The sequence below is a fragment of the Fundulus heteroclitus genome, unplaced genomic scaffold, assembly GCF_011125445.2.
Source record: "Fundulus heteroclitus isolate FHET01 unplaced genomic scaffold, MU-UCD_Fhet_4.1 scaffold_213, whole genome shotgun sequence".
Taxonomy (NCBI): Eukaryota; Metazoa; Chordata; class Actinopteri; order Cyprinodontiformes; family Fundulidae; genus Fundulus; species Fundulus heteroclitus.
The window spans coordinates 116,600-259,974 of NW_023396625.1; the positions used below are offsets into that span (position 1 = coordinate 116,600).

Below are 143,375 nucleotides of genomic sequence, written 5' to 3' on the forward strand. Positions count from 1 at the left end.
CCACTAAACATTAGACATCTGAGGGATGTGCAGATCATGCCTATATTGGGTCAGTCTGTCGAGGGTTAATTATGGACGTCTAGACAATAGACAATACACGATATTGAACAATATTTGAACGTCAGACTTGCCATTTTCTGGAGGTCATAATACAGGTGCAGACTATTTGTTTTATTTTCTTAAAATGAATGAAAATATATATAATTCAAATTTAAACTAAATGGATTGAGTTTGTTATTTTTTAAATTACACTTTAAGTAATTAACTTTTTTTTTCCAAATTTCAATTCAAACAATGTAAACAGCCAATACTAGTAAACATAATCATAATAAAAAATATTTCTATCATTACAATTTACTGAATAAAACAGAAAATAGCAAAAGTATTAAAAAAAAACAAGCAACTAGCATCTTTGAAGCTATAGTGAATGTAAACAAAATACTGATTTAATTGGCTTTGTGGGAAATGTACTAATACAAATAAAACATTTTATTAAATATACATTTTTGCTTGCTCTTTTTATATTTGTGTTGAGTAAAGATAGCCTTTAACTTCCTTTTTCATGTTTATGTTTGTGCCAAAAAAAAAAAAAATGTAACAGCATATATCAATTATACTCACTGTTTTTACTTGATTCGTTTAAATGCTTAACAATTAACATGCTATGTAATTACTATGATCACAAATTATGACATTAGGCTATAGACAATGCAGACGACTCTTTCAGGAGTGAATGCTGCTTGTTGAGACTCGATGCAATCTGCCGGGTTTCCTTAGATAGGAAACTCTACCAGTCTATAATTTGATTTTGTAAATTGCCTTGAGAGGATTTGTTTTAAATTGGTGCTACATAAATAAAACTGAATTGAATTATCATTCTGACTAATGGTAACCAAGTGGATGACGCACAATAAAGTGGATTTTAGCAAGTGCTTAAGGGGTTAGCAGCCTAGTTAAGCATTTTTATTATCAACACTGTATTTTAGACTTTTCAAAGGAAAACTAAAAACATCTAGTCCTCAGCCTTTAATTAACAGCATGATTAAAGAAAACAGCTAAAAAAAAAAAAAAAAAAAAAAAAAAAAAAAAACAGAACTAGGTTGAGGGCTTCATATATTGGCTATGTGCCAGAAACTGGACAATTTGAGAGCAAAGATGGCAGGCGTTGTTCTTTGAATAGAAATAAGTTATTTAAATGGTCAGTGACTTCCACTGTTAATGGACATTAGACTAAATACTTTTTTCCTTGTATTTTGTACCCATTTCTTCCTTTAGCAATTATGCGCAAAAGTTTGCATGTTTTCCCCCCCTCAGTTGTCGGTTTGCAGGCAGGGACTCAACCACATACCCGAAGAAAAGCTTGAGAATTGGTTCTGCTAGTAAAAGCAAAACAAGAGAGCAACAATTTTGCACATTACTGGTAATGAAATCCAAGTCTAAAGTTTCTGAAACGTTTATACAAAAAGGATATCAGGCTATATCAAAGTTTATCTAACTATATAAAAGTACCACACTGAACTCATCTTTTGTACATAAACACATTTTTATTCAGCCTGATAGAGGTTACACATGGAAAAACTGTTTTTTTTCTGAGAGAACTACTTCCCTTTGTGAAGCTAATGATATGATCGCTTTAATCAGCTTCAGATCCCCATTTGACAGCTTTCAACATTAGCTGCCGTAGGCTGCGAGGAAAAAAAGCATAATCACATGCTACAACCGACCTGAGGCGTGTTTTTAAACCTTTCTTCAGGAAAAAAATAAAATAAAAAATACAAAACATGTCCCCCTCATCAGTTATGTTTAAACACTCAATGATAAGGAATGTTACTTTAGAAATGCAGATATAAAGAAAACTGTTCTGCAACGGCAGAAAACAATATAATGGAATAAAAAAAAAGAAGGAAACCGATCCCTTGAACTCTGTTCCCAGGTTGCTACCGTGTATGAGGAAATAACAAAAACACCTTCTCAGTCTAAAGTGGCTTTAACACCCAGAAGAACTCAAAACTCTCTGCAGTGATTCAGTCTCCAAACCCACAGACAAAAAGTACAAACAGAAACTACAACCGTGATAATCAAGATTACAGAAGGTACGTTAAGATTTACAGTGCCTGCAGATCAGCTTTGGAGCCTAAGATATTAGGACTGAGTCATAGACACAAAGCAAAGACTTGAGGAAAAACAAGGGGAGGATCTTAACATTTAACTAGTGTTAGTCCTGTTTTAACTTGCAAATTTCACAAAGTGCAAATTCTTATGTTATGACCAATTTTAAAAATCGTTCATTTTCTATCATAATATAACAATGAAAAAAAGTTTAATTCCACAAATTACCAACAGACCAGTAACCAACCACCCTTCCCCACTCACTCACCCGTTATCCAAAGTGAAAATACAAAAAAACTAAAAAAAAAAAAAAAAAGAAACACTAAATACATGCTGTAATGACACCCATCAATATGTCTGAAACTTGATCAAAGCATCCATTTCGGCTCTTTGAATCTCTTACAGTAAACCGTTACTGTCAGCGTGCGTTTATAGTTAAAATATATATTAATCTATCATTAAATAGTACGCCTCTTGCACAGTCTTGCATGCACTGAATAGCATTTGGGGCAAGCTGTACAAGAGGGGAAGGCGTGTGGACGGACGTGCTCAGGCTGTAGGCTCCGGGCCGGGTCCGGGATCTTTCTCCGCCGTTTTGTTACCGACATTCCTTACAGCCCAATCAGTCCGAAAGATGATTCTCCAGTGTGTGTTTTTTTTTTTTTTTTTAATTTTCCATAATTATTATTGTTTCGTCGATTGAGCTTCTGTTTGCGTTAATGGATGAGAATGTCTGTCTGTCTGTGTGTGTGTTCTAAGCGTGGGCCTAAACTCTCTGCAGATCACTGAAGTTTTGTTCCAAGCTTTCGTTGTCTGTTCCTGGAAGGACAAAAACGAATCAAGTCTGAAACGGGTCGACGTTGGAAATGTGTTGTAGCAATACTCCACGCTGAAGAATGCCTACCTGGCCTCTGATCTGGTCACTGTATACTCAAACCATAAGATGTTGGGAATCAAGCTTGTGTCTCGCACCAGGAAGTACTCTGATACTGGCCTGTTGAATGTTACAAAGTTAAAAAGGACATTAATGGACACTTAAACATTTAGAGTTGATTAGTTATCAAAACGCTATGACATGAGTTATTTACTTACCACGCTGCTATTTTGGGGAATAGAGGTGTTAGCACCTCTTGAGTGAAAAAGAACCAGATAACGGCCATCGCACTGCCAGCCACTGCCCCACAGAAAACCTGACTCCAGGTGTGATACAACAGGTAGACCCTGAAATGCACAAACAAAGGTGAACTACATTTTTTCACTTGTTCTTTTTCTTTGGCTGCACATTACTCCTTCAATTATTCAATTATTAACTGATATGGATAACGTCTTTCTAATCCTAACTTTTGTCTGCCAACAGTTTTAATAAATAAGCTCCGCACCGTATTGAAAACTGGATAATTTTAGTATTTTACTGAAGATCCCCCCCCCCCCCATCAGAGTGCTACATATCTGTCTTGTTTTAATACAGGGTTCCTACAGCATAAGGCAAGTTAAATTCAAGACTTTAAGACTTTTTAATGCCACTTGAAATAAAAAGTTAAGACCAACTTCACGATAAACAAGATAAACCTGGTTGCGACAACTTCACCCAAATGTTTATTTTCACATAAACCATTACATTCTGGCACAGTAGACATGTTTACAATTTTGAAATACTGAACTGAACTCACAAACTTTGTTTTGTTCCCTACTAAAATAAACTATAAAATCAGTTTTAAAAACCACAACATAACCAGTGCCAACTCTTTTTCGCAGCTATGGTCCGGCCGCAACAGTTTTTATTGGTTCCGCTATCGGGACGGAACCAATAATGGTTACATTGGGCAGTTTGGTAAATTAAAAAAAATATTGTGTCAATTATTTTACTGTTTGGTAAGGATTACAAAAATAAAATCCTATTTATGACCTGGTAACAATTTTTAAGACCTAAGAAAGACTGATTTAAGACATTTTAATGCCAATTAAGGCCTTAGTTTTATTTTATATTACAGAATTCAATGCCTTTTAAGACTTTTTAAGGATCCGCAGGAACCCTGTATTAAAATGCATAATATTGCTCAAGCTTTCTCTTTGTAAGCAACTGACGCTGTAGCATATGTAATTTGATTTCCAGTTAAGCCAGATTGCCAGTAAGACATGCTAAAAATGTCTTGAGGTTTGTCAAACTGTCACACTCACCACTGCTGTGACATTTACAAACATGCTATGCAAATACTGCTGCCATGACCCGATAATACAATCACTTAATCTGCAGCTATGCTGTGCAGACACGCTGTATGCAGTTAGGATTCACTCAACTCGGCATGTTGAGCACCTAAAGTTGCCCAAAAGGAGGGCAATGCAACCTATTTTGTAATTCATTCAGATACGGATTATCTGACAACTTGAGGTTACTAAAAAGGTCAGGTTGTCAGGAGGCCATTCAGAGACCCTGTTGTCAACAACTGAAGTTTGTTCTTAAACAATAGTGCACGATAAATTTTACCCCAAGGTTCCAACACATCCTACACTTTTAGTTCTTAGGGCCAAGTCCTTTTCAGCTCATTTTATAATGCAAAACGCTCAAGCCTGATATGCATTCATGCCAGATTTTGTACAGTTGACAGGCTTTTAACGTGAGAAAACAAAGGAGGAAGAAAAAAAAACAAGAGACAAAAGAAAGGAAGTGTGGTAGGAAGGGCATAAATAATGGGAGAAGCTCTGAGGAACATCTAAACAGAAGAGGAAATACAAATAGTTTTGACACCCTTATTTTCCTGTTCTATCCAGACCTGGAATATACTGAAATTATTTTCCATACAACACAATAACCTTTATCCAGCATACAGTAAACGGGCAAAACACCAAACAAGAGTGCACCATTAGCAACAAACGTACTACATAGACATAATGGCCCTTTATGTTTCAAAAACTGTGCTCCATTTCTACACAAAGCATGTTTTTATAGATGCAGAAAGATGTGGCAAGATAAGGGGCCGTGTGAAAGCAGCTTTAGCATCTTAAAAGGCCACACATGTACAAAAACACTGGGAATGATAAAAAAATAAAATTACTATAAGGAACAGTTTGAAGAATAGAAAAATATATTTGGAATAAATAACCGTATGACAAAAAAAGGATAATACTTTTCTCCAATTTGAACCATTCCTCAATTCAAAGCTGAATAAAGTGTAAATTGAGTATTTTCAAAAATGAGTTTTTAAATAGTCAAAGTATACAAAAAAAAAAATGTCTGCAGTGAACAACACATATGATGCATTAAAGTGACCACATCTAGATTTCTAGCATATAATTACTGTGCAGGCCACATGGTCGCTAGATCTGAGCTGCACATGAGCATCTGCCAAGCCGGTCCATGGGGAAATGATGAAATCTATGTCACACTGACCCATGAAGGCCTCTGCAGATGGGAGAGCCAAATAAATTTGTATCTTGACTCCCATTTTACCACCATCAGATGGTCTGCTCTTAACAACTGATCACCCCCAACAACGCCTTGCGCTTTTTTTTTTTTTTTACATTAAACTTACATTTTATGACGGCTTAGAGATTTTAGAAGGCAATATGGTGGGACGCTTACCTGCTGTATGAGACGGACGAGGCCATGCCCAGGAGCATGACGGACAGGACGTGCCTCCACAGCAGGTCCACACATCGAGCATTGTTTGTCTGATGCATCCTGAAAGCGATCAGCAGAGTTCACACTGCAACATCCTTCCTCATCCAAAATAAATCATTACAAGACCTTCCTCTGCCTCATAATGACACATGCCCTCTAAAATAAACTAACTAGACACACCGATAAATAAATAAAAAAACATTAAACAAAAAAAAGCTCGCCATGATGAGGATTTGCATGTTATACAAAGCATGTAAAACAAGATTTCAACTTTAACTGTGTGGACAATTGACTTCAGCAGGTTATTCTGCTCCGATGTTTCAAAGAATAAATAAATAAAAGTCAGCCAATCGACCTTTGAACCCACCCAAAAATGCTGGGGCACACAAACTCACCTTAAATAAAGAAAAAGAAAGAAGTAAACAACGAAGAACCAGATAAGCTGGGAATGATTGGAGGGCATGCCGTACTCGGCATACACGGTTGTGTGGATTCCTATAAAGAGAACAAGAGCAATAATGTCACATTTTACGCTTGGACAACCACTGAGGTCCTTAAACATACAGTGACACTAAAATTTATTTTGTATTTTTAGGATGTTATCATGAACTAGGCAGCACGATCCTTGAGCTAAATAGCAGGGTTAGAAGTTTGGACGTCTTTGTAGTCAGGAGCCGAAATCACATTTGTAACATGCAAATAGTGAACAGAGTAGCAGATCCCAGGATAAAGAGCTCATGGGATTTTATGTTCACAGACGGACCGTTTTTAAGTCCATTCAGCCCCTCACAAAAATGCATATCAGTGTCAATCTGACACCTAAATTGTTTCGAAGCAGGAACGTCCTTCGAGGCACGGAGGAAGAGCTACTAAACTGAGACATTGGTGAACCAGAGACTGATTTTGGAGACAGCTTGTGGGAACAGCCGTGTTTTTTCAGTTTTCACTGGCAAAACTTGAAAAGGTGACCGTCTGGTTGGGGGATCAAGTGTAAAAGGAGGACGCCACGCAGGTTTGGATGGGATTCTTTGACCCAGAACTTCTGACTAGGGCACCATTAATGAGAAACCGTCTCAAGATTAGAGGTCAAAGCCTCATATGGCAGAGCTAAACGGCAAACAGTTGTGTTGCATCCCGTTAAGAGTTTTTCAAATTATATTTTTAAGCCGCTTAGCAAAAAAGCATCATCATGCTAGGATCTTTCCTGTTTTGCTGCACCCCAACCATCATCTATAAGGTTGGTGCACAACAGACATACAGGACAATTCTGCATGTTTTTTTTTTCCAAATCAGCTTTAAACAACAAACTGTGACAGCCAGTCAACCTCTTTTACTTTGATACCCCCAAACAAAAAGGCAACCAGTTAACTTCAGAACTAAATTAGTAAATAGAGTCCACACGTGTGGGATTTCATCTCAGTATAAATGCTGTACATGCTTCTGTAAGTTACTGAACACCAACCAACAGCAGCGTGGTGGCAACATCATGCTGATCTGCGTGGATGGGAAGACGGATGAAGCTGCATACAGGGCAGGTCAGAGACCGGGCTTCAACTTTGCAGAAGGACGATGACCGCAAACACACGTCTAAGAATATCCCAGTCAAAGTCCAGATCTAAACCCAAATTTTGACTGCGAGCTATTTTGCATAGATTGTTTTCTAAATGCGCAAAGCTGGCAGAGAAGCGCCCCAAAACGTTTTGCAGCTGTAATATTAGCCGAAGACGATTCAACAACGTATTGATTGAATACAAACTCACTTTGCCACACTTATCAGATATCTTCTGTCATGTTACTTCCGTTTGAGGTATACACTGTTTTGAGTATGTCGTAGGGCTGAGTGATTTTGGAAAATAATCTAATTGCGATTTTTTATCTTATTATTGCGATTTAATGCGATTTTTTTTCCCCCAGTTTAATTTATCATGTCTTTTTAAACATATACGAACAACAAATCAATTTGTTTCCTCGCCCTGTGGATTAGTTGCTAATAGACTCACAGCATCTAAACTCGGAGCACAAACGATTGCGTTCTGCCTACGATATATTTCAACCAAAATTGCAATTTTGACTTTTCTCTGCATTAATCAAAAGCAACAAAAATGGCCTCTAAATAAAGATGTTTGTAAACAAGGACTATTTAAAACAAGAACTTTTAATGTTTCCATTAATCAGAATATTATGCAAGAGAACAGCTTTTAATTGATTTGGGCATCAATCCTTGTTGAACATAAAGTGCAACCAACAAGCACGTCTACGTATTAAACTGATTGACCACTACTTAATGCTATGTGTGATTATATAAACTCTAAAACAAGTAATAACATTTGATTATCTCACTCCTAAAGGACGCGTCTGATTCACTAATTGTCTGCGATTTGGAAATTTGCGATTTGGAAATTTAATCGCGATAATATTGAAAATGCGATTATTTGTGCAGCCCTAGTATGTAGGTAACTATAGTTTGTGATTGTGTTGTAACAACAAAACAAAACAAAACTCAAGAAGGATGTTAAGATTCATGGTTATCAGGACAAACTCATCGTGTCTGACTCGTATGTCTAACATGATGTTTTTCCAGATCTGGAAAAAAAAAACAAAAAAAAAAAAAACTTGTTCCCTCACTAACCTGCACAAGGGCGCGGCTCTCTGAGAATGTGCTTGAGAACCCAGTTCACGCCTTCATTTAGGAGGACTCCTGCGAAGAAGGAAATCTAGAAAAAAGGGAGGCAGAGGGTCAGGGAAGGGGCAGACATATGATGAGGGTTCACACACACACACACACACACACACACACACACACACACGTTTCAGGCTTGCTGCTTTACACGGTCTGTGCAGGCACCTGAGAGACGCATCAACACCACTCACCGTGTGCAGTTCCCGTTTAAACACTATGAGAGTGACAAAACCCACAAGAATAGCTACGGGTAGGAGACTGATGTAGGCCAGCAGTTTTCCCGTGAGATCCCCTGAAAAAAGAAGAAGGAGGAATGAAAAAGAACTGATGTTCAGGACAAAAAGAAACACTTGTGAGCTCCATCAGCACTACCTAAAACCGGATGGTCAACAATGAGACCAGACAGGAAGCTGCTAGAAAAGCTAAGTTTTCATCAAATCAGCACAGGGAAATATTAGATGTCGACAATTCAGGTGAAATGTGGCTGTTTGGATCTTTTAACACAAGGCCATGGAGCTTTAAACGTTAGCACTGGTACTGGTAATAATGCTATATACGTGAAAGGGGCTAAAAGCTCGCAGAACAGCCCTAAATTACACGGTGAAGTTAAGCATGCTGCAGTGCTATCACGTGTTTATTACAGGGCACTGCTAACACGTCTTAATTTACAAAGGGGACAGCAAAGCCCATGTTCAGACAGCTAGCAAGCTAGCCGTCATTGTGAACGCTGCTACAAACTGCGCATGCGGAGCCGTCTCACGATTTCGCAGCCGCCGGCGAGCCGGGTGTCGAACACGGGCTCACAATTTGGCAAGCCACTGACGGCTGTGTCCATTCAGTGGCTAACAACCCCGCTCGGGCTGCTCGGGCATTTTGAAAGGCGACGGGCGGCTGACAGCATCACAGTCGGTACACAAACACTCTGAGTCTTACGTACCCTCGGGAAACTCTACGTGTGTCACTGATATGGCCTGCCATCGAGGTGGTGCCGAGCACTGCTCTTCCAACGCCATCTTACCCGGACACAACCGGGGCAGTTTGGTGCCACGCCCCAAGAACGAATCCAGCCAATCAGCGACCGACTTATATGTTCAAACGGACCCCGGCAGCAGAGGAGCTGTCCATAGAGGAGAATTACTGAATGAAAAAAACTGTAAAGAATAGGGAAAAAATAATCCACGTATCACTTTAAAGCAACTAGGTACCCTCATTCAAAAAAAATTACATAATGATAAATGTTGCGTTGTACGTAATATAATTAATGCAAGTTATTCTGCAAAATAGCTCCTGATGCAAATAAGAACAGCACAACATTTTCCTCCATAACCTCGACCCTAAAATCTCCTAAAAAAAGGAACAACTATTCAAAGACAGGAAAACATAGGTGTACATTAACCTGAAGGCGAGCATACATCCCCTGGAAGGCAAATGACACTTGCGCTCCAGTGCCTTTTTATGCAGTGAAAATATCCACTGTGTTTCCAGTATTATGCTGTGCTGCGTGATGCCGTTTATTTGTTTCATTTTAAAGGCTACAGCATCGCAACACAAATGGGCGGCTGGATACAAATAGAAATAAGAAACAGAAAGAGATAAGAAAGTTGGACACAAGCAGAGAACATGAAGTTCTCATACGCAGAGAGAAAGAGCGAAACAACACACTAAAGAAGACCACACCACCGCAAAAGCCTCATCCTTTATCAAGCAAACTTTGTACTCTTAATATCGGACCATAAGGACACACTCAAAATGTAAACCGATTGTAGTTTTTCAAGGCATCAGGTCAAACAAAGATGAAATAAGATAAGCTAATGCAACAGAGAAAATTCTAAAACATTGTGATACAAATTGAGATATATCTGTTCCAGCGTCTTACTGTCTCCATTCTATTCATTCGTATCAAAATATATTAAAAAAAAAAATATATATATATATATATAAATGACTTACTTTTCAAGGATTCAGTCAAAAAACTAACGTTTTAGCTGACCAAAAATTTTTTTGTTTGTTTTCTTTCATTTTTATTATTGGTAAAATTCCAGTTTAGTTCAGTTTAAATTGTTATTTTTGATGATCTAGATAAAGAAAAGTGCAATAAAAAATGCATGACACCTAATATGTATTCCTTTGTTTAAATTGCCTCAAAGTCAAGCTCCACAAAGCAGTCGACTCTAATTTCAAGCCTGTTGTGATTAGATGTCAAATTCCAAATATTTATGTTTTCGTTGCATTTGGTGTCAAAAATGCTTGTTGTAAAAGCCCGTGGCGGCAGTTTCTCAACACTGACATTTAATAGGGGTATTACAAAAGCAAACCATTCATGCAGTATGCAGAAAGACATTCACTGCAAGCTATTTCAACTTGCATCTGTGGACAGAGCAATGAAATGAAGCTAATAGTTGGTTGTAAAAGACTTCCTTAGGCTATTCAGTTTCTCACAAAATAATATTGACTAATTAAAATTCTTCCCACATAGCTTAAAAATCTCTAAGAATTGCACTTAGCCTTGCTCATGGCAAAAATAACGTTTACCCCTAGTTTTTAAATTAGATTTACATACTGTAAATATTAAAAAATATTGAAAAAAAAAAAAACATTTGGTAAAGAATGCAATCTTAAAAGCAGATTCTACATGTTTATCAAAACCTCACAGGAAGCCAGTAAACTGATGGGGCCGTTTAACTGTGTATATTTACTTTTAAGAGGTCTTTAACAAACAACACACTTGATATTTTAGAGCTAGGATCTACTTTTAGAGGTTGAAATTAATAAGAAAATCTATCTAAATATTATAAATCAGAAATAGGCAAGTTTGGCTATTGAATCAAAGCTGCTCTATAATAACAGGCTTTAGGATTTGATCGTAAAAGCTGATTTTAAAATGGCCAACAGTGTGGAAATACAATGGCTTTAAACCCGCAAATAAATAAATAATAAATAAAGATCATTCACTACATTTTGCTTCCAAGTGGAACCTGAAATACAAGTCATCGTCTAATGGACAAAACCCAAAGAACACTGATTTAATAACAAAAAATAAGATTTAATAAGGAGAATGTAAATCATTTACAGTGAAGTACAACAATAGAAATAACAAAAGGCATGGAGTAGGACACTTGTACAGCAGTAGGCGGGAAAATAATCAACATTGTTGGCCTTCTGGAATCTTCTTTAAAGTCTAAAATCATTTAAAAAGAATTACACCAAGCTAAATCCATGCTTAAATTGCAATAATCCATAATTTTTTTTTAGATTATATCTAATTATCATTTTCAAAATGTCCCATAAAAATCAGGTTGACCTTGGGTCTACATGTCCAATGCATATAATGTTAACATGCAAAGGCTGTTCATTTATCCGGTAAATGGAAGAAGAAAAAAAATCTTCACAATGCATACAGCACAAAAAAAAAACATAAGATTGAGTCATCTCATCACAGAACAGATCACACACAATAAAAGTAAAGCAGACAATTTAAAGATGGGCACTTCATTAACACGATGTGATTGCACAAACTATTTTTCATAATATAGTTTCTCTTTAAGATAATTTTCTTAGACTGTACAGCTGTTCTGCGCTCCGTCTTTCTTACATACAACAATCATGTGCAGCAATAAATAATCTGACGATTTGTACATGTGAACTCTCACGCCGATTACAAAAAAAGAGAAACACTTTCTACATCAGCTTCCTGCCAATGTGCAAATCAGGCCAAAACACAAAGCGGCAAACCAAATCATGTACAGTAGAAATGGCCCGTCCAGTCACAGCTTTGGCTCGAGTTGGACTGCTATCCAATAAATCCAACAATACTGACTGTAGGCGCAGTCAGAGCAACTCAGAGGGATCAACAGCTATACATTTAGGAAGTGTATTAGAACTAGAGGGTTTGGATAATCATTGCCACAAAGCACACGAGTTAATGTCAAAGAGCCGTCGCTCTGTACGATAAATTACAATTAAAACGTGATGCAATGGAAACTTAACTGCTGTGCTTCCAGCGATACAAATATAGATATTTGATAATAAAGCCAAACTATTATCTGAACTACAATATGCCTCCATCTTTACAGCCGTAGTGCTTTCTAAAGCATTACACAAGAAAGTTCAGTTTAGTTTGGCGTGTTGGGTTTCTGTGACCTAACAAAAAAAATCTAACAGACACAACTTGAGGGTTTCCATCAGTGCACCCGGGTTGGTTAGAGCGCCGTCCTTCCCGACAAGCCTTTGTGACACCAGTATCCTTCATAAAACTATAAATTGGCACCGTTTGGGTTGTAATTTGTGCATTGCAGTGATCTCAAAGTGTGTTTTGCTAGTTTCCGTTCCCATAGGGTTCGTAAGAGAAGATGTACTTGATGAAACGAGTTACTAGAGGTACCATGTGATTGTATCATTCCAAAAAATAAAAAAATAAAATAAAATGAAGAAGAAAAAAATGGAAAAAAAGGAACCGTCTTATGCAATACCCGGGCATCCAAACTGAATGTGTGAAGCTATTCCACAAACAATGCATGTGGACTTGTGTATATTAGTTTTGTTGACCCTTTACTTGAATAGCAGTGACGTTCTTTGTCCATACTGTCGCCGAATAATGTCGCTTACAAGGAGAAGAACACGGATCTGCAGTTATCCGATTTAGGATTGCGAAAGCATGCTTGGCAATACGGAGCGCTATTGTTCATCGTTTTAACACTTAAAACTTCATGTCTTCACGTGTGCTTGCACTTAAGTCATAATACTTGCTTACATGTAGTAAAATTAAAGATAACTCTCAAAAGGTGTATTTGTCTCATAAGCACGGAGTTTCACTGCAGGATTTCCCAAAAAGCAAAGCTGTTTGTTTTTAAGAACACGAAAGAAAAGAGGGCGAACTCGGCTATGCGTTTATGTTGGGCGATGACATGACAAGAGGCACAATAACTCAGCGAATCAGCAAGCAGAAGTAAACATAAGGGAGGACGAGCAACTTCTGACAGATTTCTTTAGGATCCTGAAGGATTCCAAGTTGCATTTCGGTTGCAAAGGGGGTTTAACCTGCCGTGTTTGGGTCAAATTCTGGTTAACACTGCCATGGATGGAGAGGCTGAAGTGGATAGCGACGACAATGCTGATCAGCTGGAACAAGTCTGTCTATATTCTAGCTTGAAATTTCTTTTGTTTCCTCGTTTGTTTACCAAGTATGAAGCTGAACAGGGACGTGATTTGCCAGTACAGTGGATCTGCATGCAGCCTTAACTCAAACTACCGTAGCTTACTTCAACTTGGCTCATTACAAGTCTGTCTGCCTAGGGATCATTTTTCAGCGAAAGCGATGCTGCAGCTCTGCAGGAAACGTTGAGACGCGAATATAATCTTAACGGAAAGCGTAGAGCAACACGGTTGGTTGTTAGAGCAACTTGGCTCCACGTTATCCCTGCAGATCTTTGACAGTGAATTCCTGCCATTCTAGTCTTCACTGGTCCTCTTTACAAAGCACTTCTGTGTGCTTTGTCGTTACCAATTCTTTCCCCTGAAATCTCACAAACGTCTCAAATTCTTTTTTTTTTTTTTTAGGGAAAACACAGAATTAAAAAAGGGAAAAATATAGACAAATGCATAAAAAGATCTAGAATCTGGCACCTAGTTCGATTTCACTAAAGTGTGGTACCTCGTTTTTGGGAGGGTAGATTTTATCTTGATTAAATAAAAATTAAATTACACAAGTGAACTAGAAAAACTGACCTTGACACGTCATAGAGGTGACAAACTATATCTAAAGTTAGTCTTATTAATTTAACAGAGAAGACTGGCTAGCAGCTTAAAAGCTCACCAGATTTTACAAATCAGGGAGTAATTCAAACTGATAATAGATTTACAGTCATAATTCAGTCATAATCATTAATGTTTAGTATGCCACTTTGTTTTCCACTGATTTGGACCATACTTGTATTCATTTTGTCATTTTCCGACAACCAGCTGAGGGAATAATTGCAATCTAAACAAAGTAAAAGCAGAATCTGATCCAGAAAATATTCTACTCCGTAAACCAGTTTTACAAGGTCTCAGTCGTCATTTAAACCAAGTCTCAGTGTTATTCAGCCTGATGGAACGCATGTGTAAACTTGCAAACGAGGAGCATTTAGGGACATTTGTGGTGACCGCCACGGTGCCTCGCTCATTTCAAGAACTGCAACGATGCCGTTTCAAATCCACAGGCGATGAAGACAGTCCTCAGAAGAAACTCTGCTCGACTGAGCCACTAGAAGGCAAAGTCCTGTTGAGTTGGAAGCTGGTCGTCAGCTGTGTTTTTACCAAGTATCTAAAATCACCCCAGGCAGAGGCACAGGCAGAAACAAGTCCCCACACGTCTGATAATTTGATTACAGTCGTCATTCTGGATACGCAACAAAGCAGCAACACAGGGGACAAGTGGAATCCGGGATCCGAGCACTCCGCCTCAGTAGCAGGAAAACGGAGACCTGGAGAAATAAATCCCGTGGCTTGTAGTTCTGTTTTAAGAGCACAGATGGAGAAAAGGATGAACACATAACTGAATAATGCTGGTTCTCAGTGTATCACAGAGGAAGGGTTCGGTGCAGAGATCAAGTGTGGAGTTCAGAGTCCTTGATGAGGCCCTTCACGACCCTTTAGTGGTCCCGTAGGAGCTCTCAGTGTCTCTGAGCATGGTACCGTTGAGCTCCAACAGACTGTTGATTCCCAGATATCCCAGGAGGATCTCACTTCTGCGGTGGGAAAGTTTCAGGATGTCCTCAGCCAAGCACTGATCGGAGGTGAAGCGGACTTTATCGTGGTCGAACATGTCCTTAAGGTACTGCACTATTTGTTGCTGCAGGTGAAAGGAGAGGAAAGGTCATGCAGGTTGTACAACAATGAAATAAGTACACACAGTATTTCTATTGCTTTAGACGAGATGCAAGGAGAACTTTTAAAGGATCAAGCAGCTCATTAATGTTAAAAAGTTGCAAAATTTGTTTAATTCCTCTTTTTTTCATGTCACTTCACTGAAATCAAAGGACACTTTTGTGAAGCAGTTCCTTCAAACATCCAGTTTCAAGGATTTCACGACATCTAGTTGTAGAGTGGCAAACTGCACTCTACCACGAGGTATGAATAACCTCAGGATCAGCCTCCACTGCTAAAACGGATTTTTTATTATTATTATCCTCTTACCTGAAGCAGATAACACTCCTGGCATCTACATTTAGAATAAATCCAGAGCCATCTAAACTGGAATTATGCTTAATGAAGCTAGCCAGAAACTACCATACTTATAAGGAGGGCAAAAGGCAAGATTTTATGTGTAATGGTTTACCGTAGTATGAGCATTTAAAATTAGGCCCGTCAGTGTTAAGGAGGAAATCCACCGGACATGTATGCACTGGAAGCAGCGTATGCATGTCCTACACTTAGCTTTTCATTTTAATCAGTCAATAAATGCGCACTAGAAGCGCACTACGCGCATATTTACGCCACGCTTTTAGAAACTTGCCCTTAAGCCGCGCCTCTTACGTTACGTGCCCGGTGTATTTCCTCCTTTAGTGCCTAGGAGCCTTTGAGCTTCGGTGTCCAGGATGTTATTCTTGCTCTGAAATGAAGACACCAGGAAAGAAACGACGAGCCTAACGACTCTCCTTTGTTGGGGCGACCAGTTCCAGGTGTATTTGCATGTGGATCTAAGCTCCAATGAGGCCTGCAGGTCTATACAGCTTGGAACTCCACTCTACGCCAGACATTTTGAATTGAGAAAGCTTCCCGGGTGGGAAACGAAAAGTCTTCAACTTCAGAATAGAAGTCCGCTTGTTTTATTTTTTTTTATCTTTTATGGAGAGACACCAGCAAACCCATCTGCCACCGGTTAGATATTAATGTATCAAAACCTTTCAATAGAACAACAATCCTGAACTATCTCTGTAAGTATGAATGAGTGGCTTTGGAGAGCAGGAGTCATCCTCGATGCTTTAAAACGAAGGTGAGTTTACCTCTGATCTTCAGTTCCACCTCACACATCAAACATTTCAAAGAAAAAAAAAAACGTCTTTGTTTCAAGAGCCTAATAGAAGTTTCAAAGAAAAATCCCCCATTTTTTTATTCAGAAAAGTTCTCTTGCTAATTGTGACAAGTATCACAGCTTCTTGTTTGTGTATGCTCTGCTCTCACCTTGAAAATTGTGCAAACCTCACTCAGGTGCTGCCTTGGTCCCAAAAACCCAAACGCTAAAACCGGGCTTACGTGTTCTGATATGGCATAAAAGTGGGCGATGAAGCCATCAGGAACCTACGAAGAGCAGATGGGACAAATATCCAGACCCAATAACTGACATCTACAGCCGAAAGAGAGCAGCAAGAAGCTTTGGGTTAGCCGGACTGGCTGAGGCTCACCATAAGAAGACGCCTTTTAGCTTTCAACACCGACCAGCAAGCGGTCGCCAGAGCCTGCCAGGAAAAGAAAAAAAAAAAAATGACACGTTCTTTAAGAGAAATGTTCAGAAAATCCACACCGATGGTGATTTTGCTTGTGGACGCCTGTGTGGAAATTAACCGTCTCTTTAAAGCTGTCAGACAGCCAGCGGTTCCTCAGGACGGCTAGCACGGAGGAGGGTGGGCTCTCCAGGTCCTCGAACGCATCCATCAGGATGAAGTCCAAAACGATGTCAAAAAAGTTCATGCACACCACCTGCAGCGAACCCAGAAGCCCAAAATGTAACATTTCCATCAAACACTAACTTAACAACTGAACCTCTGCAGCAGGACAGGTTTAAATTACAGGAGCACTCACCCCCCGACCCTCCAGCTCCATTTTTGTAATGGGCCACGTTTCCTCTCTCTGGGTGTAAAGAAGCATGTCTTCATAGCTTTCCAGAAAGGCTTTGGGACTCTGAGTCACATTGAAAAAGGAAGAACAATTTTAGCTCTATTCAAACTGAGGCAAAACAGCTGCATTTATCCAAACTGGGATTCATTTAACCACATATACCTTGTTGGCCTTAACCATTAGCCCAGTAACCATCTGTTTCCCTGTCTCCATAAAGAATGTGCGGTGAGTTTCATCTAACAACAAGACCTGAAAAACATAAAACAGTTAGTTATTAATTCACACTGAAAAGGTCTGATATTTATCAATTAAAATATAGTGTTTACAGCAACAATACTTGTTCCTAGAAGGGCTTTTGGAGCTTCACTTATTGCCTCACCGAAATATTTACTCTTTCAACTTCTCAATCTTTTGTCGTGCTGCAACCATAAACCTCTAGATCGTCTAGTTGTATTTTAAGAAATGGTGTAAAAAAAAAGTGGTAGGTGGAAGTAAAATGCAGTATCAATTCCGTTTTTTTATTTTTATTTTTACACAAATTAGTATCTGAAAAGCTAGGGCGTCTGCGCTTTTGCATCCAGCAACCCTGCGTCGATACTCGGTAAAAACAAACCTTTGCTGCACTTACAGCTGCAAGTCGTTCAGGTTACTTATGCGCCAGCTTTGCACACGCAGAGACTGAAATGTATCTCCGTTCGTCTTTGTTAAATAGATTATGTTCAGTCAGACTGGATAGGCAGTGTGTGCGAAGAGTAACCGTGTCACATACTCTCTGGACTTTAATTGGGCCTTTCTAACACAGAAATGCTTTGATCTAAACCCTTTTCAATTGTAGCTCTGCGTGTATGTTTAGCATCATTGTCTGGCTGGAAGGTGAACCTTTGACCGTGTCTCTGGGCTATTCCAGCCTCCAATAAATTTTCTTCAGGACTGACCTGTATTGATCTCTAGCAATATTCCCATCCGCTCTAATCGGTCTGTGCTGATCCCTACAACTTGACGCTTTTGTCCTGGTGGCTTTAGTCAGGATTGGGGCTCAAGGACAGAAACCTGAGGAGGCCCTGTCAGCAGGTGCAAAGACAGCGCTTGCAGAGAGGCAGAATGGTATAAGTAAGTCGTGCGAGCGGAAACAGACCTGGAACGCTTGTCTCACACAGTGAAGCTTAGCGAGGAAATCCTGGTCGCTGTAGCATTCAAGTAATTCAGTCCTGGTAATAAAGAGAGAGGAAGCCTCATTACTTAGTATTAAACATTTGAAGGACAACAAATTCTTTTTGTTTTCTTCATTAAAACACATGACGGCAGTGGTATGGTGACAAAAACTACAGAGTTTAAATGTGAAATATCCACACGTTCGGCTTTGGTGACCTGCTAACTTGTGTTGGAAGTTTTGGAGCTCGTTAGTTGGTGAGACTGCAGTTTCTTCATAGTTTATCGCAGTTACACATTCCCAGAGCTTGTTGGTGCGAAAACGTATGTGATTTGTTACAAAAACGAGACCAAGAGAAGCCAAAAAACTAAAAAAAAAAAGAAAAAAAGAAAAAAAGAAAAAAAAGAATAGTCTTCTGGTTACCTTAAGGTCCTGTATCTCACTCTGCCTTCTTGCACCAGAGACAAGGCTTCTTGGTACAGAGCTGCTGGCTTCATTGGGTGGTAGATATCCTCTAGAGTCATGTTTTCAAACAGCTACACAGAAAGACACGCGTGTACACAATTTACACACGGGCATATCTTGGCATGTCACAGGGGTTACACAACAAAACACGCAGAAAAAGTTGTAGTAATAACATTTTTTGCCAATTCCATTTTTAATTGCATGAAATCGGCAGGTGCGACTGTAATTTTGCCTTTCAGACGCTTAGGGTCACACATGCCGACACCGATAAGACGACTTTTACTTGTGGAGGAGAGGAGCTCACCTCTGCAGCCGAGAAAAAGGAGTCGTCAGACGAAACTGTAATCGCATCCTCATCCTGCAGCTGCTGGAAGCTCTCTACGTGAGGCAAGATAAGAGTCCCTTCACTCTCTGAAGAAAGACAAGGAAAACACAAACTATATGGCAAACGGAGAACTAAACTACAGTTAAGCTTGCAGATCCTAAACTGATTCTCACCAAAGTCTGCAAGCACACTGTCTGGTGGGATGCTGCTGCCAAAATCCTCCTGTAGGTGGTACGCCCTGTGCAACAGTGTCTCTAACTTCTCAGCAAACACTTTATTACGGCCTTCGTTCTAGAAGCAAAAAGAAAATTGCATTATAATTCAATACCATTTTTTAATAATCCCATGCAATAAATTGCTTGAGGTCTTGAGTGCAGTTTTAGATCCCCAGCCTTCTACACTAAATCCTGCAGCACTAAATGAAGCAAGGAAAAACATAAACGATCCACAAATATGACCAATTTAAAAAAAAAAAAAAAAAAGGGTGCACGAGCGCTTTAACTATGGTTTAGTAACGGTGCTGCTTACCGTAAGAAAGTCTCTACATGCTGCCCCCTGCACAGCAAGGCTGTTGCTGCTGGAGGCCGAGTCGCCGTGGTGGCGAATGTTTAGGGCTTGCTCCCATTTTCGTAGCGCTTCATCAAACAGCTCCATCCCTAGCAAGCGAGAGGCAAAGAGGTTTAGGTTTTACAGTAAAGCATGTTTGGACTTTATTATCCAATCAAATGCGAGCTGGTTCCAGTGCTGAAGCTGGCTGTGAACTATCTAACGCCGCTGCTTAACCACGTGAGCATTAGCTTATGTCCCTGTGTCTACACGGCAACTCTCAAAAGCATTGTTGCTCAAATCAATATCGACATATCGTCGGCAAATTATATAAACCGCGCAGAATCTCTGAAACGTGAAATGCACGTGACCAGCATTTAAACTTTGAATGACCGGCAGCGAGCTAAAGAGGAAATCGCCGTCACGTCACGCTAAACAAGATGCATGTTGGAGCATGTTAGAATAGCGGAAACTAACTGTTCCAGTGATCTATGAATTACGAAAGATTAGGCGATAATCAAAAGCTTTTGGAGCATGGAGCTAAAAGAGTCACGCACACACGATTCCTCAACAATGATACTCGAAACGTTAACACCGGGCTGTGTGAATGGGTTCCTGTGATCGGCTCAGACAAGCACGATATCTGATCGGCTGCAGATCATTCCCTGTTGAAAAAGATATGTTTGTAAATCACGATAAGTTTGTGAGTGCATCCGAAATACATTTCTGAATCTTGTTCTGTGCATTTCTGAATCATGGGTGAATTTGTGCATTTTGTGTGCATATAGGAGTCCTGTGTGGATTTAAGAATCACGTGTGTATATACAGATCCTGAGCGTGCACATGTGAATTTAGTGTGCGCATTTATCTTTACTGAGACTCTTTTAGCTCAATAGTGGAGATTTGCTTCAGATTTTTTTTTAAATGCCTGAATCATTTCCGGTGATTCCTGTGGTGACTTGTTGGGTTTTGCCTTTCATTTGCATGTCGGCAGAATAAAACGTCTTCCCTGTCATCTGCTTCGTCTTTTTATATTTCATTTGGTCAGGTTTGACTTCTGCCGGGTGTTTTTCCTGCAAGTGTCCTGAATTTTTTTTTTTTTCCAAACACTTTTATCCAGTATCTGACAGTAAAGACCTTTTGCTATGTCCTCGCAGGAACCACATGATTCTGTTACATGAAACATGTCTGCAATTTTTGTTTAATCATAACACAGAATACGCAAAGTTCTGTAGATGATCGATTTGCAGGGAATAGAGTTTCTTTACACAAATTTTAGCATTTATCTTTTCATGCCTAGAAACTCACGGCGTCGTACCGCCAGTCTAGTTCATACACAACTTTTTAAATCTGGATGTTTGACAAATGTTTACAATGACATTTTTCCAATTTGACTTCTATCCTTTTGTCTGTCTTCACTCAAAATGCAAAACTAACTTTGAAAGATTTCAACACGGAACATCTCGCCTCCAGCTCATGAAGATCGCTTCGCTCTGCTCAGACGAAACAATGCGTGGTGGCCAGATAGCACCGCTTTTGTCTGTGCCGGAGTCCGCCCACCTTCAGCACCGAACGTAAAAATCGTGAATAGAAACGTCCGCGCGATATCGACTCTTTAAGCTCCCGCAGAATGAAAGGAAGGGGTTCATTACACGTCTCCCTGGGTGTCTGATTCTGTCACCGACGACTCGCACGGAGAACGACTACATCTCTCCGAGGCACTGAGGCACTGAGTCAGCAGCTCGTGTGAAAAATGTTCAACAGACTTGAGACTTTGGCATCAGGTTAGGACTCACCAGTGAGCTCTAAGGTGCCTTATAAAACAAAAAAAAACGTATTTTATTGAGTCAACCAGAGCCGTAAGATATTCCTTGGAGGAATTGGACGATTCCAAAAATAATCCTGAGATTATTTTGTTTCTAGATTATGATAAAAAAAAAACTTGGGGGGGGGATTTGAAAACAACAGGGAACTGTTATTGGAATATTATGCTAAAGTCACTATGGCCTCATGCCACTCGGACATGTGAGCACTGGAGATACGGGAGCCGCTGCTCCACAGTACCTACTGATTGCCAAGGCCAAACGCTTGCGTTGTACTGTGCCGATAATGAATGTCGGGGATATGACTGTCTCTGTTTTGTCTCATGCCAAGGCCACTGTCGGGTATTAGGGGAGAGGAGAGACAGAGACAGGGCTGGCGGCCGGCCCGAGGGATGCGATTACTTTCCATCTATGTGATCTCTGCTCCGTTTCTCAATGACAGTGCTGCAACTTCATCACTCCGCCATTTCCTCATTCAATAACTCTAGGAAGTCGGTTATTGTTTAGAATTCCTACAACAGGAACTGCTTTGCCTTTTGAGCAGAGATAGAGATTCAATGTCCTTGAACAACACGGGTTCAAGTAAATTTTTTTTTCACATTGTGAAAACGCACCCATTAAATACAGGTTCTCTGCATTAGCATCCTCCACTGCTCCCGATTCTTCCACCACAGGCGCTGCCTCCCAGGGGGTGGGGGGATTGGCAGACTGATTAGGAGAGTTGGGGACTCTTGTCTGTGCCAGAACAAACCACACAGAGATAGAAACATAAAACACGCAGGTAAATAGTAGGGGTGGGGGGGGGGGGGACATGCAAACGATGGTAAAAACCATGAGGTACGAAACTAACAGATGCCAAGCTGTGTGAGGAACTTGAGTGTTTACTGGGAGCCAAGGAGGAGATTCCACTCATCGTGTCATTGCTCCGAGAGCTGGGGCTCATCACCTGGCGGCTAGTAATCGGACCTGTCACAAAGACGATGTAAAAAAAAAAAATGCTGAAGGACCCTTTCAACAAAAAACTTCCACTATTGAGTGTGTTTTCATCTTATTTTTTTTTTACTTTGCAATGCAAACCTCTCTTTAAAGATGAAGGTCTTCCCGTCTTCAGCAGAGCATCGGGGATTCCTACTGTCTTCTGGCCTTCCTGCGTTTGGGCTGCCTGTTTCCTTTTTCTGCCTCTTCTTTTTAGCTGGTGAGCGGTCAGAGCCAGAGCTACGCTTCCGAGTGCCGTCGCAAACAGCACCTTCTTCAGGCTCGGGGAGAGCCTTAGCTGGGAAAATATGGACTGAGAGGAAGGAAGGGCAATTAGAAACAGAAAAACAAAAAAAAACAAAAGAAAAATCAAGAACTTCATGACTTTACAACAACAGATGTTAATTGGTTTTATTTGAACTTTATGCCATCGATTTAGCAAAACAAAAAAGTGATTTAAGAATAACAGGAAAACCATACATGCCTTCTAAAGTTAGAAATAAATGTTAGAGATCCTCTAATCAGAGGTTTCTTAGAGGACAGTAGCATACTGAAACCCAAGGAAACACGGCAGACGGGCCAAGGATAAAGGTTTGTGAAGTTTAAAGCAAGGTCAGGTTATAAAACAATATCTGAAACTTTGAACGTCTCACAATTCCCCTGTTCGATTATCTGGAAATGGAACGAGGACGGCACCTGTGCAGCCCATAAACCTGGCCAACATAGAAGAGTGGCCAGCATAGAGATGTTATTGAAAGACAGCTATTAAGACTCCTGTATTCATCCGGGAGGCATAGTCACTTAGTGATGCATACCAAGTACTTAGTCTATTTTCTATAGTTGGATATGGAGTAGAAATGTTATGGCTGCTGCTCAACTGGTTGGATGGTGTGTTCAACCCGTGCACACGTGTGGCACTTGAGTGATGACGAGAGCACAAAAAAATTCTAGAAGCATGTCCACGTAAGGGCAGAATATATTAAATATCACAACGGGCTGCAAAACGTGACAAAATTCCAGGTGGTTGGAGAACTATTTTGAGTAAGTGTAAGCAAATAAAAAAAATAATAATAAAAAAAAAGGGTATTACCTGTCCAAATGTGGAGTAGAGAAAGACGGGTATCTCTGCTACAGTCATGGCCAAAGCCTGGGCAATAGACATCCTGCCTGGTTGTTTCAGTGACATTTCAAAGAGTTCCTCACATCCACCTAAAATACAATTTCCTTTTTGCTCTCAGACCGGCCAACACTCAGCTCACTGACGAATTTCCTGCTGTCATCCACCACGGGACCTGTACTCCACAGCAGACACTACAAGACATGAGATACAAGTATGGATAATTAAATAACATAGTAGTAGTAATAATAATAATAAAAACAACATAAACCCTAACCGGCATTGACCTATGCCAACCAACTTAACCTAAAAGGAAGTGCTTAAACTTGTTGTTGGTCTGACATTCGTAAAAGCAAAGAAGCCATCTTGATTTGCTATTGAATGTAACAGTCTTCCATCCATCCATCCATCCATCCATCCATCACGCTTGTCCCTTGTGGGGCCGCGAGGGGTGCTGGTGCCTATCACCAACCATCTTCCATGTCAGAGTAAATTGGGCGGTTAGTTCATTAACGATCCTGTCATTATGGGATGCCCAGGTCAAGGACTCAAGAGCTGACATCCTGAATCTTTTCCCTCCTGAATCAAATGACAGGCTCGTTCCCAGGGCCTTTGCAGAGCTGCACGGCTGGCTGATGAGGGAATTCATCCATTCGATTCAGGTATGTTGGAGAAGGGATGCATCTAGCGTAGTAGGTCTTTGGCACAGCTGCTGATATTGGTCAAGATGGCACAGGCACGTGGAAACAAACTGGTTCTTGTTTGGCCGAGGAGGACCACTTAAAGCCATGGCTATTATTCTGAGCGATGTTCTAGCTAGGAGATTCAGATTAGGAAGAGGAGTGAGGAACACTTGTACCGATCCTACTGTCATTGCAGCATTCATTGAGTATATTTCAATCGCGTGATTTCCCTGCAGGTCCGAGGTCTCCTCCTGGTGACGCGAGCCGCAGCTTTTAACCCAACAGCGAAACGTGCAGGTAAATCCCACATCTGACACAGTGCAAGCTGGGCTTCTACTCGATTCGGGAAAAAGGGTCGGAAATCGACGCTGGACATTTCGCACAGAATCATTTCTTCGTGAAACAGAGAGTAAAGAATAAGGTTTGGGCTCGACACGTACGTTTAAAGCCATGGTGAAACCGGCTTTCAGCTGTCCAGCATGCTAACGCTAGCTAGCTCGTTTAGCCGGCCTCGGCCATCGATCAGTTCCTATCAGAGCATCAGCGGGCGTGTCGGTCCGCGGAGCTCTGAACTGACGCCTCTCCGGCTTCACAAGCAGCAGGTGAAGCACAGCAGCACCGACCAACAACTAATAACATAATCCCCTCCCCGACTCCAACATACCATGAGCATCCAAGACGTCAGAGAAGGGCATCCCCTGTAACCGTCGGTGAGAGCAGCGCGCAGGTTTTACTTTAGGGCGGGACTTTGGAACATTGACAGCCTCCTCAGCCAATTGGAAGAGGATGTCTGTGGACCCTGCTTTTCTGAACCAATAGTATAAAGGGAGAGAAGGACACAGATCCAATCAACTTGGAGGTTTTAGAAAATTGTTGTCAAATTGTCTTCCTCGCAAGTTTTTTTTTTTTTTTTTTTTTAAATCTTATTTCATGATCTCATTAATGACAACACAATTTTTCACAGTTATTTATAAATATAATTACATGCGCATATGTTGTGCTATATGTATCAAGTCAAAATTCATGCAACATATAAGTCCGTAAAAATGACAATACTAATGACCAGCTGCTATGGTTAAGGAGGTACGGCCGAAACATCAGCAATAAGAGTATAGTTTTTGTTGGCAATAACCAACAAGACATGAGATACACTACAAGACATGAGATACAAGTACGGATAATTAAATAACATAGTAGTAGTAATACTACTACCATTTATTTTAAATGGTTATTGCCATTTAAAATAAATGACTACTCACCAATTTCCGTTTCTTAGCACAAATATGATAGTTAAGAACGCATACATATATACATATATATATGGTTAAGAAAGTACGGCCGAAACATCAGCAAGGTATTTGCTTCCGGTTTTGCCATTAATTTTTCAGAATAAAATCACACCAGCTTTCCCCCCAAAAAAGAAAGAAAAAACATATCCATCATTGCTGTGGGGATTTTTGAGCATTTACGGAAGCCTAAAAAGACAATAAATCTTTCCTTAAATATTACTATGAATTTTTTAGCAGAAGTGCGTATAATTCAAGAATTGATTTGATATTTTTATTATGAAAATAAAATCCGGGCAGGTTGCTCTTCAATCGAAAGGTTTTTGCCCTTAGTGTGGGCGGATCTTTAACGGGCAAAAAAAAGTTGCGTTACAACTCAAGTAGGCAAAATAGTGGGCATGCAAATACACCGAGAAAAGAATAATGAATCTGTTCTTTGCCGCAAGATAACAGCACCAACGGAGGAGGATCCCGTATTTCATCAACACGGGCTAAACTTTTTTTGTTATAAAACGCCTAATCGATATATTTCGAAGACGTATTTATCACTTCTTCTTTGAAGTTATCCCAAATGAGAACCCTCTGTTATTGCGACATGTGTACAGATGGATGTAGGACTGGGGGAGCGGCTTTCAGACATACGCTGCTGTTTTTCGATGTTTCACCGAAGCAGATGTTGTCCCGGTGGCTCTGCTTGCTCAGCCTGAGCCTTTTGTTCCTCTTCTGGTTAGGACTCTTCGTCACACGCGGTCCTTTACCCGCTACAAAAGGCTCAAGCCTCTGGGGCTACAGGAGGATTAGCCCGGACCGGACAGGTCAGGTGAGGGAGCTGAGGATCCAGGACACCAAGGCTCACATAAAACGTTTTTGTGATTTGCAGCGTCCCTCAAAACCAATCTGACAACTTTAAACTCATGCTGTAGGCTAAATAATCCACATTTCCTTCACTTTTCATGTCTGCTGCTGAAATAAGTGCGAAACAATATGTCTTGATGTTGTGTAGTAAGTTAATATACTTTTATTTAATTGAAGGCTACAGTCAGCCACTCTTAAAAGTTAGGACTACTTTAAACAAAAAATTACTTTATGTAATGCTGCAAGTAGGCAATTTTAAACAGTGTAAAAAAAAAAAAAAAACATAGTCCTCTCCGCGCCTTCAGCTCATGTACGAGTATTAACCCAATTTAGGTTATGGAAAGCTTGAGAACAGTAGCTGTGTGCAGTTGAGATATTTTCCAGAAATCAAAGTAAATAACATTTATTCACATTGATGCTATACTTATTAGAAGAAATTTAAACAGGCGGTTCAAATAGATAAAATAAAACAATATTTTAGCTGTTGATGCTCTTTAGTTATGCTCTAAAACAGGGTCAAAAGTCAAGTCCACTGTTATTTTGTAGGTGGAAGGCTGGAAAATTCTTGAAGTATGGCTTTTGAACATTACAGGCTTTCTCCGGCATGATGCAAAAGATAATTGATTCAACTTCCTTCAAATTCAGTAGTTTACATACATATATATTATTGACTTTCTGTTTTCCATGAGTTAAAATGCGATGTGATGTTGTAGCCTGACCAAAGAAGTGCACTGAGACGATAAGCAAGCACAGACATACCCCCTGCCCCCAAAAGTGGTTGCTGAGTCATAATATGAGTTAAAGACAAAAGAACATTTAAGACAGAAAGATTATGATTAAATGAGTCGCAGTTGCATTAGATCAATGCTAGATTTGATTTACTCATTCTGGCTGAGACATAACACATCTTTAAGCCTAATCTGTTTTGTCCTTGCAGTTTCTGGAAACTCACTGTAACCACTGTGCCTTGGTCTCCAGCTCCGGTCAGATGCTTGGTGCCGGCACGGGAGATGAAATCGACCAAACAGAATGCGTGATCCGTATGAACAACGCCCCCACCAGAGGTTTCGAGGAGGACGTCGGGAGCCGCACCGACGTCCGGGTCGTGTCTCACACCTCTGTTCCCCTGCTGGTTAAAAACGAGCGGTATTATTTCAAACAATCTGCAAACACGACGTACGTGATTTGGGGCCCCGAGAAGAATATGAAGCAAGACGGAAAAGGAGTTACTTTCAATGCGCTCCTGAAGCTGGCCACCAAGTATCTGAAAGCAAACATTTATATGGTGACCCGAGACAAGATTCAGTACTGTGACAACGTGTTTCAGAATGAAACAGGACTAAACAGGTATGGTTTGGGTGTAGTAGTGTCTCAGCTCAGTAAGCAACAACTTTAATTGTGCTAAAACTTGTGCAATAAAAGAGCTAAACATTGCAAATAACACATTATATTTACCACAGTTGCCAGTCAACTGTTTCTCTCTTGTAAAACGTAAACGAACAAAACTTAATTTTTTTTAGTAGTGTGGAGATTCTATAGATAAAGTTAATAATGAAACAAAAAAAGCACTAGACGTTATGCTGCCTAATTTACTTATTTATAATTACTTGAAAATTTCCAAATTATTTCCTAAATAGTGCAGTCAAAAAACTACAGTTTATGTTCCCAGTTTAGTCCCAGCATGAAACTGTTTTATCTTGAGGAGATTAGTAAACTGGAACCTATTTTATAATGATTAAACTATGAAAAATCAAGATTTTTATTTTAAGTACTATACCTCTGTGATATTTGTATTTCGGACCCCTGAACAGTTCTTTTTTTTCAACTATAATTTTTTTCAAACTCCAGTGTTTGTACGACTGAACAATCCCTGTCAACAAAAAGCTGCAGTTGCTAACATTTTTGCCAACAATGTATTGACTGATTTATTTTCATCAAAAGAAGAACATGTAGTGCCCCATCAGAAGCAAAATCTGCCTTTTTTTAATGTGTGCTATGATCTCTTTGGTGCAGGATTTCCATCTAAAGAGATCCAATTACTGAATAATGTTTTTGTCCATGTAATTACAAATTCTTCTCTTGAAGAAATTTTGCTACAGGTGAGGCTTGAACTCACAACCTCGGCATGACTCCACAGGTTACTGTCTTATAAGTACCGCGCGCTGACCGATTGCGCCACTGGAGCCTGCCAGGCTTGTTTATGATATCTGCATACGTGACGTGACCTACCATATCCCACTGTCCAGGTCAGGTTATCAAGGCTTTGAGACCCAACTAAATCTATTACAGATGTAGCCAGGCCAGAAGGCAAAGCCTCTCTATTATGACCTCACACGCAAGCTCCTACTGGCTTCCTCAATCCCCTTCTTCTTGGAAGAGCATACCAGTCAATGTGTTTTCCTGTATTTAGATCTTTGAATAACTCTTGGTCTGACCATGTTGGTCAGAACAATTTGTTATTGGAGACTTTACCAGGGGTCAAATCTTCAGAAAACCTATTGTTCCTAGAATTGTAGGGATGTCCAATTACCCAGGACTAGCTCAAATTAGGGCTGTTTTTATGGCTTGAGAAGAAGCCAGCTGGGATTTCAGACACGTGATCTGAATGTCTCCCAGAGAGAGACTGCAAGGCAGACCCAAAACTAGATCTTCTGACCCAGGGTTTCTTTTGGATTCCCCATAATGAGAGGGATTTCTGAGTTTCCCTCCATGACTGGTTACTCCCTCCACCTCATCTTGACTAGACACAAGACACTGGTTGGATGGATAATGAGAGTGATCTTTTGCACTTCATTCTGAAGTCTAGAACTATTCTTTTTTTCAAACTCCAGTGTTTGTACGAGTGAACAATCCCGGTCAACAAAAAGCTGCGGCTGCATCTGCCTTTTTTGAATACATGCTATGATCTCCTTGGTGCAAGATTTCCAGCTAAAGAAATCCAATTACTGAATAATGTTTCTGTCCATGTAATTACTAATTCTTCTCTTGTATTAAAGAAATTTTGCTCGAGGTGAGGCTTGAACTCACAGCCTCGGCATGACTCCACAGGTTACTGTCTTATAAGTACCGTGCGCTGACCGATTGCGCCACTGGAGCCTGCAAGCCATGTTTATGATATCTGCATACGTGACGCAACCTACCATATCCCACTGTCCAGGTCAGGTTATCAAGGCTTTGAGGCCCAACTCAATCTATTACAGATGTAGCCAGGCCAGAAGGCAAAGCCTCTCTATTATGACCTCACACGCAAGCTCCTACTGGCTTCCTCAACCCTCTTCCTCTTGGAAAAGCATACCAGTCAATGTGTTTTCCTGTATTTAGATCTTTGAATAACTCTTGGTCTGACCATGTTAGTCAGATCAGTTTGTTATTGGAGACTTTACCAGGGGTCAAATCTTCAGAAAACCTATTGTTCCTAGAATTGTAGGGATGTCCTATTACCCAGGATTAGCACAAATTAGGGCTGTTTTTATTGGTTGAGAAGAAGCCAGCTGGGATTTCAGACACGTGATCTGAATGCCTCCCAGAGAGAGACTGCAAGGCAGACCCAAAACTAGATCTTCTGACCCAGGGTTTCTTTTGGATTCCCCATAATGAGAGGGATTTCTGAGTTTCCCTCCATGACTGGTTACTCCCTCCACCTCATCTTGACTAGACACAAGACACTGGTTGGATGGATAATGAGAGTGATCTTTTGCACTTCATTCTGAAGTCTAGAACTATTCTGTTTTTCAAACTCCAGTGTTTGTACGACTGAACAATCCCTGTCAACAAAAAGCTGCAGTTGCTAATATTTTAGCCAACAACGTATTTACTGATTTATTTTCATCAAAAGAAGAACATGTAGTGCCCCATGAGAAGCAAAATCTGCCTTTTTTAATGTGTGCTATGATCTCCTTGGTGCAAGATTTCCAGCTAAAGAGATCCAATTACTGAACAATATACAGGGTTCAGTATAATTCTTCTCTTGTTTTAAAGAAATATTGCTCCAGGTGAGGCTTGAACTCACAACCTCGGCATAACTCCACAGGTTACTGTCTTATAAGTACCACGCGCTGACCAATTGCGCCACTGGAGCCTGCCAGGCTTGTTTATGATATCTGCATACGTGACGTGACTTACCACATCCCACTGTCCAGGTCAGGTTATCAAGGCTTTGAGACCCAACTAAATCTATTACAGGCCAGAAGGCAAAGCCTCTCTATTATGACCTCACACGCAAGCTCCTACTGGCTTCCTCAATCCCCTTCCTCTTGACAAGACATTGTAGTAAATTTTGCATGATATCTGCTTACATGACGTGACCTACCATTTTCCCCTACAAGCTTCATCAATCTTCCTACTCTTGACAGGGCATAGCAATAAATGTGGTTTTCGTTCATTGACATTTATAAATAACTCTTGTTGGGACAAATTCTGGGATACACATTGGAAATAGGAAACTTTATCAGGGCTCCATTATTGCGCCATCACAAGCGAAATCTCCCTTTTTTTAATATATGCTATGAATTAGGTGGTGCAAGATTTCCAGCTAAAGAAATCTAATTCTAGGAAACTTTTTAGGAGATTGTGCCACCGAAGCCTGTAAGCCTGAGGTGCTTTGCCGCATGTCGTCCTCCCTCTCTCAAACCCCATTTCCTTTCATCCTGCTTTAAGAAAAATTATCCACTCTAAAATCCCACAAAAAGAATATGTCTTAAAAAAACATCAAGGACTACAAGTGTAGTATTGATAGGAAATTCCATGAAAATCGTCGGGTTACGTAACGTAATCCCTGGTTCTTTGATAACAGAGTGAGATGTTTCACTATGGGAATCGCCTTGGCGTGACCAACTACGGAAGCTCCAATGACATCACGTCTGTCTGTGACAGACAGGTTGAGCCGTGACCGTGGCTCCACCCACCAACTATATCACGGCCAACCTACCCGCCTCAACTCATTCTAGGCAGGTTTCTTTCCGTGACCATGCAATAAGGGACGTGTTGGTGAAACACCTCATTCTGTTATCAAAGAACCAGGGACTACGTTAAGTAACCTGACGTTCTTTTTCTAACTTCGCTCGGTGTTTCACTATGGGAGATATGGCCCACTCCCGGATTGCATGCTGACCCCGAAGCCAAACATGATAGGAATCACATTCCAGGCCTCAGGTGGACTCTGACGTCCCTACTCTGAGCACTGTGTGTGCTAGCGATGGCTGGGCCACATCCAGCCTGTAAAACCTTACAAACGTGTGCGGTGTAGCCCAACTGGCCGCAGCACAGATGTCCTGAACTGACACACCACGGAACAAAGCCCAAGAGGTGGCCATGCTCCTGGTAGAATGGGCCCTCACTCCTTTAGGTGGCTCTGATCCTGCGCATCTATATGCCAGAGATATAGCATCCACAATCCAGTGTGCTAACCTTTGGCGGGAAACAGGTTTGCCCTTATGAGCGGTAGCCCAGGACACAAACAGATGGTCAGCTCTTCTAAAACAGGCTGTCCTGTCCACATAAGCTCTTAAAGCTCTCACTGGACATAAGCAATGAAGCTTCTGCTCTTCTGCTGAAGAGAATGGGGGTGGATGGAATGGCAGCAGTTCCACCAGCAAACACCTGTATGACGATTCCAACACCTTTGGCACAAATGCAGGGTTGGGACTCAAGCACACCTTAGAGAGCCCGGGTGCCCACTGTAAACAGGCCGGACTGACTAAAAGTGCATGCAACTCACTCACCCTCTTAGCCGTGGCCAACGCTAAGAGCAGAGCAGTTTTCAATGAAAGGAACTTTAAGCCAACACCCTCCAAAGGTTCAAAGGGATGATGACAAAGGGCACCCAGCACAAGAGTGAGATCCCATAATGGCACCAAAGGCTTAGAAACTGGCAACTTACGTCGTGCCCCTCTCATGAAACGACACACTAAGGGGTGCTGCCCCACAGGTTTATTACCAAACCCCACGTGACAAGCAGAAATTGCAGCTAAATAAACCTTAGTTGTTGAAAAAGCCTTACCCTTTTCCAACAAGCTCTGCAGAAAGCAGAGCACATCCACCACTGAACACTGAAAAGGAATGGCCTGTTTTTTCTCACACCATTCCTCAAAAACCCGCCATTTACTACTGTAAAGAGAGCGAGTAGAAGAAGCCCTAGCATTCTGTATGGTGTCGATGACCTCCGGGGGGAGGCCTGTTGTATTTAAATTCCACCTTTCATGGGCCAAGCCCAGAGAGTTAGGTGATCTGGATGTGGATGATAAATCTCCCCTCGCGCCTCAGACAGCAGGTCCCTACGAATGGGGAGGGGCCATGGTTCGGCTGACAGAACTTGGATTATCTCTGCCACCCAGGGCTTCGATGGCCACCATGGGGCCACCAGAATCAAAGACAGGCCCTGTTCCCTCACTCTGACTAGAGTTGAGGATATCAGGCTGAGAGGAGGGAAAGCATAAAGCAACACGTCTGGCCATGGGTGATCCAGCGCGTCCATGCCCAGTGGAGCGTCTGGGTCTGACAGGGAGAAAAACAGCGGGCAATGACCGTTTTCCCACGAGGCGAAGAGATCTACGGCAGCCCGTCCGTATCTCTGCCAGATCTGCTCCACCACTTGAGGATGCAGCTTCCATTCTCCATACAGAGGGTTCCCTCTGGATAAAAGATTGGCCCCTCTGTTCAAAATCCCCGGTACGTGCGTCGCACGGACCGACAGAACTCTGGTGCTGCTCCACATAATTATGTCCCTGACCAGTCTGTGTAACTGCAGGGACCTGGTCCCGCCCTGACGGTTGATATAAGCCACCACAGTGGAATTGTCGGTCTTTACCAAGACATGGCGACCCATCACATAGGGCATGAAATGTTTCAACGCGAGGAACACTGCGTGCAGTTCCAGCATGTTGATGTGAAGCCGTGCCATTTTTTGCGACCATACGCCATTCACCGTTCGGCCCATCATAGTTGCACCCCAACCGGTCATGGACGCATCGGTTGTCATGGTAACCCTGGACGCTACCGTCCCCAGCGGCACGCCCGATGCGAGAGCCGCCGGGTTTCTCCACGGCTGAAGAGCTGCCACACACGCCTGTGTTACTTTCACCCTGAGGCACAGATGACGGCGGGGACAGAGTCGCAGAGACGCGACCCACCGTTGAAAGTCCCTCATCATCAGAAGCCCCAGATGGACAACCGAAATCACGGACGCCATAAGACCGAGGAGCCGCAGGCACAGTCTGAACGAAACAACGTTTCCCAACAGAAAACGCGTCATGCACTGAGTGAATGACAGGATCCTCCCCTCTGATGGTGTGACACGATAAGAGAGGGAGTTTATTCTGAGACCCAAATATTCCGTGCATTGCACGGGAATCAGGCGGCTTTTCACTCGGTTTATTCTGAACCCGAGGTTGATGAGGTGGTTCATCACCACCCGAGAGTCACTCACTGCCTGCTCGCTTGATCGAGAGCAAATGAGATAATCGTCTATGTACGAAAATATTCTGATCCTGCGCGTCCTCAGCGGGGACAGCGCTGCCTCCACACACTTGCTGAACACCCTCGGGGCTAATGACAGCCCGCACGGGATGGTTTCAAACTCGAAGGCTGTGCCTTGATAAGCAAACCTGAGAAACTTTCGGTGTGGGGGGTAAATGGAAATGTGAAAATATGCGTCCGCCAGGTCGATGGTTACAAACCAATCCTCTGGACGGATGGAGCGGCACAGTGCTTTGTGCGTTAGCATCCTGAATGTATACCTGCGTAAATGTCTGTTTAACACACGCAGGTCCAGTATGGGGCGTAGTGATACGCCGTCTTTCTTTGGAATGAGAAAATAGCGCGAGTAGAAGCCCTGACGAACCTCCTCGTCCGGTACTAATCTTATCGCTTTTTTGTCTAACAGGGAGGCGATTTCGTCCTTCAGGACGTGAGCCAAATCCCCGGTGGCAACCGAAGAGAGCACTCCGTTGAACCTCGGAGGTCTCACGGCAAACTGTAGTCTGTACCCCTTGGAAATTGTATTCAAAACCCATGGAGAGACTGCGCATGCGCGCCACTGATCTGCCCGAGCAGAGAGAGGGACGGCGTTGCTGCTGAGTGACGTAATCCCCTCTGCACTGCTGAGCTCGGCTCTCTTGTGAAGAGCGCAAGCTCCCTCTGCAGGGCGCAGAGGAGAGTGGCAGAGAGTTATTTGAAATGTTCTCTTTTTTTGTGGGGGGGCTTTCTGCCCTCGGCGACATGCCTGGCTGCAGAAAAACTTTGTTTATTTTCTCTGATTCCCCCGGAACAAAACATCGTGCAACGGGGCACAGCTGAGTGCTTGGTGACACTGATAAAACGCTGTGGAATGTTTTATGACACTGCTGAAGTGCTTGGTGACACTGTGTCATCTGCCCCAAAATGTCTTCTCCCTGAACATGAGAAGGAGAACTTAACATGACTCCTGGTGAACTGGGAACTACAGGAGCATCTGAACCCTGGGCAGCACCTGGAAACCTTCTCTTCAGAGGGGAGGTTGTCAACAGAGGGGTTAGGTGGCCCGCTTCTTCTTGCTGTCCCCGGGGTGGGATGGACGATTTTTTGCAGCAGCCGCTGCAAAAGAGTGCTTCCCCCATGGTCTTGGGTTCTCCAATTTGCTCTGCTGGGCAGGTTGTGTAGAAGGTCTCCTTGAAGTCCTGGCTACACTTTGCCGCCCTCTCACTGCAGCAGCAGCAACAAAACCAGGTCTGGGGCCCTGTGGGGGAGTTTGGCTGGGCTTGCGAGGCAAACAAAAGTTAAAAGCCTCTCCCTCCTGTTTTCTGAGGGTACTTGTCTCCCTCATTTTCTCCAAGGAGGGGCCAAATAGACCTTTTGTAGGGTCATAAGTTGCGTCCATGATCTCAGCCTTCTGGGAATCACTCAGGCCTGATAGGTTTAACCATAGGCCTCTTTCCCCTGAGACAGCCAGACCCATGACACGGCCGCAACCTTGGACTGCACCTCTAGAGGAGCGTAAAATGAGATCGTTCACAACACAAATCTCATCCCACAGACTGGGGTTAGGTGTCCCAGAGTCCAGTTGATGCCCCATCTCCTCCAGGATTTCGCCTTGGTATGCAGACAGCAGTGTAACCGCGTTAAGCGAGCAAACTGACTGACCAGCATACCTATACATCCTCTGGTAAATGGAAGCAGTGAGGCGATCCATTTTACCTGGGAGCGAGATGTTAGAAGATGCTGAAACCGATCTGCGATTAGGGTGGAGGTGGTAAGCCACTGAAGGCTCCACTGCTGGGGGTTCGGCCAGCCCCAGTTCACCCATACCCTGTATCTCCAGCTTAGAGAAGCCCTTGGTGGGAAGCTTGCTCTTAAATGGGCTGGACCAGAAATTGCTCATTTCTCTGATGCAAGCAGGAACGGCTGGTAAAAGCTGCTTTGCTGATGGTACAGCAGGTGGAAGCCTTTTACCGTCATACAGGTCCCGTTCTGCTCCTCCTGCATCCTGAGCTGCCGGCCAGGGGATGTTCAGCTTTAAAGCCGCCCGCCTGCACACATCGTACAGGTCACTGTCCCCCGGGGAGGTGACTTCTGCCCCGCTCGGTGGCCTGGAGTGTTGACCCGGGAAGGTCGAGTCATCCTCCTCCTCCTCCATGTCCTCTCGTTTCGTCGAGTTTCCCGCTGTCCGTGAGGCCCTCAAACAGGGGAGGCATGGACGGGTACTCCTCCTCCATCATGTCCGCCCAGCTTTTAGAAGCTCGCGGCTGATGGTTTTCACCCACTGCCGCAACGGCTGAAGGTGAGGAGAGGCACGGGTCCTGGCTGTTAGCGACAGCCACCCTCAGCCGTCTCTCCAGGATTTTTTCCGACATTGACGCGCAGTGCTGGCACCCCTGAGGGTCGGCCAGCGATGCCTGAGCGTGTTTAGCGCCCATGCATGCTATGCACATCGGATGAGGGTCCCGCCCCGAGATAGATGCCCCGCATGACGCTGGGCATGGGCGGGATACAACCTCTTTAACTGTCGGTTTAGAACCTTTGGCAGGGGTAGGAGCCGCAGCCATGACAATATTCAAACACGGAGCTCGTTGTTACACGTTAGCTCTAAATGATATTACGTCCGTTCGCCACAACACGTTAACCGGACTCTTATGCTAGCGATACACCGCTAGCTAAAAAGCCAAGCCCACCTTTACGTGATAACTCGGTCGACACAAACTCTATCTATTCTGTTAATTAAAACAGAGTAGACACCGGAACAGTTCGCCTTTACGCGGTCACAGCTCCAAACGTTTGTGTTTTTGAAAATGCTTCTTTCGAAGCGCTTACCCAGCACGGCACAGGTCAGTCCTGGTCCTGCGTTCAGCGACGTTTTCCTTTACGGAACGCCTTAGAACTGTTAAACAGGTCCAAGCTAGCCTGAGCGCGCTGAGGGAGCTTTGCTGTAGTCTTCACACGAGAAGAAAGCCAGAATGAGTTGAGGCGGGTAGGTTGGCCGTGATATAGTTGGTGGGTGGAGCCACGGTCACGGCTCAACCTGTCTGTCACAGACAGACGTGATATCATTGGAGCTTCCGTAGTTGGTCACACCAAGGCGATTCCCATAGTGAAACACCGAGCGAAGTTAGAAAAAGAACTAAGTTTTCTAATATTAAACATTTTTGTGTAAAAGGGAAATTCATGATAAACCCTCAAGCATGTTCCTGTTCACCTATTCAAATAATGTATAAACTAATTTATTGTAACTGGTGGCTTTCTAAGGGGGTTGTTAAATTATGCATCTATCAGAATTAATTTTTATGTTTCTTTTCCTTAGGATGAAAACGGGTGCCTTTCTCAGCACTGGATTTTTCAGTATGATCCTCGCTATGGACATGTGTGACAGCATCAGTGTTTATGGAATGATTGATGATAACTACTGCAAGTGAGTTTATGATGTACAACAAAGCTCCATCATTTCAAGTGTAGCTCCCTCCAAAAAATGGTTTCCCTCTGTTAATGATTTGTAAAAAAAAAAAAAAAAAAAAGTTTTAAAAAATGTTTTTGTTATATGGAGACTAAGGTTTAATCACCTATTATTGGGTTACTTCTCATTTTAGCCCTGTACGGGGGCACTCATGTCATATTGCATATACTAAAATTCCCTTCTGAGCAATGGGAACCCACATCAAAAAGGTGTTTCATTTTCAGTTCTCTCTGTTTTCTAAGTAAACATGCTTGACAACATCACCGCCATATACTGTATAGTAATGTTTTACACCTAAGACAGTAAAAACATAGAAAATATAACAGAGTGAAAATTAAACACAATTTAAAGTATTGAAATGCATTTTCAGGTTTTATAATTTTCTGCCAAAATACAGTTAAAATATGCTATTTACAGTCATTTAAAATAGGAAACTAAAATTATTCTAATCTTTACTTGAGGTGTACTTGTAATAAGTTTGACTATGACTATACTTAAATATCTTTAAATTGACTAGAGTTGCATTATTCCCTAAGACATCAAAATAAATATATAAATAATATGCTTTTCTTTTACCCCTTTTGTTCTTGGCATGGTGAAAATAAAATCTAAAATATATATTGGGTTGTCAGACTGCACATTCCAGTGGTTGTGGTTAAGGAAAAGCATTTGTGTTTTATATTTTTGCCCATTACTGTATTAATAGCAAGACCAAAATGATGTTTTGGAGCAATTCAAACTAAGAAATGACGAAATTGTATTCAACCTTGGTGAACCTCTTCAAAACTGTACTTCAGAGATTTTTTCAGCTCTTTCACTAGTCTCCTCACGAATCATAGCGAAAAGTTAAACCTGTCCTCATCTAGCCTTGATTGTGTCTGTTACAGTTGTTTTGAACCATTTAACTATGCTCTGTCCATGAACACCTTCATCGGTAGAAAACTAGATGTTTTCTTGTTGCCATTTCCTGATATGTAAAGATCAACACACAAATGACCTTTTCTAGTTTGAAGAGTGAATAGGGAAAAAAATAGGCTTTTCTGTTGTTTCACCCCAGAAAAACCCAATCTTATTAATTACTCATGACAATCTCTTAACCATTCTGATCAAGGATGTTAAAAATTCTGTAGCTGCATTTATTTTACTGGAGCTATTAGGGTTTTTCCACGGAATATGTTAAAAAATAAAAACAATTATTTCCCTAACTTTCTTTCTATTGAATAAATGTGCTCAAATTTGAGGTTGGACTTGTACTTTTTTCAATTTTAAATGAGGTTACTACTGTAAACCCTGTCCTAATTCTTGTGCTTTTTGCATCCTGACAGCCGAGCACATCACAGAGTAGTTCCTTACCATTACTACGAGCAGAAGAAGATCAGTGAATGCAAGATGTACACGTTCCACCAGAACAAAAAGTTCGCAGGACACCGCTACATCACTGAGAAGGCTATCTATGCCAAATGGGCAACACGCCACAAGATACAGTTTAAACATCCTGCATGGAGGCTCTGAGGAATGGCATCTTATATACTAAATATCCTGTCAACAGGTGATGGTGTTACAAAAGCAGGTGGAAGTTACTGTACTCAAGCTTTATGTTCTTGTTTCAACCAAACAGTTTTTACTTTTTATTATTTTTATGTGATGAAGGGCATTTAACTGGCAGCGTTCAGTGTCTGTCATTGATTATTTAGATTGTGTTTACCCATATTTAAATGGATTCCAGTAAAGCCCAACAAAGCACAAAACTGAAACAGTTTATGTCACAGTTGGCTACCAATCATTCATTCATTTCCATCTTGTGTCTAAATTTTAAGACCTATTCTGCCCATTTTTTTTAACCTGTTTATTCTTTAGACAAATACAACATGTACTTTTAAAGACATGAACCTGCAATTGTAAATAACATTTCTGTACAATGTTAGATAGAATATATTAGGTATAAATATTCAAGACATCAATGTTACAAATATGCAATTTAAAAGGCTTGATTATGTTCGTTGGCTTACGTCGTGTTCATACCAATAAATCTGTTTCACATTCTGCCAAATACCAACCAGAAAAGTAACATACAAAACATACAAAATGAGGTATGTAGAGAAAAAATATCAATACAGCCTCTGGGGTCTTTCAGAATACGACTAGTGAAAATGAAAGCTTCCATAAACTAGCGTTTATGTAAAATATTTTCTGTCTATTGCTTGCCTTTTTTAATATCTCTGTGGTTAATTTTTTTCTTACTAAAAAACAACAACATAAAAGAATAGATGCTCAAACAGATTATTTTGTAAAGTTGGATGCATTGAAAGGAATTGTCTTTTTTTGTTTGAGGTATTTTGCTCTGATTGTATCTATTTATCTAAATGCCTGGTTGCAGCCTGTAAATGCAATAGACATGCCTGTTACTGAAGCCTTTGATGATGCTGGATGACATGTTGAATGTGTGCAACAGAGTGGGCAAGGTTGCAATGTTTCTGATCGTTTTATGAGTAAGCGAACTGTAATGAATGGTAGGTGTAATTTCCCACACTTGTTGGTCTTTGAATGCACCATACGGGTTCCGATAAACTGGTTCGGCTGGGGATTTTGAAAAATAAACAACCCCTTCTTGTTCATCGAGCTGATTCCTGGTGGTCATTAATTTTTATGTCAACGTGACATCACATGAACAAATCCACAGGTTGTGTGCTTGCAATGAGAAGCTTATTATTATTATTATTATTATTATTATTATTACTGTGGAGACGACATGCAAATCTTCCTTTTATATTTAAAAAAAGACATGCATTTTTACATTCACCACGGTGCTTCTATAAACACCTTATATGTACATTGTGCTACAGTTTTAATTTCTGAAAGTAACAAATTATCACATTTCTCTAAAGGAACGTCTCTAGCGGTTGTTGTGAAAATGAAAATCGTGGCCCACATCATCCCCCCAAAGACAGAGATGATGACCACAACAGGGAGTATTGATCTGAGCACACAGGAGTGGCAGGTAATCTGTAAAGTGTTTCTCTCAGAACAACCAGTACCAGTAAATCCTGAATCAACTAGCTGGTCCTCCAACTCTATCACCCAAGGATAACAATGTCTATAAAGCAGCAGCTGGAATACATCTTGCATTTTTTTTTGTCCAATTACTTTTGAAAAGTTTTGCAGAAGACTGAAAAGCATGAAACTCATCCATCTGATTTAGTCCAGACTACATTCCAAGTTACAAGAAAGAAGACTGTTAGTTTTCTTCAAATGTTTCTTTTTAGAGGTTTAATAAGCAAAACCTTTGATACTGAAATCTCAGTTTAACACAGATTGCTTGTGATCAAATCCAAAGGCCGTTACAGTGTTTGCAGTCTATGCAGTTCACTTCAAGATATACCTGTGCTGTGAATTATTTTAATGGTAGTGTCTTATTTATCATGTAATATTAACAGTTGCTATTTCTTTCATACACGATGCAAAGTAAATACTTCAATGTACACTTTGAGTTTAATGTTGATAAAAGATCAAGTTAAAAAGAATACATAAGAAATCCCGTTTAAAGATTTTCACAAACAATTTAGGGGACAGAGCCAACCTGTGGAAGAAGTTAATCTGCTCCTGTGAAACCAAAACTGAATTTTCTGTTTTCACAGAGCCAATGGAAGCGCAGATTGCAGACTGCAGACCCCTGATCTAGCAGATGAAAACTGTGATCTTATCTCATAGGGCTGAAGCTAAAAGTGCAACACCTTAATTATTGAATCATTGTTAAAATAAAACTGTAAAGGTAAAACATGAAGTTCAGATACAGTTTCTGTGCCATCCTATATAATCATACGAAATTGATTTAATATGTTGTCAGTAACTAGGGGTTGAAAGACGGCTTAAACTTTCCGCCAAAAATGCTACGTAAATGGCAAGCTTTGACCAGTCAGAATGATAATTCAAAATATCGGACATTAACTAACAGTCACTAGCTCATAACTATCCTGACATCCCGTTGGTCAATAATCAGCATTACTTCCACGAAAGCAGCGGCAGTCGCCATGGCATGTTAAAGGCTTTTACCCCATGGGCTCTTCCAGCCCATGGGGTAAACAGCAGGAGGTAGCAAGGCATTGCATTAGGAAAATTGTTAGCTCTGTGCAGCATGTGGTAAGACAATGACAAGCTGTAAGAGGCCACAGTGACAAAAGTGTTCTGTACCAGCTCTTGAAACTTAGGGCAGAAGAGAATGATCCCATTTTGCTGAAGTGGTTAACAGCGTAAAACAAGGTACACAAGCCCCAAATTGTCGAATGAAATTCTAAACATCATGGCCAGTATTATAAGTCGAAGCATCGCAGAAGAAATTGAGACTCTTCCCGTTTTGGAGTTTTCATTTACTATTGATGGTACTCAGAATGTTACTGGTGCTGAACAAGAGTGTCTGTCTCTCTTGTTCTGTGGAAGATTTTACAGCTGCTCTGACATCTTGGTAGCATCCTGGCATCCTCTGGCACTCTCGTGGCATCTTCATGGCACCCAACAGCCACTGACTTCCAAAGTGTGCCAGCGTGTTTTCACGTGATGTTTTTATATCACCACATTTGTTTTTATCATCACAAGTCAAACCACTCACACACTCACAAAACAGTCACCTTATAACTGTTTTTATTAAATTGTTTACACTTTTTTATCAAATGATGTCAATTTAGCGCATCATTAATTGAAAGTAAATATAGAAAGGGCATTAAATAACTCCATTGACAAACCGTTTGTCCATAAACAGCAATAGAAGTGCGGCAGCGGCAGGTGGCCTGCCGGCTTAGTGACACCTTGTGGCGGCTGCATGCCACTGCAGGTGTCACAAGGTGCCAGAGGACCTGCTGCCACACTAGTTGCGCCAGCTGGACTGGCTTTTATCGGAAATAATATCAATAAAACATGATTATTTGGAAGCAGTTGTAGACTAACAAGGCGTCTATAACAAATGTTTTGCCCATAAACAGCTACGGGAGAGCAGCAACTGCCGTGGCAGTTGGCGTTGCCAGTTAAAGTGCCACCGTTAGCTTCCGTTGCCACCGGGTGGTTTCACAGAATAACGGCTCCTGTGGAGACAGCAACGGCTCGAGATGTGGAGACAGCAGCTTAAGCGCTGGCTAGGAGGAGCAGAGGGCGAGACCTTAGAAACAACTAAAAATGATGAAGATCTCAACATCCTGCAGGCTGATTTCAACCCCAAAGTTCTGCTGCACAGATTAGGTTTGTCTGCTTTCATGTCAGTTACACTTTTAGAGACATTTTTGGTGACTAGTGGATTAGCTTAAAGCGCAGATGTGCCCTGTAGAGAAATAAAATGGTAAATCGAGTTTAAACAGAAGTGATCATCCTCATATTTGTATGAGGCAAACGTTCTCAGTATAGAAATAATCACGGCACCACCTGAAGTAAACTAATACTCGGGGTAATTCTTGATCATTTATATGCATTTCTCTGTAATGAACGCCCCGTTCCCCCCATCAGAACAGCCTACACCAGAGGTCACTAATTAAAAATCAGCGGGGTCCAAATAAAGAAAATCAACAACAAGTAAAGGTTGTTTTTAATTATAATCTGTTACCTTAAACAGCATTTAACACTGAACTAAAAAGCAGGTCAGGTGTTTATGCATCCATGTTATACACCGACTTTTTAAATAAAAACAATAACAAAAAATTAGAATGTTTTTCCATTTTAAATTCTAAAGTGCTTTTTGAAATAGAGAACAACAGTCTTTCACAGTTTGGTATATAGACAATTTCCTGACTTTCACATCTTTTATAAAACACCTGAACTGACTGTTTTTTTCTTTCTTTCTTTTTTTATGGCTTAATGAGAGAAGTGGGCTTTAGGCTGCCCTGCAAGGATTTTAAACCTAGGTTTGAATGGCAACAAAGTCATTCTCAAGCACATATCGACATGCTCATTCGTGAGCCTGGATGGATATTTATTTTTGTTATGTTCATAGTGGAGAATGCTGCAACACAGCAGTAGGTTGAGCCAAACATACTCAAAATGACCTGAAGGTCTTTGAATATCTCCAGTTTGCGTTGAAATGCCTGGACAGATGTCATCAGATCACAGACTGAATTGTCCTTGCCTTGTAGCTTTAAATTCAGTCGATTTAAGTGGGATGTCATGTCAACCAAGAATGCTACATAATCTAACTTCTCTGTATCAGTCAGAAATGAAAGAAATTGTGTTGCCTTTTGGCTCTTCAGCTGTCCCAAGGAAATTTTAATTTCTTTTCAAATGGACCAAAAGCGCTCCAAAACTCTGCCCTTACTCAGTCACCTAACATTGTTGTGCAGCAAGAGGTCATCTGCATTTGCTTCAACTTCTTTGAGGAACTCTCTGAGTAGGAAATGTTGCAGGGAAGAAGATGCCCAGAGAAAGTTAATGATTCTCATCGTTGTGTTCATCACATCAGCATTCTGATCCGAGAGAATGGAACACAGGACCGATTGGTTTATTATACAATGGTAGGAGATTAGGTCAGGGTGGTCCTGTTTCATTCTTGCTACTGCTCCCTTTTCTCGCCCTAACATGGCTGGGGCTCCATCAGTAGTGACTGAAACAACTTTTCTCACATCTATTCCCCTTTCTGTTAGCATCTTCTTTGATGCTTGGTAGATATCCTCCCCTCTTGTTTTGCTCTCCAGAGGTGCTACACCTAACAGGTCTTCAAACATTTGATTTTCCTCTTTGTTAAAGAATCTCACAAAAACTACAAGCTGGGCATTGTCAGTTATATCAGTGGACTCATCTATGGCCAAACCTATGCACTCTTCCTTTTGAATCGCCTCATCAAGCTGTGTCAGTACGTCACGTGTCACAATTTCTGTTTTGCTTATGGTTGATGTCGCTGACAACGGGATTTCCTGTATTTTTTGGCAAAGCTCTTCTTTTTGCTTTCCATCGAGCAGTGTCACAGCAACTGTATTCGTGCATTCTGTGACGACCATTGCATCGCTGAATGACTTTTCATGCTGTCCCAATATCCACGCAATTCTCAGAGAGCACTCATTAGCACGTTGCTAAGGAGTGAATGTCTGAACCATAATTCTGCAGGACCGATCATACTGTGCCATTTAAATCGTCTATTTTCTCCGTACGTATGGCTGAAGCAAGCAGGATATGTTTAGGAAAATGAGCTGTGCTTCATTTCTTAGTGCCGCTTAATGTTGCTGCTTTTGATGAGAGCGACTGTCTCGGAACAAATGAGACAGACAGGTTTTGTGCTCCCACCTGGCAAGATGAACAGGTACACGTCAGTCCATTCTTCCTTAAAAGACCTGTTTTCTGCGTCTACTTTCCTAATCTTTGAGCACGCCATTTCACTTTTCTCTCACCAGTTCGCCGCGCTTCTTCCACCAGTCCATCCTTTCTCTGCTCTCTCTTTCTTTTCGTCTTTTCCTTCTTTCCCGCCGCTCGGCTTGCCGCAGGTTTGCCTGCTGTGTCTAAAACTAGATAACAGCAGCATCCCTGACTGACACAGCTCATTGGCTAATTTGCATCACATGCAGCCGGGCACTCCGGAGGGCTTTACTATATTAACAGGAGAAGCGGCGCAAGGGAAGTTAGACACTGTCGTCGGACAACATGCAGTAATTTATAAATGTTTTAAATCAGGTTGGGTCGAGATTAGCCAGCAGGTGGGTCTGGATCCGGACCCTGGTTCGCTAATCCGTGACCTCTGGCCCACAACGACGTCTTCAAGGCTAGTAGCTAGACGCTCAGTGCTCCTGACTTGGTGGGAGTTTTTAGTGCAGCCATCTTCAGCAACTGGGTCAATTTACAAAATACAGATACGTTTCCCAAGGCAGGTAAAATCGTGACTCTGAACACTCTCTCCCCGGGCGAGAGTGTGAGTTTACCTGCGTTCGAACGCAGGTGACTCTGAGCTGAAAGTAATGGAGGGATGACTTGCTTAGGATAAACGTTATAGGCCCCTGCACACCATGTCGTACTGTGCACCGCAACCCCGCAGACATTTTAAACTTCATAGTTGAACGCCCTTATTGGCTATTTCTTGAGACAAATTCCTACATTTCCGACTGCAGCAACCACCGCACACCTGTCAGTCCGTGGTGAGGAGAGGCTGCAGGAGCTTGCAAGTCGCTTCACGTACGTCCTCGTGAAACTAAGCTCTGCACCTACATGTCCGCCGTCCTTCTAGGGAGGGCTGGCGATTTTGTTGGTGGTGCGCCCCCCCCCTTGTTGAATGGTAGAGGAAACACTGCTACTCTACTCACGTCCGTTCAGTTCACATTTAAGTGTATCAGAAAAAAACGAAGATTGCATGGTTGCATAAACAGTTTTAACAGAACTGGACGCTAGCTTTTCGTTACCAGCATGTCTTAGGAAAAATAATCATCGGCAATTATTCCACAATAACCCACTCTACTTGCATCCATATTCCATTAATTCAATCTAATATCATTCCACAGAAATCCTGGGCTGTCACAAGATCCCAGCTGTAAATCCCTGTGTTGGTCACAACGTTCCCATTAGGGTGGCTGCATGTTAAGAGCATGTAGCCTAATGAGTGCATAGAGGTGTTTGCCTTAGATCCTGTTAAGTCATGAAAACGCATATTAAATGTTTTAAACAGAATAATCACATTACATTTCCACAACAGAATGACACTAAAGATACCAGTGATCATCTTTAGGTTTAAACTGTTCCTGAGGTTCAGTTTTCTCTACACCGCTGATCAAATTCTTTTTCTCCAAATTGAATCTTTCCCATCTTTGTTACATTGTGAAAAACTAGTTGTTCATAGTGCATGTAATGTGTTTCAGCGTTGGCATCAGATGTTAAAGAAGAGGCTCCTGAAGAACAGAGTCCTGAGGTGGAGCAGCAGGAGTCAGAGCCCCTCCAAATAAAGGAGGAACAGGAGGAACAGGCCTGTCAGGAAGGAGAGCAGTTCTTTATGAAGGAGGAGACTGATGCTAGCTTTCCATTAACTGCAGCTCCTATCAACAGTAAGGACTTGTTTAGTTTGTTTGTGTGTCCTGTGTTGCAGATAAAGGCCAAAACTCACTGGATTTATTGGCAACTATTGAGATGCAACATAAGTTAAGATTACTTTATGAAACAATGTACATTTTTATGCTATGCCTGAATCCACAAACATCTGATTTTACCAAAAGGATAGTAATCAGAGTCTCACTCATTGTACAAGGTGAATAAGTGATTTAAGCTGTGTGATAATCTGGTAATTATCTTAATGCAACCTTTTTCAGAAAAAAAACAGACGATTAAAAACTATATTTACATTATATTTATATCCTGCTTTGTTATCCAGGGTGGAATCACCGGCAGCTTTGCATTATACTTTGCTCTCTCTCTCTCTGCGCAGAGAGAGACTAGCATCTTCCTTGGCTCTGAGTGCTAAACTTTAAGCATGTGCCCACCTAACACAAGCATGGTTCCCTCACCATGTTACAAGCCTGGCCGGCCACCAGGCTTTACTCGACCCCCCGCCAGGATTAGCGTTTTTGTTTATTTTAAATTCGATGTTTGAGATCAACATAAGACGGTCAGTAAAGTTCCCGTCTGGGAGAAAACCATAGACATAATATAAGAGTAGACGCGTCATTGGGCGGGTTCTGCCTATGCTGCGATACGTCAGAGCGTCCGCCATCCTAAATGTGGCAAATCTGCGGTTACTCAGTCACTTAAACAGTACCAAAGGGACTTTAATCTCTGAATATGCTTTGTATTCGTAGTATTTTGTTTGTAATATTACAAGTTTATTTTCGTATCCCTTTAGCTTCATTCTCCTGAATTTATTCTCCTAAAGAATAAAAATATTTAAAATAATCTAACCTGGCCCTATTACTCCAGGAGTGAAATAATTCTGCAAACTGTGATTATTCTGGAAATGTTTCCCCTTAATTCTCATAATATGATGTTTTTATCATAACATTATCACTTTTGTGTTTGTTTGTTTATTTGTACTTGTTTGACCTAGGACTTTTTTTCCCCTCATATTATTAATTTTACCTCTTTAATACTCACCCAAAAAGTCTGCTCCTAAAGGTTCACATGTGACACGGTTTTTATAAAATAATGAAGACCACAATGTTTAGATTTAACAAATTGATCCTTATATTCATAACACATACACACACACTATATATATATATATATATATATATATATATATATATATATATATATATATATATATATATATATATATTGTGTGTATATACAGTGTGCGATTAGCAAAAAAACCAGAGGGGGGGGGATAATTTCAAAAGTTGTATTAATGAATCAAAGTTTTATTAATAATGGTTAGCTAGCAGGTGCTCTTTCAGGTAGCTAGCTAGATCCAGTAGGTTAGACTTTTGTTTTTAAACTTGCGCCATCTACTGTCGGGACTCAGGAGTGGGTATTAATTTACTTTAACCGCTTTGAGCAGAAAATGTAATAATACTCTTTAAATACAAACAACAAAAGTAATTTACAAATGTGAAGGACACAAGACATGTATTAATATCAATTTTGAAAAATCCATCATTCAGGGGTTAAAGCAAAAACAATCAATTTGACTGAAAACATTTTCTAGTCAGCCCATATATTCCCGGGCCGTGGACGTCATGCCACCTTAATAACCTCATTTGCTTATTGTAACAAGTCCACTTTAACCAAATCTGACAGTTCCATTGACAATTCCTGTATCTCTCCCACCTTCCAGCTTCAGAGCCTTTGCACCATCAAGGACAGCCCTCTGCATAATCTCCTTCACTTTCCACATCCATAACATCACCTGGTTAACTTTCATATTTGCAGCATCAAGCAAGTTCTTTCTTCACACTTTTGCCAAACTGGTCCACAGTCCACTCACCTTTCCACTTTACAATTTCAAAACCCTCCATAAACTGCAGCTAATTCAAAAGACAGCAGCTTGCATCATTACATCATCTTCTTCACACCTGTACCTTAACTCTACTGTCACATTCAATATAAAGGGAGAAGCTATGAGCTCTCCACAGTCAGAACTATGGGCTAAAGCTATGAAGGATGAAATGGATTCTTTGATGGAGAATAATACTTACAGCCTAACTTCATTACCTGAGGGTAAGCAAGCAGTGGGGGGCAGATGGGTATTTACTATTAAAGAAAATCCTGTTGAGACTCTTTATAAGGCGAGGTATGTAGCAAAAGGCTATAATCAGGTTGCTGGTATTGATTATATTGAGACTTTTTCCCCGACTGCTGATATGACATCTGTGTGTGTTCTAATGCAGCTTGCTGCTCAATATGATTTGGAATTGCACCAAATGGATGTGAAAACGGCATATTTACACGCTCCTATCGATTCCGAGATATTTTTAGAACAACCTGAAGGATTTGAGGTGGTAACAGAGACAGGAGAAAAATTAGTCTGTAAGCTCAATAAGTCGCTCTATGGTCTGAAACAGTCAGGACGAAATTGGAATAAAATGTTACATGATTTCCTTACTGAAAATGACTTTGTGCAGAACCCTGCTGGCTATTGTGTTTACAGTAAAGCAAATGAACATGAGACAGTGATCTTGATTATTTGGTTTGATGATCTTCTTATTGCAGCTAGTAATGATCAAATACTCAAGTGTGTGAAGAAAATGTTGGCTGCTAAGTTTAAAATTAAAGATTTTGGAAAACTTAACCATTTTCTAGGAATTTATTTTACACAGAACCACGGTCAAGTAAAAATGAACCAGAAAAGGTACATCATGAAACTCTTGGAGAGGTTTGACATGACTAACTGCAAGCCAAGGTCAACCCCATGTGAAAATAAAATGAAGTTTGACAGTGAAGGTCAATCAGCTGATCATAAAAAGTATTGTGAAGTAGTGGGGAGTTTGATCTATGTAATGATGAGCACTAGGCCAGACTTGAGTTTTATTGTCAGTAAGTTGTCACAATATTTGTCTGAACCAAAAGAACAACATTGGGTTGCAGCAAAGCATGTATTGAGGTATCTGAAATGTACACTAAATCAAGAATTATGCTTCAAGAAAAATTACATAACCCTTAAACTTGTGGCATACTGTGATGCAGACTGGGCAGGAGACCAGGGGTCCGTTCTTCGTACGTTGCTTAAAACATCCAAGATCAAATGAGACATCCAAGATGATTTCATCTGGCTAATCATGATCCTGCTAATTGGGTTCTTCCAACACACCTGTTGTTTACGATTAGTATCACTGGATTGAGTTATCTGAGACAACTGTGCGTTCATGCGTTTGTTTAAAAGGGGAAATGTATCGATAGTAGAAACAATGATCAGCAACGCTGCTATTGGCTGTTCAGCATGGCCAAAGAACGCCCACAGTTTTTCTCCCAGCAGAACACGAGCTTTTAATCGAAGGTTATGCCGAATTTGAGTCAATTAAAAGGACAGGTAACACCTCAAAGTCTGCTAAAACCAGGAGAGAGGGTGGCAAACAGCAGCAGACAAATTAAATTGTAAATATTATCCATGATAGATGTTTCTATCACTTTCTACAGTATGTATTTTTGCATTTTAATAATTTCATAAGTACTTTGTTCTTTTATGTCAGAGCCTCCATGGGAGCCACTAGAACATGGGGAAAAAAGTGAAGTACAAGAATATTCTACAAAATGATAGCCTTTAATTATTATACTGTATTTTAAAAAGCAACTTCTTCCTCTTTTTTAAAAGCCACTGTTAAATTATGTGTTTGTCTGTTTTTAACAGCCACCGATAAGAAGGATGAAAAAAATCGGGTTCTTTTTACTTTTACATGTTTAACCCTTTTTCTGTTTTCTTTTTTTTTTCACAAAATGACTCAAGGTGCCATCTGTTCCGTATATTAACGGTATCTTCAACAAAAGAAAAAGTATTTTGACCTGAAAAAAAAAATACAAATTAAGAGGCAAAATTGAACTCCACAACGTGAAAAAGAGAAAAACGGCATTAGAGATCGAGTTGCTTCAAAAGGACCTTCAGAGTAAATTCTAATACACCATTTTACACATAACTATCATAACTATCTCTTACTGCAGGCAAAAGATGACTTGCTGACTTTTCTTTGTAAATAATTGTTTAAATAAAACGACAGGAACGAAGCATTATTTGTTTCGTCTTTTATTGAACATTAAAAAAAAATGGTGTTCCACAATTCTGTCCCTTCCTCTGCCACTAGGTGGTCCAAGTGCGCTGGCTAGACACAGACTTCCCTATCTCCTCCGCTGCGATCTAATCCTGTTTACATTAAATAAACCTGCTCGGCAGCAGGTTCAACTTTGCGCACATGTTGCTATGACAGCAAGTCCGGGATGAGTTTCAAAGAACCAAACGATCCAAGATCATGCCAAATCGTCAACAATGAAATCCAGCTAACTGAGTTAGCGACGTACGAAGAACGGACCCCAGGAGGACAGACAAAGTATGACGGGTTACTGTTTTAGCCTATCTGAAACTGGACCTATTATTTCCTGGAAGTCTAAAAAGCAGTCCACAGTTTTTTTTATCTACATGTGAAGCTGAATACATTGCTTTGGCTGCTGCTGCACAGGAAAGTATTTATCTTGTAAATCTAATGAATGGAATGGACTTTGGATGTTAATATGCACCTGTGACTGTTTATGAGGACAATCAAGGAGCAATTACTCTTTCTAAAAGTCCGGTCCATCGCCAAAGATGTAAACACACATTGACATTCGATATCACTTCATTCGGTCAGCACTAAGTGATGGAAAAATAACTCTCTCTTACTGTCCAACAACAGAAATGGTGGCTGATATTTTAACAAAGCCTGTAACTAAAATGAGAATGGACAAATTTGTTTTTGGTATGTAAATGTGAAGCACTGAAATGTAAATGTATTATGTCAACATAAGAACAAGTGGGGGTGTTGAATATTATTGTTGATGTTCTTGTTGACTTCCTGTTGTGGGCGGAGATTTACACAGGTGGGCGCAATCTGCTAATAAAGGGCCACAGGCTGCTCTGGTGAGCACTGCTCTCAGGCCAAACGAAACAGAGAGCTATGTTGTTTTTCCTTCGTCACGACCCGGCATTTCCAGCCCTTTAAAGATGGCAGCGTCAACACCCAGCCCCCTTTCTCCTCGAGGGCTCCAGGTAGAAGTTGTCGTCGTCTGAGAGTCTGGTCAAAAGTGCTCTGACCTTTTGTCTGTACATACAGAAAACCTCTATTTTTATCTGCAGCTGCCACATTATGTATGTTGTATTAAATAATACTACATATACTTCAGTGATGTTATCAAGGTGTTACTTTATTGTATGTGTAATACTGCGTCCGTTGTTACTGTTTCACCGTGCCGTGACTACGGTGAAGCACCCTCGGTGGACCCAGTTCGTTTTACCCAGTCAGGCGACTCCCACTTACTTTTTACCCTGAATGTAGGACGCATAAAACAGACAAGGATGCTTTTAGTTATATTTTATCTAAGTAAAGACAGAGAAATAGTTACAGTCACACCAGCGCTGATGGGCCCCTGATCGGCAGGAAGGCCTCGAGTGCTCATTACACAAACATTATAAAGGGATCTCGGGACACACCCATACAAGGGCGGTACACATCCAAACTGTGACATCAGCAGGGAAGCTGTGTCACCTCCAGGGTGGTATCTGATAGATATGTGCCAATCTTTTGGGTCAGTGCCATCTAAGTGTGCCATGCAGTTCTGGGATAAACAGCTCGTTCCACTTGACCTTGTTGATATCCTAACAGACCCCCTGATGATGTGTCATTATGGCACATCACCAAAGATGATCAACCAGTGGAACGACAACTCTCAGTCTGTCCCTCTCCCAGAACAGTCGGTCATTCCGTCCAGTCCAAGCAATCCACGCACGTCAGCTTCCGGCTTCCAGAGTCCATCCATCTGTGATCTCCATGGCAGTCGATAGTGCGGTTCAGTCTCTGGGGTCACACAATCTCTGCTGGTGTGACTGAAAAGCACTTTGTAAAAACAGTCCAGTTGTCCGTTAGCCCCCCCTGTTGGTGTGCCCCAAAGGCACATCACAACGAAAACAGTTCCAAGAAAAGGGCCGGACAAACCACAATGGAAACATCTTAGCATCAATCAGCATGAATACTTCATAATTCAGCCTTTTTTACTCAAGCCCACAGTCCAAGCATTTTATCTACAATTTAGGGTTCAACTATTCAAGCTAGGCCTGTTTTAGGTTCCTATGCGCACATTATTTTAAGTTTACTTTAGACTATATAAGCTAAAGGTGTACCTTAATCAAGGCCAGATTCGTCTACTCTACCCCCACCCCAAGAAACCTCCTACTTGGTTCTCCCCTCTCCATTCCTATGGACAATCATCCAACACCTTCAGTCCTCACAAATCCAAGAGTACCAGTAGGGGGCATCAGAGGGCAGGCTGAGTCTTCATCACAAAAAACCATCTCTAGGAAATGGCAAAAAAGTGATGGAGCCCCAGTCAAGGGCACTCCCACTCTGGGCCAATCTGAGCGAGAAGACACCCTGTATTGAATCTAGAAATTAGCCTTACCGAGTAACTTATGGATCTGTGATAGCCATCAGATCCTGGTTCTCTATATAACAAAGCAAAAAGTTAGCAAGAACTGCAGGTCTTGGTGTGTGTGTCTGTAACAGAGAGTTTCCATTCTTAGTCATAAAGCCATAGCGATCATCATAATGCAACATCACAGTATAAACATCATAACACATAAAATCAAACATGGTGATGGAAGTCAGTGGAGAAGAGAAAGTAAAAATCAGGTTTGTGATATAAAAAGAGTCTGTACGTCAATAACGCAAAGTTAATGAAGCCTTCAGGCCATTCAGGCACAAGGCAGAAAATAATCTAATCGCGCTTAGGGTCTCTTCAGGCAACTCCTCCCGTTGAAGAATAAGGAATCAGAGTTCACTGGCTTCTTCATCCCCAGTCCTCTTCTTGGTTCCTCCGCATGGACAAAAACGATTTAGTTGGATGGTAATGAGTGTCCTGTCCTTTTTCAGGCAAGAAGCATTTTATCCCCAGGAAAATGCTCTGTTGAGATGGTTGGCAGACACCAAGCCTTGTTTACTGTTGGATAACAGAAACAAGGTGTAATTAGTGTTCTTATCAAGACTCCCAATCCTTTTTACATTTACCTTCTTCAAACACTTTCACATCCAGATATTTCCGTTCACAATTATTATGCTCTTAGCTTTACCTCCTTTACTGTAATCATTAGATCTTGCATTACTCTTATATAAAAGAGAAATCTGAAAGTTCAACGTTATCTACAGCAGCATTTCTCTATAATTCTTTCCCATGTGTGTCTCACCTTACAATTGTCCAACAGTTGAAAAGATCTCTGCAATAGAAATTTATCATCATATGTTTCATGGCTACTGTGACACGGTTCATCTCAATTTATCTAGCACACAAGGAATTGTATTAAAACCTTTCAGAAACTTCTTACTGAACCAGCTGCAAAATACTTCATATTTTTCTAAAAAGTCCAACAGAAAAACCCTTAAGTTTGTAAAAGAAAGTTCCACTATATATATTTGCAGAATAATGTTGTGATATTAATAAGAAGCAGCCCTATGTACTTCTTGTCTTATTTTGAAAAGCTCAGCTAAGAGAAAGGAAGTGTGTGCATGCCCCTCGCCCACACGGAGTTGTGATTGGTTGCTATTCAGGAAGTGGGTGTAGCCCAGGGCGGAGACAGGAAGTAGTTCTGTGAATCACTTTCAGCTTGACGTGCATCAACCCAAAAGACTTGTAATTGAATGCGCCCTCCACCTAGAGCGAAGAGCAGTTCTAACCCCATTAATTCTTGATTTTTCTTTTAATCACTTCTGCCTGTTTTAACAGACAGCTTTTGTAAGCGACCTTGGTTTTTATCTTATGTCCCCCTGTTTGAATCTTGTTTGAAACAAACCTTTAAACTGTAGTATGCTGTGAGCAGTAACTCATTGTTGCTTATTAAACACATCGCCCCCTGACCATGTAAGAAGCTCCATACTGCTCTAGGTCTTTAAACCTTTTTCAGTCATTCAACATTAGTTTAATAGATAATACTTCCAAGCATAATTTTATCCCCAAGTAAATCAACCCTTTAACAAGTATCTAATTCTTGTTCTCATGTGTTTAGTTTATCCTTGAAAAACTATAAGCAGACATTACTCCGAGTGATTTTCTTACATTATCATACATTTATCCATTATTACTACTGTTGCTTTTTCTACAGTTTGTCCAAATTTAGGATCTGTGTTTTGTTAACTTATATCACCCAGTGATCTATAAATCCGTATTTTATGTTTACACCGTCTTGTCCCAGCAGATTAAAAATTCCCATTTTAGAATTTGCTTTTTTGTTTCATCAATCACTGTCTGTTGTGATTATTGAAGAAATTGTGCAGTTCCTTTAAACCCTCTTAAATATTGACCACCCGTTGGTAAATGATCAGCTTTAAGTTTTGCCCTTCTTCTAATTCTTTGTTTAGCCTTAGTATCTGCACCTTAAAATGACGAATAGTGGAATTCTTTGTATAAACACTTCTCTATGTCCGTATTTGTTTTGGCCTCTATAATTTTGTTTTTTGCATTTTAAGTGTGAACCTGGTCAGGATAGCGAAAGTCATCTCCGATGCTCCTTTTGGCAACCCCAGCAAACCCAAAAACAAAAATGTTCACTGTCAGTGTTAGGTTATAGGTAATCCCTGTGGGAACACGACGTCGTCTCCTTTGTTCCAAGCGCCTGGGTCATCGAAACACTCCACCACCTGCGACAAATTTCTGACATTTTCAAACCACAGCAGCAATTCCTGGGTGTCCACACCCCCTGTCTGAAATGTCTCTCGTCGTAAGCCCAGGCTTTCAGTTCATCTCCTGTTAAGTGTCCCCCTTTAGAGCCCATTTACCCCAAAGAGTCCAAAAGTGTGTTCTAGGTACGTTTCCTGAACGCCAACCTCTCCATGTCATGTTCGTGAAACCTTGTAGTTGAATTCCATCACCTGTGAAGCAAAGCAGTCATGCATAGTTCTTTTCAAGATTTTCTTTATCACAGCAGTAGTGTCACTGTCTGATGCCATTGCAGCTCTGATGTTCCTCAGAGCCAACCTTCATGCATTGATATCATGTTGGAGCTGTTATCCTCATCTTGTGTCCAGGAGTGCTTCTGCTGTCCTGACCAGATACCAAATGTCCAACTAATCTAATTGACCTCATTACTTTTCTGCATGTACAATAGGACGATCGTTAGATTATCCTGGTCTAAAAGACCACTAGGTTAATAGATGGCTAAACTATGTTTATGTGTTCTTTTCTTCTGGATGTTTTAACATTTAGTTAAAGAACAACTATTGTGCTATTTTGTGTTTAAACAGATAGTTTTTAAGTCTCCTCACACCTTTTAGGTAACTGCGTACAATTCCAAACTATTTACACTGGTGCTTTAATCCTAATTTACCCAAGGTATTTACTAGAATAAGGCATTATTCTAAACTTGCAGTTTTACCCATTCAAGTCCTTAACCTTTGTGTTGCTTTACATCCTAATAATTAATTTCTTAGTTGTGCCTCTGCTTACTTTAGGATACCCAGTAAATGTTGTGCTCACAATTTCCCCTTCGCTTGAACAAGGTTAAAAGGTTTAGAGTTCATTCTGCTCATATTGAAAAATTAGCTTGCTCACTCGTTCGTTCATTCGTTTATGCTATTAACTGTTGCTGTAATGCCTACTTTAACTTTTTCGCCCACTAGTTTTTTCATGATCCTAATTATCGCCCATTGATGTAATAGCATACATTGTTCTTATCCACTTTCCTTTTACGTTTAGACGGCCCCTCTATGTAATTCCCTTACTGTAATCCCCAATATAAGTTGTCAAACCTTTTAGGTTTAGCATAATTACTTAAGCTGCTCTATGCTCTCATCCCGTAACTTAATATTTTGGTGCAAAATGGATGTCTTTTAGTGGTTCCCCCTATTTCTTCTCATGCATGATGTATTTTATGAAGCTTATTGTATCTTAAAGGTGCCTCTTTGAATCTACTTCAAAACCCCTTGTGGGGTTAATAAAATTCCAAAACATATCTATGTGTGTTTAAATGATTTAAATAAAAACTTTGTTAGAAAAGTAAAAGAAAATCCTTCTTATCAGCGGCCCAAAATCTCTACCAGCTTTGTTTCCAGACCAGTACCACTTGTCCGAATGCGTTTGACCCTCTTATCGCTCGCTAATAACAGCTCTCACTTAAAACAATTAACATCCTAGGGGTTTAATAATAATCTTGATTGCTTTTAATCTGAAAGTTTTTTCCTAATCGCATCCGCCAATGTGTATGTTTCTAATGTGTGTTTTGTGTTTTAATTATGTGCAGGAAAATCTGATGTGAAATGCAGAAGGGGTGTCTGCCAACTCATCTTTGTTTCGTGTTGCGGTCCACTGAAGGTTATCCGATGCGTCTGTCTTTTCCCCCGCAATTAGTTGTCCATTTTCAGTCCTCATGTCTCAGTTCAGTATCACAACATCGTTCCAGGACGAGCATTGTCCATGAATCTTCTTTCTCCAACCGTTGTGTCTGAAACCACAAGGAATTCTGCCAGCATTTTGCCAATATGGATTTTGTCCAAAATCAAATTTTCCAATACAAGAATTGTCTATCTTCATCCGTAGTGTAGTGTAAATAAGTTGAAAAGAAAAAATCAAAACAAAAATTACAAGAAAACTGTCTCAAAACAAAATCAACCACATCGTTCCCTCTGAAACAAAATTATTCTTGAAGTTTTTCACCTTTACCCCAGATCTTGATCCCTTAAAAATTTATCCAAGCAAAATATTTTACAGACAGTTCAACCTCTTTGTATAAGTTCATTAATAAAAAACATTTCTCTTAACTTTGTAGCATCACATTCCCCATTAAACCTCTATGCAGCTTCTGCAAAAATTACTGATTTTTTTTTTTTTTTTTTTTTTTTTTATTAAAAACTGGATTAGGCAGGAGTCAAGTACATCACCTTTTTCTCCTTGTCCCAAGGATCAGCCCCCATGGCACTGCGGCACTGTTTCTGTATTCTCTCGCATCTGAGAATGTCTAAAATGAGACTAAATCTCTATGTTAGCACATCCCTATCATATTGACCAGGTTTCTTTGCAAAGAAAAAGAAGCAGAAAGATAGAGCTGTTAATAGCAGAAAGCAACAAACAATTTTAAGACACCACCTTTCCTGCCGGAAGATCTCCTCAGTCAAAACTAAGTATAATTTAGTGTCCAAATCTGATTATAACTCCTTACCGCACTGTCTCCTCAGAGCCCCCCGTTGGCAGAAAGGTGGCGTCTCCTTTATTCTGAAAGCAATAACTCAGAGAAAAACAAGAGTGTTAATTGCATGTAGTTAAAACCCTGGTCCCCTTAGTGTCACTTTAACGTGATGTTGTTCTGCTGATCCTGGGAAATTAGATCTATTCCTCACCTTTCCCCTGAACTCCGTTCAGAACCCCTCCAACAGAAAGAAAACAAAAAACAAAAGAAATTAACAAACAAAAACAAACAAAATTGTCTTCCAAGGAGCACAATTATGTCTATTACAATATGACATAGGTTTTTGACGTACTTTTTGATATCCTTCTGGTCCTTTGACCATGTGTATTTGCTGTTAGTAATACTTTTATTCATATATAACTTTTCAATCTAAATTGGTCAAGGGTGAAACTTTAATCAATGATTTTCTCTTTTAGTTTTTTTGAGCTTCTAGTGTTTTTCTGTAAATAAGTGTTTTCTCGTAAGCATATTGAGAAGGCTACCCAAAAACAAAGGGATTAGAAGTAGAATCCCTTCAAAAGCTGGCTTTATTTTATTTTTTCCCTCTGACATAGTTTTCGTGCCCCCAGGCTAGAACACACAGACCCAGCCTTGCCATAACATTCAGATGTTTACATCATGGTCAGATTTGTTTATCATATCTTTTGTCCTGCTTCAGGTTAAACTGACCCTCTGAGGCTTGCCTCAGCTCAGCATAACTAATAACATCAGATGCTTTTGTAACCGATGACATGCTTAATGTGGCCTTGTGATACTTCTCAAAATTTCTCATTAGCTGCATTCAAATCCCCAGTAAAAAGAAATAAAATAAATTAATACAGAACCCTTAGAAAAGCAACCATATTTAGTCCCATACAGTCTGTTTAAAGCAGTTTGTCTCATCTATTTAAATCAAAAATCATGTATATCTTAGTGCTCTTAAATTCTTCTTTTTAGGCAGCTGTAAAATCCTTTTCTCCCAAACATTCTCCCATATGCTCCCCATATGCTGTTTGCCATTTTATTAATGTTCTAAAATTACAATATAAAAGCTTTTTCTCTGTTATTATTTCAGCTGTCATGAATTCATTGACAAACACAAGCCAAGCACAATCTAATAGCATAACTGAATACAGCCCTACCGCCTCTGGTTGCTGTACTGCATATTTAAGCTCCAAACAACAAAAACTTTTATCCCCAGTCCCAAGTATTTCTTACAGCCCTGGGATATTTTCTGTTTAAGACACGTTAGCATATCTCAGTGTAACAATTTAATTTGCCCAGATATTTAATGTTAAAAAAAAAAAAACTTTGTTATTTAAATCTCTCTTACTTTTACCTTTTTGTTAACCTAGTCCATGCTCAAAATGTCATTTGAATTACGGAGCTGCAGTTCTCCCAAAACAAATGATCATCCTGAAACCATGAACAATAATTTTTAACCGAATTAATTAATTCACACAGAAGAACGTTTAGTTACAAACGACACATACATACGTACAGTTACATACAGTTACATACATACAGATACATAGAAACTGACGACATTCAGACAAACAAACACACGCAGGCCTTTACTTCTGACAGGGAGGAAGGGCTGGTCAGATCCTAACGACGGTTAGGGCAGCTTCTTTCAAAATGCCCTGGGTAACCACACGTCCAGCACAAGGGCACATCATAACCTTTGGTTGGTCCCTTTCTATGATTTCTGTACTGCTGTGTATCTCTGCTGGGAATTTGTCCCCATGGAGGACTCTGATACATCTGAAATGGTACTTCTGGAGGGAGGGATCCCACAAACTGGTCTGAACCAAACACAGGTGTCGGGGCCATAACCATCTGAGCTTTTGCAACATTCTTCTTCCTCCTCCTCCTTTTACTTTGATTGTCTCTCAGCTGTTGTAGCTGTTCAGCTACGAGTTGTTGTTTTAAGTTCTGTATATCACTGCTAAGTTGCTCCATGTTTTTATCATCTATATCCAGCTGATGAACCAAAGCTGCCATCCATTGATCTAAAGGCATATCATAACTCGCAACCATTCTATACATGTTCTGCTTAACATCCTGTACCTGGCCCTTTAACATTGCTTGTTTAAAGAGTTGCTGCAGCGTGACTGATAACGGGCAAGAGCCTGTGTGGTTTTCCCAAATTTTCAACATTCTGTTCACATATGCTGAAGCCGACTCCCCTGCACAACGTGTAGTGTCATTTAAAAGGGCAGAATCCGTACTTACCGGATAAAACGCCCTCAGTGTGCTCCAAAGTTGCTGTGCCACCGGGGCCAGAGGGGCAGCTGTTCCTAGTACGTCCGTTCCAGCAGAGACTTCAACCGCATGTACCTCTTGTGGTTCCAGGTATGCTGATAAGCCAGTCCTCACATCACCAATAGCCAATACATACCCGCTTAAAGTCTCCACGAATGCTTTGATCCAAAGGTGCGCCCCTTTTCTGGGATCAGGGAACATGTGCCTCAGATGAACGTTGTCAGCACATGAAAGAGGGCTGTAAACAGCTGCATTCACCTGTCCTGTTGCACTGTGAGTCTGAAACAATGGCAGTTGCACACTTTGTTTTGTTGCAGGTAAAGAAAGATCAGTTTCGCTAGAATGCAGGTTACATCTGGGTCTTACGTCACAGCTTATCTGTCCCCCACATAACACCATACCAGGCACCTGCACCGAAGGGTCTGATGAAGTCACCACACTCCTGGCCTTGGATAACAGTTCTCCCTTATCACCATGCAGATTGTTTTGCATAGTTGTGTACTTACCTTCTTGTTTGAAAGAAGATGATTCCCTTACCCCCTGCAGATTTTCACTCTCTTGTTGTTTGTCGAGGCCTGAGAAGCACATGCTGAAATACAGTTCAGTTAGTTTTATCAAGCCTGCTATTTTGATTTCCTCTTTTTGGTATTTTTCTCGAGCAAACTCACCTGCATCACCCGTTTCTACTTGTGCTAGGGCTAATCTATTTTTTAACATCTGTAAATAGTAAGTGCACATTTTGGCCTCTGGTGGTGACCCTTCTGTATCACCAAAAACCCCGTCTCTCCTCATTTTTTCACACCACTCCTCAAATTGTTTTAAATGGTTTTCAGCATCTTTGTGTGGGAAGTTTGCCATTATGCTCCTTTTTCCTGTCTCCAGCAGTGTTCCTAAAGAACCCCCCTGGAGCTCATTTTCTGCCTGATTCTCAGCCATTCCAGCACTCGCACGTCTTGGCCAACCTGCTGGGACAGCGTCCTGACCCCGGTCCAATGAGAGCTTATTTTTTATCTCTCAGACACCAAAACTTATTATGTTCCTATATGCCTTATTATTGTGTTTTTACACGGCAGTTTCAATGAGCCAGTGTACTCAGGATGAGAAGGCCCTTACCCTTCACTTCACTTCAACGGCTCAATGACAATAACGTGTCTCACACACACACACACACACACACATACACACTCACACTCTCTCTGGCCAATCTTTTGTTAACTCTGTAGGTACCTCCGGTCTCAATCTCATACGCGCTCGTTTTTCGAAAAAGGCTGCTTTTATATTACCGCAAAAACGAAGATTTTTATATTCGTCCTCGCGGAAAATAAGGGAGCTCTAAACCCACAATTTCTAGGCTACACGATGTTTTAGAAGCCACGCGTGTTCTCAGTCTCATACGCGCTCGTTTTTCGAAAAAGGCTGCTTTTATATTACCGCAAAGACGAAGATTTTTATGTTCGTCCTCGCGGAAAATAAGGGAGCTCTAAACCCACATTTTCTAGGCTACACGATGTTTAAGAAGCCACGCGTACAGGCGTGTCTGTCAGAATGGCCGCTTTTATGCTACGCACAGAGGAACACGTATTTTCCTCTGTGCCTAACAAGGGGACCTTTTAAACCCTAAATTCTCAAGGTGCACAGTATTTTCGGAACCCTGGCCAAGGATTCCCGGACTCTCACCTCTGTGACCGCACGCAAATCCCAAATTCTTATCGACACGTTTGCAAACAATTATCCTCAAACCTTTCTCTGCCTTTAGAAATACAAAAGTCGGCCCTCCAGGAAGAAAAAGACACTAGGAGATGAATGAAATCTCCTTACCTTTTTTGTGCGGCCGCACGTTGTGTTTTTCTTCCGGAATGGCGTCCTGACCGAAAAAACGGAAGTTGGTACGTCGTCCTTTGGGTCCGGGCGGAAACACCAATTTGTTACTGTTTCACCGTGCCGTGACTACGGTGAAGCACCCTCGGTGGACCCAGTTCGTTTTACCCAGTCAGGCGACTCCCACTTACTTTTTACCCTGAATGTAGGACGCATAAAACAGACAAGGATGCTTTTAGTTATATTTTATCTAAGTAAAGACAGAGAAATAGTTACAGTCACACCAGCGCTGATGGGCCCCTGATCGGCAGGAAGGCCTCGAGTGCTCATTACACAAACATTATAAAGGGATCTCGGGACACACCCATACAAGGGCGGTACACATCCAAACTGTGACATCAGCAGGGAAGCTGTGTCACCTCCAGGGTGGTATCTGATAGATATGTGCCAATCTTTTGGGTCAGTGCCATCTAAGTGTGCCATGCAGTTCTGGGATAAACAGCTCGTTCCACTTGACCTTGTTGATATCCTAACAGTTGTGCTGTTCTTTTTACATCTCTCTTTGCAAGTGATGAAGCAGACTGAAGACGTTTTATGGTTCTCTCCCTTTTATCTCCCTAATGAAACATTTTTTCATCAGCACTTAAGGTTAAAAAAGGAAGCCATACAAAGAACTGACTTTTTTGGTGGGGGGAGTTGTAATGCGGAAGTTTTCTGTTGTTTAATGGAGTTTTACTGTTTTACAGTTACTGTAAATGAAATGGTGCAATCTCAATCATCCAATGATCCGTTTTACTTTGCAGGTTGTGAGGAAACAGAACATGAACAATGCTAGGGGGTGAATATGTTTGCAAGAAACTGTAAACAAAAACGACATAAATAATAATGCAAACTAAAAAATAGTAAAAAGTAGTTAAATCAAATAATTAAGTCTAATAAAATTACCTAAATATATCTTTATCAAAATAAGCCTCTGTTTAGGCTGAAATTAAAATACTTTCTGATGTGCATAATGTGTTTCAATGTTTCCTGCAGATGTTAAGCAGAAGCTGATTGTTAAAGAAGAAGCTTCTTTAGACCACAGACCTCCTGCTGACCCGCATGACCCAACGCACCCCCACATAAAGGAGGAGAAGAAGGGAGTCTACATCAGTCTGCCAGGAGAGCAGCTCAATGGGAAGGAGGTGACTAATGCCATCAAATTTCCAGTCACTGCTCCTCCCATAAAGAGTCTGGGTGATGAACAGTCTCCGCTGCTTTCACAGCTTTATCCAGACCAAATTAAAGGCAAAGAGCTTCCAGAAGAGAATGATAGAGAAGAATACATCAGGATACCAGATCATGGACATGCTTCCATTTCTTTAGAGACTGAAGAGGACAGTGATGTAGAGCACTCTCTCTCTGACCTGAAACACTCTGGATATAAGAAATGTTCTATGGTAAACAAAAATGTGGACACAAGAAGAAAAGTCCAGACAGGACTGAAGCATAGCTGTGAAGACTGTGATAAAATACTGATTGGAAAATCAGCTTTAAACAAACACATGAGAATCCACACAGGAGAGAAGCCTTTCTGCTGTGAACTATGTGGACATAGATTTAGCCAAAAATCTTATTTAAACACACACATGAGAATCCACACAGGAGAGAAATCTTTCTGCTGTGAACTATGTGGACATAGATTTAGCCAAAAATCACATTTAAACACACACATGAGAATCCACACAGAAGAGAAGCCTTTCTGCTGTGAACTATGTGGACAAAGATTTAGCCATAAATCAACTTTAAACACACACATGAGAATCCACACAGGAGAGAAATCTTTCTGCTGTGAACTATGTGGACAAAGATTTAGCCGAAAATCACATTTAAACACACACATGAGAATCCACACAGGAGAGAAATCTTTCTGCTGTGAACTATGTGGACAAAGATTTAGGGAAAAATCTACTTTAAACACACACATGAGAATCCACACAGGAGAGAAATCTTTCTGCTGTGATCTATGTGGACAAAGATTTAGCCATAAATCAACTTTAAACACACACATGAGAATCCACACAGGAGAGAAATCTTTCTGCTGTGAACTATGTGGACATAGATTTAGCCAAAAATCTACTTTAAACACACACATGAGAATCCACACAGGAGAGAAATCTTTCTGCTGTGATCTATGTGGACAAAGATTTAGCCATAAATCAACTTTAAACACACACATGAGAATCCACACAGGAGAGAAATCTTTCTGCTGTGAACTATGTGGACATAGATTTAGCCAAAAATCTACTTTAAACACACACATGAGAATCCACACAGAAGAGAAGCCTTTCTGCTGTGATCTATGTGGACAAAGATTTAGCCAAAAATACAATTTAAACACACACATGAGAATCCACACAGGAGAGAAATCTTTCTGCTGTGAACTATGTGGACAAAGATTTAGCCGAAAATCAGCTTTAAACAAACACATGAGAATCCACACAGGAGAGAAGCCTTTCTGCTGTGATCTATGTGGACATAGATTTAGCCAAAAATCACATTTAAACACACACATGAGAATCCACACAGGAGATAAGCCTTTCTGCTGTGAACTATGTGGACATAGATTTAGCCAAAAATCACATTTAAACACACACATGAGAATCCACACAGGAGAGAAGCCTTTCTGCTGTGAACTATGTGGACATAGATTTAGCCATAAATCCAATTTAAACACACACATGAGAATCCACACAGAAGAAAAGCCTTTCTGCTGTGATCTATGTGGACATAGATTTAGCCATAAATCCAATTTAAACACACACATGAGAATCCACTAAGGAGAGAATAATTTCTGCTGTGATCTATGTGGACAAAGATTATAAACACACATGGGAATTCATACAGGAGGGAAAATTAGTCTGCTATAAATATTTACTCAAACTGCACAGCTGTTGTTTGTTGCAAATGTTTGTTGTCATTAAAGGCAACGGTCTTCACTTGCTAGTTTAGACATTTCTCTAGTTGCTTTTTTTTTGCTCTGTGTTAAAACATTTAAAAATGTTTAATTTGTTTAATAAGTCAGACAGAGCTGTAGCACAGGTGTGTTTTTAGTGTACAGCGAACTTCAGAATTTAAGTTCAAGAAATATAAACATTTATCCTAGACAGGTGAGTGATGTGAAGAGATTTAACGATTTTAGGTTCCCGATGTCATTTTTTTATCCTTTTCTTTAAATAAATTGTTCATATGACCAAATTGTTTCCTTTGTTAGAAACATCTGTATTTCTATCCTTGTTGTTCTAACTGTAATTGTTCGGTAAGAGAGCTGAAATTACAAAACAATTAAAAGACATTCATGAAACTTAACTAATCATTTTGACTTCTTTCACACTTGTTTATCATAAAGCCTTTTATGATCATGGTTACATGGTTTACTAAAAGACTCAAATTACAGCAATCATCTCTTTTAGATGACTTAGTTTAGAAACTATTGGGCTAAAATGTAATTGGGCTAAAACTGATTTAGCCCAATTACATGAAAAAGACAAGAATCTTGGATTTTTTTTAGAGCTGTACTACTCTGTTTTATTTCAGAGTAGGGGTCCTGCTAAGGAAAAACAGAGACATGTACATCTTTCAGTAAACTTTTATTTCCATCAAATTATTTACATTTTCTGCAGTGACATTTAGCACAAGCATGTGGTACAGAGCAGCCTTGCTTCTGTCAGTCTGCTCCAGGGCATCTGTAGCTACTAACATAGCTCACCATTGCCAGGGTGTGAATGTGTGCATGAATGGCTGAACAACTGACCAGTGTAAAGCGCTTTGGGGTCGTCAAACTTGATAAAGCGCTGTACAAGAATATTGCTGTAGTCCTCAGGCATTCGCTCAGATAGAAACGTATAAACAGAGCTGCTTATCAAAAATGGAGGTAGAACAAGAAGGCATGTCAGAAACCAGCAGAAGCCGCGCACTGCAATGGACTTCAACTGCAGCTGATAACGCCAGAGAAGCAACAGCGCTCCAGAAACAAACAGCAGGTGTAGCGCTCAAAAACCAACCAAATTTATGAAGCGCCAAAGTACAAATTGGTTGAAAAACTGCACTTAAGGCCTGAGATAAGCAGATCCCACACAGCCCCATAAACAGCTGACATGCAGCACGGCCCCGTTTCAGAAAGCTGGGTTAGTGAATATTCAGAGTAATTTCTGGGGTAAATTCCTGCATACCTTGGATTGTCCATTTAGGAAAGCTCAAAAGCCTTGACCCTGAGTCATTTTTATGCCAACAGCAGCTTTTTAATAAAGTAGGAAATGCAGAAAATCTTTGAGGCAGCTGTATGTTGCACTGTCAGGAATGTTACGAGACCTACAAGATTAATAAAAGAACTACATAGAGTGAAAGCAATATTTTTTTTCTGTATCAAATTTTGAGACTTCCAGCTCTAATTTTCCATTTATACATTTTAATTTCTATTCATATATTATATGAATAGAAATATAGAATAATAGGCTATACGTATATAATATACGTATAGCCTATATGATTAGTAAGTATATATACATCTACAAGAAAATCTGTGGCAATTCATTTTTAGAAGGATGGGTGGACAATGTTGCCAAAAAGATGAACAGATCAGTTATTTCAATAACTCTCACCTGTCATGATTTGTCCTGATGAACCCGAACTCATGCCACACACACGGAGCTTAGTTTAAGAGTGTTTATTGAAGGACGGATGGATTGTGGAGGGAGGAGAACCAGAGTCTATACCAGAATGGAGCAGGAGGAAGGTGAATGCAGGAGCCGGAGGACTGGAGAGAGCTGGAGAGCTGCGGGTGCAGCGCCGAGAATCAGAAGCTCAGCAGAGAGAGTTCTTGGAACACAGATGGCTGCAGAAGGACCAGGAACGCAGCAGAGAGAACCCTTGGAGGTGCAGACAGGCGCCAGAAGCTCTGGTAACCACACGTAGGGAAAATCTCTGGTTGCCAGACTAAGGAGAATTGATGCTCAGCCAGCCGTGGGAGAATCTCTGACTGAGGGCATCAGATGACTGAAGATGGACCGGCGGTGAGGAACTGACTGAGGGAGGCTTTTATAGAGAGGCTGGCAGGTGGAAACAGTCTGGGCTGATTGAAGGCTGAACAGGTGTGGATGATTAGTGGAGTGGAGATAGAGCTGGGTGGAGGATGGAAGGTGCTGGAAAGGTTCAGGGTGCAGCAGGCAGGATTGCACCCTGACATCACCATCCCATCATTAATTGCAAATGTTGAATATAGGCAATTAATGTTTTAGTTGAGTACCATTAAACATAAGAAAACTTAACTTACCTGATTAAACTGTATTTTCATACTTCATCAGGATTTGCTGTTATGTCATTGTACTGTGTACAATGACATAACAGCAAATACTGTGTACAATGACAATAAAGGCTTTCAATTCAATGTCCTTTCAATGTCTTTCGTAGTCAATGTGCCCCCACTCCCCCCTCTTGTTTTGAATGTGTGAGATAGCAGGTTTAACTCTCTGTCAAATGACTTTCATTTATGCCAATTCTCCATATGCCTTCATTAAAGATTTCTAATTCCACTTGCGGGAAATGCACACTTCCAGGCTTATTTCCTGCCACTGCCATGGTGAATCACGTTGTCTGCGTTTCATTGAAGAGGACAGTTTTCACACTCGTGCTCGTGTTCAACTCAGGGTTGAATGGTCGCTGTGTTTAGTTACCTGATGGATATCACCTGTTCTGAAACCGAAAATCCAAGTATGACAGCGTGAGGTAGAACTACTCAGAGTAACTGCTTTCTACTCAGGGTAGATCGGCCATTTTTTCTGAAACAGGGCTCAGAATAAAGACGCACACCACAACCTGCCCAACTATAAAAACGTCTGCCCTACCCATCAATCAGTGGTGCGCTCCTATCAGCACCTGGCACACACAGAGTGAGACCGTGGAACACCGTCTCACCAGAATGATACAAAATGACTTGTTTATTGTTGTGTTGTTAACAGTTCAGCTTGGATTTTATTTACTACGCAGCACCCATTTGCTGTGTGCGTTGACTCCACATGCAGCTTCGATGGAACATTGGTTAGAACCAAAAATCAAACCAGCACTCCTTTGGCATAATTTTTTAAAAGAAATATCAAAATGTCTACGTTCTCATGCTCCAATATTTGAAAAGTAACGATGCTGTTGAGAAGACACAGAGTCTATTAACCAAATCAGCCTGAAACATCAAAACTATTTCAGTCACAAACCCCTTAACTAGAAACACATATTTACTAACTAATCATCAAAGACAAAATACAAAATCAAATGAGTATGAGAAAGCAAGGGAATCAAATAAATTTCGACCAGCACTTTTCGATTGAACAGGCCATCATAAAGCTTCACTTTCATTCCAGCATGTGATTAATTGTCAACCAGCACCAGCAAATTATGCAAAATAAACAATATTTGGATCAAATTGGCATGGAGAGTGGAGGGGAGAGAACTTGCCAGTAAGTGTCTCAAAACCCAGTCACAATGTGCTCTCATAAAGCAGTGCCGAAAGAAGAGCATAGTTTGAAGCCCACACCCTGTCTTTATACTGTGTGGGAGGAGCTAAGACTGCTTGAGTGTGTGCACAGAATAGAAAGGCAGTCGCAGAGCCTGATTGGACATGGAGTCACAAATGTTTCCTTATGCATAGATCCAACACAGGGGAGGAGGATGGAGCAGGCCATGATGACCTTACTGCCAGCACCAAAGGCAGGGAAGGGATACACCATACTTTAGTTCAGATCTTATTCATTGGACAAAGCCATACCAACCACATCCTCAGTGTATAACACAAACTACTGCAAAAAGAACTGACATTCCATGATTTCCTACTACAATCCAACAGGGAGGAGAGTCTTGTGTTTTTACAGCAGCAAAGGATTTTCACACCAGGCCTCTTTTGGACAAAGAGCTCATATTACTTATTATTTCAAGCTTCAGAAACTGGGAAAAGTCCGTTGACAAATTAACGGGACACCAAAAGTCAGGCCAACCATGTAAGTGTGAGTGCTCATCAGTCATATCCTATCAGTGCCCACTCTTCCAGCCCATGGGGTAAACAGCAGGAGGTAGCAAGGCATTGCTTAAGGAAAATTGTTAGCTCTGCGCAGCATGTGGTAAGACAAGGACAAGCTGTAAGAGCCCAAAGTGACAAAAGTGGTCTATATCTGTATCAGCTCTTGAAACTTAGGGCAGAAGAGAATGATCCCATTTTGCTGAAGTGGTTAACAGCGTAAAACAATGTACACAAGCCCCAAATTGTAGAATGAAATTCTAAACATCATGGCCAGTATTATAAGTCGAAGCATCACAGAAGAAATTGAAACTCTTCCCGTTTTGGAGTTTCCAGTTACTATTGATGGTACTCAGAATGTTACTGGTGCTGAACAAGAGTATCTGTCTGGGTTATGTGGACCATGACCTTGTTCCACATGAGGAGTTTGTTGGGCTATACAGAGTTTCTGACAACAGGTCCGGCCATTGCAAAGGTGGCATCTGATGTTTTGTTGAAGCTTAATCTGCCAATGTCTGGTTTACATAGACAGATCTATGATGGTGGCACAAACATGGCAGGGAAGTGCACAGGTGCACAGGCAATACTGAGGAGCCAGCAGCCACTAACCCCGTATGTACATTGTGGTGCACACAGTGTCAAGATTCATCACTAAAAAAAAAATCTAAGAAAGTTACAGTTTGAGCTCTCTAATCTGACCTTTCTGACACTGCAGCTCAAACTGACACTCTGACTGACCATTAAAATGTCTCAGAGTGCCAGTCGGCACGCGCGCTAACTGCAGCAGCAGTCTGTGTCACGGCACTTTGCTGCTCCCTCTCCCCTCTTGTCCCGGGCCCTTGCAAAGCTGTCAGCTGGCCTGATCGCAAGCATCAAGGCATGAATAGTAGTGCTACCAACTTTATGGCTATAATATAATAAAAAAATATAACGGTATGTAGGCCTACTTTGCGGGCGTAATTCCAATGCATTGGTTGCAATGTAAAAAAAAAAAACTGTTTCAATCAGATCCTAGGACTGAACCTTATTAAAGGGTGACCGTTAGATTTATTGTGGAACGAAAGTAAAGGAGGACATATGGAAAGTACATCTGAAGAGTTGGCTGAAGAAAAGGCCACTGATTCTAGTGAGGTAAGACATTCACGAGAAACTCAAGTGGTCAATCAACAGTATGTGCTAGTATTAAAGCAGAGGCAGAAAGGGCTGCACTTCTAGCTCGAGCTGCAATGTTAAAGGAACTACATGCTCTGGAGAAAGAAGAAGCAGAGCTGAGAAGGAAAAAAGAGCAATTGGAGCTTGATGTTAATTTGTATCTGCAAATGAGACAAGAACAAGAAACAGAACTCAAGGCTGAAGCAAAACCCTTTAAGCCTTGGACTCAAAGTTCAGTGTCACAAAGTTATCTCCCAGTACAACATAAAGATTCATGGAAGGTGAACAGATGCACTGAGGAGCAATGGGAGATGCACACCGTTAGAAAACAGTATTGGTAAAAACACAAACTGATTTTTTTTATGCTAACCTTAAGGACGCTTACACCTCCGCCCCCCTCCCCCCTCTGGGACGCTCAGACCACAACCTCGTCTACCTGCCCCCCCCATTACATTCCACTGGTGAGGAGACAAAAGGCACAGAAGAAGTCAGTGAAAGTTTGGTCAGACGAAGCCAGTGAGAAGCTGAGGGACTGTTTCAGAACCGCAGACTGGAGCATGTTCCAAAGCTCTCATGGAGGTGACATCAACAGCCTGACTGAATGCATCACTGACTACATGAACTTCTGTGTGGAGAGCATCGTGCCATCACGACGGCTACGATGCTTTCCAAACAACCCCCGCTGGTTGACCCCTGAGCTGAAAGTCCTCCTGAACCAGAAGAAGAGGGCTTTCTACTCAGGGGACAGAGAGGAGCAGCGTAGAGTCCAGCGGGAGCTCCAGTGGAAGATCAGGGCAGCAAAGAAGGATTATGGGAAGAAGATGGAGGAGCAGCTGGCACAGAATAACGTCAGGGATGTGTGGAGAGGTCTGAAGAACATCTCCGGCTTCGGGCAGAGGACCAGCAGGGCTGCAGACGGTGACACCAAGTCTGCAGATGAGTTGAACACATTCTTCACTCGGTTTGACTCCCCCCACACTGGCCCCCTCCCTGCCGTCAACTCTCCACACGTCTCCAACCACCAGCCCTCCAGAGACCTACCATCCCCCCCACCGCCACTCCTATCAACGACTGACCCATCCACACCTTCAGCCCTACCTTCCTCCCCCCTCACAATCACACCAATGCAGGTGAGAGGTCAGCTGATGAGGCTGAAACAAAGGAAAGCCTCAGGACCGGACGGCATCCCCCCCAGGCTGCTGAGGACCTGTGCAGATGAGCTCTGTGAGGTCCTCAGCTACATCTACAACCTGAGCCTCAGCCTCGGGGTGGTGCCTCGAGGCTGAATAAAGACTATCTTATCTTATCTTATCTTATCTTATCTTATCTAATATGTCAGAAAAAGATGAGCAGCCTGCCTCAATGGTTCAATCACATCTACTTCCTGTGCAAATACAAAAAGATTTATGTACCGTAATGCATAAACTAAATGAAATCACAACCCTTGTACAACAGCAACTTTTACTGTCTTTACCCACTCGTGAGATTCCAGTATTTGATGGGGATCCCCTCCAGTAAGGAAACTTCATCAGAGCCTTTGAACATGGAGTGGAATACAAAGCTAATAAAGCAGACGCTCTGTATTTTCTGGAGCAATTCACAAAGGGTCAGCCCAGAGAATTAGTGAGGGAGGAGTTGCCAGTATATGACTCCTGACAGTGGTTATCTACTGGCTAAAAAGCTTTTGCATGAACACTTTGGAAATCTCGGCTCTGATGGCTGGTTTGATTACTCTCTTTAAACACCTGCTCTGCTCCATCCCGCCTGCAATTATCTCTTACTGGTTTCACCTGGTCCCACCTCCATATAATCCCGGTTCAGTCCAGCCATCAGGGCCAGATCATCTGCTCTAGTTTCTCGGTGAGTCTGATCCAGCATTCAAGTTGCCTGTGGATCATTTTCTGATTTGTTTCCAGCGTTCTGAGCCATCCTGTTTCCTGCTACCTGTTTACAGGACCTGATTCTGTGCCTGGACTAGTTGAGCTCACTGTTGCTAGTTTATCCTTTAAGTCTTTTCATTTTTGACCCTGGACTGTTTTTGGATTATGGATTCTTGTTTTTTCCCTTTGTTTGATTCTCTGCCAGTATCATGTTTTCTGGTTCCTGTTTCCCTGTCTGTCAGAAAATAAATTATCTTTTATCGGCACACCTTTTGTCTGGCTGAATATTTGGCCCATACTCTGAACCGTTACACATTTGGATTCTTTTAAAGTTGCAAGATGCAACTTTAAAAATACTCAAGTATTTTGCCTACTTGAGTTATAACTCAAGTAGGCAAAATAGTGGGCATGCAAATACACCGAGAAAAGAATAATGAATCTGTTCTTTGCCGCAAGATAACAGGACCAACGGAGGAGGATCCCGTATTTCATCAACACGGGCTAAACTTTTTTTGTTATAAAACGCCTAATCGATATATTTCGAAGACGTATTTATCACTTCTTCTTTGAAGTTATCCCAAATGAGAACCCTCTGTTATTGCGACATGTCTACAGATGGATGTAGGACTGGGGGAGCAGCTTTCAGACATACGCTGCTGTTTTTCGATGTTTCACCGGAGCAGATGTTGTGCCGGTGGCTCTGCTTGCTCAGCCTGAGCCTTTTGTTCCTCTTCTGGTTAGGACTCTTCGTCACACGCGGTCCTTTACCCGCTACAAAAGGCTCAAGCCTCTGGGGCTACAGGAGGATTAGCCCGGACCGGACAGGTCAGGTGAGGGAGCTGAGGATCCAGGACACCAAGGCTCACATAAAACGTTTTTGTGATTTGCAGCGTCCCTCAAAACCAATCTGACAACTTTAAACTCATGCTGTAGGCTAAATAATCCACATTTCCTTCACTTTTCATGTCTGCTGCTGAAATAAGTGCGAAACAATATATCTTGATGTTGTGTAGTAAGTTAATATACTTTTATTTAATTGAAGGCTACAGTCAGCCACTCTTAAAAGTTAGGACTACTTTAAACAAAAAATTACTTTATGTAATGCTGCAAGTAGGCCGTTGTAAACAGTGTATTTGGATTAGATTGCAAAAAAAAACAAAAAAAAAAAAAACACATAGTCCTCTCCGCGCCTTCAGTTAATGTACGATGTAATGAAGAGGCCTTCATTACTGGGACTGTTTTTAGGAGAAGTAACTGGTATTGCACTTTAAGAATACTTTTGCACTGTAAACTTGCACCTTAATTAGCACTTTGTTTTGCACAGCACTTTAAGCATGACTTTGCACAGAAATAACCATTTGCACACAAGAAGTTTTTAACTATTTATTGAATATTTATTGGATATTTTAATAATTAGCATGTAGCCTTTTGTTCAGGCGCTGCACAGCTGCTCCTCATTGGGAAATGGTGTGGGCTCTGTGAAAAGAAGAATTGTTGTTTAGAGCTAAGGTCTACTGTCAGGAAACTTAAGCAAATGGTGGTGTAGAATCTGTGAGAAGTGTGAGACTAAACAAAGTATTAGAAGTTGGTGACTTACCTGTTTTCTATGTCCTCTCCAGGGTGTTTGGACAAATGCTTCCCCGGGGGTCCAGACACCATTTATAGGTTCCGGGAGAGACCATGGGAAGCAGGGGGGAACTTTTGCACATTTGTTTTAAGGGGTTTTTAGGTGTGGGTTTAAAAGATAAAATATTTATAAAAAATAGGTGGGAATGTGTATGTGTATTTGTATTATGTAAATATTGTATTTTATAGGTAAAGTTAATAGTAAATCGTTTAGTGCAGAATGGTTTGACCCTTAATCAGCAGAGGGTATTTAAGGCAGTGATTGTGTCTGTAAAACAAGTTGGTTGTTGATTGGTTGTTAGTTGGTTGGCAGAGTGAATGCTGCTACCAACAAATAAATGTATTGCTGCTCCACATACTGCCACTTGGTCATCATTCCTGCTGAAACTCCAGCCTCAAAAGGCCACGAACCGACAAGTGGTGTCAGGAGTGGGATTTGCCACGCTCAGTGGGAAAATGATGACGAGAGGTGGAAAAAAGCCAGGCCAAGAGGAGGTGCCTGATGATGGAGTTGGAGCTTCAACTGATCTGGAAGCCATGACAGTAACCGACCCTGGGGACAAGTTGGAGGAGTTGGCAGTGCTGGTGAAATCTCTGGTGCATTCTCAAGCTGCCAGAGACCAGAAGTTGGAGAAGGACTTCGTTCGTCAGGAGCAAAGGTGGAAAAGCATGCAACACCAATTTCAACAAATTCAACTTCAAGTAAATTCTATACTTGACAAACCTGACCTATCAGAAGCACAACCTTCCCCCACCACATCTGAGGTCCATGAAGTTGATCGGGGTGACGTCCAGGTGGCCCATGGTTCCAGGTCCACAATGGAGCCAAAGTTTATTCCCTTATCCTTGGAGGACGACATTGAACATTTTCTGACAACGTTCGAGAGGATGGCCCAGGTGTGTCGTTGGTCCAGAGATGAGTGGGCGGTTCGCCTCATCCCCCTATTGACAGGAAAAGCTCGCACAGCCTACGTTCTCATGGATATTGCAGACTCTGAGAACTATGACAAGGTGAAAGAAGCAATTCTAGCCAAGTATGAGATCACTGCTGACACGTATCGACGCCGCTTCAGATCCCTGAAGGTTGAACCAGGTGAGACGCCACGTGAACTTTATGTAAGACTGAAAGACTTGTTTTCAAGATGGGTTAAACCTGAAAAATCTACTGTGCAAGAAATATCTGAGCAGATAATTTTGGAGCAGTTTTTGAGAATGGTTAATCCAGAATTGGAGATTTGGATACGTGAGCGTGACCCGAAGACGGCAAAAGAAGCAGCCAGCCTTGCAGAGGTCTTCGCATCCGCCAGGAAGGGGAGCAAGAGCACCTACTTTAGCCGAGAGACCCATTATGCCCAACCAAGTAAGTCCACTGGGGGTGAACAGGGCTCTGGTCAAGTTCAGCCTAGAAATATTTCAAGTTTAAGGCATCTCCCTTCCCAAAGACAGAATGTTAAGAAGTCATTTTCCAAATCCTCAGTCCAAGATGTAAGATGTTATAACTGTAATAATTTTGGCCATACACAACACTTTTGCCCTATCCTTAAATCAAAGCCCTCACTTTTGTGTTCAGTTCCAAGACCAGCTGGAGAGATGGCAGAAAAGAAAGTTTGCACTGTTCCAGTTCTGATTAATGGACAGAAGGAAGAAGCTTTACTTGATTCTGGGTGCTTCCAGTCTCTGGTGCATAAGAGTTTGATCTCAGAAGAGAAACTTAGTGGGGTGGGGGCTAAAATAAGTTGTGTACATGGAGATGAACACGTTTATCCTACAGCTGAGGTGTATTTGACCGTGGGAGGTCAAACGTATCTGGTACAGGTAGCTGTAGTTCCCTCTTTACCATATTCAGTTATTCTTGGAAATGATATTCCCACTCTCTTTGACCTTCTACACCAGTTAGAGTATGATACCCAAGGGTTCAGTGACACAAACTCGCAGATTTCAGTGGATAAAACTCAAGGGCTAGCTGGGGGACACTTAAAACACTGTCATGTAGTAACAAGAGCACAAAGTGCAAGGGGAGATCTTGAAGAGCTACCTTTTTTTGGTGAATCTCTGGAAGTGGAGCTAGGAAAGACTAAGAAGTCTAGAGCTCAGAAAAGAAGGGATAAGTTTAAAGGTGCAGGTAGTGAGGGGACAGCACAGTTGGCTAAACCATCCAACCTCTTTGATTTTGACATTCCCTCAGATATAGGGGCACTCCAGAAGGAGGATCCTACTCTAAAGCCCTGGTTTGAAAAGGTGACAGGGGTGGAGGGAACTCCTCACGGCCAGGTAAACTTCCTGGAAGACACTGTTTTTGTAATTAAAGGGGGCATCTTGTATCAGAAGAGGGGAAAGTCAGAAGCTTTAGCCCTCCCACAGCAATTTAGACTTAAAGTTATGGAGCTGGGACATTCAATTCCCTGGGCAGGCCATATGGCTTTTCACAAGACACTGAGTAGAATCAGCAGGCGTTTTAGTTGGCCAGGAATGTATACTCAGATTTTTAAGTTTTGTAGCTCCTGTGAAAAGTGTCAGTTGACTTCAAGCAAGGGCGTGGTGCGAGCCCAGCTACAGCCACTGCCAATCATTGAAACACCTTTTGAAAGGCTAGGCATGGATATTGTGGGCCCATTAGAAAGGAGTTCTGCAGGTCATCGTTACATATTGGTAGTATGTGACTATGCTACTCGGTACCCTGAGGCCTTTCCACTCAAGTCCATTAAAGCACGTCATGTCGCTAACTGTCTCCTGCAGCTTTTTTCTAGAGTAGGAATGCCAAGAGAAATTCTTACAGATTGTGGGACGAATTTTTTGTCCAAATTATTGCAGCAGGTTTACAAGTTGTTAGGGATTAAGGGACTTAAGACCACCCCTTATCACCCCCAAACGGACGGGCTAGTGGAGAGATATAATCAGACTCTCAAAAATATGCTACGCAAGTTTGTTTCTGACACCGGTACCGACTGGGACCAATGGCTTCCCTACCTGTTATTTGCTTATCGGGAGGTTCCACAGGTTTCCACAGGCTTTTCACCCTTTGAACTGTTGTATGGGCGTCAAGTGAGAGGCCCACTGGATCTGCTGAAGGACTGCTGGGAAGACCCCAAGTCGGACGGTGAAAATATTGCAGCATATGTCATCAATATGAGAGAGAGATTGCAGGAGATGGCATCATTTGCACAGGACAACATGAGAGCAGCTCAACTACACCAAAAGACCTGGTATGACCAGAAGGCCAGAGACAGGGTTTTCCTTCCGGGACAGAAGGTACTGTTACTACTTCCTACCAGTGACAACAAGCTGCTGACACAATGGCATGGACCATATGAGATCACGAGACAAGTGAGTAAAGTCGTGTATGAACTGTACATGCCAGAAAGAGCTAAGAAGTATCAGACATTTCATGTCAACCTGTTAAAGGAGTTTCATAGCCAACAGGAGCCTGTGCACCAAGGGTTATTTGTGCGTGCAGTTAAGGATGAGGAGGTGACTGAGAAATTTTTCCCAACTAGCACGTCAGATTGTGCTTCAGTTGACCTGTCTCATTTGTCCCTAATGGAGCAGGGCACCATAAAACCTCTCTTGGATCCTCAGCTCTTTCGAGAAACTCCAGGATTCACGTCACTGGTTCAACACAAGATTCGGCTGAAGGAGGATGCACCAAGCCGTCAAAGGAGTTATCGTATCCCAGAGCGGTTGGTGCCAGTGTTGGAAAAAGAACTAAAACTGATGATGGGTTTGGGAATAATTGAGGAGTCCACTAGTGAGTGGTGCAGCCCAATTGTGCTGGTCCCAAAGAAAGATGGCTCCCTGAGGTTCTGTATTGATTTCAGGTATTTAAATGCCATGTCCAACTTTGATCCTTACCCAATGCCCAGGGTTGATGACCTATTGGAGAGAGTTGGTTCAGCAAACTTCATCACGACTCTGGATCTGTGCAAAGGATACTGGCAAGTGGCTTTGGCACCAGAGGCGAGAGAGCTGACCGGGTTTAAAACACCTTTTGGTATGTACCAATTTAAAGTCATGCCATTTGGGCTTCAGGGTGCACCAGCAACATTTCAACGTTTGATGGATCATGTACTGAGAGATGTGTCAGCATTTTCTGCAGCATATTTGGATGACGTTGTGGTGTATAGCAAGTCTTGGGAGGAGCATGTGACTCATCTACAGGAGGTGCTACACTGCATCCGACTGGCTGGGCTGACTATTAACCCTAAAAAGTGTACCATAGCCCAGAGGGAAGTGGAGTACTTGGGCTTTGTCATTGGCTTTGGAAAGATAAAGCCTCAAGTTGGAAAGATGGAGGCAATCCAGTCCTTCCCAGTTCCCACCACGAAGAAAAAGGTGAGAGGATTTCTGGGTTTGGTGGGCTGGTACAGGAAATTTATACCTTCTTTTGCAGAGAGATCAGCAGTACTGACTGACCTAACAAAGGGGTCTGCCCCCAACAAAGTGCGCTGGACAGAAGAATGTGATCAAGCATTTAAAGACCTCAAGAAAGCAGTATGTACACATCCAGTTCTACAAAGCCCAGACTTCAGCAAGCCATTCATCTTGCAAACAGATGCTTCAGGAGTGGGCCTTGGAGCTGTCCTTCAACAGGAGGTGGATGGTGAAAGACAACCGGTGGTGTTCTTGAGTCGGAAGCTGCTTGAGAGGGAGAGAAGATATTCAACGGTGGAAAAAGAATGCTTGGCCATGAAGTGGGCCATCGAAGCCCTAAGGTATTATCTTCTGGGACGTCACTTCATTCTGGAGACCGACCATCGAGCTCTTCAGTGGTTAAGACGTATGAGAGATGCCAATACCCGCATTGCAGGATGGTACCTGTCTCTGCAGCCTTTTGACTTCACGGTTCATTATAAACCAGGGAAGGCTAATGTGGTTGCTGACTGTTTATCTAGGATAACAGAGGATTGAGATACTGTGCTTTGAAAAGAAGAGGGGGGAAATGTAATGAAGAGGCCTTCATTACTGGGACTGTTTTTAGGAGAAGTAACTGGTATTGCACTTTAAGAATACTTTTGCACTGTAAACTTGCACCTTAATTAGCACTTTGTTTTGCACAGCACTTTAAGCATGACTTTGCACAGAAATAACCATTTGCACACAAGAAGTTTTTAACTATTTATTGAATATTTATTGGATATTTTAATAATTAGCATGTAGCCTTTTGTTCAGGCGCTGCACAGCTGCTCCTCATTGGGAAATGGTGTGGGCTCTGTGAAAAGAAGAATTGTTGTTTAGAGCTAAGGTCTACTGTCAGGAAACTTAAGCAAATGGTGGTGTAAAATCTGTGAGAAGTGTGAGACTAAACAAAGTATTAGAAGTTGGTGACTTACCTGTTTTCTATGTCCTCTCCAGGGTGTTTGGACAAATGCTTCCCCGGGGGTCCAGACACCATTTATAGGTTCCGGGAGAGACCATGGGAAGCAGGGGGGAACTTTTGCACATTTGTTTTAAGGGGTTTTTAGGTGTGGGTTTAAAAGATAAAATATTTATAAAAAATAGGTGGGAATGTGTATGTGTATTTGTATTATGTAAATATTGTATTTTATAGGTAAAGTTAATAGTAAATCGTTTAGTGCAGAATGGTTTGACCCTTAATCAGCAGAGGGTATTTAAGGCAGTGATTGTGTCTGTAAAACAAGTTGGTTGTTGATTGGTTGTTAGTTGGTTGGCAGAGTGAATGCTGCTACCAACAAATAAATGTATTGCTGCTCCACATACTGCCACTTGGTCATCATTCCTGCTGAAACTCCAGCCTCAAAAGGCCACGAACCGACATACGAGTATTAACCCAATTTAGGTTATGGAAAGCTTGAGAACAGTAGCTGTGTGCAGTTGAGATATTTTCCGGAAATCAAAGTAAATAACATTTATTCACATTTATGCTATACTTATGAGAAGAAATTTAAACAGGCGGTTCAAATAGATAAAATAAAACAATATTTTAGCTGTTGATGCTCTTTAGTTATGCTCTAACACAGGGTCAAAAGTCAAGTCCACTGTTATTTTGTAGGTGGAAGGCTGGAAAATTCTTGAAGTATGGCTTTTGAACATTACAGGCTTTCTCCGGCATGATGCAAAAGATAATTGATTCAACTTCCTTCAAATTCAGTAGTTTACATACATATATATTATTGACTTTCTGTTTTCCATGAGTTAAAATGCGATGTGATGCTGTAGCCTGACCAAAGAAGTGCACTGAGACGATAAGCAAGCACAGACATACCCCCTGCCCCCAAAAGTGGTGCTGAGTCATAATATGAGTTAAAGACAAAAGAACATTTAAGACAGGAAGATTATGATTAAATGAGTCGCAGTTGCATTAGATCAATGCTAGATTTGATTTACTCATTCTGGCTGAGACATAACACATCTTTAAGCCTAATCTGTTTTGTCCTTGCAGTTTCTGGAAACTCACTGTAACCACTGTGCCTTGGTCTCCAGCTCCGGTCAGATGCTTGGTGCCGGCACGGCAGATGAAATCGACCAAACAGAATGCGTGATCCGTATGAACAACGCCCCCACCAGAGGTTTCGAGGAGGACGTCGGGAGCCGCACCGACGTCCGGGTCGTGTCTCACACCTCTGTTCCCCTGCTGGTTAAAAACGAGCGGTATTATTTCAAACAATCTGCAAACACGACGTACGTGATTTGGGGCCCCGAGAAGAATATGAAGCAAGACGGAAAAGGAGTTACTTTCAATGCGCTCCTGAAGCTGGCCACCAAGTATCTGAAAGCAAAAATTTATATGGTGACCCGAGACAAGATTCAGTACTGTGACAACGTGTTTCAGAATGAAACAGGACTAAACAGGTATGGTTTGGGTGTAGTAGTGTCTCAGCTCAGTAAGCAACAACTTTAATTGTGCTAAAACTTGTGCAATAAAAGAGCTAAACATTGCAAATAACACATTATATTTACCACAGTTGCCAGTCAACTGTTTCTCTCTTGTAAAACGTAAACGAACAAAACTTAATTTTTTTTAGTAGTGTGGAGATTCTATAGATAAAGTTAATAATGAAACAAAAAAAGCACTAGACGTTATGCTGCCTAATTTACTTATTTATAATTACTTGAAAATTTCCAAATTATTTCCTAAATAGTGCAGTCAAAAAACTACAGTTTATGTTCCCAGTTTAGTCCCAGCATGAAACTGTTTTATCTTGAGGAGATTAGTAAACTGGAACCTATTTTATAATGATTAAACTATGAAAAATCAAGATTTTTATTTTAAGTACTATACCTCTGTGATATTTGTATTTCGGACCCCTGAACAGTTCTTTTTTTTCAACTATAATTTTTTTCAAACTCCAGTGTTTGTACGACTGAACAATCCCTGTCAACAAAAAGCTGCAGTTGCTAACATTTTTGCCAACAATGTATTGACTGATTTATTTTCATCAAAAGAAGAACATGTGTTTTGCCAGCAGAAGCAAAATCTGCCTTTTTTTTAATGTGTGCTATGATCTCTTTGGTGCAGGATTTCCATCTAAGGAGATCCAATTACTGAATAATGTTTTTGTCCATGTAATTACAAATTCTTCTCTTGAAAAAATTTTGCTACAGGTGAGGCTTGAACTCACAACCTCGGCATGACTCCACAGGTTACTGTCTTATAAGTACCGCGCGCTGACCGATTGCGCCACTGGAGCCTGCCAGGCTTGTTTATGATATCTGCATACGTGACGTGACCTACCATATCCCACTGTCCAGGTCAGGTTATCAAGGCTTTGAGACCCAACTAAATCTATTACAGATGTAGCCAGGCCAGAAGGCAAAGCCTCTCTATTATGACCTCACACGCAAGCTCCTACTGGCTTCCTCAATCCCCTTCTTCTTGGAAAAGCATACCAGTCAATGTGTTTTCCTGTATTTAGATCTTTGAATAACTCTTGGTCTGACCATGTTGGTCAGAACAATTTGTTATTGGAGACTTTACCAGGGGTCAAATCTTCAGAAAACCTATTGTTCCTAGAATTGTAGGGATGTCCAATTACCCAGGACTAGCTCAAATTAGGGCTGTTTTTATTGCTTGAGAAGAAGCCAGCTGGGATTTCAGACACGTGATCTGAATGTTTCCCAGAGAGAGACTGCAAGGCAGACCCAAAACTAGATCTTCTGACCCAGGGTTTCTTTTGGATTCCCCATAATGAGAGGGATTTCTGAGTTTCCCTCCATGACTGGTTACTCCCTCCACCTCATCTTGACTAGACGCAAGACACTGGTTGGATGGATAATGAGAGTGATCTTTTGCACTTCATTCTGAAGTCTAGAACTATTCTTTTTTTCAAACTCCAGTGTTTGTACGAGTGAACAATCCCGGTCAACAAAAAGCTGCGGCTGCATCTGCCTTTTTTGAATACATGCTATGATCTCCTTGGTGCAAGATTTCCAGCTAAAGAAATCCAATTACTGAATAATGTTTCTGTCCATGTAATTACTAATTCTTCTCTTGTATTAAAGAAATTTTGCTCGAGGTGAGGCTTGAACTCACAGCCTCGGCATGACTCCACAGGTTACTGTCTTATAAGTACCGTGCGCTGACCGATTGCGCCACTGGAGCCTGCAAGCCATGTTTATGATATCTGCATACGTGACGCAACCTACCATATCCCACTGTCCAGGTCAGGTTATCAAGGCTTTGAGGCCCAACTCAATCTATTACAGATGTAGCCAGGCCAGAAGGCAAAGCCTCTCTATTATGACCTCACACGCAAGCTCCTACTGGCTTCCTCAACCCTCTTCCTCTTGGAAAAGCATACCAGTCAATGTGTTTTCCTGTATTTAGATCTTTGAATAACTCTTGGTCTGACCATGTTAGTCAGATCAGTTTGTTATTGGAGACTTTACCAGGGGTCACATCTTCAGAAAACCTATTGTTCCTAGAATTGTAGGGATGTCCTATTACCCAGGATTAGCACAAATTAGGGCTGTTTTTATTGGTTGAGAAGAAGCCAGCTGGGATTTCAGACACGTGATCTGAATGCCTCCCAGAGAGAGACTGCAAGGCAGACCCAAAACTAGATCTTCTGACCCAGGGTTTCTTTTGGATTCCCCATAATGAGAGGGATTTCTGAGTTTCCCTCCATGACTGGTTACTCCCTCCACCTCATCTTGACTAGACACAAGACACTGGTTGGATGGATAATGAGAGTGATCTTTTGCACTTCATTCTGAAGTCTAGAACTATTCTGTTTTTCAAACTCCAGTGTTTGTAAGACTGAACAATCCCTGTCAACAAAAAGCTGCAGTTGCTAATATTTTAGCCAACAACGTATTTACTGATTTATTTTCATCAAAAGAAGAACATGTAGTGCCCCATGAGAAGCAAAATCTGCCTTTTTTAATGTGTGCTATGATCTCCTTGGTGCAAGATTTCCAGCTAAAGAGATCCAATTACTGAACAATATACAGGGTTCAGTATAATTCTTCTCTTGTTTTAAAGAAATATTGCTCCAGGTGAGGCTTGAACTCACAACCTCGGCATAACTCCACAGGTTACTGTCTTATAAGTACCACGCGCTGACCAATTGCGCCACTGGAGCCTGCCAGGCTTGTTTATGATATCTGCATACGTGACGTGACTTACCACATCCCACTGTCCAGGTCAGGTTATCAAGGCTTTGAGACCCAACTAAATCTATTACAGGCCAGAAGGCAAAGCCTCTCTATTATGACCTCACACGCAAGCTCCTACTGGCTTCCTCAATCCCCTTCCTCTTGACAAGACATTGTAGTAAATTTTGCATGATATCTGCTTACATGACGTGACCTACCATTTTCCCCTACAAGCTTCATCAATCTTCCTACTCTTGACAGGGCATAGCAATAAATGTGGTTTTCGTTCATTGACATTTATAAATAACTCTTGTTGGGACAAATTCTGGGATACACATTGGAAATAGGAAACTTTATCAGGGCTCCATTATTGCGCCATCACAAGCGAAATCTCCCTTTTTTTAATATATGCTATGAATTAGGTGGTGCAAGATTTCCAGCTAAAGAAATCTAATTCTAGGAAACTTTTTAGGAGATTGTGCCACCGAAGCCTGTAAGCCTGAGGTGCTTTGCCGCATGTCGTCCTCCCTCTCTCAAACCCCATTTCCTTTCATCCTGCTTTAAGAAAAATTATCCACTCTAAAATCCCACAAAAAGAATATGTCTTAAAAAAACATCAAGGACTACAAGTGTAGTATTGATAGGAAATTCCATGAAAATCGTCGGGTTACGTAACGTAATCCCTGGTTCTTTGATAACAGAGTGAGATGTTTCACTATGGGAATCGCCTTGGCGTGACCAACTACGGAAGCTCCAATGACATCACGTCTGTCTGTGACAGACAGGTTGAGCCGTGACCGTGGCTCCACCCACCAACTATATCACGGCCAACCTACCCGCCTCAACTCATTCTAGGCAGGTTTCTTTCCGTGACCATGCAATAAGGGACGTGTTGGTGAAACACCTCATTCTGTTATCAAAGAACCAGGGACTACGTTAAGTAACCTGACGTTCTTTTTCTAACTTCGCTCGGTGTTTCACTATGGGAGATATGGCCCACTCCCGGATTGCATGCTGACCCCGAAGCCAAACATGATAGGAATCACATTCCAGGCCTCAGGTGGACTCTGACGTCCCTACTCCGAGCACTGTGTGTGCTAGCGATGGCTGGGCCACATCCAGCCTGTAAAACCTTACAAACGTGTGCGGTGTAGCCCAACTGGCCGCAGCACAGATGTCCTGAACTGACACACCACGGAACAAAGCCCAAGAGGTGGCCATGCTCCTGGTAGAATGGGCCCTCACTCCTTTAGGTGGCTCTGATCCTGCGCATCTATATGCCAGAGATATAGCATCCACAATCCAGTGTGCTAACCTTTGGCGGGAAACAGGTTTGCCCTTATGAGCGGTAGCCCAGGACACAAACAGATGGTCAGCTCTTCTAAAACAGGCTGTCCTGTCCACATAAGCTCTTAAAGCTCTCACTGGACATAAGCAATGAAGCTTCTGCTCTTCTGCTGAAGAGAATGGGGGTGGATGGAATGGCAGCAGTTCCACCAGCAAACACCTGTATGACGATTCCAACACCTTTGGCACAAATGCAGGGTTGGGTCTCAAGCACACCTTAGAGAGCCCGGGTGCCCACTGTAAACAGGCCGGACTGACTAAAAGTGCATGCAACTCACTCACCCTCTTAGCCGTGGCCAACGCTAAGAGCAGAGCAGTTTTCAATGAAAGGAACTTTAAGCCAACACCCTCCAAAGGTTCAAAGGGATGATGACAAAGGGCACCCAGCACAAGAGTGAGATCCCATAATGGCACCAAAGGCTTAGAAACTGGCAACTTACGTCGTGCCCCTCTCATGAAACGACACACTAAGGGGTGCTGCCCCACAGGTTTATTACCAAACCCCACGTGACAAGCAGAAATTGCAGCTAAATAAACCTTAGTTGTTGAAAAAGCCTTACCCTTTTCCAACAAGCTCTGCAGAAAGCAGAGCACATCCACCACTGAACACTGAAAAGGAATGGCCTGTTTTTTCTCACACCATTCCTCAAAAACCCGCCATTTACTACTGTAAAGAGAGCGAGTAGAAGAAGCCCTAGCATTCTGTATGGTGTCGATGACCTCCGGGGGGAGGCCTGTTGTATTTAAATTCCACCTTTCATGGGCCAAGCCCAGAGAGTTAGGTGATCTGGATGTGGATGATAAATCTCCCCTCGCGCCTCAGACAGCAGGTCCCTACGAATGGGGAGGGGCCATGGTTCGGCTGACAGAACTTGGATTATCTCTGCCACCCAGGGCTTCGATGGCCACCATGGGGCCACCAGAATCAAAGACAGGCCCTGTTCCCTCACTCTGACTAGAGTTGAGGATATCAGGCTGAGAGGAGGGAAAGCATAAAGCAACACGTCTGGCCATGGGTGATCCAGCGCGTCCATGCCCAGTGGAGCGTCTGGGTCTGACAGGGAGAAAAACAGCGGGCAATGACCGTTTTCCCACGAGGCGAAGAGATCTACGGCAGCCCGTCCGTATCTCTGCCAGATCTGCTCCACCACTTGAGGATGCAGCTTCCATTCTCCATACAGAGGGTTCCCTCTGGATAAAAGATTGGCCCCTCTGTTCAAAATCCCCGGTACGTGCGTCGCACGGACCGACAGAACTCTGGTGCTGCTCCACATAATTATGTCCCTGACCAGTCTGTGTAACTGCAGGGACCTGGTCCCGCCCTGACGGTTGATATAAGCCACCACAGTGGAATTGTCGGTCTTTACCAAGACATGGCGACCCATCACATAGGGCATGAAATGTTTCAACGCGAGGAACACTGCGTGCAGTTCCAGCATGTTGATGTGAAGCCGTGCCATTTTTTGCGACCATACGCCATTCACCGTTCGGCCCATCATAGTTGCACCCCAACCGGTCATGGACGCATCGGTTGTCATGGTAACCCTGGACGCTACCGTCCCCAGCGGCACGCCCGATGCGAGAGCCGCCGGGTTTCTCCACGGCTGAAGAGCTGCCACACACGCCTGTGTTACTTTCACCCTGAGGCACAGATGACGGCGGGGACAGAGTCGCAGAGACGCGACCCACCGTTGAAAGTCCCTCATCATCAGAAGCCCCAGATGGACAACCGAAATCACGGACGCCATAAGACCGAGGAGCCGCAGGCACAGTCTGAACGAAACAACGTTTCCCAACAGAAAACGCGTCATGCACTGAGTGAATGACAGGATCCTCCCCTCTGATGGTGTGACACGATAAGAGAGGGAGTTTATTCTGAGACCCAAATATTCCGTGCATTGCACGGGAATCAGGCGGCTTTTCACTCGGTTTATTCTGAACCCGAGGTTGATGAGGTGGTTCATCACCACCCGAGAGTCACTCACTGCCTGCTCGCTTGATCGAGAGCAAATGAGATAATCGTCTATGTACGAAAATATTCTGATCCCGCGCGTCCTCAGCGGGGACAGCGCTGCCTCCACACACTTGCTGAACACCCTCGGGGCTAATGACAGCCCGCACGGGATGGTTTCAAACTCGAAGGCTGTGCCTTGATAAGCAAACCTGAGAAACTTTCGGTGTGGGGGGTAAATGGAAATGTGAAAATATGCGTCCGCCAGGTCGATGGTTACAAACCAATCCTCTGGACGGATGGAGCGGCACAGTGCTTTGTGCGTTAGCATCCTGAATGTATACCTGCGTAAATGTCTGTTTAACACACGCAGGTCCAGTATGGGGCGTAGTGATACGCCGTCTTTCTTTGGAATGAGAAAATAGCGCGAGTAGAAGCCCTGACGAACCTCCTCGTCCGGTACTAATCTTATCGCTTTTTTGTCTAACAGGGAGGCGATTTCGTCCTTCAGGACGTGAGCCAAATCCCCGGTGGCAACCGAAGAGAGCACTCCGTTGAACCTCGGAGGTCTCACGGCAAACTGTAGTCTGTACCCCTTGGAAATTGTATTCAAAACCCATGGAGAGACTGCGCATGCGCGCCACTGATCTGCCCGAGCAGAGAGAGGGACGGCGTTGCTGCTGAGTGACGTAATCCCCTCTGCACTGCTGAGCTCGGCTCTCTTGTGAAGAGCGCAAGCTCCCTCTGCAGGGCGCAGAGGAGAGTGGCAGAGAGTTATTTGAAATGTTCTCTTTTTTTGTGGGGGGCTTTCTGCCCTCGGCGACATGCCTGGCTGCAGAAAAACTTTGTTTATTTTCTCTGATTCCCCCGGAACAAAACATCGTGCAACGGGGCACAGCTGAGTGCTTGGTGACACTGATAAAACGCTGTGGAATGTTTTATGACACTGCTGAAGTGCTTGGTGACACTGTGTCATCTGCCCCAAAATGTCTTCTCCCTGAACATGAGAAGGAGAACTTAACATGACTCCTGGTGAACTGGGAACTACAGGAGCATCTGAACCCTGGGCAGCACCTGGAAACCTTCTCTTCAGAGGGGAGGTTGTCAACAGAGGGGTTAGGTGGCCCGCTTCTTCTTGCTGTCCCCGGGGTGGGATGGACGATTTTTTGCAGCAGCCGCTGCAAAAGAGTGCTTCCCCCATGGTCTTGGGTTCTCCAATTTGCTCTGCTGGGCAGGTTGTGTAGAAGGTCTCCTTGAAGTCCTGGCTACACTTTGCCGCCCTCTCACTGCAGCAGCAGCAACAAAACCAGGTCTGGGGCCCTGTGGGGGAGTTTGGCTGGGCTTGCGAGGCAAACAAAAGTTAAAAGCCTCTCCCTCCTGTTTTCTGAGGGTACTTGTCTCCCTCATTTTCTCCAAGGAGGGGCCAAATAGACCTTTTGTAGGGTCATAAGTTGCGTCCATGATCTCAGCCTTCTGGGAATCACTCAGGCCTGATAGGTTTAACCATAGGCCTCTTTCCCCTGAGACAGCCAGACCCATGACACGGCCGCAACCTTGGACTGCACCTCTAGAGGAGCGTAAAATGAGATCGTTCACAACACAAATCTCATCCCACAGACTGGGGTTAGGTGTCCCAGAGTCCAGTTGATGCCCCATCTCCTCCAGGATTTCGCCTTGGTATGCAGACAGCAGTGTAACCGCGTTAAGCGAGCAAACTGACTGACCAGCATACCTATACATCCTCTGGTAAATGGAAGCAGTGAGGCGATCCATTTTACCTGGGAGCGAGATGTTAGAAGATGCTGAAACCGATCTGCGATTAGGGTGGAGGTGGTAAGCCACTGAAGGCTCCACTGCTGGGGGTTCGGCCAGCCCCAGTTCACCCATACCCTGTATCTCCAGCTTAGAGAAGCCCTTGGTGGGAAGCTTGCTCTTAAATGGGCTGGACCAGAAATTGCTCATTTCTCTGATGCAAGCAGGAACGGCTGGTAAAAGCTGCTTTGCTGATGGTACAGCAGGTGGAAGCCTTTTACCGTCATACAGGTCCCGTTCTGCTCCTCCTGCATCCTGAGCTGCCGGCCAGGGGATGTTCAGCTTTAAAGCCGCCCGCCTGCACACATCGTACAGGTCACTGTCCCCCGGGGAGGTGACTTCTGCCCCGCTCGGTGGCCTGGAGTGTTGACCCGGGAAGGTCGAGTCATCCTCCTCCTCCTCCATGTCCTCTAGTTCGAGGAGGTCGGAGTTAGAGTCACCCTCCGTTTCGTCGAGTTTCCCGCTGTCCGTGAGGCCCTCAAACAGGGGAGGCATGGACGGGTACTCCTCCTCCATCATGTCCGCCCAGCTTTTAGAAGCTCGCGGCTGATGGTTTTCACCCGCCGCCGCAACGGCTGAAGGTGAGGAGAGGCACGGGTCCTGGCTGTTAGCGACAGCCACCCTCAGCCGTCTCTCCAGGATTTTTTCCGGCATTGACGCGCAGTGCTGGCACCCCTGAGGGTCGGCCAGCGATGCCTGAGCGTGTTTAGCGCCCATGCATGCTATGCACATCGGATGAGGGTCCCGCCCCGAGATAGATGCCCCGCATGACGCTGGGCATGGGCGGGATACAACCTCTTTAACTGTCGGTTTAGAACCTTTGGCAGGGGTAGGAGCCGCAGCCATGACAATATTCAAACACGGAGCTCGTTGTTACACGTTAGCTCTAAATGATATTACGTCCGTTCGCCACAACACGTTAACCGGACTCTTATGCTAGCGATACACCGCTAGCTAAAAAGCCAAGCCCACCTTTACGTGATAACTCGGTCGACACAAACTCTATCTATTCTGTTAATTAAAACAGAGTAGACACCGGAACAGTTCGCCTTTACGCGGTCACAGCTCCAAACGTTTGTGTTTTTGAAAATGCTTCTTTCGAAGCGCTTACCCAGCACGGCACAGGTCAGTCCTGGTCCTGCGTTCAGCGACGTTTTCCTTTACGGAACGCCTTAGAACTGTTAAACAGGTCCAAGCTAGCCTGAGCGCGCTGAGGGAGCTTTGCTGTAGTCTTCACACGAGAAGAAAGCGAGAATGAGTTGAGGCGGGTAGGTTGGCCATGATATAGTTGGTGGGTGGAGCCACGGTCACGGCTCAACCTGTCTGTCACAGACAGACGTGATATCATTGGAGCTTCCGTAGTTGGTCACACCAAGGCGATTCCCATAGTGAAACACCGAGCGAAGTTAGAAAAAGAACTAAGTTTTCTAATATTAAACATTTTTGTGTAAAAGGGAAATTCATGATAAACCCTCAAGCATGTTCCTGTTCACCTATTCAAATAATGTATAAACTAATTTATTGTAACTGGTGGCTTTCTAAGGGGGTTGTTAAATTATGCATCTATCAGAATTAATTTTTATGTTTCTTTTCCTTAGGATGAAAACGGGTGCCTTTCTCAGCACTGGATTTTTCAGTATGATCCTCGCTATGGACATGTGTGACAGCATCAGTGTTTATGGAATGATTGATGATAACTACTGCAAGTGAGTTTATGATGTACAACAAAGCTCCATCATTTCAAGTGTAGCTCCCTCCAAAAAATGGTTTCCCTCTGTTAATGATTTGTAAAAAAAAAAAAAAAAAAGGTTTAAAAAATGTTTTTGTTATATGGAGACTAGGGTTTAATCACCTATTATTGGGTTACTTCTCATTTTAGCCCTGTACGGGGGCACTCATGTCATATTGCATATACTAAAATTCCCTTCTGAGCAATGGGAACCCACATCAAAAAGGTGTTTCATTTTGAGTTCTCTCTGTTTTCTAAGTAAACATGCTTGACAACATCACCGCCATATACTGTATAGTAATGTTTTACACCTAAGACAGTAAAAACATAGAAAATATAACAGAGTGAAAATTAAACACAATTTAAAGTATTGAAATGCATTTTCAGGTTTTATAATTTTCTGCCAAAATACAGTTAAAATATGCTATTTACAGTCATTTAAAATAGGAAACTAAAATTATTCTAATCTTTACTTGAGGTGTACTTGTAATAAGTTTGACTATGACTATACTTAAATATCTTTAAATTGACTAGAGTTGCATTATTCCCTAAGACATCAAAATAAATATATAAATAATATGCTTTTCTTTTACCCCTTTTGTTCTTGGCATGGTGAAAATAAAATCTAAAATATATATTGGGTTGTCAGACTGCACATTCCAGTGGTTGTGGTTAAGGAAAAGCATTTGTGTTTTATATTTTTGCCCATTACTGTATTAATAGCAAGACCAAAATGATGTTTTGGAGCAATTCAAACTAAGAAATGACGAAATTGTATTCAACCTTGGTGAACCTCTTCAAAACTGTACTTCAGAGATTTTTTCAGCTCTTTCACTAGTCTCCTCACGAATCATAGCGAAAAGTTAAACCTGTCCTCATCTAGCCTTGATTGTGTCTGTTACAGTTGTTTTGAACCATTTAACTATGCTCTGTCCATGAACACCTTCATCGGTAGAAAACTAGATGTTTTCTTGTTGCCATTTCCTGATATGTAAAGATCAACACACAAATGACCTTTTCTAGTTTGAAGAGTGAATAGGGAAAAAAATAGGCTTTTCTGTTGTTTCACCCCAGAAAAACCCAATCTTATTAATTACTCATGACAATCTCTTAACCATTCTGATCAAGGATGTTAAAAATTCTGTAGCTGCATTTATTTTACTGGAGCTGTTAGGGTTTTTCCACGGAATATGTTAAAAAATAAAAACAATTATTTCCCTAACTTTCTTTCTATTGAATAAATGTGCTCAAATTTGAGGTTGGACTTGTACTTTTTTCAATTTTAAATGAGGTTACTACTGTAAACCCTGTCCTAATTCTTGTGCTTTTTGCATCCTGACAGCCGAGCACATCACAGAGTAGTTCCTTACCATTACTACGAGCAGAAGAAGATCAGTGAATGCAAGATGTACACGTTCCACCAGAACAAAAAGCTCGCAGGACACCGCTACATCACTGAGAAGGCTATCTATGCCAAATGGGCAACACGCCACAAGATACAGTTTAAACATCCTGCATGGAGGCTCTGAGGAATGGCATCTTATATACTAAATATCCTGTCAACAGGTGATGGTGTTACAAAAGCAGGTGGAAGTTACTGTACTCAAGCTTTATGTTCTTGTTTCAACCAAACAGTTTGACTTTTTATTATTTTTATGTGATGAAGGGCATTTAACTGGCAGCGTTCAGTGTCTGTCATTGATTATTTAGATTGTGTTTACCCATATTTAAATGGATTCCAGTAAAGCCCAACAAAGCACAAAACTGAAACAGTTTATGTCACAGTTGGCTACCAATCATTCATTCATTTCCATCTTGTGTCTAAATTTTAAGACCTATTCTGCCCATTTTTTTTAACCTGTTTATTCTTTAGACAAATACAACATGTACTTTTAAAGACATGAACCTGCAATTGTAAATAACATTTCTGTACAATGTTAGATAGAATATATTAGGTATAAATATTCAAGACATCAATGTTACAAATATGCAATTTAAAAGGCTTGATTATGTTCGTTGGCTTACGTCGTGTTCATACCAATAAATCTGTTTCACATTCTGCCAAATACCAACCAGAAAAGTAACATACAAAACATACAAAATGAGGTATGTAGAGAAAAAATATCAATACAGCCTCTGGGGTCTTTCAGAATACGACTAGTGAAAATGAAAGCTTCCATAAACTAGCGTTTATGTAAAATATTTTCTGTCTATTGCTTGCCTTTTTTAATATCTCTGTGGTTAATTTTTTTCTTACTAAAAAACAACAACATAAAAGAATAGATGCTCAAACAGATTATTTTGTAAAGTTGGATGCATTGAAAGGAATTGTCTTTTTTTGTTTGAGGTATTTTGCTCTGATTGTATCTATTTATCTAAATGCCTGGTTGCAGCCTGTAAATGCAATAGACATGCCTGTTACTGAAGCCTTTGATGATGCTGGATGACATGTTGAATGTGTGCAACAGAGTGGGCAAGGTTGCAATGTTTCTGATCGTTTTATGAGTAAGCGAACTGTAATGAATGGTAGGTGTAATTTCCCACACTTGTTGGTCTTTGAATGCACCATACGGGTTCCGATAAACTGGTTCGGCTGGGGATTTTGAAAAATAAACAACCCCTTCTTGTTCATCGAGCTGATTCCTGGTGGTCATTAATTTTTATGTCAACGTGACATCACATGAACAAATCCACAGGTTGTGTGCTTGCAATGAGAAGCTTATTATTATTATTATTATTATTATTATTATTATTACTGTGGAGACGACATGCAAATCTTCCTTTTATATTTAAAAAAAGACAGGCATTTTTACATTCACCACGGTGCTTCTATAAACACCTTATATGTACATTGTGCTACAGTTTTAATTTCTGAAAGTAGCAAATTATCACATTTCTCTAAAGGAACGTCTCTAGCGGTTGTTGTGAAAATGAAAATCGTGGCCCACATCATCCCCCCAAAGACAGAGATGATGACCACAACAGGGAGTATTGATCTGAGCACACAGGAGTGGCAGGTAATCTGTAAAGTGTTTCTCTCAGAACAACCAGTACCAGTAAATCCTGAATCAACTAGCTGGTCCTCCAACTCTATCACCCAAGGATAACAATGTCTATAAAGCAGCAGCTGGAATACATCTTGAATTTTTTTTTTGTCCAATTACTTTTGAAAGGTTTTTGCAGAAGACTGAAAAGCATGAAACTCATCCATCTGATTTAGTCCAGACTACAATCCAAGTTACAAGAAAAGAAGACTGTTAGTTTTTCTTCAAATGTTTCTTTTTAGAGGTTTAATAAGCAAAACCTTTGATACTGAAATCTCAGTTTAACACAGATTGCTTGTGATCAAATCCAAAGGCCGTTACAGTGTTTGCAGTCTATGCAGTTCACTTCAAGATATACCTGTGCTGTGAATTATTTTAATGGTAGTGTCTTATTTATCATGTAATATTAACAGTTGCTATTTCTTTCATACATGATGCAAAGTAAAAACTTCAATGTACACTTTGAGTTTAATGTTGATAAAAGATCAAGTTAAAAAGAATACATAAGAAATCCCGTTTAAAGATTTTCACAAACAATTTAGGGGACAGAGCCAACCTGTGGAAGAAGTTAATCTGCTCCTGTGAAACCAAAACTGAATTTTCTGTTTTCACAGAGCCAATGGAAGCGCAGATTGCAGACTGCAGACCCCTGATCTAGCAGATGAAAACTGTGATCTTATCTCATAGGGCTGAAGCTAAAAGTGCAACACCTTAATTATTGAATCATTGTTAAAATAAAACTGTAAAGGTAAAACATGAAGTTCAGATACAGTTTCTGTGCCATCCTATATAATCATACGAAATTGATTTAATATGTTGTCAGTAACTAGGGGTTGAAAGACGGCTTAAACTTTCCGCCAAAAATGCTACGTAAATGGCAAGCTTTGACCAGTCAGAATGATAATTCAAAATATCGGACATTAACTAACAGTCACTAGCTCATAACTATCCTGACATCCCGTTGGTCAATAATCAGCATTACTTCCACGAAAGCAGCGGCAGTCGCCATGGCATGTTAAAGGCTTTTACCCGATGGGCTCTTCCAGCCCATGGGGTAAACAGCAGGAGGTAGCAAGGCATTGCATTAGGAAAATTGTTAGCTCTGTGCAGCATGTGGTAAGACAATGACAAGCTGTAAGAGGCCACAGTGACAAAAGTGTTCTGTACCAGCTCTTGAAACTTAGGGCAGAAGAGAATGATCCCATTTTGCTGAAGTGGTTAACAACTTAAAACAAGGTACACAAGCCCCAAATTGTCGAATGAAATTCTAAACATCATGGCCAGTATTATAAGTCGAAGCATCGCAGAAGAAATTGAGACTCTTCCCGTTTTGGAGTTTTCATTTACTATTGATGGTACTCAGAATGTTACTGGTGCTGAACAAGAGTGTCTGTCTCTCTTGTTCTGTGGAAGATTTTACAGCTGCTCTGACATCTTGGTAGCATCCTGGCATCCTCTGGCACTCTCGTGGCATCTTCATGGCACCCAACAGCCACTGACTTCCAAAGTGTGCCAGCGTGTTTTCACGTGATGTTTTTATATCACCACATTTGTTTTTATCATCACAAGTCAAACCACTCACACACTCACAAAACAGTCACCTTATAACTGTTTTTATTAAATTGTTTACACTTTTTTATCAAATGATGTCAATTTAGCACATCATTAATTGAAAGTAAATATAGAAAGGGCATTAAATAACTCCATTGACAAACCGTTTGTCCATAAACAGCAATAGAAGTGCGGCAGCGGCAGGTGGCCTGCCGGCTTAGTGACACCTTGTGGCGGCTGCATGCCACTGCAGGTGTCACAAGGTGCCAGAGGACCTGCTGCCACACTAGTTGCGCCAGCTGGACTGGCTTTTATCGGAAATAATATCAATAAAACATGATTATTTGGAAGCAGTTGTAGACTAACAAGGCGTCTATAACAAATGTTTTGCCCATAAACAGCTACGGGAGAGCAGCAACTGCCGTGGCAGTTGGCGTTGCCAGTTAAAGTGCCACCGTTAGCTTCCGTTGCCACCGGGTGGTTTCACAGAATAACGGCTCCTGTGGAGACAGCAACGGCTCGAGATGTGGAGACAGCAGCTTAAGCGCTGGCTAGGAGGAGCAGAGGGCGAGACCTTAGAAACAACTAAAAATGATGAAGATCTCAACATCCTGCAGGCTGATTTCAACCCCAAAGTTCTGCTGCACAGATTAGGTTTGTCTGCTTTCATGTCAGTTACACTTTTAGAGACATTTTTGGTGACTAGTGGATTAGCTTAAAGCGCAGATGTGCCCTGTAGAGAAATAAAATGGTAAATCGAGTTTAAACAGAAGTGATCATCCTCATATTTGTATGAGGCAAACGTTCTCAGTATAGAAATAATCACGGCACCACCTGAAGTAAACTAATACGGACGCATTTATCCTGTTGCATCAGGAGCTCCCGACAAGCAATACATATTCTCTCGGGGTAATTATTGGTCATTTATATGCATTTCTCTGTAATGAACGCCCCGTTCCCCCCATCAGATCAGCCTACACCAGAGGTCACTAATTAAAAATCAGCGGGGTCCGAATAAAGAAAATCAACAACAAGTAAAGGTTGTTTTTAATTATAATCTGTTACCTTAAACAGCATTTAACACTGAACTAAAAAGCAGGTCAGGTGTTTATGCATCCATGTTATACACTGACTTTTTAAATAAAAACAATAACAAAAAATTAGAATGTTTTTCCATTTTAAATTCTAAAGTGCTTTTTGAAATAGATAACAACAATCTTTCACTGTTTGGTATAAAGACAATTTCCTGACTTTCACATCTTTTATAAAACACCTGAACTGACTGTTTTTTTTTTTCTTTCTTTTTTATGGCTTAATAAGAGAAGTGGGCTTTAGGCTGCCCTGCAAGGATTTTAAACCTAGGTTTGAATGGCACCAAAGTCATTCTCAAGCATATATCGACATGCTCATTCGTGAGCCTGGATGGATATTTATTTTTGTTATGTTCATAGTGGAGAATGCTGCAACACAGCAGTAGGTTGAGCCAAACATACTCAAAATGACCTGAAGGTCTTTGAGTATCTCCAGTTTGCGTTGAAATGCCTGGACAGATGTCATCAGATCACAGACTGAATTGTCCTTGCCTTGTAGCTTTAAATTCAGTCGATTTAAGTGGGATGTCATGTCAACCAAGAACGCTACATAATCTAACTTCTCTGTATCAGTCAGAAATGAAAGAAATTGTGTTGCCTTTTGGCTCTTCAGCTGTCCCAAGGAAATTTTAATTTCTTTTCAAATGGACCAAAAGCGCTCCAAAACTCTGCCCTTACTCAGTCACCTAACATTGTTGTGCAGCAAGAGGTCATCTGCATTTGCTTCAACTTCTTTGAGGAACTCTCTGAGTAGGAAATGTTGCAGGGAAGAAGATGCCCAGAGAAAGTTAATGATTCTCATCGTTGTGTTCATCACATCAGCATTCTGATCCGAGAGAATGGAACACAGGACCGATTGGTTTATTATACAATGGTAGGAGATTAGGTCAGGGTGGTCCTGTTTCATTCTTGCCACTGCTCCCTTTTCTCGCCCTAACATGGCTGGGGCTCCATCAGTAGTGACTGAAACAACTTTTCTCACATCTATTCCCCTTTCTGTTAGCATCTTCTTTGATGCTTGGTAGATATCCTCCCCTCTTGTTTTGCTCTCCAGAGGTGCTACACCTAACAGGTCTTCAAACATTTGATTTTCCTCTTTGTTAAAGAATCTCACAAAAACTACAAGCTGGGCATTGTCAGTTATATCAGTGGACTCATCTGTGGCCAAACCTATGCACTCTTCCTTTTGAATCGCCTCATCAAGCTGTGTCAGTACGTCACGTGTCACAATTTCTGTTTTGCTTATGGTTGATGTCGCTGACAACGGGATTTCCTGTATTTTTTGGCAAAGCTCTTCTTTTTGCTTTCCATCGAGCAGTGTCACAGCAACTGCATTCGCACATTCTTTGACGACCATTGCATCGCTGAATGACTTTTCATGCTGTCCCAATATCCACGCAATTCTCAGAGAGCACTCATTAGCACGTTGCTGAGGAGTGAATGTCTGAACCATAATTCTGCAGGACCGATCATACTGTGCCTTTAAATCGTCTATTTTCTCCGTACGTATGGCTGAAGCAAGTGGATATGTTTGGGAAAATGAGCTTCATTTCTTAGTGCCGCTTAATGTTGCTGCTTTTGATGAGAGCGACTGTCTCGGAACAAATGAGACAGACAGGTTTTGTGCTCCCACCTGGCAAGATGAACAGGTACGCGTCAGTCCATTCTTCCTTAAAAGACCTGTTTTCTGTGTCTACTTTCCTAATCTTTGAGCACGCCATTTCACTTTTCTCTCACCAGTTCGCCGCACTTCTTCCCTGTGTTGGTCACAAAGTTCCCATTAAGGTGGCTGCATGTTAAGAGCATGTAGCCTAATGAGTGCATAGAGGTGTTTGCCTTAGATTCTGTTAAGTCATGAAAACGCATATTAAATGTTTTAAACAGAATAATCACATTACATTTCCACAACAGAATGACACTAAAGATACCAGTGATCATCTTTAGGTTTAAACTGTTGCTGAGGTTCAGTTTTCTCTACACCGCTGATCAAATCTTTTTCTCCAAATTGAATCTTTCCCATCTTTGTTACATTGTGAAAAACTAGTTGTTCATAGTGCATGTAATGTGTTTCAGCGTTGGCATCAGATGTTAAAGAAGAGGCTCCTGAAGAACAGAGTCCTGAGGTGGAGCAGCAGGAGTCAGAGCCCCTCCAAATAAAGGAGGAACAGGAGGAACAGGCCTGTCAGGAAGGAGAGCAGTTCTTTATGAAGGAGGAGACTGATGCTAGCTTTCCATTAACTGCAGCTCCTATCAACAGTAAGGACTTGTTTAGTTTGTTTGTGTGTCCTGTGTTGCAGCTAAAGGCCAAAACTCACTGGATTGATTGGCAACTATTGAGATGCAACATAAGTTAAGCTTACTTTATGAAACAATGTACATTTTTATGCTATGCCTGAATCCACAAAAACATCTGATTTTACCAAAAGGATAGTAATCAGAGTCTCACTCATTGTACAAGGTGAATAAGTGATTTAAGCTGTGTGATAATCTGGTAATTATCTTAATGCAATCTTTTCAGAACAAAACAGACGATTAAAAACTATATTTACATTATATTTATATCCTGCTTTTTTATCCAGGGTGGAATCACCGCCAGCTTTGTATATACTTTGCTCTCTCTCCCTCTGCGTGTGTGTGTGTGCGCACATCTGTGCGACTTGCACAGATGGGCGCACGTCTGTGCGACTAGCACAGACATGCGACGGAAACTGTTTGTGTCCGACAGTTTCTTTCTTCAGGCCAGTTAGACCATAATAGATATGCTAATGAATGGATAATATTATGCTCCTCTTTTTAACTTCTGCAAAAATGATAGAAATTGTGCTATGCAGTTGTCACACACTTCAGGCACGGATGGACTCAGAAACAGAGCAGTTGGCACGGTTAGGTGGTATTTATTGGCTACTCTTGGTCAGGCAGGCAAGGGTCAGATCCGTGGCGTCAGTCAGGGTTTGGGGCTATCCAGGAATCAGTCGTCGGGCAGGCAGGAGGTCGTCACCAGGGAGTCCAAGGCAGCGGGCGAGGGTTCAGGAAATCGGACGAGACTGGACAAGGGAGAGAAACAGGCAGGTTAGGAGAGGGAACAAACTAGGCTAGTCAAAGCTTGACGTTTTAACGGACAGATGGCCTGAAAGTGTTTACCACTAGGGGTTAGACAACAATCTGACGCCGAACAGGTGGAGGCTCCGCCCTTATATAGGACCCACTGCTGATCAGAGGACGACCTGCAGGTGTGAGGGTCACAGCAGCTGATGTGACAGCAGTCCTGTCCCAATAACAAATTTTGCTGGACGATAAAAATTTATAAAAATTCTTATGATAAACCACAATATATTAATTTGGAAACCTTTTTTAACAAATTTGATAACAGCATAAAAACGATAGAATATCCTCTCAACCTACCGGCTATGATGGATTAAGCGGGTGGCCACCGTCATTTGGCTTGAATCCAAAAAACTCCCACACCACAGCGGTTGTGTTCAGCTTTGACACCAATCCATTTTCTTCTTAAATCAGCATTTTCCTTGGCTCTGAGTGCTAAACTTTAAGCATGTGCCCAACTAACACAAGCATGGTTCCCTCACCATATTATAAGCCAGGCTTTGTTTATTTTAAATTTGATGTTTGAGATCAACATAGGATGGTCAGTAAAGTTCCCGTCTGGGAGAAAACCTCCCGGTCCACATAAGCTAGCCGCTAGCTGTTATTAGCTTGACCCACACTACGGTACCTAGATAATGGGCTGTGCCTCTCCTTTGAGTTGTATCACGCAACGCTTCTTGCACTTCCAATTCCCCGTTCCGGACGCACCCACCAGACGACTACTGTCAGGATAACCCTATTGTCTGTGGGAAACTCTGGAAAGATTTAACTCCTCCTACATTGAGGAAACAAGAAGCGATGGGTGAGTAGACAGCGATGCACTGTGCTCAGACCTTTTTTTTATCTAATTTATTGTGCAATGAAATGATGTATTGCTTATTGCGACAGGCCTGGTGCTATGTTCCTTTAATGAATGTGTCTTTTTTGTTTAACACTAACACTAGTGTAACATTTGTTATCATTGTGTCATTTTTATCATGTAAATGGAAGACGAAAAAGCAATATTGGCATTAAGAGTCGGCCCCAAGAAATCTGCGCCACGTATCGGGTATCAGTTTGCCTGATGACAAAATAATCGGCATCGGTCTTAAAAAAAAAAAGGATTCTAGTTTTGAAGTGTTTACAATTGAACTTGTTTAACAAGTACTGTGTGCTGTTGTCTACTCCCCACCAAAATATAACAAATGCACTGCTCAAAAAATAAAGGGAACACTAAAATAACACATCCTAGATCTGAATGAATGAAAAATTATTATTAAATTTGTTTAATACTGAAAGACTGATAACAAAATAGTGGCCTCCATACGCCTGTATGACCTCCCTACAACTCCTGGGCACGCTTCTGATGATGTGGACAGTCTGTGGTCCAACAGGGCATTGGTGGATGGAGCGCCACATGATGTCCCAGTGTGCTCAATCGTATTCAGGTCTTAGGAACACAGACAGACACAGCAAACCGTCTAGCCACAGCTGGCATTAATGCACCATCTTGGATGAAGCTGCACTACCTAAGCCACTTGTGTAGGTTGCAGACTCTGTCTCATGTTATTACTAGAGTAAAAGCACCACCAATATTCAAAAGTTACCAAAACATCAGCCACAACATAGGAACTGAGAAGTGGTCTGTGGTCACCCCCTGCAGAACCACACAACAACAGCAGGTGAAATTGATGCTCAAACAGTGTTGCTTCTTAAGTGGACAGTTTGTTTTCACAGAAGTGTGATTGACTTGGAGTTACATTGTGTTGTTAAAGTCTTGCCTTTATTTTTTTTAGCAGTATATTTCATCTAGGAGTTTTGATGGTTCTTAAGTATGATCAACTCCTGATCAGCAGGAATTTTAATTTTCTTATCTGTTGTCCATCTGATTCATTAGACAGAGGTGACCTGATTATTTCACATCGCCTGTCTGTGAAATCTGTGGGATTCTGATAATTTGGCAATATTCTTCAGTGTCCTTGCTTCTCCACCTGTTGGTAAACCTCCTGCTCAAGGTTCCTGCTGTCACATTATTACTTCTTCAACAGCTGTGGAGTTTGCTGCTGCTTATGCAGACATAGTTTTCTGCCTTTAATGAAGAGGTTCTTTCAGAATACCCTGACAGCTTTTTGTCGTCCTTGTATGCTTTCTGCTCTGGGGTCTTGGACAATATTGCCGATTTCAAGCGTAGTTCCATCAAGCCAAAGTCTGAACCCTGGTTAAGTGACTTGACTCAGATCCGTAGACAGCATTGCAGACAGGCATACCGTTGTTGGGAGAAGGCTAGACTACACGTATCGCTGGAGATGAGTCTTACTCAGTATCAGAGGGCAAAATGGAGACAAAATCTTTGTATTTATAGGAAATCATTTCCACTAATTCTATTAAATTTTATTTAAATAGCGGCAATTCCTGATACATGTAATCTCAAGGCACTTTCCAAAGTCAAATTTTTGACCAATCAGATTATACAGGGGAATACTCCCCTTTAACGGGAAGGAAAAACCTCCAGCAGAACCAGGCTCAGTGTGAACGGTCATATGCCTCGACTGACTGGGGGTTAGAGAAGACAGAGCAGAGACACAAAATGAGAGACAAAAAAACACAGAAGCCCACATTGATCCAGGAATCCTTTCTACGCTATATGGTAATAGCGGTTGATCTGTCTCTCCTGGATGATGTCATAACTAACAGAACGCCAGACCAGGTGTACCTACTGTGAAGGGAAAACAATGACAGAGAACAAAAAGATAAAAGATCAGAATCAGAATCAAGTTTATTTCCAAGTAGGTTTGCACTTACAAGGAATTTGACTTGGTGTTGATGGTGCCAACAAAACAAAATAAAATAGAATAGATATTTATACAGAAGCTATATACACAATAGACTGTGCGTTGAAATAACAACAAGCCATGCAAATTCAGAGAACAGTAGGAAAACTCAGCAGAGTGAGAGAAATAGACCCTGATGTCCTCCAGCAGCCTAAGCCTATAGCAGCATAACTATAGGGATAGCTCAGCTTAAGCTAAGCCACTATAACTATAAGCTTTGTCAAAAAGGAATGTTTTAAGCCTTGTCTTAAAAGTAGACAGGGTGTCTGCCTCACGGACCAAAACTGGGAGTTGGTTCCACAGGAGAGGAGCCTGATAGCTAAAGGATCTGCTTTCCATTCTACTTTTAGAGACTCTGGGAACACCATTAGACCTGCAGTCTGAGAGCTAAGTGCTCTGTTAGGAACATACCGAGTAATCAGAGCTCTGATATATGATGGGGCTTGATTATTATCCGTGAGAATGTTAATTTCTATTCTTTATTGAACAGGAAGCCATTGAAGGGAAGCTAAAATTAAAGAGATATGATCCCTCTTGTTAATTTTCCTTAGAACTCCTGCAGCAGCATTTTGGATCAGCTGAATTTGAACTGCATTTTGTGGACTTCCTGATAGTAAAGAATTACAATAGTCCAGAATAGTCCTCTAGGTGTGTAGAGCACCATTTTTTTCTCCAATTTCCCAACATTGTGCTTCAAAGAACGCAACTCTAAATTAAACCAGGGAGCAAGCTTCCTGTGAATAATCACCTTGTTATTCAAGGGGGCTACGTTGTCTAATGCAAAACACAACGAGGCAGTGACACCGTCAACAAAGGCGTCAATTTGTAAATGGGAAGAAACAACATTGCTGCCATCTGCTGGGCATTTCTGTGATACTGAGGATATTAAAAGGAGAACAGACTCACAGCATTATCTGATAAAGATATACTATAATGAAACATGGTTTTGGGAGTGTAGAAATCAGTTAAATTGAACTCAAAGGTTAATAAAGAATGGTCAGATAGAACATGGTTGTGAGAAAATACTGTTAATTCTTCACAACCAAAGCCATATATATCAGCACAAGGTCCAAAGTATGAAGACAAGAATGTGTTTCTGACTATGGAGCTGCCGATTACCAGACTCGGCTTCTCAGCGGGTGGGGTAAATCCATTAGAAATGCAAACGAGTTGGTGCTGACCTTGGGGCTGGTATCTAGAACTATGCTTGCTATGTCAGAAATGAAAGAAATTGTGTTGCCTTTTGGCTCTTCAGCTGTCCCAAGAAATTTTTAATTTCTTTTCAAATGGACCAAAAGCGCTCCAAAACTCTGCCCTTACTCAGTCACCTAACATTGTTGTGCAGCAAGAGTGTGATGGACCGAGCAGCAAGGACAGTCAGGCACTGGTATATTTTACATCAGCCAAGTCTGCAGCCTTCTCAGCACAATCTGGGTCATGTTCTTTTATCCAGACCTGTAACTCAGGAGACAACATTCTCAAGTATTGTTCCAGAATCACAATTTCACCAATCTCTTGAACAGTTTTTCCTTTTGGTTTGATCCACTTCCCATACAACTCCTTCAAACGGGCATACAGTTCTCTTGGACTCTCATCTGGCTTTACATCCAAGGAGCGAAATCTTTGTCTGTATGTCTCAGGGTTGATATCATATTTCTGAAGGATTGCTGCTTTAACTTTATCATATTCTAGAGAGTCATCCATGTCCATATGAACATACGCACCTCTTGCTTTACCAGTGAGCAATGGAATGAGACGAAAAGTCCAATCTTGTTTAGGCCACCGGCAAGCCAGAGCAATGCGCTCAAAAGTTGTCAGGAAGTGTTCAACATCATCATTATTGGTCAACTTCTCCAGTCTGGGTTCATGAAAATGAGACTGACCTGGTTGAGCATACATTTGGCAGTTACTGGGGCCAGCAGAGGGAGGATCATGTAATTCTATGTGCTCTTCTGGTGGTCCAGACGTAGTCAACTGAGGCTCAGAGATGGGGTAGGTGCGAGCTTGAACTTCCACCTGTAACATCTGAAACTGATGCTGCAGAGCTCTAAAACGTTGTTCTTGGCGAGAAGAGTCTTCCCTCCTTCTTGCTTCCTGGGCCTCCTGCTGACCCATATGAGAACGAAGAATGGAGATCAGTTCTGACATTGTCGGCTCCTTACCTTGGTCCTCAGTGCTATCCACCCCTCCAGAGGCTCCATTTTCCTCTCCTCCATTTTGTCCATCTGCTCCAACTGGTTGGTTTTGACCATCTCCTTTTGCTCCTTTGCCACTCCTTCCAGTTTTATGCATGGCTCAAAAAAAATAAAAAATAAAATAAAAAATCCTGTGCCTTCAACTGCTTGATCCCACTCCTGACACCACTGTGATGGACCGAGCAGCAAGGACAGTCAGGCACTGGTATATTTTCAAAACAGGGTTCTTTTATTTAACCCAAAAAGGATAAAATGTTTCAAAAATGGATACAGAAAAGAGGTCAAAGGAACAAAACTACTCAAAATAACTAATAACAGAAATAACTCAAACAAACTGACCTCCCTCAATAGGACAAAGAGAAACTTAAATAGTGGCTGAGCAGTCCACAAAAGAAACACATGGGGTAAAATATACACAAACCTAACTAAACCAAATGAAGCAAAACCCCCATTTCCCCCCATAGACTGATTTGGTATGGTCCAAATCAGCTCACCCCCTTGGCCACCTGCTGGTTCCTCAGCCAAGGGACTAGAGCAACTGAAAACTCAAACAATCATAACAAAACAGGGTAAAGCAAAATGTGCACACTAATTTTGAAATACAGTGTCATGATGATAAATAAATTCCAAATAACGAAATGGCTCTGTAAATGAAGCCCTATATGAAAAAGAAACTAAGTTACATAAATGGTATTTTTACCACATCTGTGTGGCTGTAAATGCAGCCATCACAAAGAGGTCATCTGCATTTGCTTCAACTTCTTTGAGGAACTCTCTGAGTAGGAAATGTTGCAGGGAAGAAGATGCCCAGAGAAAGTTAATGATTCTCATCGTTGTGTTCATCACATCAGCATTCTGATCCGAGAGAATGGAACACAGGACCGATTGGTTTATTATACAATGGTAGGAGATTAGGTCAGGGTGGTCCTGTTTCATTCTTGCCACTGCTCCCTTTTCTCGCCCTAACATGGCTGGGGCTCCATCTATAGTGACTGAAACAACTTTTCTCACATCTATTCCCCTTTCTGTTAGCATCTTCTTTGATGCTTGGTAGATATCCTCCCCTCTTGTTTTGCTCTCCAGAGGTGCTACACCTAACAGGTCTTCAAACATTTGATTTTCCTCTTTGTTAAAGAATCTCACAAAAACTACAAGCTGGGCATTGTCAGTTATATCAGTGGACTCATCTATGGCCAAACCTATGCACTCTTCCTTTTGAATCGCCTCATCAAGCTGTGTCAGTACGTCACGTGTCACAATTTCTGTTTTGCTTATTTATGGTTGATGTCGCTGACAACGGGATTTCCTGTATTTTTTGGCAAAGCTCTTCTTTTTGCTTTCCATCGAGCAGTGTCACAGCAACTGCATTCGTGCATTCTGTGACAACCATTGCATCGCTGAATGACTTTTCATGCTGTCCCAATATCCACGCAATTCTCAGAGAGCACTCATTAGCACGTTGCTGAGGAGTGACTGTCTGGACCATAATTCTGCAGGACCGATCATACTGTGCCATTAAATCGTCTATTTTCTCCGTACGTATGGCTGAAGCAAGCAGATATGTTTAGGAAAATGAGCTGTGCTTCATTTCTTAGTGCCGCTTAATGTTGCTGCTTTTGATGAGAGCGACTGTCTCGGAACAAATGAGACAGACAGGTTTTGTGCTCCCACCTGGCAAGATGAACAGGTACACGTCAGTCCATTCTTCCTTAAAAGACCTGTTTTCTGTGTCTACTTTCCTAATCTTTGAGCACGCCATTTCACTTTTCTCTCACCAGTTCGCCGCACTTCTTCCCTGTGTTGGTCACAACGTTCCCATTAGGGTGGCTGCATGTTAAGAGCATGTAGCCTAATGAGTGCATAGAGGTGTTTGCCTTAGATCCTGTTAAGTCATGAAAACGCATATTAAATGTTTTAAACAGAATAAAACATTTAATATTTCTTTACACCACTGATCAAATCTTTTTCTCCAAATTGAATCTTTCCCATCTTCGTTACATTGTGAAAAACTAGTTGTTCATAGTGCATGTAATGTGTTTCAGCGTTGGCATCAGATGTTAAAGAAGAGGCTCCTGAAGAACAGAGTCCTGAGGTGGAGCAGCAGGAGTCAGAGCCCCTCCAAATAAAGGAGGAACAGGAGGAACAGGCCTGTCAGGAAGGAGAGCAGTTCTTTATGAAGGAGGAGACTGATGCTAGCTTTCCATTAACTGCTGCTCCTATCAAGAGTAAGGACTTGTTTAGTTTGTTTGTGTGTCCTGTGTTGCAGCTAAAGGCCAAAACTCACTGGATTTTTTGGCAACTATTGAGATGCAACATAAGTTAAGCCTACTTTATGAAACAATGTAAATTTTTATGCTATGCCTGAATTCACAAACATCTGCTTTTACCAAAAGGATAGTAATCAGAGTCTCACTCATTGTACAAGGTGAATAAGTGATTTAGGCTGTGTTATAATCTGGTAATTATCTTAATGCAACAGCAGTAGGTTGAGCCAAACATACTCAAAATGACCTGAAGGTCTTTGAATATCTCCAGTTTGCGTTGAAATGCCTGGACAGATGTCATCAAATCACAGACTGAATTGTCCTTGCCTTGTAGCTTTAAATTCAGTCGATTTAAGTGGGATGTCATGTCAACCAAGAATGCTACATAATCTAACTTCTCTGTATCAGTCAGAAATGAAAGAAATTGTGTTGCCTTTTGGCTCTTCAGCTGTCCCAAGGAAATTTTAATTTCTTTTCAAATGGACCAAAAGCGCTCCAAAACTCTGCCCTTACTCAGTCACCTAACATTGTTGTGCAGCAAGAGGTCATCTGCATTTGCTTCCACTTCTTTGAGGAACTCTCTGAGTAGGAAATGTTGCAGGGAAGAAGATGCCCAGAGAAAGTTAATGATTCTCATCGTTGTGTTCATCACATCAGCATTCTGATCCGAGAGAATGGAACACAGGACCGATTGGTTTATTATACAATGGTAGGAGATTAGGTCAGGGTGGTCCTGTGTCATTCTTGCTACTGCTCCCTTTTCTCGCCCTAACATGGCTGGGGCTCCATCAGTAGTGACTGAAACAACTTTTCTCACATCTATTCCCCTTTCTGTCAGCATCTTCTTTGATGCTTGGTAGATACCCTCCCCTCTTGTTTTGCTCTCCAGAGGTGCTACACCTAACAGGTCTTCAAACATTTGATTTTCCTCTTAGCTAAAGAATCTCACAGAAACTACAAGCTGGGCATTGTCAGTTATATCAGTGGACTCATCTATGGCCAAACCTATGCACTCTTCCTTTTGAATCGCCTCATCAAGCTGTGTCAGTACGTCACGTGTCACAATTTCTGTTTTGCTTATGGTTGATGTCGCTGACAACGGGATTTCCTGTATTTTTTGGCAAAGCTCTTCTTTTTGCTTTCCATCGAGCAGTGTCACAGCAACTGCATTCGCACATTCTTTGACGACCATTGCATCGCTGAATGACTTTTCATGCTGTCCCAATATCCACGCAATTCTCAGAGAGCACTCATTAGCACGTTGCTGAGGAGTGAATGTCTGGACCATAATTCTGCAGGACCGATCATACTGTGCCATTAAATCGTCTATTTTCTTCGTACGTATGGCTGAAGCAAGCAGATATGTTTGGGAAACTGAGCTTCATTTCTTAGTGCCGCTTAATGTTGCTGCTTTTGATGAGAGCGACTGTCTCGGAACAAATGAGACAGACAGGTTTTGTGCTCCCACCTGGCAAGATGAACAGGTACACGTCAGTCCATTCTCCTTAAAAGACCTGTTTTCTGTGTCTACTTTCCTAATCTTTGAGCACGCCATTTCACTTTTCTCTCACCAGTTCGCCGCGCTTCTTCCACCAGTCCATCCTTTCTCTGCTCTCTCTTTCTTTTCGTCTTTTCCTTCTTTCCCGCCGCTCGGCTTGCCGCAGGTTTGCCTGCTGTGTCTAAAACTAGATAACAGCAGCATCCCTGACTGACACAGCTCATTGGCTAATTTGCATCACATGCAGCCGGGCACTCCGGAGGGCTTTACTATATTAACAGGAGAAGCGGCGCAAGGGAAGTTAGACACTGTCGTCGGACAACATGCAGTAATTTATAAATGTTTTAAATCAGGTTGGGTCGAGATTAGCCAGCAGGTGGGTCTGGATCCGGACCCTGGTTCGCTAATCCGTGACCTCTGGCCCACAACGACGTCTTCAAGGCTAGTAGCTAGACGCTCAGTGCTCCTGACTTGGTGGGAGTTTTTAGTGCAGCCATCTTCAGCAACTGGGTCAATTTACAAAATACAGATACGTTTCCCAAGGCAGGTAAAATCGTGACTCTGAACACTCTCTCCCCGGGCGAGAGTGTGAGTTTACCTGCGTGCGAACGCAGGTGACTCTGAGCTGAAAGTAATGGAGGGATGACTTGCTTAGGAGAAACGTTATAGGCCCCTGCACACCATGTCGTACTGTGCACCGCGACCCCGCAGACATGTTAAACTTCATAGTTGAACGCCCTTATTGGCTATTTCTTGAGACAAATTCCTACATTTCTGACTGCAGCAACCACCGCACACCTGTCAGTCCGTGGTGAGGAGAGGCTGCAGGAGCTTGCAAGTCGCTTCACGTACGTCCTCGTGAAACTAAGCTCTGCACCTACATGTCCGCCGTCCTTCTAGGGAGGGCTGGTGATTTTGTTGGTGGTGCGCCCCCCCCTTGTTGAATGGTAGAGGAAACACTGCTACTCTACTCACGTCCGTTCAGTTCACATTTAAGTGTATCAGAAAAAAACGAAGATTGCATGGTTGCATAAACAGTTTTAACAGAACTGGACGCTAGCTTTTCGTTACCAGCATGTCTTAGGAAAAATAATCATCGGCAATTATTCCACAATAACCCACTCTACTTGCATCCATATTCCATTAATCAATCTAATATCATTCCACAGAAATCCTGGGCTGTCACAAGATCCCAGCTGTAAATCCCTGTGTTGGTCACAACGTTCCCATTAGGGTGGCTGCATGTTAAGAGCATGTAGCCTAATGAGTGCATAGAGGTGTTTGCCTTAGATCCTGTTAAGTCATGAAAACGCATATTAAATGTTTTAAACAGAATAATCACATTACATTTCCACAACAGAATGACACTAAAGATACCAGTGATCATCTTTAGGTTTAAACTGTTCCTGAGGTTCAGTTTTCTCTACACCGCTGATCAAATCTTTTTCTCCAAATTGAATCTTTCCCATCTTCGTTACATTGTGAAAAACTAGTTGTTCATAGTGCATGTAATGTGTTTCAGCGTTGGCATCAGATGTTAAAGAAGAGGCTCCTGAAGAACAGAGTCCTGAGGTGGAGCAGCAGGAGTCAGAGCCCCTCCAAATAAAGGAGGAACAGGAGGAACAGGCCTGTCAGGAAGGAGAGCAGTTCTTTATGAAGGAGGAGACTGATGCTAGCTTTCCATTAACTGCAGCTCCTATCAACAGTAAGGACTTGTTTAGTTTGTTTGTGTGTCCTGTGTTGCAGCTAAAGGCCAAAACTCACTGGATTTATTGGCAACTATTGAGATGCAACATAAGTTAAGCTTACTTTATGAAACAATGTACATTTTTATGCTATGCCTGAATTCACAAACATCTGATTTTACCAAAAGGATAGTAATCAGAGTCTCACTCATTGTACAAGGTGAATAAGTGATTTAAGCTGTGTGATAATCTAGTTATTATCTTAAGGCAACCTTTTTCAGAAAAAAACAGACGATTAAAAACTATATTTACATTATATTTATATCCTGCTTTGTTATCCAGGGTGGAATCACCGGCAGCTTTGCATTATACTTTGCTCTCTCTCTCTCTGCGCAGAGAGAGACTAGCATCTTCCTTGGGTCTGAGTGCTAAACTTTAAGCATGTGCCCACCTAACACAAGCATGGTTTCCTCACCATGTTACAAGCCTGGCCGGCCACCAGGCTTTACTCGACCCCCCGCCAGGATTAGCGTTTTTGTTTATTTTAAATTCGATGTTTGAGATCAACATAAGACGGTCAGTAAAGTTCCCGTCTGGGAGAAAACCATAGACATAATATAAGAGTAGACGCGTCATTGGGCGGGTTCTGCCTATGCTGCGATACGTCAGAGCGTCCGCCATCCTAAATGTGGCAAATCTGCGGTTACTCAATCACTTAAACAGTACCAAAGGGACTTTAATCTCTGAATATGCTTTGTATTCGTAGTATTTTGTTTGTAATATTACAAGTTTATTTTCGTATCCCTTTAGCTTCATTCTCCTGAATTTATTCTCCTAAAGAATAAAAATATTTAAAATAATCTAACCTGGCCCTATTACTCCAGGAGTGAAATAATTCTGCAAACTGTGATTATTCTGGAAATGTTTCCCCTTAATTCTCATAATATGATGTTTTTATCATAACATTATCACTTTTGTGTTTGTTTGTTTATTTGTACTTGTTTGACCTAGGACTTTTTTTCCCCTCATATTATAAATTTTACCTCTTTAATACTCACCCAAAAAGTCTGCTCCTAAAGGTTCACATGTGACACGGTTTTTATAAAATAATGAAGACCACAATGTTTAGATTTAACAAATTGATCCTTATATTCATAACACATACACACACACTATATATATATATATATATATATATATATATATATATATATATATATATATATATATATATATATATATATATATATATATATATATTGTGTGTATATACAGTGTGCGATTAGCAAAAAAACCAGAGGGGGGGGGATAATTTCAAAAGTTGTATTAATGAATCCAAGTTTTATTAATAATGGTTAGCTAGCAGGTGCTCTTTCAGGTAGCTAGCTAGATCCAGTAGGTTAGACTTTTGTTTTTAAACTTGCGCCATCTACTGTCGGGACTCAGGAGTGGGTATTAATTTACTTTAACCGCTTTGAGCAGAAAATGTAATAATACTCTTTAAATACAAACAACAAAAGTAATTTACAAATGTGAAGGACACAAGACATGTATTAATATCAATTTTGAAAAATCCATCATTCAGGGGTTAAAGCAAAAACAATCAATTTGACTGAAAACATTTTCTAGTCAGCCCATATATTCCCGGGCCGTGGACGTCATGCCACCTTAATAACCTCATTTGCTTATTGTAACAAGTCCACTTTAACCAAATCTGACAGTTCCATTGACAATTCCTGTATCTCTCCCACCTTCCAGCTTCAGAGCCTTTGCACCATCAAGGACAGCCCTCTGCATAATCTCCTTCACTTTCCACATCCATAACATCACCTGGTTAACTTTCATATTTGCAGCATCAAGCAAGTTCTTTCTTCACACTTTTGCCAAACTGGTCCACAGTCCACTCACCTTTCCACTTTACAATTTCAAAACCCTCCATAAACTGCAGCTAATTCAAAAGACAGCAGCTTGCATCATTACATCATCTTCTTCACACCTGTACCTTAACTCTACTGTCACATTCAATATAAATCAATCCTATATACTCTGTGTCCCCACCTCTCACTCATTGACTGCTGGAGATGGTCAACAGCCCCTCCACGACCTTCTTTGTTACAGAAAAGCGCAGGTGGAATAATATTTAGGATTTTTTTTTACTTTTTCCGAATCAGACCCAGTCAAACGGGACATTGTTTCACATTCCGACCCTCCTTCTTCTTCTTCTTAAAAAAAGCGCGTCATGCTAAATTAGCCGAGCTACAGCGTTACTCTTTCAGTTTTAAATAAAACATAACAACAACAGACACACTTACCGAGGGAAGTTGTTGTCAGCTGTTTTATCCACTGAACTTTCTGACCTGCTGGTTTACATAAATCCAAAGAAAACCTTTGACTACCGCTACTTTCATTCATGCATCTGTGGTCAGTTTGAGATTTTCTTTTAAAAGTTAAAATGATTGAACACGATAAACCTCAGACTGGTAGATTTCCGCTTTGCAAAGACCCGCCCTACTCTCCTTCTGATTGGCTAATGTCCTAGCTCTGCCAGATTTCATTGGTTAAGCGCAGCTTCTGTTTAAAATCTTGAATAAAAAGTCTAACCGGAACATTTTGCGCTCATCTTCCAAATGACGAAAGTCCCTCACAGGGACGGAGAACATTAACCCCTGATAATATTACTTATTCAGATCAGAAGGGGGAGGAATGTATCCCCCCCAGGGATAAAACATGAATGACCAGAGGGGGGGACGTCACAAGCAGAGGGGGGGGGGGGGGGGGAAATCCCCCCCAACCACCCCAGCAAATCGCACCCTGTGTATATATATATATATATATATATATATATATATATGTATGTGTGTGTGTGTGTATTTATTGCAGCACAGGAATGAGGCATTTTCTCTGATCCACGTTCACAATAACAGAACTCAACTTTTTTCTGCCACATACAATATGGCGGTGACGTTGACGTGCGAACCTGCGCCCTATGACGCGTCTACGTGTATATGTCTGTGGAGAAAACCTCCCGGTCCACATAAGCTAGCCGCTAGCTGTTATTAGCTTGACCGACACTACGGTACCTAGATAATGGGCTGTGCCTCTTCTTTGAGTTGTATCACGCAATGCTTCTAAATGCCTAGAAGAAATCAATATGTGGATGTGCCAAAATTTTCTTCAACTGAATAAAAACAAAACTGAAGTAATAATATTTGGACCAATAGAGGAAAGATCAAAAGTTAGCACACAGCTCCAGCTGCTTCAGCTAAAAACCACTAATCAGGCCCGAAATCTGGGAGTAGTGATGGACTCAGACCTGAACCTTCAAAAGCATCTAAAGACAATTACAAGGTCAGCTTTCTATCACCTGAGGAACATTTCCAGGATTAAAGGATTGATGTCTCAGCAGGATCTGGAAAAACTAATCCATGCGTTTATTTTTAGTCGAATTGATTACTGCAACAGTGTTTTCACAGGTCTTCCTAAAAAGTGGATCAGACAGCTGCAGCTGATCTAGAACGCTGCTGCCCGCGTCCTCACTAAGACTAAGAAAGTAGAGCACATAACCCCAGTTCTAAAGTCCTTACACTGGCTCCCTGTATCTCAGAGAATAGACTTTAAAATACTTCTGTTAGTCTATAAATCCCTGATTGGCTTAGCACCTAAATACATCACAGACTTGTTATCAATGTATCAACCCTCCAGACCACTCAGGTCTTCTGGCTCCAGCCTACTCTGCATACCTAGAACCAGAACCAAACACGGAGAAGCAGCATTTAGTTCCTATGCTCCGCTTATCTGGAACAAACTTCCAGAAAACTGTAAAAGTGCGGAAAAAGTGTCACCCAGCCGGCCTGGTTACCCGGCTGCTTGGGTGCTACTGGAGGATCGCTATGTGAAGCTAATCTCTGTGGTTCCGCGCAAGCTATGGAGCAGGGTTTTTCAACAGCACGGAGCCGGGTCTCCAATTCTGACACCCTCACCTCCAAAGCTACAAAAACACCACATTTATTAAATGTCACACATTCACTAGTGGAGGCAGAGAAATAACTAAACATCAGACACTGAGAGTGTCTGACACTGCCTCACGGACCAGTTTTGGTCCGTGAGGCAGACACCCTATCTATTTTTAAGACTAATGTTAAAACTTTCCTTTTTGACAAAGCTTATAGTTAGAGTGGCTCATACCCTGAGCTATCTCTATAGTTGTGCTGTGATAGGCCTAGGCTGCTGGAGGACATCAGGGTCTAATTTTCTCACTCTACTGATTTCTACTGTTCTTCAGTCTACTGTTCTCCAGTTTTGCATTGTATTACATTGAAATGACTGTCGTCATTTCAGCTTTTAACTTTTTGCTCTCTCTCTTTTTCTTCATAGTAGGTACACCTGGTCTGGCGTTCTGTTAACTGTGACATCATCCAGAGAAGACGGCTCACCCGCTACTACCATCTAATGTAGAACAGATTACTAGATCAATGTGTGCTTCTGTGCTTTTTTGTTTCTCTTGTTGTGTCTCTGTTCTGTCTTCTGTAACCCCAGTCGGTCGAGGCAGATGACCGTTCATACTGAGCCCGGTTCTGCCGGAGGTTTTTCCTTCCCGTTAATGGGTGGTTTTTCTTCCCACTGTCGCTTCATGCTTGCTCAGTATGAGGGATTGCAGCAAAGCCAAGTACAATGCAGACGACTCTCCCTGTGGCTCTACGGTTCCCCAGGAGTGACTGCTGCTTGTCGGGACTTTGATGCAATCAACTGGTTTCCTTATATAGGACATTTTTGACCAATCTGTATAATCTGACCCAATCTGTATAATATGATTGAACTTGACTTTGTAAAGTGCCTCGAGATGACATGTTTCATGATTTGGCGCTATATAAATAAAATTGAATTGAATTGAATTGAGAGCAGGAGAGAGGGGGAGACTTAGACAGAGATGGAGAAGCTGATGGAGGGATAGGGGAGGAAGTCATTTCTAGGCTAAAGCTAGGCTAGCGACCTCTTACCATGCGGAGAAAAGCAAACCGTGTGAAACACGAGGAGTTCCCAAACGTGAAGTGCACCAACAGAGAATGTGTTTTAAATGTGCTTATGTGTTAGAAACAGATGTCACAGCAAAGAGATTAAAGATAAAAACAAGAGAGTCTAGAACACCAAACTGTTGTGCCAGTTCAGACGTGACAGAAAGCGGTAACGGACTACGTTACCCATGATGCAATGTGGCCAAAATGGCCACCAACTCATGTGGTCAAAATGGCCACCAACTCCCATCACGCAAAACGGCAAAATGGCCGCCGATCAAGGAAACGGCATCAATTCGGGACGTAACGGACTGCGTTACCCATGATGCAATGTGGTCAAAATGGCCACCAACTCCCATCACGCAACACGGCAAAATGGCCGCCGATCAAGATAAGGTTGCTATAGTGATGGCTATAAAAGCCGATCACACACGACGAGCTTCCTTCTTCCCTGGCTTTTAGCCAACCCGAGAAGACACGCACAGCTGATTCCCACGCCACGTGTTCGATTGCTCGCTGGACCGAGATTTTTCGACGCAACGGTTATTCCCTGCTTTATAACAGGAGGTCGACTTAAATAAGTACTTTTAAATTCCCTCTGATCAAAAGACTGAGAGACGCCGCATCTCCCAGTGATCGAAGAGGACCCCGCTTTTGTCTGGCCAACAAAGCGACTGTTGAACCCGGAGGAAGAAACGAAGCAGCTTCTTCCCCGTCCCGCTGCAGCCTGTGGACAACTGCGCTCGTCGAAGCGCGTCCAGAAAGCCACACTCGGAGCGTTCCGGACCAGCCCCGAGGCATCTCAAAGTAACGGACTCTCCCCTTTTATTTCTGTCTCACCAACAGGGTGTTTAGAAGTGCCTGGGCAGGCGTAGAACTTTGTAGGTGTTGGTTAATGCTTTTATTCCACGACGAAGTTGGAATTATTTTGCTGAACATTTTCTTTGTATGTGCATGTATTTTACAATTGATTTTGCTGTGTTGATTTGTGATTCATCAATAACCCCGCCGTGGGTTACCGCCTTATTTCTTTTCATCTTTTTCCCTGCTCCCCCCCCCCTCTCTCTTTTCGCTTCTCCTTATCAGTTTAATCTCTTTGTCCGAGCTCAAGTCGCGGGCTTTGCTTTAAACTCCTAGTTAGCCCCCCCCCTCTCGAAACGAGGCATTGTCCCATCAGCGTAAGCGTGGTTACGTTATTAGGACCTCCCCTCATACGTCATCGTAGCAGCCATCTTGGGAGGGTCACGTGTATCTGGACTGTAGGTAGCTTAGCTGAACTAGCTTTGTGTAAGACATCAAAGCGTCCAGTGAGATTCCCGAAGCTGTTCTGTCTGTCAATGCTGATACGTGAAATGCCGATGTTTCGAGGGCGGTGTTAAACAACTTTGAGTTAAGTTAAGATCTGCTAACCGCTCATTTTAATCCATTGTTTATTTTTGTTTTGTTCTTTATTTCCACATATATATTTTGCATGTTTTAGTTTAGTAATGAGTAAGAATTCCAAAGTTGTTTGAATCAGAGAATTACTGTAACAGGGAATTGCTTTTGGTTCAATAAAACCAACCACTGCGGAATAGACATTGTTTTGTGTTCAGTCCAATTCACAGTTGCCTGGGTATTCAGAAATCAGAGCTAACCTCCTTTGGAGTTAACATCTGACATTAATACAGAGACAATATCATTGGATGGTGATAAGGAATAAGGATTTAAACTCTAATTGCAGTTACATTGGGGTTCTCACAGCCTGCTGGATAAACCTGGTCGGTTAACAGTCCGACCTGATCATTTATTCCAGCATAAATGAGTTCATAACAGAAAGTTAACTAATGCATTAGTGGTATAAATACTTATAAGCTTATAGCTAACATCACCACCATTTGAACTATATTTGTTATAGCGAAATTTTGAGTTGAATGATTTATTATTTAAATTATAATACCAAATTATAATTAATAATAATAATAAGCATATTCAACCAGCTTATGGCATAGCATAAATTGGCTTTTCCCGGTGTGGGCTGGAGTCTACTTATTGGCGTTCCTTTAGACTAAATCGAATAACCAGCAACTTATGAATTGAATGAACACAATCCATATTCCAGCATTTTGACTGCTCACCTTGCCAAAAGGACTATTCAGTCATAATTGATTAAGGAGGTATCATTACTAAATATATACGTGTTTGTGGTGGTTTGAGGTTGTTAACCTGAGGTTTGAATATTGATTTCTGGACTGGAAGTCAGCTAGATTGAAATACACAGCAGCCAGCGTCTGCTACTTGTCAATCAGAGTCTGTGTCGTGTTCTGCTTTGAAAAGAGAGACCTTGCCTCCATCTGGTGGCCAGGATAGGTAGTTGCAGTCACGGTTTTAAAGACAGCTTAGATCGCTCAGTGTCCCGGAGGGACAGTTTTGAAAGTCAGTTTCTTTAAACTTACCTTACGGTTACGCCTTTTGTCTTTTTTAATTTTATTTTATTCATATTTTTTTATTTTATTTTTTATTTTTTTTTCCTCCTTTATCCCCTTCTGCTCACCATAAGTGGTCAAAATTGAGCTGTGATTTTGAAACTAAGGTTGCAATTTAGCGGTTTTTAACTGTCATTCTTTGCCACCTCTGAAGCTCCAAAACACTGCTATTTTCCACACATGTGTAGAGCACCTGTTCTGAAATAACTTACATCACAAACAAAGCCACAGCTTTATCACTTAATTACTGGCCGAAAGGTTAGTGGTCCATGTCACTCAAAGTTAATATTCTCAAAGTTAAACAAGCATATTAACCGTTCCTAAAACATAGGAGCTGTAAGTCGCAGGGTTGATTTTCCCTTGCGCAGCCTAATTAAACGCACATATTTGAATCCACTTCCCGCGGTAAAGTGAGTCATAGTGCGTGTTTGCTGTTAACAGTTAAAGTGAAGCCACTTAACAGTTGTTGTTAGCAGTTTGTTGTTTAGCGCTGAGCTAAATTAAAGTGTATGCGTTGTTGCTTAGTGCTAAGCTAAAATACAGCGTTGTTATTTGTTGTCTGTTGTTTAGCGCTGAGCTAAACTACAGGTTGTTACCTGTTGTGTTGTTATCCATAGCTGACAAAGAATGGATAGTAGCGGTTCTTCAGTCAAAGGAGCTGAAGGTCCAAACCATTCCATTGGAATGGAGGCCCAGGATGTCATTAGCTCACTGCTTAAAATGACACCGGACGAACAAACCCGTCTGAATCAGTTTAACATAGGAGACTGTGAGAGGAGAATTCAGGAATTGGTGGAGGAGGTCCAGAGCAAGCCTAAGGGTAGATTGGTAGCAGATGTTTTGGGTGAATTAACTGCGTTATACCACCGAAGGTTAACGCTAGAGACCGATCTGCGTAACAGAGAGGCTGAGATGCGGATCGCAGCTGAGGAAAGAATCAGGGAGCTAGAACAGAGAAATGTTCAGGGCAGCTGTCATCTCACAGAGGAGCGAGAGGAGGATCGCATTAGCTTGCAGACAGAAGGATCTGAGTGTGAGAACTCCAAAGGAAAACATGGAGATCACACCTGGAGGACATTGGATGAACTGGGCCCTCAGACACCTTCTGAGCGAAGGGTAAGCGAAGGTCAGGACAGATATAGCAGTGTGATACGGAAAGAAATGCCTAAACAACTTAGGGTGGCAATCAGGACTGATCCACATGATGTAAATCATGGGAAAACACCTGCTTCCCACCTGACCCCTGACACGGTCCGCTGTGATCTTTTCCCCCCACCAGGGCGACGAGAGCACCGTTCCTGGAACACAGGTGAACCCCACTCCTCTGAACTGCGTCCACAGACAAGAGTTCATGACAGGGGGGGTCCCCCGGCGTCCCACGAACGGCCGCCTCCGCCAGGTAGGTGGTCAGAACTGGAGCCTCCCTCCCATCTTGGTTACCACAGGCAGGAGTCGTCAGGAGAGGACTCAGATGGACCAGCTCCGATCCCTGAACAGGGGCTGCGGATGCGTCAACTTGAGTCCCTGGCCCGAGACATAGAGCGTTTTGATCCTAGCAATACAGAATCCACCATTGATGACTATCTCAGAGAGGTAGAGCGCTGTCTGCTAGACTTATATAGCCCCTCAGCTCGAGAAAAGTTGAAGCTTATCTGGAAAACCACGTCCAGAAGTGTCCATGTTTTCATAGAAAGCCTCCCTCCAGCTACACGTGACCGTTATTCAGCTCTTTGTCAGGCTTTAAGAGAAGAATATTCTGTGTTTACAGACCCAGCCTCTGCAACTCTTGGAGCTTTTGCAATTCAGCAAAAGAGAACGGAAGCACCAAAAGAGTACTACCGTCGCTTGCGGGCTGCTTACTTTCAGGGACGAAATGCCTCCGGCTTGGAGGAAGACCACACTTTCAAATCTTTGTTCCTCCATAATCTTCATGAAAGCGTGCGTTATGAGGTTACCATGCATTGTAGAACCAAGAAACTTACCATGCAGGAAATCAGGAAATATGCGCAGGTGGCATGGGAAACACGTGTCCGGCCCAACAAAGGAGCCGATAGTGATAAAAAGGTTCTGCAGATTCAAGCCGAACCAGAAAAGAGTTTAGGTCTGGAGGGACATGAGATGCCTCCCTTCAAACCTAAAACTAGATTTGGTCCTAAGAAGCAACATGGTTTTGAGCCGCAGCAGAAGAAAGCTTCCCAGGATAGGAGAGGTCAGCATGGCAGCATGGAAGGTGAGAGGTTTCAAAAATGGCACAGGCCGGATCCAGCCCGAGACGGTAAGCAAGCTGACAGGCCGGAAAGGTCGAAAAGCACACATGACCACAAAGGCTGGAACCTGTGCATAGAGGAGTCAATGAGAAAGGAGATGGAGGAGACTTTTCGCAGGTCGCTCGCCGAAACAGTGCGTCAGATCGCGCCGCAGCCGTACCAGCCACCATCCAATCCTGTCGACCCTCCAGGTAAGCCAGGCCCAAAACCCCCGCCAGCATGACTAGGCGTGGAGCAGGCTTCCCCTTCTAACAGAGTTTATCTGATTAAGGGGGGGGACCAACCGAAAATTCACCAACAACCTTCTAAGATCCCATTAACAGGTGATCAGAAAGCCCCTTTTCTAAGGTTTTTAGGTGAGCTAAACCATCATGAAAATGCACACCGCTTATACTGCTCGACAGTTATCGGAGGATGTGTAACTGCAAATGCTCTTTTAGACACGGGTTCCGAGATCAGTCTAATGTGCTCAGATTTGTTTGATGAGGTGACCAGAGCTATGGTGTCTTTTGGGAAACCGTTCCAGGTGGAGACCTGTAACGTGGGCATCACCAGCTACACTCAGGATCAGTCATGCATCACCAAACGGGCGTGGTTAGACATCACTTTCCGTGACATGACCCTGGTGCACCCCATCTACATATGTACGTTGGACACAGAACCTTTTCTTGTGGGTCAGGACCTGTTGAACAGGTTAGCCCCACTCATTGACTGCTATCATGGTCATCTTTGGGCCCAAGTGGGGACTCCCAAGCCCCTCACTTCTGGAAGTGGACTGTCCGTCCCTATCAACCAGGTGACATGCTCCGAGGAGCCCAAAGAACTTTTAGCACCATTTCTGCCTTCCACAGAGCCGATTTCCAAATCCTCTGACACACCCCTGCTTGAGCTGAACAACCGCTCAGCTTACCTTTTAGTGGAGAATCCAACTCGCATGCCGATCCAAGTGGTGGCGAAGAAACCTCTTGGGGTGCTCATCGAAAGCTCTTTCCACGACTTTGAGCTGAGCATTCCCGTCATCGGAGACCTGCCCTTATCCTTGACCGGCAGACAGGACTCTCCAGACACCGTGTTTACTTTTCCTTCCAACATGATCCAAATCAGGCGACATGAAGCTCGGCCTGCTGGATCCATTTGTGGTGCAACGCTTGAAGCTAAAGGAAATCTGTTGGTGTATGCGATAACAACCAACCCAACAGAACCAGCACCAAATCAACCAGAGAACCGGGACTCACCCACTGAGCCCTGCCCTGGTTTCAAAACAGAAATTATGCAACAGCTGGAAAAAGCTGATGCACTGACCACTGAAACAGAGGAAACAGCACTTAAGGAGCTGTTTTATGAGTTTCAGCCCATTCAGCCCAAAGATTCAAACGAACTTGGGATCCCACTGACACACATCCATGACTCACCAGTAGGAGAACACAGAAGCTGCAAAGCTAATCTGAAAACTCTCCAACAGGTGGCGTCCCGGCCCTTAACGGCCCAGGACACCCAGGAGTATGTACAAGGCTGCTTAACCTGCAGCCAGTTACAACCCACACGACCACTAAACCGAGCCCTGCTCCAGCGAAGGGGGGTTATATTTCCATGGTCACATTTGCAGACTGACTGGATCGGTCCAGTCCCCAAATCGTCAAGAAATAACAAATATCTTTTGACAATAACAGGCAGTTTCACAGAATGGGTCGAATGTTTGCCGGCACCGAATGACACCGCTGTCACCACAGCAGCCCTGCTGCTAAATCACGTTTTCAGCCGGTGGGGCCTTCCCCTGTCCATTGACTCAGACAGAGGAACGCATTTCACGTCAAACATTCTGACCGTGCTTTCTGACATGTTGGGCGTGGAAGTTAAATTCCACATTCCCTACCGCCCACAGTCATCCGGACAGGTGGAGCAAATGAACTGCACCGTGGCCAGCATGTCAAAGGAACATGCCAGCAGCCATGACAGGGACCGGGATACAAAGCTTCCCCTGGTCCTAATGCTAGTCCGCTCTACCTCACCATGCTCCACAGGGGTGACACTTTTCCAGATGATGACAGGAAGACAAAGGACACTTCCCCTGAATCTCATCTACCAGCTCAAAGACGTCAGTGTGACAACCGTCTACACTGCACACCAGTGCGTCACTGACTTAAAAGACCGTCTCCGAACGACTTTCGCGTGGCCTCGAAAGAACCTAGAAGCCAGCGTGCAAAGTCCAGAGTACACATGGGTTCAGGCGAACCAAACTAAACCGTCCACTAAACTCTCCTCACAGGGAACGGAGCCTAACTCCGCCCCCAGCGAAGAGAACAATGCATAGCATTAAACAGGACAAGTGCATGTTCAATCAGGACACTTTAAACATGCACTAATATAGCAAGTGTCCATACATAACTTCACGTCTATAATTTCACACTCAGCCATAACACCATGCATTGCTTTGGAAACGCTCACGGAAGTGGTAAAGAATGACATGATGTATACTCAGGTTGTTAGAGATTTAATGCAGGACCTCACTCGAGAGGTTAGTTCATCCATAAATAGCCTTGCTGAAGGACGGATTCCTCCGTACCTGGTACCAGTAGATTTGGTTGAAAAGGTTCTCAAATCTGCCTCTAGTGAAACACTGCAACCACCACAAATACACCTGGCGCACAGCCTAGGTAGTGCAATTCCGATATTTGTAAATCCTGACAACTTGGAGATAGGATTTATGCTAAACCTTCCCATCATTGAAAGAGCTAATGTGTATAGGCTTAAATCAGTATTGAATGTCGGTTTTTGGCAAGGTGAGACCCACGTACACCTACAAACTCCCTCAATATTGGCCTATCATGATGCTGATCCCAAGCTTTATTTAGTCCCTAATTTGGATTTGTGTACCAAAACCAAAGACATCCACTGGGTATGCCCAAGCAACCCATTTATCAGAGACGTTACCAATTACCTGTGTGGTCTAATGAATCTCCTGAACAAAACTGTCAGGCTAGAATGACCCTTAAAGATGCAGGTGTGGAAACCAAAATTGAGCGGGCAGGTAACCGCTGGCTCGTTAGCACCCCAGAGGCAGAAGCCCTGTTATCCTACGAGCAGCATGACACAGTTACTAGACTAAAACTGCCCAACCAAACCATTTTCTGTTCCCCACCTCAAGGTGCTCCAGTCCACATTGGAAACATGGTTCTGCATCACCTTGACGTTGATAAATATGACTCAGAGATTGAAATAATGTCTTTAAGGGATACAATTTCAGCATTGATGTCGGCATTGAAAGACAGCTTTTACTTGCAGGCACCCAGCTGATTAAATTCAGTCTCACTCCATCAGAGTTGAGCTCGGTCCCTCTGCTTCGCTTCCCCAGAGCTACAGAGTCGACCGACACTCACATTATGACCATTATTGTGGTTCTCCTTGTATTTGGATGGGCCATCACTACCGCGATGGCGTATGCAGCATACAAGCAGATCAAACAGTTGCAAACCAGGATTGACGCCCTCACCTTTGTCGCTCCCAGGTTCGTAGCACCAGCTCCTTGAAGGCCATAAGCTGATTAGACTACGAACCGCTGTCTCTTTCCTTTCCCTCTTTCCTTCTCTCCTTTCTTTGGTTCAAAGTTCAAACCTGATGACCAATGAATGTATTGACAATGGTGATTGTGAAGTTTGCATTTCTTTTTTTTTTTATTATTACTTTATTGTTGCCTTATTAGCCAATAGAAATGACTAGCTATAGCTTAGTCCTGCCCAGGCTAGGTCACTGACCCAGGCACAATGAATGCTTCGTTTTTCCTCCTCTTGGATGATGAACTGAACTGCATGAATCCCAATGGACTACTAGAAAGACTATTAGGTTGTTCCACTCATGCACAACGGATTTTCGTCACGCCAGAATGGACTTGGTTGTAGCTTTAAAGACTGTGACCAGCATCCCACTCTTCAAAGCTAAAGGGGGGTATGTTGTGCCAGTTCAGACGTGACAGAAAGCGGTAACGGACTACGTTACCCATGATGCAATGTGGCCAAAATGGCCACCAACTCATGTGGTCAAAATGGCCACCAACTCCCATCACGCAACACGGCAAAATGGCCGCCGATCAAGGAAACGGCATCAATTCGGGACGTAACGGACTGCGTTACCCATGATGCAATGTGGTCAAAATGGCCACCAACTCCCATCACGCAACACGGCAAAATGGCCGCCGATCAAGATAAGGTTGCTATAGTGATGGCTATAAAAGCCGATCACACACGACGAGCTTCCTTCTTCCCTGGCTTTTAGCCAACCCGAGAAGACACGCACAGCTGATTCCCACGCCACGTGTTCGATTGCTCGCTGGACCGAGATTTTTCGACGCAACGGTTATTCCCTGCTTTATAACAGGAGGTCGACTTAAATAAGTACTTTTAAATTCCCTCTGATCAAAAGACTGAGAGACGCCGCATCTCCCAGTGATCGAAGAGGACCCCGCTTTTGTCTGGCCAACAAAGCGACTGTTGAACCCGGAGGAAGAAACGAAGCAGCTTCTTCCCCGTCCCGCTGCAGCCTGTGGACAACTGCGCTCGTCGAAGCGCGTCCAGAAAGCCACACTCGGAGCGTTCCGGACCAGCCCCGAGGCATCTCAAAGTAACGGACTCTCCCCTTTTATTTCTGTCTCACCAACAGGGTGTTTAGAAGTGCCTGGGCAGGCGTAGAACTTTGTAGGTGTTGGTTAATGCTTTTATTCCACGACGAAGTTGGAATTATTTTGCTGAACATTTTCTTTGTATGTGCATGTATTTTACAATTGATTTTGCTGTGTTGATTTGTGATTCATCAATAACCCCGCCGTGGGTTACCGCCTTATTTCTTTTCATCTTTTTCCCTGCTCCCCCCCCCTCTCTCTTTTCGCTTCTCCTTATCAGTTTAATCTCTTTGTCCGAGCTCAAGTCGCGGGCTTTGCTTTAAACTCCTAGTTAGCCCCCCCCCCCTCTCGAAACGAGGCATTGTCCCATCAGCGTAAGCGTGGTTACGTTATTAGGACCTCCCCTCATACGTCATCGTAGCAGCCATCTTGGGAGGGTCACGTGTATCTGGACTGTAGGTAGCTTAGCTGAACTAGCTTTGTGTAAGACATCAAAGCGTCCAGTGAGATTCCCGAAGCTGTTCTGTCTGTCAATGCTGATACGTGAAATGCCGATGTTTCGAGGGCGGTGTTAAACAACTTTGAGTTAAGTTAAGATCTGCTAACCGCTCATTTTAATCCATTGTTTATTTTTGTTTTGTTCTTTATTTCCACATATATATTTTGCATGTTTTAGTTTAGTAATGAGTAAGAATTCCAAAGTTGTTTGAATCAGAGAATTACTGTAACAGGGAATTGCTTTTGGTTCAATAAAACCAACCACTGCGGAATAGACATTGTTTTGTGTTCAGTCCAATTCACAGTTGCCTGGGTATTCAGAAATCAGAGCTAACCTCCTTTGGAGTTAACATCTGACATTAATACAGAGACAATATCATTGGATGGTGATAAGGAATAAGGATTTAAACTCTAATTGCAGTTACATTGGGGTTCTCACAGCCTGCTGGATAAACCTGGTCGGTTAACAGTCCGACCTGATCATTTATTCCAGCATAAATGAGTTCATAACAGAAAGTTAACTAATGCATTAGTGGTATAAATACTTATAAGCTTATAGCTAACATCACCACCATTTGAACTATATTTGTTATAGCGAAATTTTGAGTTGAATGATTTATTATTTAAATTATAATACCAAATTATAATTAATAATAATAATAAGCATATTCAACCAGCTTATGGCATAGCAAAACCATAGTCCACACTGCAGCAACAGAAAACAGGAAGTGACTCAATACGCCTTACTGCCAACCAGGAACAGGAAAACAAGGTCACTGCCTTCATGTGTTATTCGATGCAATTAACGCTGTTGTGAACCCCCACTTCTCCATCTCTGACTGAGTCCACCATTTTCACCTGTGAAGTTTTCTTTTTATTAACAAAGTGGCGTCTGTGAGAGCACTGAACAGCTGCAGTATTAAGGCCGCTTCACACTTACTACATTCCTTTTTTGCGCTCTGTCCGCTCAATCCAAACGGAGCCGTTCATGCGTCCATACAGCCCCGCCCCCTCCCCCCTTTTATTTTGAAATATTACTGGATCCGCTTTACGCCACCTGCCTGGTTCATCTGGTTTTCAGAAATTGATGCATTTCGCTCCATCATCTGTCACAAATAGACTCGATCCGTATTTCTGGCGAACAACGGAGGAGGGTTCTCTGTCATACCGTAGCGCCACCGTGCTTTTGGTAAGTGCCCCATTGACGAGAATGACTTTTATTTTTGACGTTGCGGTGAACACACAGATGAAGAATGATGGATTAATCCAGACCAGACTGTTCTGTTTGACCCACTGCAGTGTTTGACTGTTGCGAATCGGTCTCCCTTTCGTCCCTCGCGGACATTGTTAAGCATATGAGAATGACAAGCTTTCCTTTGGACATTTTGCCTACTAAACTGTTGACACCTATTTCTAATTTATTTTTATTTCCAATGTCCTTGAGAAAATTGTTTTTATACAATTACAATCTTTCTTAGAGAGTAACCCTGTCCTTTAGAAATTTGATTCTGGTGCTGGTCTAGGCCAAGCACTAAGTCTGCACTGCTAGAAGTTCACAATGACATTGCCGTCTGTTGATGCTAAGTGCCCTGTCGTCTTAGTATTGCTTGACTTAACTGCTGCATTTTATACAGTGGATCATTCAATTCTTCTGACTCGGCTTAATCAGTATGCTGGTTTTCGGAGTATTGCATTGAAATGAGTTGAATCGTACCTGTCAAATAGGAGATTTTCAATAATGATGGGTGTGCTATTCTCTACTGTTGTTTCTCTTTCTTTGCTCCATCCCGGGTCCATTGTTGTTCTGACTTTACTTGCTGCCACTGGGATCTATTATAGCCAGGTGCAACCTAGCCTTCCACTGCTATGCAGATGATCCCCAGATGTATCTCCCTGTGTTTCCGGATAGAAGTGGATCTCTCCAAACCCTAAATGACTGCATTTCAGACATGAAGATGCGGTTAGGACAAAATGTTCTTCACTTGAATGAAGATAAAGCAGCGTATGTTTTAATTGGTGGTTGTGCCCATTCTGATTTTCATGTTCTACCTCCTTAATCTAAAGCTGCTGTAAAAAACCTTAGAGTGATCTTTGACAGCAGTTTGAGATTTAACAAGCAAACTGACAGTGTGGTCAGGGCTAGTTTTCATCAATGACATCCTTTATTGCATGTACAGCACTTAGGTCACTTTGTATGTTGTAAAAGGTGAATAATTATTGATCTATTAGATTTTATATCCAAAATCAATGCAACCTAGATTGAATGGTATATGGCTTGTACTTGTATAGCTTGTACTTGTATACCCTGGGGCCCATGGCCTATTCCATTTCAGCGCAGCTGCCTGCCGGCGGAGCCCACGGGCATTGCGCCGGCTGGAGGGTTTCCTTGGGGCCGTCCAGGGGTGGACTGGGACAAAAAAATCGTCCCTGGCATTTTGGACTATACTGGCCCACCACATTTTTTTTTGTGTACTGAATGTGTATACCAAATGTGCAATACCTTGAGGCCAGGTTAATGGAAATTAGTGAGAGCGGACACTTAAAATATTTCCAAAATCTTAATTGACTGTCAGGGATGATAACCAATGGGCTGCAGTAGCCTGTGGTAAGGGCCGGATGATCGGAACAGACTTTTGCGCTGCTGATTTTATTTTTCTTCATGCATTATGCAAATATAACAAGGCCGATACAATAATAATAATAATAATAATAATAATAATAATAATAATAATAATAATAATACATATTATTAATATACATGTCGGGTCTGCCGGCCCAAAAAGAACATCGGCCCACCGGGCAAATGCCCGGTACGCCCGATTACCAGTCCATGCCTGGGGCCGTCTCTCCTCTTCCCTTGGTGGGGGGTGGGGGGTGGGGCAGATTTCCTGTGTATGCCCCTGTTGTGCAAATATTTAATAAATAACTGTTATATATTGTCTGGTGATAATCAGCTCTTAAGCTAATATCAGCTGCTAAAGATGGGTTTAGATATACCTTAGTTTTTACAGATGATTATTCAGGTGCTATTTTTACCCATTTTCTGAAAGCTAAGAGTGATACTGTTAAAGGGACAGAGAAGTTTATTGCAGATGTGGCACCGTATTGGAAGATCAGATGTATAAGATTTGATAATGGAACTGAATTTATATCCAAAGAGTTCCAATCACTGCTTAGTCAAAATGCCATTAGACATGAAACTTCACACCTTATTCCCCCCATCAGAATGGGACAGCTGAGAGAATATGGAGAACTATTTTTGAAATGGCAAGATGCATGTAAATTGAGAGTAAGCTGCCTAAAGATTTATGGACATATGCAGTTCAGATGGCTGCTATTATCCGTAACAGATGCTACAACAGACGTGTTGAGCACATGTTAACTGGAAAGAAACCTGACCTTTCAAAAATGAGAACTTTTGGATCTGAATGTTATGCGTATAAGTATGACAAGAAAAAAAGGGAATTTTTGTTGGTTATGACAAAAATAGTCCTGCATATCTTGTCTTTTATCCAGATACAGGTAGAGTACTTAGAAATAGGCTGGTAAAGTTTCTAACAAAACGTACCAATTAATGTAACACTCAGACTGATGAAGACATAAATGAGAATATTTTACTCAAGAAAAAAAGTTGAAAGTGAGCAATCAAAACCAGATTTTAGAACGATTATCTCAAAGGAGGTTAAAACTGACACTTGTGACATAGATGGGAACATAGATCAAAGTGAAGGTAACCTTGGTTCACGTTATCCTAAGAGAGAAAGGAAATCTCCTAAGTATTACACAGATCAGGATTACAAAATTAAATGTGAGGATGATCAAGCACACATGAATATTGACTACTGTTAAAGGATTGCATGTGATGTGCCTATGACAGTGGGAGAAGCTATGAGCTCACCACAGTCAGAACTATGGGCTAAAGCTATGAAGGATGAAATGGATTCTTTGATGGAGAATAATACTTACAGCCTAACTTCATTACCTGAGGGTAAGCAAGCAGTGGGGGGCAGATGGGTATTTACTATTAAAGAAAATCCTGTTGAGACTCTTTATAAGGCGAGGTATGTAGCAAAAGGCTATAATCAGGTTGCTGGTATTGATTATATTGAGACTTTTTCCCCGACTGCTGATATGACATCTGTGCGTGTTCTAATTCAGCTTGCTGCTCAATATGATTTGGAATTGCACCAAATGGATGTGAAAACGGCATATTTACACGCCCCTATCGATTGCGAGATATTTTTAGAACAACCTGAAGGATTTGAGGTGGTAACAGAGACAGGAGAAAAATTAGTCTGTAAGCTCAATAAGTCGCTCTATGGTCTGAAACAGTCAGGACGAAATTGGAATAAAATGTTACAGGATTTCCTTATTGAAAATGACTTTGTGCAGAACCCTGCTGGCTATTGTGTTTACAGTAAAGAAAATGAACATGAGAGAGTGATCTTGATTATTTGGTTTGATGATCTTCTTATTGCAGCTAGTAATGATCAAATACTCAAGTGTGTGAAGAAAATGTTGGCTGCTAAGTTTAAAATTAAAGATTTTGGAAAACTTAACCATTTTCTAGGAATTTATTTTACACAGAACCACGGTCAAGTAAAAATGAACCAGAAAAGGTACATCATGAAACTCTTGGAGAGGTTTGACATGACTAACTGCAAGCCAAGGTCAACCCCATGTGAAAATAAAATGAAGTTTGACAGTGAAGGTCAATCAGCTGATCATAAAAAGTATCGTGAAGTAGTGGGGAGTTTGATCTATGTAATGATGAGCACTAGGCCAGACTTGAGTTTTATTGTCAGTAAGTTGTCACAATATTTGCCTGAACCAAAAGAACAACATTGGGTTGCAGCAAAGCATGTATTGAGGTATCTGAAATGTACACTAAATCAAGAATTATGCTCCAAGAAAAATGACATTACCCTTAAACTTGTGGCATACTGTGATGCAGACTGGGCAGGAGACCAGGGGTCCGTTCTTCGTACGTTGCTTAAAACATCCAAGATCAAATGAGACATCCAAGATGATTTCATCCGGCTAATCATGATACTGCTAATTGGGTTCTTCCAACACACCTGTTGTTTACGATTAGTATCACTGGATTGAGTTATCTGAGACAACTGCGCGTTCCTGCGTTTGTTTAAAAGGGGAAATGTATCGATAGTAGAAACAATGATCAGCAGCGCTGCTATTGGCTGTTCAGCATGGCCAAAGAACGCCCACAGTTTTTCTCCCAGCAGAACACGAGCTTTTAATGGAAGGTTATGCCGAATTTGAGTCAATTAAAACGACAGGTAACACCTCAAAGTCTGCTAAAACCAGGAGAGAGGGCTGGCAGACAGCAGCAGACAAATTAAATTGTAAATATTGTCCATGATAGATGTTTCTATCACTTTCTACAGTATGTATTTTTGCATTTTAATAATTTCATAAGTACTTTGTTCTTTTATGTCAGAGCCTCCATGGGAGCCACTAGAACATGGGGAAAAAAGTGAAGTACAAGAATATTCTACAAAATGATAGCCTTTAATTATTATACTGTATTTTAAAAAGCAACTTTTTCCTCTTTTTTAAAAGCCACTGTTAAATTATGTGTTTGTCTGTTTTTAACAGCCACCGATAAGAAGGCTGAAAAAAATCGGGTTCTTTTTACTTTCACATGTTTAACGCTTTTTCTGTTTTCTGTTTTTTTTTTTTCACAAAATGACTCAAGGTGCCATCTGTTCCCTATATTAACGGTATCTTCAACAAAAGAAAAAGTATTTTGACCTGAAAAAAAAATACAAATTAAGAGGCGAAATTGAACTCCACAACGTGAAAAAGAGAAAAACTGCACTAGAGATCGAGTTGCTTCAAAAGGACCTTCAGAGTAAATTCTAATACACCATTTTACACATAACTATCATAACTATCTCTTACTGCAGGCAAAAGATGACTTGCTGACTTTTCTTTGTAAATAATTGTTTAAATAAAACGACAGGAACGAAGCATTATTTGTTTCGTCTTTTATTGAACATAAAAAAAATGGTGTTCCACAATTCTGTCCCTTCCTCTGCCACTAGGTGGTCCAAGTGCGCTGGCTAGACACAGACTTCCCTATCTCCTCCGCTGCGATCTAATCCTGTTTACATTAAATAAACCTGCTCGGCAGCAGGCTCAACTTTGCGCACATGTTGCTATGACAGCAAGTCCGGGATGAGTTTCGAAGAACCAAACGATCCAAGATCATGCCAAATCGTCAACAATGAAATCCAGCTAACTGAGTTAGCGACGTACGAAGAACGGACCCCAGGAGGACAGACAAAGTATGACGGGTTACTGTTTTAGCCTATCTGAAACTGGACCTGTTATTTCCTGGAAGTCTAAAAAGCAGTCCACAGTTTTTTTTATCTACATGTGAAGCTGAATACATTGCTTTGGCTGCTGCTGCACAGGAAAGTATTTATCTTGTGAATCTAATGATTGGATTGGACTTTGGATGTTAATATGCACCTGTGACTGTTTATGAGGACAATCAAGGAGCAATTGCTCTTTCTAAAAGTCCGGTCCATCGCCAAAGATGTAAACACACATTGACATTCGATATCACTTCATTCGGTCAGCACTAAGTGATGGAAAAATAACTCTCTCTTACTGTCCAACAACAGAAATGGTGGCTGATATTTTAACAAAGCCTGTAACTAAAATGAGAATGGACAAATTTGCGTGTTTTGTTTTTGGTATGTAAATGTGAAGCACTGAAATGTAAATGTATTATGTCAACATAAGAACAAGTGGGGGTGTTGAATATTATTGTTGATGTTCTTGTTGACTTCCTGTTGGGGGCGGAGATTTACACAGGTGGGCGCAATCTGCTAATAAAGGGCCACAGGCTGCTCTGGTGAGCACTGCTCTCAGGCCAAACGAAACAGAGAGCTATGTTGTTTTTCCTTCGTCACGACCCGGCATTTCCAGCCCTTTAAAGATGGCAGCGTCAACACCCAGCCCCCTTTCTCCTCGAGGGCTCCAGGTAGAAGTTGTCGTCGTCTGAGAGTCTGGTCACAAGTGCTCTGACCTTTTGTCTGTACATACAGAAAACCTCTATTTTTATCTGCAGCTGCCACATTATGTATGTTGTATTAAATAATACTACATATACTTCAGTGATGTTATCAAGGTGTTACTTTATTGTATGTGTAATACTGCGTCCGTTGGTTGTGCTGTTCTTTTTACATCTCTCTTTGCAAGTGATGAAGCAGACTGAAGACGTTTTATGGTTCTCTCCCTTTTATCTCCCTAATGAAACATTTTTTCATCAGCACTTAAGGTTAAAAAAGGAAGCCATACAAAGAACTGACTTTTTTGGTGGGGGGAGTTGTAATGCGGAAGTTTTCTGTTGTTTAATGGAGTTTTACTGTTTTACAGTTACTGTAAATGAAATGGTGCAATCTCAATCATCCAATGATCCATTTTACTTTGCAGGTTGTGAGGAAACAGAACATGAACAATGCTAGGGGGTGAATACGTTTGCAAGAAACTGTAAACAAAAACGACATAAATAATAATGCAAACTAAAAAATAGTAAAAAGTAGTTAAATCAAATAATTAAGTCTAATAAAATTACCTAAATATATCTTTATCAAAATAAGCCTCTGTTTAGGCTGAAATTAAAATACTTTCTGATGTGCATAATGTGTTTCAATGTTTCCTGCAGATGTTAAGCAGAAGCTGATTGTTAAAGAAGAACCTTCTTTAGACCACAGACCTCCTGCTGACCCGCATGACCCAACGCACCCCCACATAAAGGAGGAGAAGAAGGGAGTCTACATCAGTCTGCCAGGAGAGCAGCTCAATGGGAAGGAGGTGACTTATGCCATCAGATTTCCAGTCACTGCTCCTCCCATAAAGAGTCTGGGTGATGAACAGTCTCCGCTGCTTTCACAGCTTTATCCAGACCAAATTAAAGGCAAAGAGCTTCCAGAAGAGAATGATAGAGAAGAATACATCAGGATACCAGATCATGGACATGCTTCCATTTCTTTAGAGACTGAAGAGGACAGTGATGTAGAGCACTCTCTCTCTGACCTGAAACACTCTGGATATAAGAAATGTTCTATGGTAAACAAAAATGTGGACACAAGAAGAAAAGTCCAGACAGGACTGAAGCATAGCTGTGAAGACTGTGATAAAATACTGATTGGAAAATCAGCTTTAAACAAACACATGAGAATCCACACAGGAGAGAAGCCTTTCTGCTGTGAACTATGTGGACATAGATTTAGCCAAAAATCACATTTAAACACACACATGAGAATCCACACAGGAGAGAAGCCTTTCTGCTGTGAACTATGTGGACAAAGATTTAGCCGAAAATCAACTTTAAACACACACATGAGAATCCACACAGAAGAGAAGCCTTTCTGCTGTGATCTATGTGGACATAGATTTAGCCATAAATCAACTTTAAACACACACATGAGAATCCACACAGGAGAGAAATCTTTCTGCTGTGATCTATGTGGACATAGATTTAGCCAAAAATCACATTTAAACACACACATGAGAATCCACACAGAAGAGAAGCCTTTCTGCTGTGATCTATGTGGACATAGATTTAGCCATAAATCAACTTTAAACACACACATGAGAATCCACACAGGAGAGAAATCTTTCTGCTGTGAACTATGTGGACAAAGATTTAGGGAAAAATCTACTTTAAACACACACATGAGAATCCACACAGAAGAGAAGCCTTTCTGCTGTGATCTATGTGGACATAGATTTAGCCATAAATCAACTTTAAACACACACATGAGAATCCACACAGGAGAGAAATCTTTCTGCTGTGAACTATGTGGACAAAGATTTAGGGAAAAATCACATTTAAACACACACATGAGAATCCACACAGGAGAGAAGCCTTTCTGCTGTGATCTATGTGGACATAGATTTAGCCATAAATCAAATTTAAACACACACATGAGAATCCACACAGGAGAGAAGCCTTTCTGCTGTGATCTATGTGGACAAAGATTTAGCCAAAAATCACATTTAAACACACACATGAGAATCCACTAAGGAGAGAATAATTTCTGCTGTGATCTATGTGGACAAAGATTATAAACACACATGGGAATTCATACAGGAGGGAAAATTAGTCTGCTATAAATATTTACTCAAACTGCACAGCTGTTGTTTGTTGCAAATGTTTGTTGTCATTAAAGGCAACGGTCTTCACTTGCTAGTTTAGACATTTCTCTAGTTGTTTTTTTTTTGCTCTGTGTTAAAACATTTAAAATGTTTAATTTGTTTAATAAGTCAGACAGAGCTGTAGCACAGGTGTGTTTTTAGTGTACAGCGAACTTCAGAATTTAAGTTCAAGAAATATAAACATTTATCCTAGACAGGTGAGTGATGTGAAGAGATTTAACGATTTTAGGTTCCCGATGTCATTTTTTTATCCTTTTCTTTAAATAAATTGTTCATATAACCAAATTGTTTCCTTTGTTAGAAACATCTGTATTTCTATCCTTGTTGTTCTAACTGTAGTTGTTCGGTAAGAGAGCTGAAATTACAAAACAATTAAAAGACATTCATGAAACTTAACTAATCATTTTGACTTCTTTCACACTTGTTTATCATAAAGCCTTTTATGATCATGGTTACATGGTTTACTAAAAGACTCAAATTACAGCAATCATCTCTTTTAGATGACTTAGTTTAGAAACTATTGGGCTAAAATGTAATTGGGCTAAAACTGATTTAGCCCAATTACATGAAAAAGACAAGAATCTTGGATTTTTTTTTTAGAGCTGTACTACTCTGTTTTATTTCAGAGTAGGGGTCCTGCTAAGGAAAAACAGAGACATGTACATCTTTCAGTAAAGTTTTATTTCAATCAAATTATTTACATTTTCTGCAGTGACATTTAGCACAAGCATGTGGTACAGAGCAGCCTTGCTTCTGTCAGTCTGCTCCAGGGCATCTGTAGCTACTAACATAGCTCATCATTGCCAGGGTGTGAATGTGTGCATGAATGCGTGAACAACTGACCAGTGTAAAGCGCTTTGGGGTCGTCAAACTTGATAAAGCGCTGTACAAGTATATTGCTGTAGTCCTCAGGCATTCGCTCAGATAGAAACGTATAAACAGAGCTGCTTATCAAAAACGGAGGTAGAACAAGAAGGCATGTCAGAAACCAGCAGAAGCCGCGCACTGCAATGGACTTCAACTGCAGCTGATAACGCCAGAGAAGCAACAGCGCTCCAGAAACAAACAGCAGGTGTAGCACTCAAAAACCAACCAAATTTATGAAGCGCCAAAGTACAAATTGGTTGAAAAACTGCACTTAAGGCCTGAGATAAGCAGATCCCACACAGCCCCACAAACAGCTGACATGCAGCACGGCCCCGTTTCAGAAAGCTGGGTTAGTGAATATTCAGAGTAATTTCTGGGGTAAATTCCTGCATACCTTGGCTTGTCCATATAGGAAAGCTCAAAAGCCTTGACCCTGAGTCATTTTTATGCCAACAGCAGCTTTTTAATAAAGTAGGAAATGCAGAAAATCTTTGAGGCAGCTGTATGTTGCACTGTCAGGAATGTTACGAGACCTACAAGATTAATAAAAGAACTACATAGAGTGAAAGCAATATTTTTTTTCTGTATCAAATTTTGAGACTTCCAGCTCTAATTTTCCATTCATATATTTTAATTTCTATTCATATATTATATGAATAGAAATATAGAATAATAGGCTATACGTATATAATATACGTATAGCCTATATGATTAGTAAGTATATATACATCTACAAGAAAATCTGTGGCAATTCATTTTTAGAAGGATGGGTGGACAATGTTGCCAAAAAGATGAACAGATCAGTTATTTCAATAACTCTCACCTGTCATGATTTGTCCTGATGAACCCGAACTCATGCCACACACACGGAGCTTAGTTTAAGAGTGTTTATTGAAGGACGGATGGATTGTGGAGGGAGGAGAACCAGAGTCTATACCAGAATGGAGCAGGAGGAAGGTGAATGCAGGAGCCGGAGGACTGGAGAGAGCTGGAGAGCTGCGGGTGCAGCGCCGAGAATCAGAAGCTCAGCAGAGAGAGTTCTTGGAACACAGATGGCTGCAGAAGGACCAGGAACGCAGCAGAGAGAACCCTTGGAGGTGCAGACAGGCGCCAGAAGCTCTGGTAATCACACGTAGGGAAAATCTCTGGTTGCCAGGCTAAGGAGAATTGATGCTCAGCCAGCCGTGGGAGAATCTCTGACTGAGGGCATCAGATGACTGAAGACGGACCGGCGGTGAGGAACTGACTGAGGGAGGCTTTTATAGAGAGGCTGGCAGGTGGAAACAGTCTGGGCTGATTGAAGGCTGAACAGGTGTGGATGATTAGTGGAGTGGAGATAGAGCTGGGTGGAGGATGGAAGGTGCTGGAAAGGTTCAGGGTGCAGCAGGCAGGATTGCACCCTGACATCACCATCCCATCATTAATTGCAAATGTTGAATATAGGCAATTAATGTTTTAGTTGAGTACCATTAAACATAAGAAAACTTAACTTACCTGATTAAACTGTATTTTCATACTTCATCAGGATTTGCTGTTATGTCATTGTACTGTGTACAATGACAATAAAGGCTTTCAATTCAATGTCCTTTCAATGTCTTTCGTAGTCAATGTGCCCCCACTCCCCCCTCTTGTTTTGAATGTGTGAGAAAGCAGCTCTAACTCTCTGTCAAATGACTTTCATTCATGCCAATTCTCCATATGCCTTCATTAAAGATTTCTAATTCCACTTGCGGGAAATGCGCACTTCCAGGCTTATTTCCTGCCACTGCCATGGTGAATCACGTTGTCTGCGTTTCATTGAGGAGGACAGTTTTCACACTCGTGCTCGCGTTCAACTCAGGGTTGATTGGTCGCTGTGTTTAGTTACCTGATGGATATCACCTGTTCTGAAACCGAAAATCCAAGTATGACAGCGTGAGGTAGAACTACTCAGAGTAACTGCTTTCTACTCAGGGTAGATCGGCCATTTTTTCTGAAACAGGGCTCAGAATAAAGACGCACACCACAACCTGCCCAACTATAAAGACGTCTGCCCCACCCATCAATCAGTGGTGCGCTCCTATCAGCACCTGGCACACACAGAGTGAGACCGTGGAACACCGTCTCACCAGAATTATACAAAATGATACAAAATGACTTGTTTATTGTTGTGTTGTTAACAGTTCAGCTTGGATTTTATTTACTACGCAGCACCCATTTGCTGTGTGCGTTGACTCCACATGCAGCTTCGATGGAACATTGGTTAGAACCAAAAATCAAACCAGCACTCCTTTGGCATAATTTTTTAAAAGAAATATCAAAATGTCTACGTTCTCATGCTGCAATATTTGAAAAGTAACGTTGCTGTTGAGAAGACACAGAGTCTATTAACCTAATCAGCCTGAAACATCAAAACAATTTCAGTCATAAACCCCTTAACTAGAAACACATATTTACTAACTAATAATCAAAGACAAAATACAAAATGAAATGAGTATGAGAAAGCAAGGGAATCAAATAAATTTCGACCAGCACTTTTCGATTGAACAGGCCATCATAAAGCTTAACTTTCATTCCAGCATGTAATTAATTGTCAACCAGCACCAGCAAATTATGCAAAATAAACAATATTTGGATCAAATTGGTGTGGAGAGTGGAGGGGAGAGAACTTGCCAGTAAGTGTCTCAAAACCCAGTCACAATGTGCTCTCATAAAGCAGTGCCGAAAGAAGAGCATAGTTTGAAGCCCACACCCTGTCTTTATACAGTGTGGGAGGAGCTAAGACTGCTTGAGTGTGTGCACAGAATAGAAAGGCAGTCGCAGAGCCTGATTGGACATGGAGTCACAAATGTTTCCTTATGCATAGATCCAACACAGGGCAGGAGGATGGAGCAGGCCATGATGACCTTACTGCCAGCACCAAAGGCAGGGAAGGGATACACCATACTTTAGTTCAGATCTTATTCGTTGGACAAAGCCATACCAACCACATTCTCAGTGTATAACACAAGCTATTGCAAAAAGAACTGACATTCCATGATTTCCCATTAAAATCCAACAGGGAGGAGGAGAGTCTTGTGTTTTTACAGCAGCAAAGGATTTTCACACCAGGCCTCTTTTGGACAAAGAGCTCATATTACTTTCATTATTTCAGGCTTCAGAAACTGGAAAAAGTCCGTTGACAAATTAACGGGACACCAAAACTCAGGCCAACCATGTAAGTGTGAGTGCTCATCAGTCATATCCTATCAGTGCCCACTCTTCTAGCCCATGGGGTAAACAGCAGGAGGTAGCAAGGCATTGCTTAAGGAAAATTGTTAGCTCTGTGCAGCATGTGGTAAGACAAGGACAAGCTGTAAGAGCCCACAGTGACAAAAGTGTTCTGTATCTGTATCAGCTCTTGAAACTTAGGGCAGAAGAGAATGATCCCATTTTGCTGAAGTGGTTAACAGCGTAAAACAATGTACACAAGCCCCAAATTGTAGAATGAAATTCTAAACATCATGGCCAGTATTATAAGTCGAAGCATCACAGAAGAAATTGAGACTCTTCCCGTTTTGGAGTTTCCAGTTACTATTGATGGTACTCAGAAGGTTACTGGTGCTGAACAAGAGTGTCTGTCTGGGTTATGTGGACCATGACCTTGTTCCACATGAGGAGTTTGTTGGGCTATACAGAGTTTCTGACAACAGGTCCGGCCATTGCAAAGGTGGCATTTGATGTTTTGTTGAAGCTTAATCTGCAAATGTCTGGTTTACATAGAGAGATCTATGATGGTGGCACAAACATGGCAGGGAAGTTGTGATGGCCACACCTGCAGCCACACAGTCGGTAACCTCACAAACCACTTTTGCACTTTAAGTTTTCACATACCGAAGTATAAATACATTGATTTGTTTGGTTTTTTAGTGTAACAATGTTAAAGTACATTAGTTCCAATTGTAGCGCGCACATTTGGTTAACTTTTGTATATTTAATTTTGTTACATGCTTAACATCTGTTTTCTTTTTTTGATGTTGTGGGGAGTGCCTTCAACTGGGCTGAAGCAGAGGACTCTGGCTGGCAGACTCCAATCCCTGATTGACTCACTGATTGGGTGGTACCATCTGGAGTTCCACTAGGGGGGAGAAGACCATGGAGTCCTTATTTTAATTCTGTGGCATAATCTTTCTTTTGCTTTTGTGATTTGTTTATTTTGTTATTAGTTATTAGTCATTTAAGTTTAATCCTTAAACCAACTGTGTTTAGTTATCTTTGTTGTTGCGTAGATGTTCCCTTTCCTTCTTCCTCAGTGTGTCAGTCTGGTCTGATCAGCCAGTATTTAAGCCCCCTTTGTTTGTTGTATGTCAGGTCAGTTTGTTTGTTTGAGCAGTTAGTTTGAGGTTTTTGTTATGTTTAACTTTGATATTTTTGGCTTGAGTTAGCTTCTTTATTTGACCTCTTTTAAGGGCCCTATAATTATTGTTTGGAATTTTTGTTACTTTGGGGAAATAAAACCCAGTTTTTTGAAAGTTACAACTGTGTCCTCATGCTTGACCGGCTCGGTCCCTCACAGAAGTGCACAGGTGCACAGGCAATACTGAGGAGCCAGCAGCCACTAACCCTGTATGTACATTGTGGTGCACAAAGTGTCAAAGAACGAGATTCATCACAAAAAAAAAATCTAAGAAAGTTTCAGTTTGAGCTCTCTAATCTGACCTTTCTGATACTACAGCTCAAACAGAAAGCAGCAGAGTAAGGGAAAAAAGCACAGTAGAGGCAACGTGTGTGTGCCTGTGTATTATAGTGTAATCGTGTGTGTGTGTGTGTGTGTGTGTGTGTGTGTGTGTGAACTGTCCAAGATACCACTTGCAACTGTTAGTCTTTCATAGTGATGGAACATTGTCAGGCAGTTCAGTGCACTGTGTTCAAGGTCACATATGTTAAATGTGACAAAGTGTTTCTGGTAGAGCCATATTTTGGAGTTTTGTTGTTTGGTGTAATACTTAAAAAGGACAGCCAGTGGCTTCATCTGTTTACTATAAATGGAGTCACAGGTAGTCACACAGCAGGTGTGCTAAATGCAGCAGAAGCAAGCAGTTTTTGACCATCGTTGTCGTTTTGTTGTTGATCACCACGTTGCAGCAAATGAAACATAATTTGGTTGTGAGCCAGTGTGCAACTTTACAATTTGCATATTCTGTGAGAGTGCCAGATCAATAAATGTTCTACAATCATACGTGAAGCTTATTCATTGGATTCAGGAGGACGACGCGTCAACTGGACGACGCCAGTCAGCAGCCTCAATGTGGCTTAGGTTCGTTTTGGTTTGTTTTTATTGAAAACAAGTCACTACAGTCTTGTTTACGTAACATCCAGGAGAAATTCAGATTGCAAGTGAGCCAGTTTGGATAATATAATTTGTTTTGGGTAGGTAGACTCTTGTTTTGCTGTCTGCCTTAAAGTCTCACTGGTACATCTCAATGGTGATTCCAAACAGCCAAAATTGTGGTCATTCTGCCAGTGTCCAGCTTCCAAATTTATCCAAGATCGTTCCCATCCTGCCAGCAAGTTGTGAAACCGCAGAGGCCATGCAGTTCTGCTCACACAGCAATCTACTCTGGGCGCTGGTAGCGGCAATATCACTCACATAGTTCAGGCAGCCTTGACTTGGGCCTAAACAGCTGCCAAAGTTTTTACAGTTTCTCAATACTCCAGGTAACCACCAGCTTCAAAAAGCAGTAATTCTGTTATCATAAATCCAATTTTGAACAGATTTTAACATCCTCGACTGACAAAATCAACAGACACACGATCCTCCTCCCACCATGTGTCTAGCTGCACATGTCCCGTCGGGCACTCCTTTGCCCAGTCTTCTCATTGAGAAAATTTGATCAATTGCATTGAGAGTCCAGCCGACCAGATCCATAATTTATAGTTTGGAAGATATAAGGCAGCGCAGGGACATGCAGCAGCTGAGGTGCTCTGGGCATTTTATTTGTTTTTGTATTTGTACTCGTGTTATCACCACTACAAGCTCTAATAGTACTCAGAGAAGTATGCAAGTACCCGGTTTGATCCCCAGTGCCTGCACTCTGGGTCCCTGGGCAAGACCCATAACCCCCGATTGGTCCCTGGGCGCCGCACATAACAGCCCACTGCTCCCTGCTCCCCAAGGGTGATGGGTTAAAAAGCAGAGAACAAATTAAGTTGTAATGTATCTTTCAATATATGTTTCAATGACAATAAAGATGATACTACTATTACTATTACTAATACAATACAGGAGAAAGGAGCTGTTGGAACTTTGACCCAACCCAGGAGTTCACAAACTGTACCGACCATGGAAACAGGACTTTGTTCACCCCGATCTGCAATGGACAACACAAGCTCCACTCTTGAAACCCACGAAACTGGTTAAGTGAAGAAGGAGATTGCAAGGCTGTTGGGCAGGCCTGCTGACTCAGCTAAAAGCTAATCTATACAGACCAATACTTTCAAGCCTCACTCTGGCCAACGTAAGATCCCTTGCCAGTAAACTTGACGAGATCCGGTTAAGAATCGCTTTGCGCAAGATGGACAGCTGTGTAGCGATTTCAACAGAATAGTGGTTGAACACAGCATCCCGGACGAAGCGGTAGGATTGGAGGAGCGCACACTGTTCAGGGTTGATCGAACATCGAATGCTAATAAAAGCTACTTCATTATCTGTTATCTGTGACTTTCTTGAACACTAAAAAAATGTAATCCTTGTTCATTGCGTTTGTCAGCTTTTTTGCCTTCATTATGTGTAATGTGACCTGTAATGTGAACTGTCGTAGCCAAAGAGGAATTTTGCTGCGGTGACAAATAAATCTTGGTTTTTGATTCTTTTGATGTAGAATCAGAATCAGAATCAGAAATACTTTAATAATCCCAGAGGGAAATTACAGTTCTAGTACAACCGCCATCACATACATCACAAACATTTCGGGTGAACGATTGACTGAGGTCTTGCTGCCAAGGACCACGCCTGATGCGGTTTCCATAGGGCACTGCCTTTAACTCTGTGGAAAAATAGGAGTCACATTTGGGGAGGGAGAGGAAAAAAGGCATATTTTACACTTTATCCTTAACCAGGATACAGTTTGAGATATCAAAAAACCTCCGCACAAGAATGGACACATAACACAACATTTAAGCAGAAGGTTTACATTGGACACATGTCGCATGTAAATTCATGTAGATTATGTGCGTCAGTTGTGTGTGTGTAGTGAATGTTTGATCCATTTTTCCATGAACGCTGTCCAGAGGCCATTGTCCTTGATATGATGGAAAGTTTATTAACCGGCGCCACTGCTCCGAACGCATCCACAGATGTCCGCGGGAGAGGAGGGAGCAGGTGGAGCAGTTCTGGGCCCTCTCGACATAACATCCAGGGGAGTTTTAGATATGAGGGGAAACCTAATCCAAATACACTATTTATTTTGAGAACAAGCTGCACCAACTTTTCGGTCAGCTTTAAAGTCCTTTGTCACTGGCTCCACATCTCTAATCCAATATTCCAAATTTGTTGGGCTTTTTTCCATGTTTCACATCCAGATTTGTCCCATTTAACTTCTGAGTTCAACCACCGTAGCCAGCCTGCTTTCCATCGCATCCAGCTTGCGGCTCTGCTTGTCCAACTTACGGTTCATGGCCTTAGTGATCGCATCATATGTGGCCGGCAGCCTGATCGTGGCCATATTTGCTACCGACATCCCCTGAAGTTTTTGGTACAACAGAAATCCTCCGAATCCAAATAGAAGAAATCCGAGTATCATGAATTCAAACATGTATACGTCTTCAACATCCTTGACTGACAAAATCGAAAAACACACCATTTTCCAGCTGTTCCAACAATCTAGGAAAAGATTTTGAGCGAGACAGTTGCTGGCCGACTAAGGGAAAAAATAATTACTTAATGCTCCAACCTCCAACCTAGTATGAGTGGGGACCCGACCCCAGTCTGCCTGTCCTGCATTGCAGATGAGCCTCTGGGTTGAAGATGGTCCATCTGGACCTGGACTCTTACCCCTGAGTCCAACAACAATGTCCGACCTACACCATCGGCGCTGGCCCATAGCCCAGAGGTACAGCAACAAAAAACTGCACCAGTCACAATCTCATGACTTCCAGCTCAAGATCGTGAGGCTATCACTGCCCTCCGTGAAGTGCAGGAGAAAAATGTTTACCACCACGATGGAAAGCAGGGCTTTGAAAGTTGTTGTACAGGGTCCTGGTGAGCTGGGCTGGGCTCTGGCCTCTGTTGTCTCCTGACTAGAACCACCCATGGGAGCCAGTTGAGGTGGTTTGAGCATCTGATGAGGATGACCCCAGGGAAGACCTGGCGGGAGGGGTCTGGCCTGGGAACACCTTGGGATCCCCCAGAATGACCTGGACGAAATCGCTGGGGAGAGGGATCTCTCCCGATAACAGATAAGCAGAGGACAATGGATGGATGTTTTACCATTTAACTCCGTAGGTAAACAATATAAACCAAATGAAATCAACAAAATAATGTTATTTCAGTGTTGTATCCATCCCTTGAAAAATTATAATCCAAATAAAATATTCCCCAGGTGCAACATTTAACTTAACTAAGCAGTGCAAGTGTAAACTCGAAAATTCATCCTCATCATGTCTATGAAGCAAATCCTGGTGTCAAAAGTGCGGGCTAATATTGGTGGCGAGCAGATTCAACTGTCAAATTTCAAACGTAAGAAAGTCGATCTTTGCTGGAAAACTCTTTGAAAAGCGACAAGTGTGCTGCTCTCCATGCGTTTTTTTCTACCTTTATTGTGATTATGTATAACAAAACTACGGAGGAGGCTTAGGGCCACTCAAAAAAAAATAAAAAATAATAATAATAATTCTGACTTTTTTCTCAGAATTCTGAGATTAAAGTCAGAATTCTCACTTTTTTCTCATAATTGAGTAGACTTTTTTTTTTCTTTTTTCTTTTTTTTTTGGAGTGGCCCTAATCCTCTTCCGTACAAAACACAGAATAATTCAAGATGAAACATAAAAAACACCAGAACAACAACAATTAATTATTATTATTATTATTATTATTATTATTATTATTATTATAAACAACAATAAAAACAAGGATACCATCATAGTACAGCTTGAGTATACCATAACTCAAAAAAGCCAGGGGTTTATAACAACATTCAAATAAAATACATCAGTTTTATAGGAATAAAGTAACCTTTTTAAAGAGGTGACACATTTTTAATGCTTTCCCATTTGTACTGTCTTCTACAGTAGAGACATAATATTTTACAAGTCCGTGAAGTTTGGCTTGCTTGCATCTATGTATGAGAAATTTTGAAATGATAAGAAGCAGGTTAATTAAAAAAGAAAAAGAAAAATAGAGATTGTAGCTGGTTGTCATAATCATCGTAACCAATGCTCTCTCCGCGTGCTGCAGTGAAGGACGCG

The 143,375-nt window shown here is 41.9% G+C and overlaps 6 protein-coding genes, 2 long non-coding RNA genes and 6 other non-coding genes across 20 annotated transcripts in view; 5 read left to right on the plus strand and 9 right to left on the minus strand.

Moving 5' to 3' along the window:
* Positions 1-1,524: 1,524 nt before the first annotated feature.
* On the minus strand, positions 1,525-9,533 carry dolpp1 (dolichyldiphosphatase 1). Its single transcript, XM_012855826.3, has 8 exons — positions 9,346-9,533; positions 8,600-8,700; positions 8,358-8,442; positions 6,124-6,223; positions 5,690-5,788; positions 3,202-3,330; positions 3,014-3,103; positions 1,525-2,928 (listed from the first exon to the last, which is right to left on the minus strand). Exons 1-8 carry the CDS (start codon positions 9,419-9,421, stop codon positions 2,892-2,894), a joined length of 717 nt encoding a protein of 238 aa, XP_012711280.1. The 5' UTR covers positions 9,422-9,533; the 3' UTR covers positions 1,525-2,891.
* A 1,897-nt stretch (positions 9,534-11,430) lies between these two features.
* miga2 (mitoguardin 2) lies at positions 11,431-25,070 on the minus strand. 3 transcript variants are annotated; one of them, XM_012855825.3, is made up of 16 exons: positions 24,971-25,070; positions 23,597-23,817; positions 22,609-22,819; positions 22,382-22,497; positions 22,146-22,266; positions 19,691-19,818; positions 19,336-19,453; positions 19,142-19,215; positions 18,796-18,908; positions 18,358-18,430; positions 17,385-17,471; positions 17,187-17,285; positions 16,950-17,084; positions 16,790-16,843; positions 16,569-16,685; positions 11,431-15,237 (listed from the first exon to the last, which is right to left on the minus strand). In XM_012855825.3, the coding sequence occupies exons 2-16, from the start codon at positions 23,690-23,692 to the stop codon at positions 15,028-15,030; spliced, it is 1,752 nt and encodes a 583-aa protein (XP_012711279.2). In that variant the 5' UTR covers positions 23,693-23,817; positions 24,971-25,070; the 3' UTR covers positions 11,431-15,027. The 3 variants fall into 3 exon arrangements, with proteins under 3 accessions (XP_012711279.2, XP_012711278.2, XP_021168149.2); XM_012855824.3 differs by having other exon boundaries at positions 19,142-19,248; XM_021312474.2 differs by lacking the exon at positions 24,971-25,070 and adding an exon at positions 24,747-24,964 and having other exon boundaries at positions 19,142-19,248.
* Positions 25,071-25,918: 848 nt separating this feature from the next.
* Positions 25,919-39,980, plus strand: st6galnac4 (ST6 (alpha-N-acetyl-neuraminyl-2,3-beta-galactosyl-1,3)-N-acetylgalactosaminide alpha-2,6-sialyltransferase 4). 3 transcript variants are annotated; one of them, XM_036129763.1, is made up of 4 exons: positions 25,919-26,412; positions 27,385-27,794; positions 37,216-37,323; positions 38,691-39,980. In XM_036129763.1, exons 1-4 carry the CDS (start codon positions 26,164-26,166, stop codon positions 38,875-38,877), a joined length of 954 nt encoding a protein of 317 aa, XP_035985656.1. In that variant the 5' UTR covers positions 25,919-26,163; the 3' UTR covers positions 38,878-39,980. The 3 variants fall into 3 exon arrangements, with proteins under 3 accessions (XP_035985656.1, XP_035985657.1, XP_035985658.1); XM_036129764.1 differs by having other exon boundaries at positions 26,306-26,412; positions 27,426-27,794; XM_036129765.1 differs by having other exon boundaries at positions 26,328-26,407.
* trnai-uau lies at positions 28,539-28,632 on the minus strand. Its single transcript has 2 exons — positions 28,595-28,632; positions 28,539-28,574 (listed from the first exon to the last, which is right to left on the minus strand). It is a non-coding gene; the product is annotated as a tRNA-Ile (tRNA).
* On the minus strand, positions 29,450-29,543 carry trnai-uau. Its single transcript has 2 exons — positions 29,506-29,543; positions 29,450-29,485 (listed from the first exon to the last, which is right to left on the minus strand). It is a non-coding gene; the product is annotated as a tRNA-Ile (tRNA).
* Positions 30,432-30,525, minus strand: trnai-uau. Its single transcript has 2 exons — positions 30,488-30,525; positions 30,432-30,467 (listed from the first exon to the last, which is right to left on the minus strand). It is a non-coding gene; the product is annotated as a tRNA-Ile (tRNA).
* Positions 39,981-46,303: 6,323 nt separating the features above from the next.
* LOC118559067 lies at positions 46,304-63,335 on the plus strand. Its single transcript, XR_004928624.1, has 3 exons — positions 46,304-46,355; positions 62,744-62,892; positions 62,974-63,335. It is a non-coding gene; the product is annotated as an uncharacterized LOC118559067 (long non-coding RNA).
* Positions 63,336-72,220: 8,885 nt separating this feature from the next.
* LOC118559065 (alpha-N-acetylgalactosaminide alpha-2,6-sialyltransferase 3-like) lies at positions 72,221-92,430 on the plus strand. Of its 3 annotated transcripts, none has more exons than XM_036129760.1 (4): positions 72,221-72,612; positions 79,806-80,215; positions 89,669-89,776; positions 91,142-92,430. In XM_036129760.1, exons 1-4 carry the CDS (start codon positions 72,364-72,366, stop codon positions 91,326-91,328), a joined length of 954 nt encoding a protein of 317 aa, XP_035985653.1. In that variant the 5' UTR covers positions 72,221-72,363; the 3' UTR covers positions 91,329-92,430. The 3 variants fall into 3 exon arrangements, with proteins under 3 accessions (XP_035985653.1, XP_035985654.1, XP_035985655.1); XM_036129761.1 differs by having other exon boundaries at positions 72,506-72,612; positions 79,847-80,215; XM_036129762.1 differs by having other exon boundaries at positions 72,534-72,607.
* trnai-uau lies at positions 80,961-81,054 on the minus strand. The gene is made up of 2 exons: positions 81,017-81,054; positions 80,961-80,996 (listed from the first exon to the last, which is right to left on the minus strand). It is a non-coding gene; the product is annotated as a tRNA-Ile (tRNA).
* trnai-uau lies at positions 81,872-81,965 on the minus strand. Its single transcript has 2 exons — positions 81,928-81,965; positions 81,872-81,907 (listed from the first exon to the last, which is right to left on the minus strand). It is a non-coding gene; the product is annotated as a tRNA-Ile (tRNA).
* trnai-uau lies at positions 82,854-82,947 on the minus strand. Its single transcript has 2 exons — positions 82,910-82,947; positions 82,854-82,889 (listed from the first exon to the last, which is right to left on the minus strand). It is a non-coding gene; the product is annotated as a tRNA-Ile (tRNA).
* LOC118559064 lies at positions 87,715-89,533 on the minus strand. The gene is made up of 2 exons (XM_036129759.1): positions 88,001-89,533; positions 87,715-87,806 (listed from the first exon to the last, which is right to left on the minus strand). Exons 1-2 carry the CDS (start codon positions 88,914-88,916, stop codon positions 87,739-87,741), a joined length of 984 nt encoding a protein of 327 aa, XP_035985652.1. The 5' UTR covers positions 88,917-89,533; the 3' UTR covers positions 87,715-87,738.
* Positions 92,431-109,005: 16,575 nt separating the features above from the next.
* Positions 109,006-132,161, plus strand: LOC118559068. The gene is made up of 3 exons (XR_004928625.1): positions 109,006-109,059; positions 131,590-131,738; positions 131,820-132,161. It is a non-coding gene; the product is annotated as an uncharacterized LOC118559068 (long non-coding RNA).
* Positions 132,162-143,371: 11,210 nt separating this feature from the next.
* Positions 143,372-143,375, plus strand: part of st6galnac6 (ST6 (alpha-N-acetyl-neuraminyl-2,3-beta-galactosyl-1,3)-N-acetylgalactosaminide alpha-2,6-sialyltransferase 6) — an 8,803-nt gene continuing 8,799 nt past the window's right edge. Inside the window, exon 1 of the mRNA XM_012866161.3 lies at positions 143,372-143,375. This exon is cut by the window's right edge and continues 88 nt beyond it. The gene's annotated coding sequence lies outside the window, so the exon portion shown is untranslated.

Coding starts and splice junctions, on each gene's coding strand:
- LOC118559065 (XM_036129760.1), top strand. CDS start 72,364: ATGAGAACCCTCTGTTATTGCGACATGTCTACAGATGGATGTAGGACT. Junction 72,613..79,805: donor GCCCGGACCGGACAGGTCAG/GTGAGGGAGCTG, acceptor TTGTCCTTGCAG/TTTCTGGAAACTCACTGTAA. Junction 89,777..91,141: donor ATTGATGATAACTACTGCAA/GTGAGTTTATGA, acceptor GCATCCTGACAG/CCGAGCACATCACAGAGTAG.
- LOC118559064 (XM_036129759.1), bottom strand. CDS start 88,916: ATGGCTGCGGCTCCTACCCCTGCCAAAGGTTCTAAACCGACAGTTAAA. Junction 87,807..88,000: donor CACTGCTTCCATTTACCAGA/GGATGTATAGGT, acceptor GTCCAAGGTTGC/GGCCGTGTCATGGGTCTGGC.
- miga2 (XM_012855824.3), bottom strand. CDS start 23,692: ATGTCACTGAAACAACCAGGCAGGATGTCTATTGCCCAGGCTTTGGCC. Junction 22,267..22,381: donor CCTCACACAGCTTGGCATCT/GTTAGTTTCGTA, acceptor GTTCTGGCACAG/ACAAGAGTCCCCAACTCTCC. Junction 18,431..18,795: donor GTGAGATACAGGACCTTAAG/GTAACCAGAAGA, acceptor CTTTATTACCAG/GACTGAATTACTTGAATGCT.
- dolpp1 (XM_012855826.3), bottom strand. CDS start 9,421: ATGGCGTTGGAAGAGCAGTGCTCGGCACCACCTCGATGGCAGGCCATA. Junction 6,224..8,357: donor AGAGCCGCGCCCTTGTGCAG/GTTAGTGAGGGA, acceptor TTCTCTTTATAG/GAATCCACACAACCGTGTAT. Junction 3,104..3,201: donor TTCCCCAAAATAGCAGCGTG/GTAAGTAAATAA, acceptor AACATTCAACAG/GCCAGTATCAGAGTACTTCC.
- st6galnac4 (XM_036129763.1), top strand. CDS start 26,164: ATGAGAACCCTCTGTTATTGCGACATGTGTACAGATGGATGTAGGACT. Junction 26,413..27,384: donor GCCCGGACCGGACAGGTCAG/GTGAGGGAGCTG, acceptor TTGTCCTTGCAG/TTTCTGGAAACTCACTGTAA. Junction 37,324..38,690: donor ATTGATGATAACTACTGCAA/GTGAGTTTATGA, acceptor GCATCCTGACAG/CCGAGCACATCACAGAGTAG.